The 144,179-nt window shown below is 38.4% G+C and overlaps 1 long non-coding RNA gene across 1 annotated transcript; it reads right to left on the bottom strand.

The window, feature by feature from the left end:
- Positions 1–130,849: 130,849 nt before the first annotated feature.
- On the bottom strand, positions 130,850–134,209 carry LOC128072200 (uncharacterized). The gene is made up of 3 exons (XR_008202170.1): positions 134,171–134,209; positions 133,783–133,872; positions 130,850–131,599 (listed from the first exon to the last, which is right to left on the bottom strand). It is a non-coding gene; the product is annotated as an uncharacterized LOC128072200 (long non-coding RNA).
- Between the last annotated feature and the right edge of the window lie 9,970 nt (positions 134,210–144,179).

The following is a 144,179-nucleotide window of genomic DNA, read 5'->3' as shown; positions in this document are numbered from 1 at the left end:
CCAAACATGAAGGGCAGAGCTTCTGCCTAGAGGGACTGACAGTCTGCAATGGGACAGAAGGAGCCTAGTTATGTTCAATGGGAACAAATGCAGCAGTGACCCACGATGGGCCTGTTTGGCCTGGGCAAATCTACTAGAATGTCTGTAGGGCTTTGGGGGTTGCAAGAGGTGGGGAGCCCACAGCATCCTGGCAGCACTGAGGGCAGCAGCATCTTGTGTGTTGTGATCAGAGGCACACTCAGGAGAGTGAAAAGGGATTAGGCCCCTCTAATCAGTCATCTGATGAGACCAGCAACTCCAGCGCAGGCATGTCCTACAGTGAAGCCAGGGGATTTTAGAGGAAGGTTCTCTGAGCCATCAGTTCAAGCAGTGGTTGTAAACTGTTCAAAAGGAGCTTCAGCAATAGCATCTGCTTAGCATAAAGCTGTATCATCTGCTTCCCTGCGAATTCTGCCTCTACTGCAACAAATGCAGCTATGCAGGACTGAATGTGGGAGGTGCATCCAGGCAGAAGAACAGCTTAGCCTGGGGACAGAGCTTTGGGAGGAAGTAGACAAGCTGAGGAGCATCAGGAAAGTGGAGAAGGAGATCAACTGATGGAATTGTACTCTACGATCCCTAAGACAGATGTGTCAGCCAGTCACAACTGAAGAAATAGAATCATAGAATTGCTGATATTGGAAATGACCTTAAAGATCATGAAGTCCAACCACAACCTAACCATACTACCCTAAATCTAACAGCCCTCCACTAAATCATGGCCCTGAGCACCACATCCAGATGGTTGTTAAATGCAAACCACTTCCCTGGGGAGCCAGTTCCAGTGCTTAACAACTCTTTCTGTAAAGAAGTGTTTCCTGATATCCAGCCTAATCTTACCCTGATGCAACTTGAAGCCATTTCCCCTCATCCTGTCCCCTGTCACCAGTGAGAAGAGACCAACCCCCCTCTGCTGCAATCACCTACAAGTATTGAAAGAGAGCAATAAGGTCTCCCCTCAGCCTCCTTTTCCCCAGGCTGAACAGCCCCAGTTCCTTCAGTCTCTCCTCATAGGCCATATTCTCCAAGCCCTTCACAAGCCTTGTTGCCCTTCTTTGGACCTGCTCCAGCACTTCCTTTCTATACTGAGGTGCCCAAAACTGAACACAGTACTCAAGGTGAGGCCTCACCAGTGCCGAGTACAGGGGCAGGATTACTTCTCTAGTCCTGCTCAGCACTCCATTCCTGATACAAGCCAGGATGCCATTGGCTTTCTTGGCCACCTGGGCACACTGCTGGCTCATATTCAGCCCACTGCCCATCAGTACACCAAGGTCCCATTCTACCAGGCAGCTTTCCAGCCACTCCTCCCCAAGCCTGTAGGGTTGCCTGGGGTTGCTGTGACCAAAATGCAGGACCCGACACTTGGCCCTGTTGAAACTCATACAGTTTACAATGGCCAATCAATCCAGTCTATCCAGGTCCCTCTGTAGTGCCCTTCTCCCCTCAGGCAGATCAACACTCCTTCCCAACTTGGTGTCGTCTGCAAACGTACTGAGGGTGCTCTTAATCCCCTCATCAAGATTGTTAATAAAGATATTAAATAGAAGCAGCCCCAGTACCGAGCCCTGTGGGGACACTGCTCGTGACTGGCAGCCAACTGGATTTAACTCCATTGACCACAACTCTTTGGGCCCGGCCATACAGCCAGTGTTTCACCCAGCGAAGCTTATGCCCATCCAACCCATGGGCAGCCAGCTTCTCCACGAGGATATTGTAGGGGACAGTGTCAAAGGCTTTACTGGACAAGTCCCCATGGAATTGTTAGCATCCAGCTTTTGGAGCAGGTCCAAAACCATTTCACTGTGGAATATGCAGGACCTATTCTGTTCCCTATCTGCCAGTGCAAGGGGTTGTGTTCCCAGGGAGTAACAAATCTTTCTATTAAAGACTGAGGAAAAGAAGGCATTAAGTACCTTAGCCTTATCCTGATCCTTGGTCTCCAAGTTGCCCTTGGCAACTGTGGCATCTGTGCCTGGAAGATCATGGAACAGATGCATCATGTGCATCAGTAGCATCAGTACAGGTTAGGGGCTGACCTGCTGGAAAGAAATACTGCAGAGAAGCACCTGGGTGTCCTGGTGGATAACAGGGTGCCCATGAGCCAACAGCGCGCCCTTGTGGCCAAGAAGGCTAATGGTATTCTGGAGTGCACTAAAAAGAGAATGTCCAGCAAATAGAGTGAGGTTCTTCTCACCCTCTACTCTACCCTGGAGTACTGTGTCCAGTTCTAGGTTCCACAGTTCAGGAAAGACAGGGATCTACTAGATAGAGTCTAGTGGAGGGCCACAAAGATGATAAAGGGTCTGGAACATCGTATGAACGTATGAAGAAAGACTGAGAGACCTGGGACTGGGCTTGGTTACGGTCCCGGAAAATATAGTTAAGGCATTGAATTGAGAAGATCACTCAACAGAAAAATGAGGTTGATTCTAATTTTGAGGTTGATTCTAAAAAATTTGCCCTTTTACTGAGGTTTCGTGCATTCTAGCAATGAAAAAAATAAATAGAGACTATTTGATCTCAAAATTGAGATTTCATTAAATCCCCTACAGCCATGGACTTGCAAGTGGATGACAGTACAGAGAAACAGAACTTTGGGCTTTGAAATGACATTGGAGCTCATTTTACTTCAACCTAATTAAGATTCTTAATGCACACATTAATTTGTATGAAGTACCATGACATGGATCAAGAATACATAATGGAAAATAGTGAAATTTTCCACGTTAAGGAGGTTAATTTGAATTTCTGTGATTTATCTTCTCTTTCAGTGAATAAATAATTATGCATTTTGGTTGGGCTTGTTTTTGTTTTTGTTTTCTCTACATATCAAGGGTTAAAATATTAATCATAGTATAATTTCTTGTTGTTGCTGTTGCTGGTTTTTTTCCCTTAAAAATGCAGCAAAGGCTTTTTGCAAATACTGCCTGTAAAGAATTCTGAAACAAAGTCTGCGTTTTAAGTACAGTAGGGTACATAGGAGTGTTACCAACAAATGACCAGACAAAGGGCCTTTTCAGTTATGGAAAATGGATCATTTGATATAAGTTTCAGTGACTGAAAATATTCTTTCTAGAAGCAGAAGTCGGAAGTATTTCATAGATTATTCTTCATGTTCAATTGTTGAAGAGTTCATCATTTTCTGAAATGAGAGATCTCTACCATCTCTGTATGCTCACTGCCACTTAAATTATATCCCAGTTATCCTCTTTCTTCTCCATTCACTGGATTTTTTCTGCTTTAGAAATTACCTGACATTAATTTTTGATACTATTAGAGCATTTATCATCGTTCTTACAAGTAATTAATACAAATGAATATATTTTATTCCAGCAACTTCAACTTTGTTTTGCGTACAGTATAAGTTTATGAGCAGACACACTGAATCTGTACAATCCTAATTCTGTAAATATTTACTACTTTGAACACAACTTTTTTTCCAAGTTTCATATAAGAAAACAGCTACTTGTGTAGACACTACAGGACACGTTTCACCTCTAAAGTATAGAACTGAAAACTGGACATTTAGGAAATATGCATCTCCTCTGGGTGGTTGTCTGTAATAGAAAAAATTACTCTTCTTTTTTTTTTTTTATAGAACTCTAAATAAACCTTTAATTAAATAATTATTGAAATAATTATCTAGCTTAACATTTATTTGTAGAATGAAGAATTTAACAGAAGAAATCAAAGTATCAAGGGACTATTCATATTATTTTGCTTCCATTAGCAAGTGAATTTCAAACACATCCCTGGTATTTGAGCCTCCAGGTAGAAAATTTTTGAATATAGAGTACACTTACTGTTAAAATAATTGTATAATTAGGTTTAAGTTAAGTGACTATCTTTTGTGTTAGATTAGAATTAATATGCCCTTCCAATTAGCCCGGAAAAGACTGTGTTATTATGAACTCTAAAAATGCTGTTGCAAATAACTAAAATGACATCAAGGGTTGCAAACTGAGAAAAGACAGATAAGTGGTAGAATTTGTGACACAAGAGCAAGTGATGTAGAAAAAGTAGGTAAAATGTCTAGTGGGACCAGGAGAATCCAGTAGAAGTGATCAAGATGCCACCTGAAAACAGAACAAGCTTTCATCCTAAAATAAAATTAACTTTGTTAGAGGCAGATAACTCTTCCTGAGAGCACATGTATTTTTTTACATTCCTCCCTCTCCACATCCCCCCATCTTCTCCATAATTTTGCATAAACTTTCTGTATTTAAAGAAAGCATGACAGTGATCATTTTAGCACTACTTCTTTGTTGTTGCTGTTTAATCCTATATAGCTGATAGTAGATAGGATGTATCTGAAAATAGATCACTCATTTAATAGAATCATAGAATTATTTTGGTTGGAAGGCCATCTAGTTCCAATCCCACTGCCACGAGCAGGGACATTTTGCACCAGATCAGGATAACCAAAGCCCCACCAACCTGGCCCTGAATACTTCCAGGGATGGGGCATCCACAGCCTCTCTGGGCAGCACGTTCCAGTGCCTCATCACCCTACCACACACAGAGCAAAGAATTTTTTCCTAATATCTAATGTAAATCTACACTGTTTTACACACAGATTCACACCAAAGTGTTGAGTTTGGAAAGATCCTCTGGTGATTATCAAGTCCAACATCCTACACAAGCAGGGTCATCTAGAGTTCATTGCAGAGGACTGCACCAAGTTTTGAATATCAGCAGAGGGGAGACTCCACAACCTTTCTGGGCAGCCTGTTCCAGTGCTCAGTTACTGATAATGTAATGTTTTTCCTGATATTTAGATGGAGCTTCCTGTGTTTCAATTTGTGTCCTTTGTCTCTTAGCCTTTAGAAGGGTTTAGAAGAATCTGATCCTATCCTCTTGACACTTTCACTTAAGACATTTATATATTGAATAGATCCTCAATCAGTGTTCCCCTCTTTAGGCTAAACAGACCCAGATTTCTCAGCTTGTCCTCATAAAAGAGGACAGTCCCCTAATCATCTTTGCAAGCCTTTAGTTGTTCCACATCTCTCTTTTACTCGGGAATTTAGATCTTTGCACAATACTCCAGCTGTGAACTTGCCAGGGCTGAGAAGGGGTACCTGCTTACAACATTATTCCTAACACACCCTGAGATACATTAGCTGCTGGCTCAATGTGTCTTTAGCCATTGAAAGACATCTCCCTTTGTCCTATCACTATACTTGCTGATAAAGACTCCTTTTCTGGCTTTCCTGCAGAACCCCTTTAGATTCTGAAAGACTGCTATAACATCTCCACAGAGCCTTTTCTTATCCAGGTGGAGTGATTCCAGTTGTATCAGCCTTTCTTATAGGAGAGGTGCTCTGGCTTTCTGAGAATTCTCATGGCCCTCCCTTGGACTTGCTCCAAAGCAAGTGTTTCTCTCGTGTCCTTCTTACGTTGAGGTGCCCAGAGCTGAATACACGACTCCAGGTAGGGCTCTCTACAACTGCGTAGTAGAGGTGGACAGTCACCTTGCTCGCTTTGCTGCTCATACTGCTTTTGATGCAGCCCAGGATATGGTAGGCTTTCTGGGCTGCACATGCACATTGCCAGCTTGTATTGAGCTTTTCATCAACCAGCATCTCTAAGTCCTTCTCCTCAGGACTGCTCTCAATTTATTCTCTGCCCAGACTATATTTGTGCTTGCGATTGCCCTGACCCAGGTGTGGCATCTTGATCTTGGCCTTGTTGAACTTTGTGAGGTTTCCATGGCCCCTCTTGAGACTGTCAAGGTCCCTCTAGAGTTGGTTGCATGACACATCTTGGTGTCATCAACAAAGTTTCTGAGGGTGCACCCAATCCCATTGTTTGTGTCACCAACAAAGATGTTAAATGGCACCAGTCCCAGTACTGACCCCTGAGAAACACCACTCATCATTCCCAAGTGGTCTCTGCTCAGACATCAAGCTGTTGACTGCAGTTCTTGATGTGTCACCATCCAGTAGATTCCTTATCAACTAAGTGATCCATCCATCAATTCCATACCTCTATAACATTCAGAAAATATTTTTGCTAGCACCTCTGATTTCTTAGTCAGCTCACAAACATGGATATGTAAAAGCAAAGATAGGATTTGTGCCCTTAGTTACACTATGCTCATCCTGCACATACTCTCAGAGTGTAGTTCTCAATCTACCTCTTAGTAATACCGTGTTATTTTTCCTTACAGATTTTTCCTCTCCTCTCCTCTCCTCTCCTCTCCTCTCCTCTCCTCTCCTCTCCTCTCCTCTCCTCTCCTCTCCTCTCCTCTCCTCTCCTCTCCTCTCCTCTCCTCTCCTCTCCTCTCCTCTCCTCTCCTCTCCTCTCCTCTCCTCTCCTCTCCTCTCCTCTCCTCTCCTCTCCTCTCCTCTCCTCTCCTCTCCTCCTATCCCTTCCCTTCCCCTTCTTTCCGCTCCTTCTGGGACTAAAACAAATGAAAGGAATTGCAGTACTATTAATTCTACTGAAACATTTCTGCTATTGTGTTTTAACTAGTTCTCAGACTTAGCTTAAATTAATATTCCTAGAGCTACTACAAACTGCCTAAAATTTTCCAATTATATAATACAATATGCTAGAAGATAAACAAGGCATTCTATAGTGTATTAATTTGATTACAAATAAGATCATGACAAAAAGACAACAACTTGACCCTTCCCATTTCTTTTCAGAATGAATTATAGACTCCAGAAAAAAAAGAAACATATATTTATTTTGCAGAAGAAGCAGTCTATACAGTACACACATTAACTTCATATTGATTAGTAGTCCACATTTAGACCACATATTACAGTGAGTTTGTTTCAATTTTTTGCTCAGAGGAAAGAAAGACTAAGGTCTCCTCACGTTCCCAGTTTTGTAATTTTTTCTATTGTTTTCTACTCAGTTAACACGGACTTTGTCAAAACCACTAGAAGAGTGCTTGCACAGTAGATGGGTTTTGCAGTACAGCACTGCTGAGTTCAACAACCTATCAAATGACAACAAATCTCTATTATTAAAAAGGCTATGTAAGATTATAATTAATATTTGTCACAATAAGCATATAAGTGTTTAATTCTAGATTGGAAATAAGATCGTAGAGTTCTTTATTTCACGAGAGCTTCAAATTATGAACAAAAGAGTAATTGATATGATTGTTTTATCTACATAAGATTATTCTTTTAAATTGCTTCTTTTTATTATAATCATAAAACAGCACATAAAGAAAGACTACCTTTGATATTTCATAGTGTGTGCCAACACTTTTATGCCTTATTATTTCTGAAAATTCTGACTAAGCATCATATAATATAAATGTTTATAGTCTTTTTTTTTTTTCTTTTCACTTTCTTTCTTATGACTAGAGAAAAAATAGAACAAGGATCTACCCTCTTCTTTTAATAGAAGCTTATCAATACAGGGTAAATGTTTTATAGCATTCTTCTTTGTTTTATTGGAATTTAGCTTTTTATTGCATTGTCCCTTTTGAACAGTTAGTTTCTGGAACTATTCAAATCTTAAGCATCCTATGACGTTTACAGAAGTTACTTCTTTCCAGTCATCAACTTCAACACATTTTTCTCTTCCAGCATTTGTAGCAAATTAATTTCATATAGGTCACTCTCATTCAGAACAAGAAAATACCACTTTCAGCACAAAAAAAAAGTGCTATTTATCTTGGTTTTAAAAGCAAATGCAGAATGTAATTTTTTATACAGATGGAGTAACACTAACTCCACTCACCTCTGCTCTCTTAAAAAAAGGGTTTTTTTGCTCTTTAAATCTTCATGTGTCAGAAGCAATGAAGGGGGAAAAAAAAGAGAAAACAGTTTTATTTGATTTTTGCAACATTTCTTTAAGTTTACAGAATTCTGGCATATTCTGAAATATTTCTACTGCAAGAAGCCATAAAAAAACCTGTCACTAAGAAAAAGTAAACAGTAGTGAGTCTTTAAGCTTCCATAATTAGTCTGCTTCATGCAAATTAACCTGAGAACAATAATAAACATGGATGGCAATGCCTATTTCCTCTGTTCGATGCCTTCAGCATTTCTGTGCTGGATAAAAATGAAGGCTGCTCCAAAAGCAGTGCCTCCTCTTTCATGATGTTGGCCCACACCATCAGAGGCAGATGTTGGAGTTTAACCTTCCTGATGATATCCCATTGCATTTGTTTGCCATGCAACAAACAGATGGCAGCGGAGGGACAGTCTGACAGAATGGTGTTTGACATGGAAGTGCATATGAAGCAAAGGTGTGGAACTGAATTCCTCCATGCAGAAAAACCCACTGGCATTCATCGACATTCACTGAACGTTTTTGGAGACCAAATGGTAGATGTGAGTACAGTGAGGGCAGGGCGGTGTGTTTCAGCAATGGCAACAGCGATAGTTGGTCACCTCCACAGGTGCAGATTATTATAAGCAGGGCATGCTAGCTTGAGCTCATTGCTGCCAAAGATGCACAGCTAATGGTGGAGACTGTGTTGAAAGAATGTTTTGTAGCTGAGAATCTGCTCTATCAAATACTATTATTGTTTTATTTGTATCGGTCATAGTTTCCAGGGAAATAAATAGAGGCATTACTTTTGGAACAAACTACATCATTTTGAGCTCTTCCAATGGAGCTAATCCAGAAGATCCTTAATGCCAACATAAAGCCATCTTGTCTGCTTTTTACAAGTTGTCCCATAGTTGTATTCCCCCTGTCAGTGCACCACCAGAACTCCAAGATTTTGGAGTAGCATGAAATAAATCATTACAGTGATTTAGTATCTAGACAGAAGACAGAAGTAGTTCATGGAAAGTCCTCACACTAAGCTGAAAGCAGCCATGCTAATTAAACAGTATGTATGTTCTATGGGCTTTTTCCAGAACAACAGTATCTGGCTGTCACAGAAGACACAATTTCTCAATGTGTAGCATCACCTTCTGTGCTGAAGGGAAAACAGTGCGTCTCAGTGGTACCGAGCTGATTTACAGAAGGTAATGTACAGCTTAAAGATGGAGGACAGAAGGGAATAGCTATGAGTTATGGATCTGTTTGGATAAATGCTACCTCAGCAAGTAGCTGGATAATATAGCTAGAGACTGCATTGTCTTTATTGTGGAAACTGTGCTCCTGAGGGAACTGGAGAAAATCTGATAGCTATTACTTTTACAGTTCCTTTGAAGCTGTGCAGGAAAAGTTTGCTCACTTGAGGTGCCCTCAATTTTTGTAATGTCTTCACGAATTTATGGTAAAACTTATAATTTTTCTTGGGTCAGATTCTGCCATCTCATTTGGAGCTCTGATTTTCCCCAGGTACAATTGCACTGGTTATGTAGGTAAATGTGACAGAATGTCTCCTATGCTGAGAGAATTGTTGCAATACTGCAGTGAAAAGCAGGATTATGAACATCAGGGTTAAATATATAAAGCCCAGTTTATGGTCCAGACTTCTAAATTCCCTATTTCAGAATAAATAATCTGACAGAAAGATTGCTTCAGATTACATGGTTTGTGAATCAAACCTTCTGACCTTGCTAAGTCAGTAATACAGGAGTGTATATTTTTCTATTTTTCAGCAGCATGAACAGCATCAGGGAAGACAAAACACTTTTTTCATCCGAAAAGTGAATGGAAATAAATTGAAGGAAAGAGAGAAAGGGATTTACTGAATGTTCTTATATAACAATCTTGTTGAACTGAAAAGAAGTAAAAGTTAACCTATTAAATTCTACTCTCCAAATTGTATTTTCATTTTTTCAGTTTTCAGTTTTCAGATTTCAGTACAGAGAAACTTAGCACAAGCTCTTGCAATTTTGCATACCTACACAGTGCTTCTCAGAAGCATCTATAATCAGAAATCCTTATATCCTTGATCAGCATGGCAAACATTACAGTGGTTATATACAAATATATATATAAAAACCAACAGAACAAAAACAACAAACACCACAAAGCAGTGTTATGCAATGTAGTAACTAGAAAAACTATTTTGAAAAAGCATACCTAAAATGTCATAGGTTCATGGCATAATTCAAAGTGAAAGATAGCTAAGGAGCTTTGTTTTCCAACCTCCTGACAGAGCTGGTCAGCAATGGGAGCTGACCAAATAACTCACATCTTGAATAGATAGATATCCAAGGATGGATATGGTGTGCAACCTGATAACATCCTTGGATGTCCTAAGAAAGGAAAAGGGTTTTCAGTGTGTGTTGTTTCTATATTGCACTATCGCCGTGGACTAATGTGTAGGGGTTAGTTCTGCCCTGCTTTTAAAGAAGTAGTGAAGAAAAATGTGTACAGGAAAGGCACAGAAGACTTAGGAGAAGCAATCTCCTAGCTTTGCAATTCTACCTACATTTTCAAGACAATGCAAAGAGGACAGAATAATGAATGTATGCGACTTTTGTTGGTTTCTGCATGGAAGGCAGTAAGACACTTCTGGTACATGTACAGCCACTGACTGTGATCTGACCATGAGAAAAGCAAAAGCATTGCACAAAGCATCCTTGACAATAGCTTGATCATAGCTGTGATTTGCCAACTTAGAGTGAAAATATTTCTGATCCTTTTTAGGAAGTTAATTCACTCTATTTCTCACTTGTTTAATCTTTTTTTTTTAGTAAGCCACCATGAATTTCACTGAAAAGGCAAGTACTGTCAGGGAACATCTTCCTTGGTAAGGTGCGCTGCAGGAACGTTTCCATGAGTTAAAGTACAAAGCTTTAACTAGCAAATGTTTTGTGCACCTCAAGTGGCAGAAGAGAAATGAGTGTTGCATGTATCCTGCATTCCACAACAGAAAGTCTTGCCATGTTTCTCTCAGGATATTCAGTGCAATTCATTGCAATGGTAGAGTATTCTTTGGGAAGGACAGTTCTGTAACAGGAGACACATCACAGTGCAGCATGTACTTCACTGCAAGAGTTTGGTGTGTATACTGTGTTCATGTTTTAATGTTTTAATGTATGGATGTCACATTCCATTGAGACTTAAGACATGACTTGTGTGCGTTGGATTTGGCTAGATGCTCTCTGACCAGATCCTTCTCAACCAAATGGAAGTCTTCCTTTCCTCAGACTTTCTTTTATCTCCAGGTCTGGGACTCCTGAGGGCTAGTCTCAGCACTGATGACTGAAGAAAAGAAGGCATTCAGAATCTCCACCCTCTCAGTGTCCTGATACAAGGGCACCCTTCTCATTTTGTAGAGCACTCATATTTTCCCTAGTCTTCCTCCTACTGTTGACATACATTAAAAACAAATAAAAAAATAAACAAAAAACCCTCGTTATTCCTTACCACCTTTGAAAGGTTTAAATCTGTCATCTTGTGATTACCATGCTCAAGATGACCTCCAACCAACAAATCACCCACAAGACCTTCCCTGCTAACAAGCATCAGGTCAAGTGGGGAAATTTTTCCTAGATGGTTTTCACACAAAAATAAACACAATATTGGAATGAAATTAAGTATTGTTTATCATTTCATCTTTGATCACTCCGTAGTATCACTTATGCAGTATAGTACTGATGTGTTCACAGATAGTTTTTTGTATTCCTTTATATGAAAAAATCTGTTAAATATTAAGAAATCATTAGAGGTACTGAATGAGAGATGGGTCTCCAGTGGTTTGTAATGACCTTTTTTGGTACACTGTCAAGAACTCTAACATCAAACCACGTACCACCTTATAGTTTTCCCATTGAGAATAAATAAATAACAAAAGTTGAGAACAATCTAGTTGTGTTTTTTTTTTTTCATAACTGCTGTATTCAAAAACAACGTTCAAAAACAACTTAGAGAAGCACAATCACCTGATGAGACATTCTTATCTTGAACACCTTAGACAAGAGATCTATAAAAAGGTATATTTTTCTAAAATAATGGCACTTCTAAATTGGGGGAGAAAATAATCAAAGGAATGGGAAATAAACAAATGTGTTTAAAAAGAACAAATAAAAGCAGAGGATTTGGAATGAAGTTGGAGTTTCACAGACAAATTAGAAAGACAAGATTCCTTGATGGCCCTGTGATTATTTTCTAATGAACAGTCTAATCTTTTCATAGTTTTCTGACTTGCACGTAAAAGGAGAAATGAAAGAGATTGGATGTTCTTAATGAATAAAACAAAGATGTTTGGATGAGAGACTGGACTGATATCGTCTGATACCTGGGTATTCAAGAATTTTCAGTGATGTTTCTCATCAACTTCTTTTGAAAATATTACAACATCAGGCATCAAGAAGGTGGATGAAAAGATGGATAAGAACTGATCTTCAAACAGAGGAATAGTTTCCACAGTGGAAGGAAATAATTGGTGGTGTTTATGGTTTTAAGTATATCCAGAACTAAACAGGAACAGATAACACGTGGTGTTGTGACAAGCTTTCTGATGATGCAAAATTATCTAAAGTGGTGAAGATTAGACTGACTCTTTAATCTAGAGAAGAGACATCTGATATAGGGGTAATAGAGAGTATGAAATCAAAAGTGGCATGGAGAAAGTCGTCAAGTGTTCTCCCTTTCCAGTACAAACAGGATCAGTGGTTTCAACACAGATATGAAGAGGCAGTTCTCCTCATTGTACTTAAGAAGTGGAAATTTAGGCCAATAAAGCTGTAGAGGGTAAAAGTTCATGAGGTTATCCAAAGCAAGCGGGAAATTCAAATAATTAAAAATAATAATTCTGTCACATGTAAAGACTCTTCTTCTGGCTTAGGAGGGAAAACCCTGAAATCATAGGAAACCAACCACAAGTAGAAAAAATTGGTACTCCTGTGCATTGGTAGCTTCCTCAGGCACCTGTTTTGATCACTGTAAAAGACAAGATCCAGGAGGAGATGTGAGTTTTGTGGTTTTTTAATGATCAATTTATATGAACTAATGAAATCAGGAGTTCTTAATCATACAGACAATTCAAATCTTCTTCTGTCTGATCTTAAACAAGTGCCTGAGTCAATACAGGAAATTATTTATTCTGTAGTTTAAAACTTAATTTTGTGCTGATGTGTATGGATTATTCCCCTTGTTCAACCAAAACAAATATGAAATGCCATTCCCAGGCTCATCTTTAAAATACGTTCAGGAAAGCTGGTGGCTAAATCTCTCTTTGATGCCAGTAGCAAATTACTTTCTAGATAGCACTGTTCTCCTCTCTGTTTGTTATTTCTCCAGCTTTGTAAACAAATCATAGCAAACTAATTTTTGAAAAGTCATCTGAATAAATGTTGCATTTGAAAATGAAATGCCATGTGTATAAATCTCCAAGTAACTAAAGAAAGAAACTGAGTTTTCATTACAAAAACTAATGGATGGCATTATTACTACATGATGCTTCTGATTTTAATAAAAATTTTTCCCTATGCAATATGACTGCAGCAAGTAATACTTATTTGTCTAGCTCTATTGTAGATACTTTCCAGTCTCTTACCAATTAATGTTGCCTCATATTTGAATTTCATTTATACTGTTATTCTAGCCCAAAAAGTTGGACTGGTTCACAATATAGGAAGCTGCTAAATACATATAAATATTAATCTCTTGAAATAAATAATATTCACAACTTAAAAAAAAATCAGAGAAAAATAGTATTCCTAAATTCATAAGCATCATAATTACTTCCACATAAATTGGACCAATTATTTGATGAATCCACATGAAAACTATTCATTGATGGGATAAGTAAGAACAAATGGATATTCCAGAAAGTATTCTTTAGTAGCACCGAATGACAAGCTGAAGGAAGGAAGGTTAAGGTTGGATGTCAGGAGGAAGTTCTTCACAGAGAGCAGTGAGGTGCTGGAACAGGCTGCACAGAGAGGTTGTGGATGTCCTGTCCTGGCTGGATGGAGCTTTGGGCAATCTGATTTAGCACTTGATCTAGAGGCAGGCAACCTTCTGGCAGGGAAGTTGGAACTTGATGATCCCTGGGGTCTCTTCCAACCCAAGCCATTCTATGGTTCTATGACAATTGTTCTCTACGTGATCATCTCTGACAAATACCCTTTTTTATTTTTGATTGTCCTTATATTGTCTGGGATGGTTCAGTTTGGAGAAGAGGAGGCTCAGGGGAGACATTATAGTTCTCTACAATTCCTTGAAAGGAGGTTGTAATGAGGTGGAGGTTGGCCTCTTCTCTCAAGCAGCACAAGACAGGACAAGATGGCCTCTAGTTGCACCAGGAGAGATTTAAGTTGGATATTAGGAAAACAATTTCTTCTCAGACAGAGTGGTTATTCATTGAAACAGGCTGCCCAAGGAACTCCCTGTAGGTAGTTAAAAGACATGTAGACGTAATGCATGGGGACATGGTTTAGTGGTAGGTAAACCATTGGGCTTAATGACCTTAGAGGCCTTTTCCAAACTAAAAATTCTATGATTCTATTATTTATTCTGTCCTTATTAGATTCTGCCCTCATTAGACACCAAAGAATTGACACGTTCCTAGAAACACATCTCACTGAAGTAAGTACTGTTCACTTGATACTAAGAAATAAGATAAAGAGGCTATTGATAAAGACAAAACATGTCATTTGTTAATGAAAATATATTTCCAAATCTTATTTTGTGTTTGAAAACTCCATACATCTTCAGGATATGTTGTTCTAAAGTTGTATTCTTTTTTTTAAAAAAAGAAACAAAAAGTAAAAAACATCTCTTTCATAATAAAAGAAAGTAGCTTGTAAGAGATAATACTGCCATTAACAAAGTATTATTAGAGATTCATCTAAAAAATAATCTCCTGTGTTAATTTATCATGGAAAGCTAACAGCATTCTAACTTGAGACAAAAAAATATGGTACTTTGGAGTTTTATAAATGTTCTTGTTTAAGTTAAACATTTCTATTGCTCACAAAATAAGGAAAAAAATGAGTCAGAAATTTGACTGTTAAATCAAGAAAATCACTGTATGCCATATTTTTCTTTTAAAGCTGCTTTTTTTTTTTTTTTTTTTTTTTTTTTTAAAGAGATTAATGTATTGTACTGAAATTCTCTTCAAATCTTCTTCTGAACTGAACTGTAAGTCTCCCCATGTCTAAGATATCTGCCAAATAATCTTGCACAGCGTTTGAAGGTAATAATAGGGGATGAGAAAACTGCACTGAAAGGCTCTCAAAATGAAAGGCAGAGATCTGTAGCACTTAGATGAAGGCTACCAATTAGAGTATGCAATTGAAGACTGATATACCCATGAACAAAAAAGCCACAAGGATCAGGGGAGCAGAGACTAGTAGAGGAACACTGGGAACCCAGTCAGTCTAAATCAGACCTTTGTGACTAATCTGCCCAAATAATGGGTGGGTGATCCCATGCAAGCAAGGTTCCTCCAACATGAGGCAGAAGAAATTTTCCCTGAGTGCCTGTGATCTGAAATGGGGTAGGGCTGAAAGGGGGTAGGGATAGGATATAAGACTCATAACAGGATTCAAGAGAAGAACACTTGAGGAGACCTAGTGTGGGAGATGTAGAACATGCTGTGAGACTATGTCAATGTGTAGTACCTAATATGGGACATTTAAGGGTTGGGCAATAGGTGAGAAATGATAGAGATCAAGGTGGGTTGAAAGACAAGGGGAATAATGGGGACTGCAGGTTGTAAACAGAACACAAGTCAGTACAGTTTTCTTCCTAAGCCCTGCACTTTGATCACTGCAGTCTATCATATATTTTCATTAATCCTATATCTACCAGCTATGTGGGAACACTCTCAGAGTGGCTATGAATCAATCAGTGTAGGTGCATTCATATATAATATTTTTACTAGTGAACTTTATCTCTGATTTGCTGGAGAAGATGAACTGGATTCGGGCCATCTGTGCTGTTCATGAATATCTGAGCGCTGTGTGTTCATGTGGGTGCTGGTGGAGGCACTGTTTGCTGCCCGAGTAGATCTGTGTGTCTAGTCACATACATACATATATATATATTCATACAGTAAATGTCTGTATGAGCCTGCTGAGAGTAAACACTTAGCTGAGCTGGGGACAAGGAACTACAGAGGGTTCACAGCTGTGTGTGCTAGACTCAGAAACCCCCCAGCACCACTCATAAACCTCTACTGATGCAACAAATTACTGCAGGTATAACACTGAGCCATCACTGACCTATTCTGCATAATTAATGTTTTCTGAAACTATCAGTCTTACTGTAATTTCCATAATATTCTGGCAAATAAATTAATGAGTACTTGCATACTACATACATCATTTCTGGCTATTACCAACTTATCTTTTCTAATGGACCTTGAGATTCATTGTGATTTAATTAGTTTGGGGTTTGGTCAACACATTATAACAAAAATTATAAAGGGTTATAGTATTTTATGCCAGAAAATATGAAGTCCTTCATATGTATATCTGTATTTTTCTACCAGGTGATCTGAAAAGCATATTCTATCTAAAAAAGCTTTTCATTTCTGAAAGACAGCTAACTTACTAAAATAGTAGTAGTTAGCTACTATGCTGATTTTACTGATTTCTATATTGCAAATATAGTCATAAGGAAGTCAAAAGTAAGAAGAAACCTTGCATCCAAATGTCATCTGCAAGTCGATCTACCTATTCTGCTACATAATTGTGTTACTTTAACATTTGTAATAGCAGTTAATTTCATTTTGTGCTACATCTCTTTATCACAATGCAATCATTTGAAACCTTCAAGTTATTATTAAATTTTGTGATAAGTAACAATCATTTCTTAAGACTGCATGTTATTCAAGCTTGAGTCTGATGTTACTACAAATTTTCAGATGATGGTTCTGCTATAACAAATTATTTAATTACAAAGCAAATATATTTTTAATAGCGAGAAGTTGATATTTCCACATGCAGACTAGAAAATTACAGAATCACAGAATCACAGAATGGCCAAGGCTGGAAGGGACCTCAAGGATCATGAACCTCCAACCCCCCTGCCACTTGCAAGGGGGTTGTGCAAGATGTGCAAAAATGTGCAAGGTCCTTCAGCCATTTTTACCAAATAAAATCCAGCACAGATTTAGCTGCCCTAGGCAGTCATCTCCTCTGTCTACTTGGAAGAGGTCAGGTTCTGACCTGCATTCAGCTCTGAGGTGCACAATAGCAGAAGGTCATGGACCAGTTGAAGTGTGTCCAAAGAAGGCCATAATCAGAGGGAACACCTTGCCTGCGAAGAGGATAGGAGAGTTTGCTTGTTCAGCCTGGAGAAGAGAAGGCTCCACAGAGACCTTGTGGCAGCTTTACAGTACCTAAAGGTATGCCTACAAGAAAGCTGGAGATGGACTTCATCATGATTATTTTCTTCATAAAGGTTCATAAGATGCTGTGATTTGGATTTAGGATAAGAATAATGTTGATAACACAAGAAAGTTTGAGGTATTGCTGAGCAGTGCTGCACAGAGCCAAAGAGTTTTCAGTTTCTCATGCAGCCCTGTAGCAAGGAGGTTGGGAGGGGACACAAACAGGACAGCTGACCCCAGCTTACTAAGGGGATACCCCATACCACAGGACATCATGCTCATCCATAAAAGTTAACGTAAAGAAGGAGAAAGAGCAGGGAGGGATGTCTGTAGCAATGGCATTTGTCTTCCGAATAAATGGTTTTGCATGATGAGCCATACTTTTCTGGATGTGGCTGCACATCTGCCTGACAATGGAAAATAGTGAATAAATTCCTTATTTTGCTTGGCTGGTGCACATGGATTTCACTTTCCTAGAAAACAGTCTTTATCTTAACCCCCAAGTCCTCATACTTTTACCTTTCCAGTTCTCTCTCCTAGCCCTTCTGGGGAAGGTAAGCAAGCAGCTTGTGGTTCCGAGTTGCCCTTTATCTTCCTTGTTTATTTCCTTGATGTTCATGAACAAGTCTTAGAAGCAAAACTAAAACTTTGCATTGCTTAAATTTAATAGCAGAAGTATGTGATAATAATTCCTTGATTAAATTGCCAAGCAGAGTGCAGTCCTCTCAGGTATGAAATAATATCTTCAAGGGCTGATCTTTTACAGAACACTGTAGAACACTTACTTAAATGTTAAATTTCTGCTCAATTCAAAGACAACAACAAAGAAGTAATTGTCATAAAGTTAAGGCATGCACACAACAATTTCCCTGTTCAAACCTTAGAAACTTCATTTATCTTTATTAGGTGGAGGGAAAAAAAAAATGTTAGGAACACTAGTAAAAAAGCAAAAGCTGGATGTATTCCCCTGTCTGATGTCATCACAGCACTTTGTCTCACTTAAGGCACATTTAGTGCCCTTCAGTTGCTGTATAACATAGATATATTAGAACTTACTGTAAATGATCTTCAGTCAATGTTTAGGATAGCAATGCAAGACTCTATAAGGGACACTTGCAAGCTACTTTGTGGTTTAGTTGCAGAATGTAAAACTCACATGAGAATCAGTGGCAAGTAATCAGCTGCATCAACACGGAGATAAGGGTAAACTAATAAACAATTAATTAATTTTATTAGTGAACATTATCTTCCATGCACACTTCTAGGCACTCATTGCAATCCTTCTACAAGCATTTTTTGCTCTCTCTGATATCCAGCTTTCCTCATCTATCAAATAGACCAGGATAAGGAAGACCCAGGCTTGAAGTCAGTGTTGTAGATAGGAATAGCTCAATCTATAACCAGCATGGCTTTACACAGAAGACATTTATTGATATTCTGGAGCTTGCTGATACGAAGTTACATAAGTCTACAGGAAGTACAGTCCAATTTAACATAGGCAACATTTCCAGATCGTAGCTATTAAAGGAAAATCTGAGGTCCTCCCACCTGTTTCTGTACATAGAGAGATGAATTATGAAACAAGCATGGTCCTGTGTTTGCTAAACATATGAACAGAAAGGAAGAATAAATAAATAAAGACAAATAAAATAAATATACCTTTGTTTGAATAAAAAAGGGACAACATGCTAGTGGGCAAGTTTTGGCTTTGCAAATAATGCCCTCTTAAATGACTTTTTTAATTTAAATCAGGGAAGGTGCTCACAAGGCAATGAAATATAAGTTTGGAAGATCAATTATCATAAATTCATATGTTGTTTTTTAAATTTTCAATTACATTTATATTACTTCTTATACCAATTCATCTCTTCTTTTCAGGAAACACATTTTGAAAGTAAATCATTTCCACAGATATTTTTAATAGTATGAAAGAAGAAATAAGTCTGGATTTCAGACTTATTATTTCAGATGTTCTAGCTGTAGAAATATGAATTGCAATTTAAATATTTTATGACATGTTAAATAATTATTAATTAATGGAGCAACAATACACCAGTTTTTATTCTAATTAACCATGACTTGATAACAAGCAGTCTATTCTCCCCTGAGAAGCTCATTTCTGAGTATGTCAGTACTGGTATAATGGAAAAAGCTGGAACACTGTTCTGTAACCCAACCCAGTTTGCAGCTCTCTTATCAGGTTTCTGTTACAACCCCTTCTGCATGGACATTCAGGAGAAAGAAGTAGAATAAAAGTTCCATTCAGATTATTTATAACAAAATATCGAGACAGTGGTATTTACTACAAGGTGCCTTGGACTCCTGAATAATAACCTCTGAAAAATGTCTATGGTTCAGAATTTAAATAAATATATATAGAAGGCTTTGAAACAGCAGTCTAGATATCTAATGACACTACAAGGAGTCTTAATTTAGGACCAGTTGATCATCGGATGTTTTTTCCTAAAATGTCTGACAGTTTCTTCACTTTTGGATTAAAAAAAAAGATAGTTGAAAAAATTGATTTTTTAATTACTGCTTACTTGTTAATATATTTTTTTTTTCATTTTCATTACTGAGCTCTTGTCATTTATCATTTTGGACAAGAAAAAAAGGAGAGATTAAATATCTTTATGGAAAATAGCAGAACAACTTAACGAATCAGCCTGATTAAGTTAGCTTCCCAACACAGCCTTTACTAGTTAAGTATGAAGTGAATCAGATAATCTGCCTGTGTTTCTACTTTCCTTATTCCTTACATAGTAAGAGTAAGATTGATTCCTGTTGTGTAAGGAGTAGTAATGCAGTGAGCAACATTTATGGGTCTGATTCATTGTAGGGGATGGCATGCATTATGCACTACAAATGGAAGTACATAAATTACAAAGCAAATTACCCTTGGTTACCGAATAACTCTGATATTTTATCACAAATACAGAAATTATAGCTGTTAATGGTGGAATGTTTCAAATATACTGTTTATTGGAGAAGTGTTCTTGTTAAGAAGGAAAATATATGCACGCTATGAGTAACTGAACTAGCAAAACTACAGTCACTTTAAAGCTTTTTTTCTGCAGAAGGAAGAAGTTTTCCCCCATTTTGCACAGGTAGCCATGTTCATTGGGCACAAAAGACAGAGGCAAACTCATGGCAGGCAACAAGAGGCAAGCAGATGTCTTTTTTTTTCTTTTTCTTTTTTTAATCTACATGCATATTTAATCTAAATGCATATTTAGTATCTTGAAGTCCTGCTTAAGCTTCCTGCGTTATAACTGCTGTGTTACAGGAACATACTGACTTGTCTTTGAAGAAGAAGAGAGAACTGTGACAAAAGTCTATGGGCAACACAATACGAGAGTTGAACTTTTATGCAAAAGAACACCACAGTCTGAAAAGAATTTGAGAATCTTCCCCACAGGAAAGATACCTTTTCACAGAAAAGAACTCCTGGTCCTTCTGCTGTGCTGCAGAACCTTGCATCACTGTTACAGACTTGCAATAGCATATTCAAAACCCATGTCTGTCCATTTTCACATCAGAGTATAAACCCAGAGACTGTTTGAAACTTTTGATCTTTCAGACCACAGTACTGGAGATGAATCGAAGTCCATTGACCACAAGCATCAAAGAGTAGAAGAATCTGGTTCAAAGCCAAACCACAGACACTTTCTGAACTTTCTTCTAATAACTGCTCAAAAATAATTGGATACAATTAGCAATGAAAAGAAGTTAAAACAAACAAAACCAACAAAAACACCAAACAAACCCTCCCTGTGAGTTCTCTCTCACGCTTTCAGTCATAGTGTACCAATCACTGAGTGTATCGGAGTCAAATTGATGAACACAAAGAACATTCTAGTACAAATTACAATAAAAGAAGAATATTTTTGGATTTATCAGCATTGTACAAGATATGTGCAAAACTGCTAAAATATTTGAGCTGACAATCTGCAAATGCTAGTGTTGGTATACTCTTTTTTTTTTTTTTTCCCAAACAGAACTATTATTCTGCAAATGTTACTCTACAGCTGTATTTTATTAAATTTTAATAATGTATAAAATTTATCCTTTCCAATTTTCAGGCACCATAAAAAAAAAAAAAAATCCAATATCTCATAACCACAGTAAAGAAACTGATTCTAAAGGTTTCTGATGACTCATACAGCTATTACTTTTCAATACTGGAAACACCAGAGAAAAGGAAAGGCTGCTAGCAAACCTATTCTATTATTTTTCTGGACTACAGTGATTTCCCACCAATTAACATTCTTCTGATAAAGAAATGCAAAGCTCACCATTTTTTTTCTGCTCTTAATTAAAATTTGGTGAAGCATTATTATGTTTTAAGTCAGAGAACTGTATCAACATGTCCGAAATATATCATTCTGAAACAGCTTCTCCTTTGTCTGTCTTTTCTGTTCCTTACCGTGACACACAAAAAGGAAATAAGTGGAATAAAAAGTGCACCTTTTTTGGAAGCCTGCTATTCTTAACAAAATGAATGCACTCCCTTAGTTAATGATAGCTGCAACAGCAAAGCAGGAGATTCAGAGTTATATGGTGCTTCCACAGCAGTCAGTGATGAGAATTTAATATTGCCCCAGCAGTAATGGCAGGTAATGTAATGCAAATACAAATACAAGAAATCAGAAATCCTAGGTGCCAGTTTCAGGTTCACTGGTTACTGTACAGACAATAGGTGGTCAGTTTTAAATTCATCCTGCATGCGGAGATGGATAAAACACAAGCACTGTTATGCCTCCTTTTGCAGGTTCTTCTTTACCCACCTGAGCAGGAAATCCCTATGTGAGATTTAGACAAATGTAAGCCATAATTTAAGTACCAACGTACTCATAGTTTTCTATAAAATATTATTTAAAGGGACAGAAGCCATCTTTGAAATTTCCCCTGCACAATGAGTGAAAAGTTTATTCAGTTTCTTCAGAAGAGACAAAATCATCTGAAATACCTCTTCAGCTGTTACCTTTTTCCTGAACAGAACAGAGCAAAGCAGATTCACAACCTGACGATTAAGAACTACAGGAACAACTCAGGAACAAACTCTTCTGCTGCTGTTTCTCCAGCAGATGCCTCTGACGTCTGTAAACTCCAAGTACATTAATAAAGATCAGTCAGCATCGGTTTGCCTTGACCTCAAACATAATTGTATTAAAGTCAAGTAAAATTATGCCTGTGTTTTATAACACTGTGATGTCATTGTCAGGCACCATGCATAAATATTTCATACAAGTACCAGAGCAATGTGATTCCAAAGGGGCAAATGAAACACTGGCACAGCTGCATATGGATTTCAAAAGCTGAAGGATAAAGGAGAAGATAGCAGATGAATACTTGGGGTGGCAAACAGGCAGAACTTCCTGACAAATGCATGAGAGGGATGGCTAGTTCAACCAAACCCAAGACAACCAGCACCCACAGTAGACAAGATCTTCTTTAAGAGAGATATTAGCAGCACAGAAAGTGAAAAAAAGGAATTCATTTTTTTGCCCAACTTCTCAGTTCACTTTACTGATGACAACTAAGTTGCAATTAAGATGATAGGTTTCAGCACTAATTATACAGCATTTGCTCTGTGGTACTGTGAACAGAGAGCCGATTTAGAACACGAGAGACAAAAACAGTCATTTTTGCATTTGAAGGGATAATCATTAAGCACGAGTAATTAGCACAATGTACACTGCCGATGAACAAATGTAATAAATATATTTTTTAAAAAGATTAACTGTCTTGGTGAACCTAAATGCTTTTACCACACTGACCTCCATGTGTTACATATACATCTATTAACTGCAACATCCACTGCTGGTCATTTGTACTGGCTTTAGTCCATAGACTAAGTAGGGAGAAACAAAGAGAAACTGCTGTATGTGCAAATAGTCTCATTACTGACTCTGCCTGTCTTCAGCTAAAACCACTGACTTCAGTAGCTAGAAGGACACTGCATTTCCCAGTTCAGTTCCAATAGTGGCTTCAGTGCATACTGATCTATGGATTCCTGTTTGTATATTCAACTTTGGAAAGAAGTTGCTTCTTCTGATTAGCGTGTATTGTGTGAGGAACAGCACTGTTTTACTGACAGTGTGTCACTGCAGTTAACTGGTGCAGAAAATGGCTCCTCAAAAATTTATGCACCTTATCAGCTTTGAACAAACACTTGCAAAGGTAATGTCATTATGATAAATGTTTAACTTGATAGGAAAAAAAAGTTGTTCACGGTTTTCATTTGTTTATTTTGATTTAGTTCCATTGCGTTTGTTTGTTTTTAATATGTTTAATATGTTTTTATGTGGCCAAATCATTATAAGGGGACAAATGCCCCACAGTACAATCTAAGGGAAACTAATAAAAAACAATCAAACAAATCACAACAACAAAACACAAACCCAAAAACCAATTACCAATTACCTAAAAACTGGAAGTATAATAGCATAATAATTAGAAGTAGGGGGTCTGTTGCAAACTACTTTTATAATTTTTATAATTATATATTATATAAATATATAATTATATATTAGATTTATATATATTTATATATAAATATATAATATTTATATATTATTTTTATTAAAATAATTATATAAATTATAAGTTTTATAATTTTTTTTGTTCAGAAAAAAATCCCACGTCTGTGTAACTAAACAATCACTTCTCCAGTTCTCTTAGATTTCTTTGGTTTAATTTTGAAATGCATTTTTATGACTTCTTGATTTATATTTTAATGATCCCAGAATGATAGATGATGAACAATTTCACTATACAGAAATAAGTGTGGAAAGTCGAATTTATGTATTTACCACTGTTTCAAAGGCATATCTTACATTATACGTGACAAGGAAAGGACGAGTGTAACAAGACTAAAACCAAGTGAAGTTGTGATTGGGAAAATTCAACACAGACTTCCCAAAGGTAGATAGTGATAGGACAAGGGGGAATGGATTTAAACTGAAAGGGCACAGGTTTTGAAAAGGTGCCAGGAAGAAATTATCTACTCAGAGGGTGGTGAGGCACTGGAATAGGCTGTCCAGAGAACCTGTGAATGCCCCATCCCTGCAGGCATCTTAGGCCAGGCTTTATGGTTTCCTGAGCTGAGTGATCTAGGGCTTGCCAACTGCCTGTGGCAGTGTGGCTGGAACAAGATGATCTTTGCGGTCCCTTCCAACAGAGGCAGTCCATGATTCTGTGATATTGCAGCAAATCTCCTTTAGCTGGAGGGTTGGACTCAATGATCACCAGAGGCTCCTTTCAAACCCTACAACTCTGTGATTTTGTGATAATACACTTGCAAGGATTTCCACCAAGTGCTGGTTCAGCAAATGCACAGTTGAATTAGAATGGCCTCCTTTGCCTTTCCTAAGAAAACTGGGATAGCTTTCTGCCTGTACAGACCACAACTGCTACCAAGAAAACAAATTAAACACATACAAAAGGTAACAACTCACAAAACAGCATTCAACACTACGACATTACTACTGAACCCTGGGCCATTCCCACTTCCCTCTGACCATGATATTGCTAGTATTCTGATTTTTCTACCTCACACAAACCTGTAATGTCTTACTGCCTTCTCATAAATGCATTTTCCCACATGCACCAACATTCTCTACCAAGAAACCTACAAGTGCTGTTACACCCATATGGCCCCTTACAGAACCACTTATTCCCTTCCACACAGGTGAGAAACACTACACCCTAGGGATTTCCTAGAGCCAGGAGAAACTGTTCCCTTCTCAGTCTCCCTAGATGTAGGAATAAAGCGAAGTATTTCTTTCTGCCTCAGGCCCTGTGATAACACCATCCAGAACCATAATATAATGAATTCTCAGTCTCTTTCTGATTGGTTAAGAGACAGACTTGGAGCTGATTGGTGAGTAGAAACAAAACTGCAAACTGAAGGCTTCAGAACAAACACTGTACTGTAACACTCTAATGGAAGGTGCAGAAAAAGCATGTAGTGTATACAAGGGCAATGGAGAAGCCAGGAGTTAGTTGTCTTGCCTAAAAGCATCTTGGAAACCCCCCCCCAACGACAACCCTCTATGACCACCACGCTAAAAGAGAAGCAGGGCAGAATGGCATGTGCATAGCAAGTGATTCTGAGCGCTTTCTGCCTGGCAACAGCTTCGGGCCCAATTGGAGGGGCCCATCAAATGGCATAAAAGCACTGCTAACCCCACAGCCAGCACTCACCCCACCACATCCCCAACTATCCCAGAAAAAGAAGATGAAGTAGGATGGACCCTCAGGACATCACGGGATCTGCAGTGGTGACTTGCTTTCCTTTCTTCTTTCTCCCTCCTTTTCTTCACTTATCTTTTTTCTCTCTTGCTTGCCCACCTTTCAACAATAAAATCACACCCTTGCTCTCTCAACACAGTGACTCTGTTCCAAGACTTAATTTGGAGAGATTGGGATCAATATAATGAACTGCAAGCTTCTTCAGCGTGCAACATTTAATTGTTGGTGTCACAGATAGGATCCCATCCCCATTCAGAAGGTGCTAATAAACAAGTGAGACAAGACTGGCACCCAGAGATGAATAGGCTTGAATTGACTGAAAATTCCTCCTCTTCCTTCCTTTGTATTGTGGTACTTCCCACTGAGCAGGGCAGCAAAACCACAGTAGATGGGTGAACTTGTGAGTAGTCGGTACTACATTGGACTTAAGTTGATTAAAAGTTCCTCCCTTTTCCTCCTTTCATATTACATTACTCTCCTGAGTGGGGCAATGAAACCTAGTAGCTGATATTAGGGATGAAAAGTGAGATGGGCAATCCTAGTAGTCCAGAGCATGTTCTGAAAATGTTGAGGGACCTCGATTCTTGTCTTGCTCCACTGGCTCAGTTGGGCAAGACACAGTTGGCAGAACCCACAGGCAATATGTGACTGGGTAGCAGACCTAAGGGCAGAATAGAAATATCGCTGAAGAAAAGGGAAAGCAGTGGTTTGTGCAGTGCTCGGGACAGTGCTGGTCACACCCACAAGCACTCCGGGCAGCAATGATTCTCAGGAGCCAGCATTATCTCCTCCTTGCAGGAGATAGGAGGAAAATTACAAGGGCAGCTAGTTGAGGAGCAGCAGCAGTCTCAGCAACCAGAAGCACTGATGAAGTGCTCAGGGAGGGAAAAGGAGAGGCCTTCTGCGCCCCCTCCTTCCCAGCACAGAACTAGCACAGGCTCTGGATAGGCTCAGAGAAATGTCTCCTCCAGGACAGTGAGACCTCTAATTAAGGTGGAATACAACTATGATGAGGAGCATAGGGGGATGTCAACTGACCATTATAACCAAGGATACCTCGTACTCAGCCCGAGTTGGCTAAATGGCAGAATAGCAAGAATACTAAGGAGATGGAGACAGAATATGCGGAGAGAGTTTTCCTAACAGGAGGGAACTTCATACTTTTAAGTGAGAAGGAAGCAGAAAGTCACTGGGGACCCGATGTTTTCCTAATCACTGGGAACAATCAAGCTCCAAAGTCCCTGACCCAGAGGGCAGCTTATTGGGCAGGAGGAACCATGAATAAAAGGCTTTGACCTGGAGATTTCCAGGTCCATTATGAATGGGCAAACCAACAAGGATTTAGAAATTCTTTTCTACAACTGGAAGGGTAAACTAGACAAGACTTTTCCTTTGTCTGCTCCCTTGAAGCAGACCCTACAAATCAAAGCCTCGTCAGTGCTAACTCCCTCTGCTTCCCCCACAGAAGAGGGAGTTACGTTAGATCTAGGGACTGGAGTGAGAAAAAGCCATTCACATCTCTCTTAAGCAAGGGGAGAGATGGGACATATAGATATTTACTAACCCTTGTGTATGAGAACTATTAGGTTGTGGCCTGAACCAGTGATTGAGCACGTGGTGAAGGGATGTAGCTAGCCTGGGAGCCCAGGTGGAAGCAATTCCCATATGTGACTGGGAGGGGTGGTCCCTGGCTCCATCCCTCCCTAACCTCATTGAAGGGCTGGCAGCTGCAAGGGAAATATCTCTTACTTGGGGATCACTTCTTTTGGAGTGTTTGACAAGCCCTGATCCCGTGAAAGGGGCAAGTGATTTCTTCTTTATTATTGGATTGAGTCCTCTGCTTTTCTTGGATGATCTGAAACTGGTTTAAAGCAGCTATATCTGCTGTTCCCTATCTTTATGCCTTGCCATCTTGAAGGCTCTGCTACTGACTTACCATGCTGAAACCAGAAGGATCTCAATCATGTTCACTGTGGATAAAGGAGTTCATATCTCTACCATGCAAGAAGATGAGATGCAGATGTATGGGATCTTTTCCATCAGGAAAAGGGTCTGGGTAGCAGGTGCTTTTGGTGAAATGCAGCCCTCGCAACCTGCACAGGCCAAGTGCTGGTTTCTGCAGGGGATGACAGTTCTGGGGTGTTGGATGCCCTGAAGGGAAAGCCATGGATGGATGGGAATGGTGGATTTCTGGCAGTCTACCCCAGTTCCCCATTGGGCTAGTCCAAGTCATAGATGACTACAGGTCCAGCCCTACCTCCTTTCAAGACAACAAACGAGAAGCCCAACCCTCTGCCTTTAGGAGCTAATGAAGCCCCTTCAATAGCTGAACTATGTAATGAACCTGCAGACTCTCCTTATAATTCTTCTAAATGGCTGGTGTGGGAGCTGAATGGCAAATGGAGACTTCGAGTGCACTACAGTTGCCTGGATACCAACAATGACCCCTTCAGCAACATCTGTCCCAAATGTTTCAGAACTGATTTCTGTCCTACAGGAACAGACTTACTCCTTTCTGGTTGCTATTGGTGTCAAAGACAGTTTTTGTGGTCCTTTAGTGGGAGACAGATGACAATCTGACAAACAATCTGTATTTATTTGGAGGGAGAGCAATGCATACTCACGTCATTACCCAAAAATAACGACAGCAGGACCAGTCTAGGATACACACAGTGAGAAGGTGTTACAAAAAGAATGCTCACCCATCTCCAAAAAAACTAGGCTTGCAGCAAGAGTTCACAGAGAAGGGATCTCCAGCAAGAGATCCATCTTTGGTGGCAGTCAGCCCTTAAAATGAGGTCCAGGAGGTGGAGTCTGTCTCCATCCCTTTTGGTCTTCACCTGTGCTTCCAGGGCAGATTGAGTCTTTTTTCCAGGTGCTCAATCAGTGGTTCAGACTATGACTCAGCAGTTGCCATACATGTGGGGATATGTTCACCCGCTATGGTGCTTGGAGTACAGGCACGGAGGCTGGAGAAGGTTACAGCGGACCATGGTGTCCAGGTTTGTCAATACATTAAAGACATCCTCGTAGGGGGGAATGATGAGGTCAATGTAGGGAATACCTGAGCCTGCACAATGATAGCTGAAGAGCCTGGATTTGGATTTAGAAATACCCTCAGATAATATACATTGCCTGCTAGAGAAGGGGATCGCTATAAGGAACTGCAAGCCTCCTCAGCTTGCAACGCTAGACCACAGATACAGAAACCCCAAGGCCACAGCCCTCCTCCAGTTGCTGGTTTAAGGAGGCACCATCCCCATTCCAGCCAGGAATTGTCTTTGAAAGGTCTTGGAGAATGGCACAGGAGTCTGAAGACCTGAGGATAGGCAGTGTTACTCTGGTCTTCAAAAAGGGCAAGAAGGTGGATCCAAAGACAGGGATCTTTAAGAGAGAGTCCAGCAGCAGAGGGTCACAAAGATGAGTAGGGGCCTCAAGCATCGCCCTTATCACCCTTAGGCTGAGAGACTCTGGACTTTTCAGCCTGGAGAAGACTCAGAGGTGATCTCATTCCTCTTTATAAATACCTGCAGTGGGGGAGACAAGTGGATGGGGCCAGGTTCTTTTTGGTGGTGTGCAGAGACAGAACAAGAGGCAGTGGGCACAAACTGGAATGCAGAAAGTTCCATACAAACGTGAGGAAGAACTTCTTTACTGTGAGGGTGACAGAGTACTACTGGAACAGGCTGCCCAGAGAAGTTACAGAGTCTCCTTCTCTGGAGATATTCCGGACCTGTCTGGATGCTTTCCTGTGCAACCTACTGTTTCTGTAGCAGCTGAGCAGGCTGCGAGAGGAAGGTGCCAGGAAAATAATCTGCTGTATTCAGCAGTCAGAGGGAGAGACTGATGCCTGGTATCATGCAATGATACGGAAAGACAGGCAGCCCTGTCTTTGGGCTATTTAAGAAATGGGTAAGATCTCCTGAAAAACTGACCTTAGGCACAGAGCAATGGAAAGAGTTGGAAGCACTTTTAATAACATGTTTCTGAGAGCACGAGAGCTCTCCAACCCCCAGAATAAGAAATCAGGCAGGGCTGGCAGGAAACCAGTATGGCTGAGCAAAGACCTGATGGGGTGGCTGACAGAAAAGCAGGAAAAACAGAAGTCCAGGAGGAGGGAATGGGTAACCTGGTAGGAATATAGGGATGCTGTCAGGATGTGCCTGGATGGCATCAGGAAAGCCAAAGTACAGATGAATTAAGCTTGGGAAGGGCTGTTGGAGCAGGTCCAGAGGAGGACCAAAAAGATTATCAGAGGGCTGAGGGCTGGAACCCCTCTCCTATTAAGAAAGGTCGAGGGCTTAGCTGGCTTCCCCTTCGCTAGCCTTGCACACCCACATTCTTTGCCCTTGCTGGTTCCACTGACACAGGCATCCTCCACCCTGGGCTCTGACACCAGCAGCTGCACTCAGAGACCAAGCATGCGTGAGCACACAGATCAGACAGCACTCAGCCAGGATGGTATAATGATAATATTTAATCAGAATTCTATGTTGACAGGATGGAATCAGAATTCTGCACTGACAAGATGGAACCAGAATCCTATGTTGACAGGATGGAACCAGAATTCTACATTGACAGGTTGAAATCAGATGTCTCTGGGGAGCTGCGTGGTGTTTGCAGCCTCGTGCCTCTCCTCTCGTTGTCCCCTGACGCAGCTGCAGGTGAAAATCCTGCGCAGAGCCCGGAGCACAGTCCTGATGACAGCTGGCATCCGGTGGCGAGCTGCTGCTGTCTTCATCTCAACAGATGAGGCACCAGAAATGCTTGGTGGCACACCAGCTGCCTCAGCAGCTTCTTCCTCACGGTTGTCCTCCCATTCTTCCACACCCTCCATGGTATCAGGGCAAAAACGGGAGGGTGTGGGCATGCTCTCAGCTGTCACCGCATTGTCCCTGGCATCCAGCATGCTGTGATCCGTGCTGGCATCACTGGCAGCATCATCAATGGTCTCTTCCTGTGCATGCTGAATTCTAATATCCTGGCTTTGAGAATCACAAGAGGCAGGAAAGAAGCCTTCCACCCTCAGTGTCATGCAGGTGTCTAGCATTACCCGAGCAGTGTCAGTAGCACTGGCACTGGCATGTGCTGCTTGGGCTCTTAGCAGCCTGAGCATGCTAGTGTCTGGCCAAGAGATGTTCCAGCTTGACAACATCTGCTCCTTCCTTGCCTGATCCTGAATTCTCCAGATTGCTGGGTGTACTGGAGAGCATCCATAAGCCTCCCAGTTGACCTCTCTGGGATCTTGCAGTTTCAGTGCTGCTCCCAGAGCTTGTCTGGAGACTTCAGGCATGGTGGTACCATTTACGTCTCTTTTTCCCTGTTTGCACACTCTTGGGAAGAGCACCGTGTCATTGGCCTCTGCAGAGTGTGCAGCCTTGGGAGAAACTAAGTTGCCTGCGTTTTCAGGCACTAATGCAGACAGAGGCTCCTTGTCTCGCTCTTTGCCGCCTGCCTGCCCTTCTGGGCCCTTCTGAGCTGCTCTAGAAGATGGTGTAGCTGCAGCACGAGTGTCTCTGGTGCCCTCCTGAGCAACTCTCCAAGTTGCGTGGATCTTCCCAGCCTTGGTGGAGAGCACCTGGGCCGTTTTTCCTGGTGTTCTCAGGTTGCTGGTCGGTGCATGGCGCCCTGGTACTGCCAGCTGCCCTTCGACTCTTGGGCTTGCAGCGGCAGCACAGCTCAGGGACACCACGTAGTTTTGTCTGGGTCTGTCGTGCTGAGGCATGAGAATGGTTGAGCAGACTTCCCGAGCTGGACCTCGGCTCTCCGCCCTTGCTGTCCCGTCCTGGACGCGAGGTCTCGGGGCAAGTACTGGGAGTCTGCTGCCTCTAATGCCCACAGCACGCGCTCTGCCTCTTGAAGGTGTGGAAGAGGCTGCTGCTTGCAGAACAGGCAGCTTAGAGATGCTAGAAGATGCTGCTGCACGCCAGGGTGCAGCTGCCGGCAGCCCTGCCCGCCTTAAGCGAGGCAGCAAGGATGACTGAGGCTGCCCGCTTCGCCCGCTGGCACCGCCGCAGGTCAACGACGGGGAAAACTCCCGCCCGCCCGCCTGCAAGAGAAGCCGAGGAGAAAGGCCGAGTGAACGCGGTCCTTCCCGCTCACGCCGCACGCGGCACCGAGAACAGCGCTCAGCCCGCGGGCGGCCGCCGCCCCGCTCCCCGCAGCCGCGCCGGCACTGGGCGGTCCCCACGCGGCGCGGGAAGACGTCCGGCCCCGCCTCCCTCGGGCTCCCTACCTGTGCGTCGCGGCGCCCGGAGGCCCGCGAGCTCTCCGGGCCGGGCATCTGGTGCAGACGGACGCCGCGGAGGGACGAGGTCGGGCTCCGGCCGCCAGGCGGCGGCGCCCGTGGGGAGAAGGAGGCGCGGGACGGAGGCGACGAAGTCGCCGCCGGCGGAGCCCGAGCGCCTCCCTCCCCGGCCCGCACCCCGCGGCGGTCCGGCACGCGTGGCGGCCCCGCGTCGGGCCGGCGCTCGTCCTTCTTGTCCCGCTCCTCGCTCATCGTCGCGTCCTCGCGCAGATGCTCGGTCGCAGGCACTCGGGGGAACCTCCTCGCGGAGCCTCTCTCCCGAGAGTGAGCGGCACTCAGCGGGGGACTCCGGCCCCTCGAGGCGGCCCCGCGTCACAATGGCCTTCGGGCGCGACGCCGGCCCGCATCACAAAGCCCCCGCGCCGGGTTCCCCTCTTCCCGCTTCCCTCGGCCATCTCCGCGGCCGCCCCCGGACCTTTGTCGGCGGCGTCGTGGCCGTCGCTGACGGGCTCGCCCTCCAAGCGGCTGGAAGCGGCCGCGTACGGCGCGGAGCGGCCCCCTCCCTCGTCTCGTCGCCCAGCCCGGCCAAGTGCACGCGGCCCGGGCGGCCCGTCCGCACCTCGGTCTCGTCCTCGTGCTGCGGCTCTCTGGACCCCGCTTAGAGTTCAGATGTGCCGCGCTCTCTGGAGCGGCCCGCGCTGGAGTAGCTGGGCGTAGCCTGAAGGACTGAGGCTGCAGGCCGTGGAGAGCCGCTAGGGAGCGGTACGCGGGACACAGCTGAGCCCCATCGCAGGGCTTGCAGTAACCGCAGGGCCGTCCGCAGGGGCTGGAGCAATTGCGGGGCCTGTCACGGTTTATTGTCACATCCAGAGATTTTCTCTTGCACTCCAGGCTGCTGAATCACGTTGTTATCCATGGGCCAGGCCCCTGCATATTGCAGCGATTTGTGTCTCTCTAGGATTGCCAAAGTGATTGCATACCTTTTCCAGATGTTTTGTTCTTTGTGATTCTGCAGTTGTTCAGGGGTAATGTTACAAAACCCTGGAGGCTGTGCATTTTCACCAGTGATGAACAAGAGCCTGCATGCTGCACTTGTAAAAATCTGTGCCAGTGGAGGTGACCACTGTTTCACAGCTGCTGTGATGGTGTCATTGCTGAAACGCACCACCCAGCACCTCACTGTGCTCACATCCGCTGTTTGGTCTCTGTCTACACTCAGCAAATGTTGATGAATTTCAGTGGGTGCCATTTTGTCCTCGTCAAGGATTTCAGTGACACACCTTTGCTTCATTTGTGGTGTCACGCCAGTTGCCATTTTGTCAGACTGCTCCTCTGCAGCCATCTGTTGTGTGACAAATACAGCAGAATAGTGGTGAGAAGGTTCAACCTCCATGTCCACATCACCAGCATCTGCCTCTGATGTTCTAGGACAACATAATAAAAATGGAGGCTTTACTTTCATAGCAGACCTCATACTTCTGGAGATTCCGACCTGCTAGCAATCCACAAACAGGGTCAAATATTTACATTTTGCCAGGAAAGTTCAGCTCTAGAGGTCAGTTTCCCATTTCATCTTAGCAGACATAGTGTTGGAAGGAAAGGGGGCTCACAAGTGCTGGTTGACATCTAAGCATCATTTCTTCCAAGATCAGAATGGTGAATTCCTAAGAGTTAGAAATCAGGCAAAAATCATCTTGGAGAATGACTGGAGGATAGGCAGTGTTACTGTGGTCTTCAAAAAGGGGCAAGAAGGTGGATCCAAAGACAGGGATCTTTAAGAGAGAGTCCAGAAGAGGACCACAAAGATAAGAAGAGGCCTGGAGCATTTCCTTTATAAGGCTGAGAGACTCTGGACTTTTCAGCCTGGAGAAGCCTGAGAGGTGATCTCATCCCTGTTTTTAAGTATTTACAGTGTGGGAGTTAAGTGGATGGGGTGCTCTTCGCTCTTTTCAGTGGTATGCCATGAAAGAACAAGGAGCAGTGGGCCTGGAATCTGGAAACTGGAACACAGGAAGTTCCATACAAACACAAGGAAGAGCAGTGTTTTCCTCAGTCCTCTCTGTTGGAGACTAAGATCCTGGCAAAAAGAGGAGAATGGACCAGTTGAATGACTGTCATGCCAAAGGCTATGGGTTCTGTGATCTAGGATGTATTTTGGACAAACCAGGAATGTTGACATGATCTGAAACTAACCAGAAGGGGGAGAAATATACTTGACAGCAAGCTGTCTAGGCTAATTACCAGGGCTGTGAACTAGAGCTTCCAAGCATAGGGAATGCACCGTTGAGTGACACATGGATGAAAACAATTTGAATCTTGGGTTGCAACCACAGGGACATTACTAGCAGAGAAAGAGATGTGCTTTTCAAGGTGTGCACACAATTCAAAATAGACATAAACAGATGTGAGAGATCCCAAAGGTGATCAAAAGACTGGAGAACCCTTCCTATGAGAAAGAACTGAAGTACCTTGGTCTTTTGACTCTGTGAAGAAGAGGCTAAGTTTGGACCTCATCACAGTGTTCCTGTACTTAAAGGGGGGTTGGAAAGAGAATGGAGGCACTCTCTTCCCAAGAAGCTAGATGGAGGTAACAAGGAACAACAGGTACTAGGTTGCAGTAAGAAGAGGTTTCATCTTTATATAATATTTATTTTTACAGTGAGAACAAGCAGTCCCTAGGACAGCATCCCTAGGGATATGTAGTTTCCATTGATGGAAGCTTTCCAGATGCAACTGGATAGAATGCTAGACAATCTTATCTTTGCACTTATTTCCATTGAAAGTTGCAGAAATCTTTCAAGGTCCCTTCAAACCTTGGCTGTTCCGTGATTCTATGTCAATGATATTTATGTTTTTGCGTAAAGATTTTAGTGATTATGGCTGACAGAGACTCTAAGAACTCCCTGCTTCTCCTAGAAGTATCTATTTAGTATCCTTTTTATTCCGTGTACTATATTTTCAAATATGCATTTAGACAAACCATACAACTCTTTATAAAATAGCATATGAAGGAAGATAGCATGTGAAGGAAAAGATGTTCCAAGCCTTTCCCACAGGGATCTCGGCACAGTCCTTTGTGCTTGTTTTGTTATTTACCTGATTTTGTGACTAGATGTACAGCAGAGAAAAGCAGTGACAGTACCTTCTACTGGGATATAAATGCTATGAAGTAGTAGAAAGTGACAAAGAAAAAAAAAAAAAAGCTCACCCCTTCTAATAACAGCTTGAAAGAAGTGCAAACTCTATCCACAGCTCTTTTGGCTGCCATCCTTACATAAGGATGAGGAGGGGTGGATCCAGGCTCCAGCCTTTCTGGTCAAACAGGTGCACCTGAGCTCCCTGGGTTAGCCACTCCTTCTCGCCTGGTGCTCAACCATTGTTTCAGGCTGTGGCCTAGAAATTCTCCTGCACTTGGCTAGTTTCATATTAATGAAGTAAGTCAGATTGCTGTAGGTGCTTAAGGCAATTTAAACTTACACATTCTATTTTTCAGCAATCACACGTAATAAAATAGAAATAGTTGAAAGATAACTTTCGTGCAGGCAAAGACCATGCAGAGCAACGAAATTGAGACCGTTATGGCAAAATGGTATCTCACTATTTTGGGATAATGAAGCTGCAGGTGGAAAACTGACCATGGATGGGGATGGGCTTTGCAGGAATAGCAGAACAAGCAGTAAGGGATAGAATAGTAAGTTGGACCATCCTGACCTGGCCCAGGTTTACACACCTTGCCTGCATAGCTCCACTATGCAGCACTTGGTTGGCTGAAATACGTGCAGGTGAAGTTAGACTACTTTGCTGGAAGTTGCTGGTTTTTCTGTGAAATCTTGTTAAGGGTGAAGAAAGCTGACTCTGCATAATTTAGTTTAATGTTGTTAATTTCCAAAAGCGATGTTCAGTGAAAGCTGGTTTTCTCACACATTTCAATTAATATTTTTGCTAACACCAATACAAATAAGTGAAATAATAATTGGAATAACTTTATGTATGCAGATGAAGTACCTTGACTTCATTTTTAAGGGAGGGAGAGAAAAAAAATCCTAATTAAATGTTTCATATTGTCATTACGGTTTCTTTTACAATCCTTATAATTGCATTGCTGATTTTTAATTAAGCATGTATTTTTTTGTAATATGACATATAAATAATCCTGCTGAGCCACACTTTTAATAACTGTTCACCATTCATTTAATAGGTGTAAAGGGCAGGGAGAACAATTACTGAAATGTGCTTCTGCAAGGTAGAGCAGAGCACAAGAGACTAGACAGAACATTTCATTGTCTGATTACATCTGTTGATGGGCTTACAGTGGATCTGATTTTAACAAGTAAGCAAATTTATGTCTTATTTCTTATTATTGAGAACAATGTCCTGGTAGATTATTTATTTGCTATTATTTTAAGTGGTAATGAACTAAGCAGTTGTATCTATGCTATCTTCTTTTTTTCCTGTTGCTGATGTTTTGTTTTGCAGATTTTTTTGGTCTTGCTTAGTGGTGAGAGACACTGGAATTCACTAAAGAAACAGGAATTGTAGGTAGCAAGGATCTTTAGATACATTTTTAGAATCTGTGCTAAACCTCAAGATGGACAGGTAAATTATGTGTACTTAAAGAGAATCAATTTCTTTTTCAGATGGAGTGAGCAGTTTCTGTGTTAAATATAGTTGAATTTCATGCAACTATATTCAGTGACATGTTTCATGCCTCAGCACTGCTCTGGCCAAACCAGAAAAATCTAAGGCATAAAGAAGCAGAAACAGTGTCACCATAGGCTGGATTTTTTCTTCAGCCTTTTTGAAGGTTAAAGATGTACTTCTTATATCAAGGACTTTTTTTTTTTAACAACATCAAAAAAAGATGTTTTGTATATTTTCAAATCTGAACTTAAATTTAGCTCACATTCAAGTCAAAAGAGCATCATAAATATTCCTAAAGGCTTTTCTCAATAGAGAAGGACTTCAGATTAGCTTATGCTTCACTCCCTCTTTACCAATGCCATACTCACCATTAAATATTGTTTTTCACAATCATCCATATGTTTAAATTGATCATCGCTCTTTATCCTGACCTACTGGAGTGAACAGCAGTTTCATTCATCCTCAGTAATTCCGATATTTAGATGTGACATTGCCCACACTTCACAGTCTCATGAGGAGGGCTGGCACACTGCCTAATCATCCTAAAATAGATTCATTTTTACCTTACTTCAATTTTTTCTGGTGCTGTGTACAGAACTAACTGTTCTTTATGGATTCAAGTGGAAGATCTTGTCAGACTGAAGTTTCCAGATAGCCTTCATTTGAAATATTTTCAGGGCTGATTTAAGTGTTATACGTGCACTTTCCTTGCAGTTTCACAAGAAGCCTATTTCTTAGGCTTTGCTAAAGCTGGCATAACTTTTAAAGTGTAGTAAATAGGATATTGCTACAGAATTTAGCATGCTGTGCCACAACCTCTGTGTTAAACTAATGACATGGTTCTTGACTTAACAGGCTTTGCCTGGACTTGTCTTGGAGTGCTTAGAGATTTGATCTAGACTTTTAGCTTTAACAGCAACTTGGAACCGTATCACTGATACGTACATTGCTTTATCTTTAGTTTAGCTTTGTACAATTGTGTGGCCTAGAAACTATTTCAGTACATATCCATATACATAATGAACAATGGCAAGAATTTTGTGTAGAAGGAGCATTGACGCTAGAGTAAAACAGTGTTGGAAGAGCACAGGCTCTTCACATGCTAACAGAAATCCTCTAAGTACCGTGCAGAATGGTATGGGATGCCCCCAGGCTGTAAATAACTTGTCAACTGTTGGTTATTGGTCACCAAAGGTTTGCAGCCTGGGCAAGACCAGTTTTAAGGGCAGCAGAGAGAATGAGAACTAAGTGTGTATAGAAGTGAGCATAGGAAGAGAGAGAGAGAGGGTAAGCAGAGAGAAAGGTAGAGGTGAGCACATCAGAGAAAGAGACAGGTGGTAGAGAGTTTTTGTATATATTAATTTTTAGTATTGTGGAATCAGAATTATGAATGTTAGAATCATTTAAACATAAATAAGAAATCATTGGTTGTTCTTAAGATGTCAATTAGAATGCTGATTATTGTTCTTGCATATATTACGTGATCCTCGTGTTACAATTCTGAATGCAACAAACCAGCAGAGAGTCGAGCAATGCATTTGGTACAGCTGATGGAACAAACTGAAAACATTAGCATGCCATAAGCATTACTTTAGCCAAGCAAAATCATTTAGTCACAAATACGGAGAGAGAATAAGTCAACTGCATTTGACAGCCCTGCTTGTATTAAGGGAAGGTCTATCGTGATCATCATGTCAGTCAGATTCAGGCTATTTTGTACAAAAAATTCTTAAATACATTACATGCTCACAGATATAGGCTGCATAATTAATAATAAACACTGTGAGAGCATGTTCTCTGTGTTTATAAAAAAGGATGGTTTTTTTGTTTTGGTTTGGTTTTGCAGGGCCTTGAGAGATGATACTGGACTAAAAGACTTGGATGCAAGGTTTTTCTTCCCTCCTTTTTATGATTGATAGTACCTATTTTGCTGGAGCACTGAGTAGATGTACACTAGGGACTTGACTCATCTGTGCAGCATATTTATAATATCCTGAATAATAATCTAGCACTAAATACACTGTATGCTTTAAAAAATACCCATGTTTTCCTATGTATCTCAAGCATTTCAAAATAAGACTTTTGGCTGTACAGCTTGAGAGAAGGATTCCTGGTTACTCCATTGTGCATAGCCTCTATGAGAAGCTTGCTTAGAGAAGCTTCCTGAGACAGAAATATTCCATAAGTTAAATAGTACTTCTTGGAAATTAAAACCTTAAACTGAAGTAATTTGTAGAATCCTTCAAAAAAAGAGGTATGTGGAAAATTTTGGCAGAGTTGTAAATGGATTCCCAAAGTTAGACATTTTTCTGCAGGTATTCTAGTCTTGAATATTTTCCCCCGTGTTTTCTATTTTCACAAGTATTTTTAAATAAGCAGAACAAGCTAAACCTCTGCTTTTTCTTGGATTGACGGTTGTTCAACCTTTTAATTACTGGTGCCTCTGGGAATATCCTGGGTCAGAATTAATTTCTTTTCCTTGTCTTTTCCTCCTTTTCCTAGCACCTGCTGGTTTTATGGCCCTTCCCAAGCATACCTAAGCATCTGTCAGTTTCCGTCTTTGTCCTACTAAATAAAGGTCCCTAAATTGTACTGGAAACTTTGTCTTGGGCTTCTTTCCATTCCGTGCTTGGTATAGTTAAAGGAAGAATTAATTTTCATAACACACATGCTAAACTGTGAAACTCTAGGTAGATGGCTCACATCTCGTCCCATGTGGATCATATATATGTATATATAAAACAAGTTTAGGTTGAGACTTAGAAGGCACAAAACAGAATTGAAAATGCAGTTCTTAGATTTTTGCTTAGCTAACTAAATGTGGTAATTTAACCTATGGTATCACAAAGATCAGGGGAAGAAATAAATTTGACTTTGGAAATCAAAGGGAGCTGAATCTTACTATGTTTTAAATATTTTTCAATTAATCATTTAGTTTCAAAGCATAACTGTATAAAACCTGGATTCGAAAGTGAAGCTGGTAGATCTCTACTATCTGATGAGCAACATGTTTCTTAAAAGTAACAAAGATCGCAGAGTCTTCTTGCTAACACTCTTGCTGCTATCTTGACACCTGAAATGTTGGAATAAAATAAATTATTGACGTAACTATTGTTATGGATAATGTTTTCATAGAGTGAAATGAGAAAACATTTAGACTACGCTTCGACAATGCTTTGTTATGACTGCAAGAGCATCTGATGAAAACTGTCAAACAAGCAATTATACAAATTCTTTGAATCTTATTCCAGCAGAGTAAGTCACGTTAGTAAGCAAAATTATTTGTAAGGAAAAAAAATCTTTCCTCCTGCTAATTTAAAAAAATAATGTTGCAGGATTTTGGATCAATCCAACAATACAAAGTTTCACTAGTCTAAATGTGTTCAAAGGACAATTTTCTGTCTTAGATCCTATATTTACATGGAATGCTGTTAGAACTGGCAGAGATAGCAAAATAATTCCTTTCTTTTTCCTAGGTGTTTGCCTTAGCACTGAGAAACAGAAAATTTACTATGTGAACTGAAATGCAGCAAATCTCTGTCCTTCAAGATGTTCTGCTAACTTGCTGTTAATTGATAGGCTATCATGTGCATGTGTATCCTGTCTCTGAATGGAGACAGAGGGAAAGCTCACATTTCTTAGAACAGTTAGCTATCTCTTAGCTCTAGATAATGCATCATTGGACTTCTATTTGGAAATATTTCCAAGTGGATACAGAAATTTCCTTTCCTAAGGAAGTATCAACATGATAACAATTTTAAATAGATGGCAATATTCTGCTTGATCTGGATCAGCTATTGGATGAAATGCCATATTAAACACATTCAGAATGTCATTTTTAAGATAAATTATTTGGGAAAGTAATGAGCGAAATTAAACTTGAAAAGCAAATATCTGGCTGGAGGTGACTGCTAGTGGAAGTGTGGGGTTTGATTTTGTTTGTTCTTTTTGTTAAGGATTGATTGTACCTTACACTGTAGACAATGATCCTGCTTTAATTAAAGATCAGCAGAGAGAGCTCTCAGGATGCCAGCAATCTATTCCAGTTCATCACTAGTGCTGTATTCAGAATAGGCTGTTTCTTTCATGTGGGGGGCAGCTTTATGATCATAGTACTCTCTCCTTTTTTGCTTCGTGTGCTGAGCAACCCCAGTGTATTCAATCTTCCTCAAAATAAGAAAAAGTTAAGAAATGTGTGTAGGGCTCATTCATATGAATCTGATTTTCATATTAATATACAAGATTTGAGTTGGACAAAATTGAAGTCTTTGTAATTGTTCCTTCAGCCAATACTGAGGCCAAGATCAAATTACTGAAATTATTTCTTTTGCTATTACTGTTTAGTATTTGTATGCCCTTACAGAAGAAGCTAAATTTATGTGACTTGCCATAATTCCCTTAGATTTATGTAAAGATTATGAAATATTATTCTGTTTATGATTCATTTCATCTTAAAATTGGGGAATAAAAATCAGTTTGGAAAATTCTAAGGATATTAAGCTTTATTAGGTAAATTTTAAAAAGAATTGAGAATGAAGGTAATGAAACTAGATGATTGAGAATACTTCCTTTTATTGTTCTATGATGTATGGAATGAGATATATTTTTCTGCATAAAAATAGTCCTCAATTACCTAACTCAGATATCGTCTTGGGAGTATCCAACAACCATCTGTACATTACTAAGTAACATTGTAGATGTTCACATTGGAGATACGTTCCATCCTGTGTTTTTCTGTTATTTCAAAAGATATTAAAAGTGAAAGGACCATTTCAAATATAGATAGGCCCAATTTCAATCTACTGTATTCCAAGACCCTCCTTGGGAGACTGATAGTGGCTTAATAAGTTTTAGGACATTACAGTCAAATAAACTCCCAGTCACTGAAGTCTTTCAAAAACTGTACGTGATTTTGGGTGATGGCTGTGTTAAACAGCCCTATTAAAACTAGTTTTCAAAGAAAGAATAACATTTCCATGGAAGATCTGCAAAGATAGGCAACAAAAAATGGAAAATCAGAGAACAGACTTTCTATTCTTGTTCTTCCAGTCTTTTTCTGGGTATGTGTTTACAGAAGACAGCTAGCATTTGAGACCTCACTTTTTTTCATTCTTTTTTATTCTATGCAGACTACAGTCTTACAAATAAAATCATTAATAACCTGCCTTTCCTTCAGTTGCTGTGTTGCAAAATTGCCTGAGTCATTAGGTAAGAACGAGCACATGGCTGGTAATGGAAACACTGGAGTATTTATTTGCGTTACTGATCATTTAAGTTGTATCTAAAGAACTCCTAATATCTGATCTCTGTTGAATTTTTTTGTTGTTGTTGCTTTTTTCCTAGTTTAATTATTCTGGGATAGCATCACTTCTCAAAGATCAGCATCACTCTTTCAAGTCTAATTTCAGAAGCAGCAACTTAGTTTTTTGACTATACAGCTTGTTTCACTCTTTTCAGTAGTATTTTGAAGACAGTTGTCATATTTAAAATAATTCAAAATAGTAAAATAATCTTTTTCAAACTCTTTTGATCCTCAGAAACTTCCTCTTTCTTTCATTTACATTCAGTTTGTGTTGATTTTACCTTTCAGGATACAATTACCTGACACAATTACAAAGTGATTAAACATCCCCAGGTTTATCAAAAGAAACAAATTAGTGCTCAGAATGTATTAGTAATATTTTTTTCTGTTTGGAATAACCCTAAATGGAATCACAAAATAAGCTCACAAAATAACATTTACTTAAAAGTGAAGGCTAAATGGTGCTGTACTCTTAGGTGGGATATAAGGCTGTACATATCAGAAGATAGCTTTTTTATCTGCTGTGAGATTACCTGTGCTATTTAACAAACACAGTATGTGGTAAACATTTTAATGGCAGCTCTATGTAGTTCTGGTATATTGATTAAAAGCTCCCCTGGAAAAGAGTTCTATTTGTGGACAGATTAAAAGATCCCCAGACTTGAAGATGAAAATTTCTTGCAGTAACCTTTCTTCCTAAGAAATACGTTTATAACGTAACTGCAGAATCCTTTCTTATATTCATGATGAAGATTAGAAGCCAAAAGGGAATTGTAAAATGATTATTTGACATGAAATTGATGTTACTAATTTCAAAATTTAATCTTCCTGAAATTCTGAATAGTTTTCTATGGACATGAAAAGAAGGAAAAACAAAAAAAACAAAAAAAAAAACACCATCAAATAATCACCGAATCAAATACAGTCACAGAATTTATTACTTGGACTGCAACTTTTCCTTTAATATAGACCCTGGAAAAAATGCTGATGAAAATCTCTGAATGTTTGCTGGGATTTCTTGTCCATAGAGCTTCAGCTGTAGTTATGTTTCACATTGGTATGATTCAAGTTGTACAACCATGTTATATTACCAACTGTAATTATGTTTACATTAACAAATGGTGCAGTAAGATAAGAGCAGATCTGTACATCAAAGCAGTATGAATTAGTAATAACTAGTATTTTGGGGTTTTTACTTTATAATGGCTGCAGTCTAGCACCATGGATCGGATGCCTAATAGTGTCCTGAGTGCATTGGACATACACAAACTCCTGGAGAGCATTTTCTGATATTTTTTTTTTCTAAAAAGAATCCAATTCTTGTCTTCAGCGATTTCCAAACTGTGAATTGATTACTAAGTGTGGTTGATAGATAATTACTTCTGAAGCATTTTCCTGATCAAACATGAACCCAGTGTAGACATACTCTGGAAAACCAGTCAGCACTAGTAAAGTAAGGTTGAATTTTTGCCTAAGGCTACCAGAATCTCATCCTTAAGCATTGTGTAGTACGATATAAGTAAAATTAAAATTATAAGCTATGTAATAAAACCATGTTAATATTAAACTCTTATTACTAGTTTTGCTGAATTTAATCTGAAGGAATACTTGAGACCAATTGTAACAGTTTGCATGGACTAGGATCAAAAAGGACATCCAACTTTTTATTTTGGATACTTAATATCTACTGTCAAAGTACATTTCACAGAATGACAGTAAATAGTTTGTGCGAAACAGCTTTCAGGCATGCACTGAGTAGGAAAGAAAAAGTAATTACCAGCACTTCAGGAAGAACTAATAAATATTTCCCAAAAATCCATTTTAAAGGAATTTGGAAAAGAACTTTGTATTAGACAGAACTCTAGGAGAATAAAGCCTCTGATATTTCCATTGATCCATGTTACCTTTAGGAAAAGAGGGTACTTAGAATTGCTTGACTCAAAATGTATGAGATTTCTGATCGCTGCATAAAAAATGTAGTTCCAGAGAATTCTTTTGCCATAGATGTTTTTGGTTTTTTTTTTTTTCCCTGAATTGATTTATTTTTTGAAAATGGAAGCATTTTGTAGAATAGAAAGAAAGTGTAGTTTGTGTCAAGTTAGAAATATGATAGCATCATGGCTATTTCAGGAATTAACCATACTAGTGCAGTATTCTGTTTCCCTTCTTTTTATTCAAGTGGAAATATTTTTCCTGATCTCTATGACTTTTCAAAAGCTTGCTGTCTTGATTATCTTCCACAGAGGGTGTAAGTTGTCATTGCTCCTATCTTTTTTCCCTTGTCTCAGTGTTCTGGGATTCCTGAAGGCAGGTTTTATCAGTGGCAAAGAAGACTTTAAGTATACCAGCTTTTTCCATGTCTTTTTCACCAGGTACTTTGCTCCTTTAAGCCCACGTATACGTTAAGTCCATTTCCACTGCTGATATACCCGTATAAACTTTTTGTGTCTCTTGCCACATTCAGCTCTAGATGAACTCTGCTCATCTTATCCCTACATATTTGAAGAGCATATTCATATTTCTTCTGGATCACTTGAGTGTACTTTCACCTCGTTTACTCTTCCTGTTTACTACACTGAGTTTAGTGAGGAGCAGCCCGTTCATCCACACTCCGGTCCTTTGATTTCAGATGGACCATTCTTGGGACAGGAGCTAACGAGCCTTGAATCAGTCACCTCTCCTGGACTCCTCCTTCTGAGGATTCTCTCCCATGGAATTTATCTGAGGATTTTCCTGAACATGGCAAAGTCTTTTCTCCTGAAGTCGAAGGCTGTGGTCGTGCTTTTTGCCTTCTCCCTCCTTGCTGGTTCCTGAACTCCACTATTTTGTGTTCACTGCATCCAGAGGTGCCCCTGACTTTCACATACATTATCCATTCTTCCTTGTTTATATGTAGGATGTCCTTCAGATTGTCTCCATTTGTTCCATTGTCTCTCCACTCACATGAGGAATCAATGCACTCTAGAAACCACCTGGACTGTTTGTGCACAGCTGTGTTGTCCCTCCAAAAGCAAAGTTAAGCAAGTCATGCATAATCTCTAGGTCATACAAACTGAGTTTAAAGTGGGATAATAGTTAAATTTTAATGAATAAACCATTTAGTCCACCAGGGTAGAAAAGGTTGAGAACTGTTTTCTCAACTGTAACTGCATAATAAAACCAGTAACTTATGAGGGGTGTCATATATTAACAGTTTTTGACACCCATGATGTAAATTTATTGTGGTAGTAAGTTTCAGATTGCACCTCAGCAATAGTAATGTTGTACATGATGTAATCATGTCTTTTTAAGCATTTGGAAAAAGTATGCAATTTTTATATAAAACGAAGAATTTTTGTCATGGTCTATAACAGACGGACATCTCCTGTAATTATACTGATCATGGTTTATGTATATTTTCATCTTCTGTTGCTTAGTCTTTACTTGCATTCACAAACTTCTGTTTCAGGCATCACAACTGCTTACCTTGGAAGCAGGTATACAGAGAGGTCAAAATAACACAAGAGTTTGTTATTCGACTGTAGTTATATATCATTTAGCTACATTCAGTTCTAATTTATTAAGCCATATTGTGTAGTTGAGAAGCATGCTTATTTATAGCACCACAGTATTCTGTTTGCCACTTAAGCTGCTATAATTTCTGCTTGTGCAAATGCTTTAAGAAAGTTTTTCCATGCTTTCTATAAAGCCACATGATATAATTTGTTGATGGCTTTTTTTAGTATACATGAAAAATAGTTCCATCTGTAGCAAGGAGAAAGGTCTGTTCAGACTGACTGCAAAGCAAACTGAAAGACTGCAAGAGTAGCTAGACAGCTGGGAACAAATACACAAAATCCTCTGTCTGAGAGATGTTCTTTGAGAAACAAAAAAAAGCAGACATCCTTAGAGGAAAACAGAAATGCAGCTACCTGATTGCTCAGAATTGGAAATCACACACAATGGGAGCTCTGAGGAGACTAGGAACTGTTGGGCAGCATGAAGAATCTTCTTTCTTTCCGTCATCTGGGACTCTTATACTGTGTAGCTGTTGTTAAAGGCTTGGAAAAAAGCTTGGAATTCAGCTGAAAGGGAAATCTGTAAGTGCTGATAAATCACTTGCTAAACTAAAGACCAGTATAGAGGATGCTGGAATTCAGAAAAGGGTAAACTTTTGAAAAGAGACCTTTCAAGGGGAAAGAATGACCAGGTTTGATAATTTCAAGGGGAGTGGAGCCTTTCCTAAGCCTTAGATCTGGTATCTGATTCCATTATTAAATATCAAAGCTAAAAGATCTTTGCACATATTTACATAGATAAATGAGAATATAGGGCATATGATTAGCTATCCTTATTCAAAGATAGTGCCATTCTAGCTGTTTGTAGTCAAATGATGGTCATGTAGTGGAGAACCACAAGTTAAATTATGAAAGAATACTTTAGAAAAACGATTTTTTTCCTAAGGTATTACTCTCCAGCATTTGTCATGTGCTTAGATAATCAATCCAACTCATCTAACCCTTTTTTAACCATAAGGAAGAAGCTTCTGTGTAATGCCACAGGCAGATGGGCTTCTCAAACTGTATTACCAAGGAAATGAAGACAGTGTCAGGGAGATGAGTCAAAAATCACGGGAGTGAGTGAAGACTGAAGTTGGAAAGAGATTTTAATATTACTTATGTATTCACCCAATCAAACTTAAGTGGGATCAACCAGGCTGCACATTTTCTCTTTCTGTACTCACATACTATCAAATGCTGACTTTAGGCAGGTATAGGATTTTCTGAATTTCATTAAATCTGATTTTGCTAGAGGAATCATATGATCCATTATTCCTCCCAGCCACAAAAACATGGACTGTAAGGAAACAAATGAGTAGTGTTTTCTGTTTATTATCAGGGTATCATAGTCCACATATTTCATTTGTAATCAGAGTTTCATTTCTCACTAATACTTTCTTCCTTCTCTCCTTTGTCATAGATGCTGCACAACCTTCAGCAGATTAATTCATTTCATTCTTAGTTCTGTTCGTGTAGTATCAAGGCCAAGGCCTTAATATGTACCTACAGTAGGTTGATTGGTGTACAGGTAAGAGTCTTCAGTTGTGTGAAAAAGTGCTTTTTTGTAAGTCTATAAAATAACTGAATTTCACAGTTTGCAGGCTGCAAACAGTTGCTGGCTGTCTGCTGCATGATTTTCTATCTGAAGTGCTGCCCTTGTAGAGACAGTGGAGTATGAAGGACCAGTAGTGTGTAGAACTTTTCCTAATTCTTTCCCTATACCTAAGGCCATTCCACTGCCAGTCTAATGATAAAATATAAGTATTCTAGCTAATCTGGAAAATATGTGATGAGAAGCTGGAGGGAACTCATTACAGTAGATATCTTAGCCTAAACTTTTTTTTTTTTTTTTTTACTTCTTAAGTGCTAGTGGAAAAATACTTAGTATTTTAAACAGGGCAAACAGATGATTTTTTGTGACTTCTTTTTTAGGTTGAACAACCAGATTTACATGTAGTGTTTCTAATGATTTGATGCTCTGATTTTAAAATATCTTTCCTTATGGAGCAGGAGAGGATTTCTTTGATCTAGAAAGCAATCCTACCTAATATTTTCATGACCCGACTTAATAAGAAGATCTAAGTACTTTTGCAGTACTTTTGAGTTTGCTGGTGGTGTTTTCTTGTTGTTGTTGTTTTCTTACTATGGCATTTGGATTTGTTTCTATGGGTTTTGTTTTTTTCTTATTGTTTGAATGATGAGATAGAAGCTTGTTTATATCACTGTTTTATATATAAATATTTGCTATTTCTCTGTACTTTTTGTAATAAGTTTCACAAAAAGTAAGTCTAAACATATGAAAACTTTTAAGTATAACGCTTTTCTGACATGTGGAGAAATGTGGAACACAAATCTTGAGGAGTGGCAGGTTCGGACTGTTTAGTCAGGAGGAGAGCAGGCTCCAAGGAGATCTAATTGCTCTCACAACTGCCAGAAAGGAGGTTGTAGTGAGGTGAGAGTGCGCCTCTTCTCCCAGGTGACTAGTGATAGGACAAGGGGAGATGACCTCAAGTTGTGCCAGAGCAAGTTCAGGTTGAATATTAGGGAAAATTTTTTCACAGAAACAAGGGTGAGGTATTGTCACAGGCTACCCAGGGAAGTGGTGGAGTTACTGTCCCCTGGAGGTATTCAAGAAAGGGGCCGATGTGGCATTGAGTGACATGGCTTGGTGGGAATGGCAGTAATAGCTTGACAGTTGGACTGGATGATCTCAGTGGTCTTTTCCAACCTTAATGATTTTATGATTCTGTGAAATGATAATTGCAGAATATTAAAGTCATAGTCTTCTCTCCAGTCAAACTCTGTGCTCAGTATAAAATACTGAGTGAAACTTTTGCTTGTCTGCAATAAATTGTAGTAAGCTACTTCAGAGGTTTGTGCTGCTGACAGAAAGTCAGTCTTACAGTGGTTAAATAATCTACTATTATAATCAGTGTCAGGGCCTTGGTGCCCTCGTAGGCTTTAATGGCCCTGATGAGCCCCCTGTGCATGGGACTTTCCAGTCCAGTTGCAGTCATGCTCATGCCTGGTGTAGATCCTGTTGACCCAGTCCTGGCCTCTGGTTACAGGGATGTGTGTGACCGATTGCCATCACTGGACTTGAATCTGATAAGTGGATTAGTTTTCCAGCTTGACCTCAGGCCTGACTTATCACGGTGGACTTGTGTGATGATTTTGACTGTAAGTTGAAGCTACCATCCTCAGGCTTGGCCCTCTTGAAACACTCATGTTTCAACTGGACCCTGATGGAACTGGACCCCAGTTTGCTATCCGTGTTATCCTACCTGCTTTCTCATCCCTTTGATAGCTGCTGATACTTAATTACCACTGATTTAATCTGCTAAGGGCAAATTGTTAGCTACTTACCTGCGTGATATGAAACTTCATGTGAGCACGCAGTAGCCATTTGCCAATAGGAAGTATGCCAGTCCAATGACTACAAAGTAGTTACAGCAATTGCAACAGTAGAGTTGCACTGAAAACAGTTCTGTGTCATAAAATATAATTATAAAAAATAGATAATCAGGAAATGAAACTGCAGTGACTTCTATGATTTTCAATGTGTTTGTATTAAAGTTACTTTACTCAATGAGAAGGGAAAAAAAAAAAAACACCTGTGGAAAAGGCTACTCTTATTCTGATGATATATCTACAGTAAAGCACTGTAGAAATTCTGCCACTTTTCTCTTCAGTGAGCTGCCCTCATTAGTCGGACCAGCTCATGGAAAGATTTATTAAATTTTTTGCTGCTGATATATTATCATATTGAGATGAAGTTGTGAGAAGAATTCAAAAGGCATAATGCAATATTCAACAGAAAAGCACAGACACACCCTGAAAGGGCATGCAAAACCAGCCTGGATTGAGCGTGATATATATCACAACAGGGATCATATATTTCTTAAAGATGAGGATATCTTTAAGTTTATGGGTTAGGTTATAATTAATAGTGTAACTGGCAACTACAGCGTGCGACAATGAACATTGGTGATACTACAGTGGTGTAACTAGGCACAGTGCATACACACTTCACTTATGCATGTGGGCAGTCTGAGCTGTGAATGGACAAAAATGTGTTTGATCCAGGAGGTGTCCAAGTAATAAAAAACTGCCAGGCAAAGGACAAGTTGAACGCTATGGATTACAAATAGGCTGAATCCTCAACAATAGCCATCAACACTTACCATATGGAATTGGCTCCACGGTATTGTATACTCACAGATAGTTTAAAATTTGCAGGGAAGCTGGACTTGATGATCTCAGAAGGTCCCTTCCAGCCCTTATGGTTCTGTTATCTCCATCGCAGCGATCTCTCATATCCTTAGTGACCTACGTTCAAGTATACGCTCACACCACTTAAACACAATGACATTAGAAGACAGACATTCTTTGTTGACAGTTTGGTTTGTTGACAATTGAAGACTTGAAAATGAGAGTTTTTTCTCATTTTTTTTCACTACTGTGCTTAAAATTATCACCTGAGCTTTCCAAAGGAGTGTAACAGATACTTGTTTGTACACTGAGATGAAATAATTTTCCAGTTTTAACTACAGCAGCTTGGTTAGGAATGATTTTTTCCTTTAATGAAGTTATCTATTTCATAATAGGGAAAATTAGGAAATTGAGTCTAGCTTTTCCTGTAGCCAATAATTAATTTCCCATTCATTCAGTAATATGTAACTTGCCACTTAAACCACTGACTTAAATATGACTTAAAGTGATGTTTGAAACCAAAGAGAAACAGACTCTTAATTAACGAGTGTAAGGTAGAAACATACAAGATATATAAGATACACATTTCATAGAAAAATGCTTTCTTTTCAGATTCTCGTAGTGCTGTTGTACAAGGGGCTTGCACTCTTTTGTTGCCACAAGTTTTTCATTGAGATAGTTGTGTAACATAAACCCTGTTACAGATGTGTAGTTCAAACAGCAAGAAAATAGTAATAGGATCCAATTCACAGACAATTCAGAGGCCATCTAGACACAGTTTGGCATTCCACTTATAAAATCCAGATAGATATATTTATGTAATCATTTGACAGACAGGTTTTCAAAGTATGTTTGCTCAAACTTACTCTTTAATCTCTAAGAAGACAAGAGGGATTTCATTAGTCAGGAGGAGAGCAGGCTCCTTTTCATATATTTATATATATAATATTTCTATTTATGTATTTATATATTTATACATATCACAGAATCACAGAATTGAAGGGATTGGAAGGGACCTTTTGGGATCATCTAGTCCAACTCCCCACCTAAAGCAGGTTCCCAATGGTTGCACAGGAAAGCATACAGGTGGGTTTTGGTGATCTCTAGAGAAAGAGGCACAACTGTCTTGATTGCAGCTAGGTCAAAGTTTTCTTCTGGTATGATGCTGTGTTCTGGCTTCAGGAGAAAAACAATATTGACAGCATATCAGTGTGTTAGTTGTTGCTGAGCAGTGCTCTACGTAGTCAAGGACATTTCAGTTTCTCAGTTTCACAGTTTCTCTTGCAGTCCTGCCAGTAAGGAGACTGAGGTTGCACAAGGAACTGAGGGGATAGAACAGCTGCCCTAAATTGGCTCAACCTACGAGTTCTGTTTTGTTGTGTTCTTTTTCAAATCTCTGCCCTTTCCCACTGGGAGGGTGGAGTGAGTGAACTGTGTGGTGCTGAGCTGCCTGCCAGGTTAAACCACGACAACAGCAGCTCTACCTCTCTGGACAATTTGTTCCAGTTCTATGTCACTCTCAAAGTAAAGAATTTTTGTTCTTATATTCAGATGGAACTTCTTTTGTTCTTGGTTGTGCCAATGCCCGTTGCCTGTCACAACTGAGAAGAATCAGGCCCCAAACACTTGACACCCACCCTTTACATATTTATAATCATTTATAAGATCCCCTCAGCCTTCTCTTCTGCAGACTAAAGAGTCCCAAGTCTCTCACCTTTCCTCATACAGGAGATGCTTCAGGCCCCTACTCATCTTTATGGCCCTCTAGGAAATCCCTGTCTTTTTTGAACTGAGGAGACGAGAACTAAAATAGTACTCCAGATGTGGCATCACTAGTGCACATAGTTGCTGGCCATATTCATTTCAATGCACTCCAGGATACCACTGGCCTTCTTGATCACAAGGGTATGTTGCTGGCTCATGGCCAACCTGTTGTTCAGTCAGGAGTTGGATATGATGACCTTATTGATTCCATCCAAATAAGGATATTATGTGATTCCGAGATCTTATTTAAATCCTTCATCATTGTTAATTATAGTCACAACATAAGATATTGTTGGTAAGGTTAAGGGTTCAAGAAGCTATGGATCTGCCTTTTGTTTACTAATACTGTTTTAAGATGTAAATTTACATGACACCATGACAAAAAGAAGCAAGCAAATTCACCTTCCTGGTATCCCATTATTACAAAGCAGAACATCTAGAAATTGTAATGCTACAATTATAATTCGATTGTTTACCTGGCTGCAGGTGCCTACTTAGAACAGGTACCTACCTTTGTTTTGGACAGTCTGGTCTATATTCATCTTCTTCCATCTGTTCAATGGAATAAGTTTTTTTTATCTTAATAACTTGTCAGGTTTGGCAATTTTCTTAATACTGTGTTTGGAAAAATAAAATATTAGTGCAAGTCCTACAGGTGAAGGAAGGACATAATCTAGTATGTAATCAAAATACATGAAGAAATAGCATAACATTCTGTAGATAAACTGCACTTTGGTGAAAGCCAGACTTTAAGAAAGTGTTTGATTTGATCATTGATTTGATCATACTCAGCTTTAATCTGAGTAACTGTTATCTGCATTTCCTATTTCTGGAAGTAATAGATAAAAAAATATTACCTAAGAATTAAGAAGTGAATAAATACTTGCAATATTTTATTTCTTTGTTAATTTCTTTCTAACATTCAGTATCTTCGGATTCTACGAAAAAAATTATTTCTTCATATTGCTCTTAGAAATCTTTCATCTAGAGTTTTGTATCAGCCTATACTTGAATTTGAAGACATTATGTAGTTAATTAAAATAACTCTCATTTCAGTTTTCTGTGAGATTTGAGTCGTCAAATTATAACTGCAAAAAATGATAAATTATTTTCCTTGGCATTTTTCAAATTCATTCGAATTTTATCTTGTCTTTTTCAGGACTGATGTATGTATAATAAAATATTTCAGATGAGTTCTTCATCTTCCATCCTATTCTCCAGTTCTTCTCTCTGTTTGGAAGAAATAAATCACGACATTAGCAGAATCTGTATATTTACTTCCCAATTATTACATAATTTTGTAATTAATGTTCATCCATGCATATAGAAAGCAAAAAGATTCTTAATTATATGTTGCTCTTTAGAAAAGTCCAATTCACAACCAGTTTTACTGAAAACTCTACCTAAGCAAAATCTTCCAAATTTACATTGATCAGATTAATCACTACAGACCTGTGAGGTTATAAGTTGAGGGAATACATAAGACACTTGTAAAAATCTGCATGTCAGCTATCATAAAATGCATCAGAACATCAAAGAAGGAAGAGTTAACCAAAGAAATGTGACCACTGATTCTGGTGAAAAAATGCTGGAATTCCATGTTGTTCCTACAACATCAGAAACACGCCAACCTGTTACACTAATGTTAAATAGCAACCGAAATGAAATACCTACCTCCAGGACAACCAATTTAAAAGAGTTCCAGACAGGATAAACACAAGCAAAATTATAGTTTCCCTCATAAATCAATTTTTTTACCAAAATGTCCTTATCTTCTCCTCCCATTCTTTTTTATTTACAATGATAAATTTGGTTATAAACCTCTGCATTTATTTAGTTAAGGCAGAAGATAACAAGAGGAGGGCTTTTTACTGATGACTAAGATGAGCCATACCTATTTACCTCAGAAAAAAAAAGCTGCCATTTTTGTACTCTGCATTTTTGCTTGTTTGTGTCTCAGTCTATGGAATTTAAGAGGCAATTGTGGTATGAGTTAAAATGTTGACATAAGGATAAAGTCTGTGTGGGGTAAGTCACCATGAGTCTGTTGCAATTAGTTATGATTTGTGCATAGACTAAGCTAGTCAAAACAAGCACAGGTTTACACAGGTCAGTGGACCACGTTAATGATAAGAAATCAGTGGACAAACATTGTGGCAAGTCTCACTTGAACCAGCAGAAGGTATTATAAGGATGCTTAGTGCAAAGATAGTGAAAACACAAAATGAAGTGGTCATCTTCTTTCTCCCCTAGCTTTGCTTTCTTACCGTTGATGTTTTATGTTCCTCTCCCAGAACAAAAGGTAATGATCTCCTCTGTGTTTGACATCCCTTATACTGTTTTGGAGCCAAGAACCTTCTCTAGTTTCACTGGATTCCTCACACACTTTATTTAGTTCCAGCAGACATCCCTCCTGCTTGTTCCAGTTTCTGTTCTTACCTTGCTGATGTTACTGTTTACAAGTGCTTTCCTTCAACTTTCTCTATGTAGTTCTACTACAGTCCTCTGATGCTCCCTTTGTGGCATTTATTTATTTATTTATTTATTTATTTATAAATTAATTTAAATATTTATGCTTAGCTTAAGTCAAGGCAAGCAAAGCCTGAGTTTTTTGCTTAGCTTCCTGTTTATGAGTGAAACAAGCTTCTATGTCAACTCTGTCACATTGATAAGAATGACGCAGGAATTGTACTGTCACTCAATAAAAGTGATGCTGATCTGTCACTATTGCACACTAAGTGGCTCATATTTCAAAATAGAAAAAATAAAGACAGCTTGCCACTGTTACAAGTTCTAAAGCACAGAGATCACTGTGAAGCCATTAAATTGTCAATTTTGGTGACGGCCTTGAAACCACAATTATTTAGCAAGTACACCTCCAGTTGGGAATATTACTATGGCTTGGGTCAGTGTTTCAGGCTCATTTAAATAACTAGATTGAATACAAATGCCTCCCAACCTTTTAAAAAGCTAACTTGGCTTTATCTTTAGTGCCATGGAGAGGCGTGAGTCACTGTTTTCTTGGTATCATGTATAAGTTTTCAATTCAGTTTCAATAGATTTCCTTTCACTGCTGATTTTTTCACAGTAGTATGTATTTTTGGATATGCCTAAGTACTTTGGATTGTGTTTGTTTTAAATGAGTTTGTTTAAAAGAGTGAAATAACATATTCCCAGCAGCTATTTACTGTTCTAGGTGTGCCATACAGTTCCCCTGGCAGCAAGATTACTGGATAAATAATCATCACTTTTAGGACTTTGAAGACAGTATGTTTTCACAGACTGTGTTAGTTGTTTTTTAGCTTGAAGGTTTTGTTTTTTTAAAGCGAATTTCATGCAAATTCCTCATTTCCAATGCATTTCCCTAGCTGAAACTTCCTTTTATTCTTTGTGTTCTTAAAACAACATTGCTAGTTTATCTTTTTATTATTATTATTAATTGCTGTTATTCTGAAATAATTTTGCTTTTTCTTTTGACATGTCCTTGACAAGTGCTTGATGGAGCACATAAGAACCTTTCCATATTATTATGGGTTTGTTTGTTTGTTTGTTTGTCTTTTGTAGCAATTGGTGCAGCCTGGTAAAGTACTCCAGGATTCACTTGGTCAGTATTCAAGGATCACCTTCTCCAAAAGCAGTCCATTTTAATGAATGGCCAAGAATGCCAGGAAACCTACATGGATGAACAAGAAGTTCTTGGCCAAACTCAAACATAAAAAGTAATCATACAGAGAGTGGAATACAGAGATACTGTCCAAGAATCCAGTGGTGAGGTTAGAAAAGTTAAAGCCCAAACAGAATAGAACTTGACCAGTGATGTTGAAGACAATATGAAAGACTTCTGTAAGTAGTAAAGGTTCAAAAATACAAATGACGAAAGGAAGACAAGGGAAAAGGAGACCGACTGCTGAACAAGATAGGGATGCTGGTTATGCCTGAGGTGCAGAATGCTTTCTTTAGTCCTTAACAGTCCCATGTCCCACTGACCAAGGAAGAGACTGAAGCAAGGAAGATGTCTCCTTGGTGGAATAAGATCAGATCAGGGAATATTTTTAAGCGAACTGGATGTACATGAGCCCTGATCAGATGCACCCATGGATGCTGAGGGAGCAGGCAGATGTGAGGTCACCCTTAATAATCTTTGACTGATCATGGAGACTGGGAGAAGTGTTGAAAAAAATAAATGGAGGAAAGAAAATGTCACTCCTATCTTAAAGGCAAAAAGAAGGACTCAGGGAACTACAAGAGCAAGCAGCCTCACCTCAAACCCAGTTAAAGTGATGGATCAGCTCAACCTGGAAAATATTTACAAGAATATGAAGTGCAATAAAATTATTTTTATCATTCAGGATAGCCAGCATGGATTCACCAAGGAGTAGTCGTATCTGAGTAACTTGGTAAGCTGCTACAATTAAATGACTTGTCTGGTAGAGGAATAGAAAGCAGTTGACATTGTCTAACCAGGACTTCAGGAAGGCCTTTAACACTATCTCCCATTAGATCTTCATAGAAAATCTGTTGATGTATTTGGACTGGATGGGCAGAAAGTGAGATGGGTTGAAAACTGTCTGAACAGCTGAACCCAGCAGGTCATCTGGTACAAAATCTAGATGGAGTCTAGTAAATAGTGATTTACCCTACGAGTCAATATTGAGTCCAGTTCAGTTTAACATCTTTGTTAATGATGTGGTTGATGGGAAAAAGAGTATCCCTAATAATTTTATAGACAACAAGAAACTAGAAGAAGTGTCTGGTACACAAGATGTAATCCTTAAAGGGCTAGAGAGATGGGCTGTCAGGATCTTCATGAAGTTCAACAAGGAGAGCTGAAATGTTCTACACCTTGGGAGTAACGATCTCATAAGTTAGGATGTGCTGAGGGCCAGCTAGCTGGAAAGTAGCCTGGCAGAGAAGGACCATAAGGTCCTGGAGGACACCAAGTTGAACATGATTTAGTAACATGCACTTGCTGCAAAAAAGGCTAATGGTATTCTTGGCTGTGTTAGGCAAAGAGTTGCCAGCAGATCTTTCCCCTTTACTCAGCTTTAGTAAGGACACACCTGGATGATTGTATCCAATTCTGGGCTTCCCAGTACAAGAGAGACAAGGAGCTGCTGGAAATAATCAAAGAAAGATGATTAAAGGACAGGAACACCTCTCCTAGGAGGAAAGAGGTCTGTTTAGCCTGGACAAGACAAGGCTCAGGGGAATCTTGTAAATATATTTAAATACTTGAAGGGAGGGCACAGATTCATTTCAGTAGTGCCCAGTGCAATGGCCACAAACTGAATATCAAGAGTTTCCTGATGTTCAGATAAAAACAATCTTTTGCTGTCCGGCTGGCTGAGTACTGACATGGGTTGCCCAGAGAGGTGCTGGAGTCTCCATTTCTGGAGATCTTCAAAAGCCACATGAACACGGTCCCAGACAGCACTTGGTACTCCTGCCTGAGCAGGAGTTTTGGACTCCAGAGGTTTCTTCCAGCCTCGGCCACTGTGTGGTTCTGTGATGGTATTGCTCAAGCGTAGTAATACAAGCAGGTAAAATCTGAAGGTGTGCAGAAAGATTATAGGTGGGAATTGGTCAGTATATCTGAAATCAGTATATCCAAATCTATACAGAACAACATCTCACACACAGATGATTACTGCTTCCTAGTGCCTCAACTGAAGTTTGGATGAAAGGCTCTTGCATTCCTTATTTTAACTGCAGAGGGCACAGGACCAATTTGTTCTGTGCAGACTTATTGGAATGTAATATTCAGCATCATTTCAGTTCGTATGCACCCATACAGAAGCCTCCAAGAAATAATCCAAGATTGAAATATACCAAATTACTTACTTTAAGATCAAATCATGGGGGAGCAATACAGCTATGATAGTTAAACTATTAAGAAATAAGTCAGTAAGTATACTGTGAAATTGTATATCTACTGTATAATCTGTAAAATGTGACTGCTCAATATTTAAGATCCTATAAATGTTAGATCAGTCAGCGTGACAAAAAATGCCTGTACTTTATTTTTAAAATAAATTCCAATGTTCTGCATTTAAAATATTCATCCTTTTCACAGAAATATCAAGGTAACTGCCAAACTGTGACTACTTTATTTTGTAAGGGCACTAAGGACTGATAATGCTCCTGTACTTAGGGAGGATGACTGCCCTTGAGGGCTGCAGTACTGAAGTTTGCATTGCTGTAACATATTGTCTCAGAGGAAGAGTGTTCCTTTAGGTAAGGTGTTTGTTTGTAACACATAATTCAGCTGAACATTATTCACAGTTCTTTCAACACTGAGTGTTTGAAGAAGTTATTTAAGAACTACAGAAGTGGGGAAAAATGTTTATTTCGAACATGATGGATGTGGTGAGAAGGAAATAAAAAGTAGGTTATGTTACTACTTTTTGTATTGATTTGGAATTAATGTTTTAATCTTTTGCATAAGAGAAGGAGTAAGAAAGCAAAATGTCTGAAAGAATAGTGTACACAGATATTTGTTTGTCTTCATAATCAAAAAATTTGACTTCACAGATTATAAAGATCCTCATTTTTCTGTGTTTTGTTTGTTTTGTTTGTTTTCTCTTTCTCTTTTCTTTTCTTTTTTTTTTCTTCTGTCTGGTGGCTTGTTTTTGTTTTCCTGCTTTCTGTAGGAAGATTTGCGGTTTTGTTCTTTTCTACTTAGTGTTATTTCAGCAGCCCAGGAAACAGTTTTCTCAGTATGTAATGATGTGTTGAACCGTTCTGTACACATCTCTTTGGAGACTGCTGGCTTTGGAAAAGTGAAGTTTTCAGTGCAGGTAACATCAATATACTCTTTTTTTTTTTTTTTTTTTTTTTTTTTGGTACTGTTTTTCTACAGTTCCTTCAAAATGCTAATATTAGGGTAATCAGCTATATGTGTTCAAATTATTGAAATACAGAACATCTGTTGAAGAAATTGTAGTGACAAACACACTGCTGCTCTGAAACTCTTGCTAGCTTGCATGATGGCAGTGTCACTGTTCCTGAACTTAAAAAAAATAATAATAAAGGAAAATATTCAGTGTCACCTCTAAGTCACCAACTGTGAATACATATGGCAGTTTCACTCTGTCAGTCTATCTGCTGAAGTTCCTTTTAAAATTAATGGTAAGTTCTTCTCAGGCTTGGTTGACTGTGGCAGCAGATTGATGCTGTGTTCAAATTCTGTATGCCTTGCAGCATTTCTTCTTCTGTGCTGGAGAAGCATTCAATTCATTATTTACATTTGACCTGTGAGAATAGCTTAAGAAATATGTGATTGTAATGCTGGGAAGTAGACCTTTTAGGAAGAAAGTTTTTTATTTGGAAAGCTAAAAGAAGAATGAGACATTTTCACCTTGATTAATGTTTAACTTATAAACAACCCTGATGTAGTTGAGTATTGTGAACTGTTGCACTGACTGCAACTATTTGAAAGAAAGCATTACTGCAGCTGCAGTTCAGATGCTGAAATAGAAACTTTTGTGAAACCTTTTCAGAATTTTTGAAAACACTGTGAACTTACACTAAATCAATAGCTTGTAAATTGACAAGATTGAATATGATAACAGCATTATTCTGCACAACCTTGGTTTGTACAGAATAAATGCAATACTAGTGTTTTCCTACTAAGAACTCTCAGGTGATTATATTCTTCTTGGTGTTTTAGAGTGAAGAAGTAAACAACTTTATCAGAAATAACACTAGTACTTTTATCCCTAGAGTATTACTAAGAATCCAAAACTCCACGTGTTGGAAAGTATTAAACTGTAATTCCAAAGTGAGGAAAACCTACTCTGAATAAATTTTTTTCAGGTTGTTCACAAAAGTATTATGTAGGTTGGGATAATTGTGTAGAGTCCCTTCAGTGTCCTGTGTGTGTTGATAGCAGTCAATGTTGAATAAGCAGTAGAATTGCCTTCCATTTAATATATGTTATTTGAAGTAAAACTCCTTTCAGTTTAGTAATGCTGTGTAAATTTTCCTAGTGATTAAGCTGTAACAACTGATGTTTGTTTCTTCTGAGATTTCACAGATGTGGAATTTCTCAACATAATTGTTTTCTTTTTCCTTTGCCTAGGTAAATCACACTACATAAGAACTGCTGCACTCTGTCACTCTGTTCATTATTGTTTTTTTTTTCCTCTTTTCTCTTTTTTTTCTTTTACATTTTTTCAGAACACTTGATAGTATTTACGTTTTTAAGAAACCTTTCATTACGATTGAGCTACACATTTTTCTTCTGTAATTTTAGAAATTATAGAATTTGCAATATCATGGAAATGACGTAGCAGTCATGGTGTAATTCCTGTGTAGTAGTCATAATGTACAGGCCTTTCTTCATGCGGGAGATTTTCCAGGCCCTTAATCATTTTAGTGGCTCTCTGCTGGATTATCTCCAGTAGTTCCCTGTCTTTCCTGAACTGTGGAACCCAGAGCTGGGCACAGGTTCCAGATGTGACCTCACCAGGGCAGAGTAGAAAGGGAAGATCATCTATCTTCTTCATTCTGTTAGCCTTTTAATACACCCCAAGATACCATTGGCCTTTTTGGCCACAAGGGCACGCTGCTGGCTCATGGCCAGCCTGTAGTCTACCACACAGTGGGCATGCAAAGATTAAAAAGCCATGGGCCCTGATGGAATACACCCATAAGCGCTGAGGGAGCTGGCAGAAACAACTGTCAGACTTCTATCATCTTTGACAGGTCTTGGAGAATGGGAGGGCTGCCAGAGGAGTGGAGTGTAGACAATGTCACTCCAGTCTTCAAAAAAGGCAAGAAGGGGGAACTGGGAAACTACATTCCAGTCAGTCTCATTTCCATTTCTGGGATGTTACCTCCAAGCAAGTGCAAGAAAAGGTTATCAGAAGTAGTCAACATGGATTCACCAAGAGGATATCATGCTTGGCCAATATGATTGCCTTCTGTGATGTCACAACTGGCTGAGTAGACGAGGGGAGACCAGTGGGTGTGGTCTGCTTTGACTTCAGCAAGACTTGACAGTGTCTCGCATAACGTCCTTTTAGGTAAGCTTAGGAAGTATGGGGTAGATGAATGGACAGAGACGTGGATTGAGAACTGGCTGACTGGCAGAGCTCAGAGGGTTGTGATCAGCAGCACAGAGCCTAGTTGGAGGCCTGTAATTAGCGATGTTCCCCAGGGGTTGGTAGTGGATCCAGTCTTGCTCAACATCAACAGCCTGGATGAAAGGATAGGGTGCTCTCTCAGTTTGCAGATTATATGAAGCTGGGAGGAATGGCTGAGATGCCAGAATGCTGTTCTGCCATTCAGCAAGACCTGAAGTGGCTGGAGAGCTGGGCAGGGAGAAACCTGATGAGATCCAACAAGGGCAAGTGTACAGTCCTACACATGGGGAGGAATAACCACATGTACCAGGTCAGGTTGGGGCTGATCTGCTGGAAAGGAGCTCTGTGGACGTGGATGGCCTGGTGGATAGCAGATAGAAAGTTATTACCCACCATACTGTCAGGAAAATAATGTTAAAACAAAATCTTTAAACCCATGGAATACTTTGCAGTTTTGTACTACTTACTCTTAAAGATATTCTTCACCTAATCTGTATTTCATGGTATTTATGTAGCTCTTGCAGCTTGTTTATAAAAAAAAAATGAAAACCTTTTAATGTAAATTGTTGATACGAGTAGGAAAATTTTTAGATAACTTACAGAAACAGGTGATCATGAAGATATAGTAGACCAGGTGTGGTATATGAAGTCTGAATTTCAAAGTCTTCTTTTCTAGGCAGATTATCAGGCTTTTTACCATACAGTCTTTTTGGCTATTGTTACATCTCTTGAGGATTAAGTCTTTTCCTTGTATCATCTTAATTTTTATGTTGCATAGAGACAATTGGCAATTAGACAGACGATTAGAAGACTCTATTTAATTTTTTTTTCCTAGATCAGTACTTTTGAAGCAATCCTTCAATGGATAATTGTTATTTATTTATTTATTTATTTATTTATTTATTTATTTATTTCGGCATGACAATGCTGAAAGGCATATATTCTGAGTAAAAGCTTTGTTTCAGATGCTACTTACTTACAAATAACACTTGTTTTCCACCTTAAAGAAGCATGTTCTTCCTCTATCAAGCTACATACTGAAACTGTACACCTTGTACAGGAGTATATTTGATTTTTTGCTCTTTTATCAAGCGTTCGACTGGGATATGTTATTTCTTTTTCTCCACAGTACTAATCAGTATGTATTAATAATAAGGCATCTGCTTATAACATGCCAAAAGTGCATAATATCATGATATTCTTATGCTATATCTTACTCCAAAAAATGGCTTTCATCCCATTAGAATTTTGCAGAACCCAAACCACGATGGTATGTGTCCAAAGATAGGCAAATTACTGTGGGAATCTGGAAGGACCTTTCTGCAGATCTCTTCAGTTTTCCTACAGAAGATATGCAGCTCGTTGCTGGACCGCTGAACAAGAAAGAGGCAGCCTTTTTCTGTCTGATTTCTATGCTAGCCTCACAGTGTCGTTGGATTACACTCTCTCTCCTTTGACATAACATTATTACATGTCTTTTTTATATCATGGTCAAACTACTTCAAACATACACTAAACCATGCTGCTAAAAAAGCTCAGCAATTACCTTCGATTTGTGCAGAACAGAGTAGGCCAATTACTGTGAAGTTTGGGTGGACATTTTTTGATCCTTCCCAGTGCTTTACTGTGCACAAACTGCTTGTTGGCGTTTTGATGGAGTTCAAGGTTTTAGTCTTTGCGTTTAAAGCCCTTAATAGAGTGGGTCACACTCTCTTGCTGGAATTCTGATCTTTAGGAATCTTTCATCTCGCCTTTAGAGATCTGAGGGAAAAGGTTAATCGTTGTGAGGGGTGGAAAGAAAGCTTCAGTTTGGCTTGCATCCTAGCGGCAGCGCTGTCAGATCTGTGACATGTCTTCCTTTAAGTGGAAGGAGTAGTATGGACTGGGGCTCTTGAAAGAGGCATAAAGACTTCATTTATCTTACACATATAGGGGAGGCACTTCTGACTCCTTTTCACTTTTTTTTTTTCCCTTGGAGGCCAAAGATTGAAACAGGGAGAACTTGACACAGCTACTGTTACACATTTGAACATTCAGGTTACGCTTTTGGTGTAGACTATATGGTAGCTCATCTCCACACAGCTAACAAACTGGTTGTTTTCAAGGCCAGAAGTATCTTAGGAAAGAAATGGCTCATTAAACATTCAATGGCCCTACATCCACACTGACTATTTCTGGTACTTTCATACCTTAGTGGTAGAAGAGGATTTTTATTTTTATTAGTATTTCTTCTAATAACTGAAAAGTTTAATTTCTCTTTGATTCCTAGCATATGTTTTCATATGCTTTAGGCTAAGAAATCAAATTTTATTTTCCTTTTATGGAACGTGCTTCTGAAACCATTATGCTTTAACTGAAAGACGGCTTTTGTAATACATTAGAGATCCAAATGGCACAATTCTGAAAATTTTAAAAGACAGAGTTGTAATTATGCAACAGATAGAGCTATATTTTCATAGAATCCTGAAAGATATGAAGATGACAATATTTCTGCTTCAAAACATAATTTCTGGAGGACTCTGCAATTTAATTTTTTTTTTTTTTTTTTTTTTGCCAAAATTGTTCAGAGTGGCTCAATTTGGAATTTATATGCAGCACCTCCAGAGATCTACTTTGTATATTCCTGAATGTTATGTTGAAGAATAATTTAGATGATGAGCTAGTTAATTAATTCCCACAGAGGAAGATGGCTTGATCTTAAAAATACAAAAATAAGGGAAACAGAAATATAAGTTGTGTTCAAGTTATATTCTTCTCTGCTCCAAAGGCTAAAATAAAATATGGTTGTATCTCCTACTCCAAATGTTGATCAGCGGATCAACTAGTTTACAGAGTTTGGGGATTTTCTCCTTTTCTAGGAATATAAAATGTACTCTGATTGCATCAATCTTTTAGCAACTTTTAGCAATCTTTTAGCAAGGAATATTTTCAGAGTAATCAGAGCATTTGAATAGTTGCTAAAAAAGATCAACACGTTATTAGGAAGGCCATTTATTTCAAGACATAAGTTGAAACTGAATGTTTACTGATGATATAATAGGCCATAGTAAGCAGAGTAACTTGAAATTTCTTCATTAAGATTTCCTTCATGAGTGGAGATCTATTTTTTATGTCCTATGTTCTGCTCTGGTTTGCTGTTAAAAGTCTGGAGAGAAGAATTATGTGAGAATTCACATGCTTCTGAGCAGGTGTTTATCTCCAGAGGGCTAAAAGCATGCATAATCCTAAAAATGAAAGTAATTTGACCAGGTTTGTTTATTGGGTCAGATACTTAGAATTTAGATAATGAAATAAGTATGGCTGATTGAAGTTCTTACCACGCTACTCCCCCAGTTATAGTATAGTATAGTTTCAAGTAGCTCTGACGAAATATTCCCACTCCTAAATATTGAAATTGTGATGACCATTCATAGAATGTCAGCTTTAAGATTTGGTGTGAAGTTTCAAAGCAGAAATGCGAGATCTACCATCTTAAGAGAATGAAATATCTTCTAAAAGCATTTTTATGATATCAGTGTGAAACAGAACACAGGATCTATATAATGTACAGACAGATTTTCATGAAAGCAGTTGTTACAATTACAGTGATCATTCCATTAAAAATAAAATTTGTAGAGAGTAAAAGATTTTAATGTAATCCACCTTGGATCTTTATACAAAATGTAGTTAATTTTATTATGAAGCAAATAATGTCAAATTGAGACAAAAGTGAGGGAGGAATTTTGAGTTTCTGCAATTTTTGTAATCTGAATTATTGGCAGCCATTGTACACTGATACTTTGTTCTGCTTACTCAAAAAGTTTCTTTTAATTCTTCTTCAAACCAGTAATAACCATTTAATATAAACTTCTATTCCATGCACTGTCAAGAGATACTCAAAGCTGGTTCTACCCAGCTGTCACGCTGGCATTACTGTATGGCCCAGAATTATATGATCTATCATCTATGTTCATATTCTCAGGCTTTAGCATCTTTCTGTACTTAGCTTTCAAGGCATCTCCTATCATATTGTTTCTGTACTGCTGTTGTCTGCTGCTCCAATCTTGTTTTCCTTAAACAGCCTTCGAGATGGAAATTACATTGCTAGTTTTTATTTAGCATAATACAGTGAAATATATATCGTCAGTAGTTCACAAAAGTAGTGATCAAATAGAAAATGATATTATATATAAATACCTCTTCATATTCAACCAGAGAGGCTATGGAGGCCCCCTCCCTGGAAGCACTCAAGGCCAGGCTGAATGGGGCCGTGAGTAACATGGTCTGAGGGAGAGGTTGGAACTAGATGGCCTTAAAAGTTCCTTCCAACCCAAATCACTCTGTGACTCTATAGTTCTCCACATATGCATGAATCTTTAAACATATATTATCTTCATGTCACAGAATCACAGAATCACAGAATTGCTTGGATTGGAAGTGACCTCAAGGATCATCAACCTCCAACCCCCCTCTGCTGCATGCAGGGCTGCCAATCTCCCAATTTAATACTTGATCAGGCTGCCCAGGGCCCCATCCAACCTGGCCTTGAAACCTCCAGGGACAGGGTATCCACAGCCTCTCTGGGCAGCTGTTCCAGCACCTCACCACTCATAATCAAGAACTTCCCCCTGACATCCAACCTAAATCTTCCCTCCCTCAACTTCAAACCATTTCCCCTTGTCCTGCTGTTATCAACCCTTTCAAAGAGTTGACTCCCCTCCTGTTTGTAGGCTCCCTTTAGGTACTGAAAGGCTGCAATGAGGTCACCCCACAGCCTTCTCTTTTGCAGGCTGAACAAGCCCAGCTCCCTCAGCCTGTCTTCATATATATAGATATAACTATAAATCTATGCTTGTATTAATCACAATGTATACAAATTTCATGCTTTGTTAACTACATATTATTACTATTCATTTACACTAATATCATCAGCTCATTATCAAAATGAATGTAATCAAATTATCCAATTCCATGAACAGACTTAGTAAGTTAAATTTTTGAGAAGAAATTACAAAACTTCACTACTTCAAAAATTAGAAACTTTCAATTTCTAGTATAAGTTTTGTTCAGTTAGTGCCATTTTTTTTCTTCTGCTTATTGTTCTATCTGTCAGAAATGTTTTCCTTTGCTTCCTGTCTCAACATTAATATTCTATCCAATTAGAAATTGGAATCATCTAACAAATTAATTGGGATAACGTGCAAGGGCTACCTGATGCACCTTATCAAGAGCCAGCAGATTTCTTTCTTCTACTTCTGTTAATGAAGTAATGAATAAAGTACACTGACACATTTTCTTTGTTAAAAATACAGAAACATGTCCAAGTACTATTTTAAGAAATTTTGCATACATTACATTATTTGATAAACAGTAGGTAATAATTAGTTGAAAATTCTGTCTACCAAAAAAAAAGTAGGTGATTTTATGCACTAAAGAATTTAGTTGCTGAATATTATACAATATTTTAAAATCATGAACAAATTTACAGGAATGGAATAATAAGCATGCTAGCAAAAATAACAGTTAAACATAGCACTAAAACTGAAATGTTTGTAGGCAGCTGCATACAGGCGCATAGAACATCTGACGTTGGTACAGAGTTAGGTTGCATGCATATGCAAAGTTGAAGCTTGATTGAGTCATATACATAAAACTTAAAAGCTTCAAAATATGCACATTTGGGATGGTATTTTTTCTGGAATATGTAAATGGTGTTTTTCAGATGACAGTGTATAATCAGATATGTTGGACATTTTCAAATAAAAACACATAACATATCCTTTGAATATTTTTTAATTGCAAGCAAATAATCACTTTGAATGCTACATAGGCATACATTATCTAGGTTTAAATCACATACAGATATTAGTGAGAATTGGACAATGTTGTAAAGCAGCATTTTAAGGAAAACAAAGAACTTTCTTGAAAAATTAGATTATACTTCATTAGGTTAGATGTTAGGAAGAAATTCTTTACTCAGAGGGTGGTGAGGCACTGGGACAGCTGCCCAGAGAGGTTGTAGATGCTCCATCCCTGGAGGTGCTCAAGGCCAGGTTAGATGGGGCCCTGGGCAGCCTGATCTCATGGGGGGCAGCCCTGCCCATGGCAAGGGGTGGAACTGGAGTCTTTAAGGCCCCTTCCAATCTAAGCCACTCAATGATTCTATGAAACAGTGATAGGAACAACATATTTTCCAATTTGATATTTAAAGGCCCTGGCAAAGGGTGAGGAGATATGGCTTTTTTTTTTTATTTTATTTTGGTGATATTTAAAAAGACTCATAGGCAACCTAATATTGAAACTGACAACTTGTTTCCCCACTGGAATTAACTTTTCTCAAAGAAAAATATGTTCATGCAGCTATTGAAGAATTTATCTGGCCACACTAAATTATTCACTATATACGTTTGAATATATAATACTAACATATGATTCATGCTTTGATTTCATTATTTATTTAAAGTGAATAATGTGAACAATTATCCTCAATGGGAAAGGCAGTTCCTTTCATCTCTACCCTGGTCACATGCACTGTCCCAGTCCATTGTGCCAGTACCATCACTGAAGTGGAAGCTACCTGAGGAGATGGGTCTACCTGAAAGCTAATGAACTCAAATACAAGTCTCAGGAACAAACCACCAGTTCAGGAAGCAGACCACATTTACATCAGTTTTAAGCCACGTCTGCTACTGTTGTTAGGAAGTGATATAAGGAGCTGTCTATACAGTTTTGTGTACATAAAGAATATGCTTATACCTGGAAATCAAAAAATGGGCAACATTCTGCAGTCAATCTGTTTGTGGTCTCTTTCTTCAGAATGTTAAGCTTTCTCACTGGTAAAGAAATTGCTTGGACTGGACTAGCAGCACTTACATGACAAGCTCAATAGCTCAATGTTAACTGAAGCAAATTTTCTACAATTAAGACCTACAGGCTTTTTGTTTGTTGGTTTGTTTGTTTGGTAGCGATTCCTTAATGATAGAAGGAGAATTTTTGCAAAGAATGCAATAATTTATGATTATTTTCTACTTTTAGCCCTTAAAATTGCTTTTTTTTTTTTTTTTTTTTTTTTTTTTACTTTTAATCCTTAAAATGACACTTAATTGCAAAAGTTCAGGTATCAAGATACTATCAGTTTCTGTGCTGGCTGTATTCACTCTAATGAATGACTACTTTCCAGGAGTCCTAAGTATCTCCTAAGTATCAAGACTCCTCCATGATTTACAGTGTGGCATATCGATGGGGGAAAAAAAGGGACTTATAACTTAAAGTCTGTCTCTAGAACTTATTCTCTGAATTTTCTAGCTTAAACAAAATATGAAGCTTCTTTACCCATTATTGTTAGCAGACTGCATTGAGTGTTGATTTGTTGATTTCTGTTGTTGTTTTCTTTATTTGCTTTAAAGTATTATTATTTATGTATATTAAAATGAAATACCTCTTCAAGACTTAAGATTGCATCTGAATGATATTTTTGGTAGTAAGAAACTAGAATTAAACTTTGGATTTTCATCACTTCAAACCGTCGAGTTGCAATTACCATACGAAAAGCACAATTGATTTCTATTTAGCTCTAATGGAATTTGTGTCTACAGTTTATTGAATGGAGTGACCAATGTGAAGTGCACCGAATCACAGTTCTGATGTGCATTCCATCCTGTGTGACAAATGGAGGGATGCAAACCTCTTGGAAATAAAGCTCCCATGTTTCCCTTCAGTTGGTTTACTGCAGCTGTTGTCTAGCAGTGAGTAAGGGATGCTTTTAAGCAGAAGCAAATTGTAGATGATCAACCACAGGGCTTTTCTAATGAATTAAATTACACCAGTCATACATTCTTATTCTTGCAGACAGTAATGTCTGATATTCAACAGCCCATGGGCAATAATACTGAGTAACTGACATGATCTCAACTGATCTTACTTATTGCTTTCCTATTTCCCACACCAGCAGAGGATTTTAGAACCATAGGTTGGGACTACTAGTCTCAAATCCATTTTAAGAGGTCAAGAGGTGTTACTGAAAGTCATCAGTAGAAGAGATTTTATTCTCCTGTGAAAGATGGGACACATAAAGCTTCATTTGAAGTGTGTTTCTTTGTTCATTCAAAAAAAAAAAAGTGCTCTAAAAAGGTCTGACATAAATTTTTATCATCTTCTGTCATGTTACTGTCTTAGCCTCTGTACCATTTGCATAATAACAGCACCTTGCATATGATGCTAATCTATGTTCTGGATAACTTGTACTTATTGCTCGTGATTTTGTGCTTAATCTAGTGGGCTTTGATTTTAGGGTTCCATCTTGAATTAGTTAGAAATTATTCAGTATAAACTTTATTTATATTTAGTATATTTCCACTCTGGATACGGGCAATTACATACTGCTATTGCTTTACATTCTTTTTTCACACACAGTGCAGACCCCAATTTTTCAATTTATCTAAGCAATACACTGAAAATCCTGTACAGAAGTGATTTTCCTAGCAACATGGTTTTTATTGTTGTTTTCTGAGTTATTTCTGAATTTTCACTCCTTGCACATGAATTTTACATTAATCTCTCTTTCATTAATGAAGCAGGTCATGCTATATTTTTGCAGCTCCACGTACAGGAGAATTCTCTGACCAGAAACATTCATTTTCAGTTTTATGTGAAGCACTTGATTCAATGTTCTTTACCTTTATTATATGAGGCATCAAGTACCCGAAGTAAGAAATGTGTTTACAAACTGGAATTTCTTTGATGCCTAGATGCCGACACACAAAACTTTTCCATAGGAAAAATAACATAAACGTTGTTTATTTAAGTCTGTCACATTATATAGTGGCCTCACCTCCACAGTAGGTACCTTTTTTTAATATAAGTAAGGGCTTTCTAAAGATATACATACAACTTCAGATTTCATTATATTCACTTTGAGATCAACAAACTATGTAATTGTTAGCTGCTTGATAATGAGTTGACTTTTTTAATAAATATTGCAAGAATATGTGGGACTTTTATTGAAATGATAAAGTGAAAATTTTGAATAATATTTTCTCTTTTGACCATTAAGGATTGTGTCATGCAACTGAATTTGTTTGAAATATCATTAAAATAATAATTTCTCCAGGATATAATAAAGAAAGTTGAGTTCTCAATTGTAGCTTGGTGGGTTTCTTTCCCACACAGAGTAGACCACTCCTGAGAACAAAGCACAGCTGAGGCTTTGTTCCTCTCTCCATTCTGAAGTTGTTAAAAATGCATGACTTTTCTTAAATTCTACTGGAGTCGTGACTGCTCAGAAGCACTGAAAATCAAATCCTGGGTATCCAAAAATCTTCTGCTTAAAAATGTTTGATTTTGTGTAGTCTTATTTTCCTGCAACATTCTCTAAAACCATACTCTGTTTTTATTTATAATCTTTTACCACTCCATTTCCTGTATTGATAGCTCTTAGATTCTATTAGAATTGTTTCTGAGGAACATGTTCTATTTTCCCATTGTCAAGTCCATAGTTTTATAGAATTCCCAATACTCTTTTGTATCAATAATTATTGCTTTGATGTGTGAAACTTTGAAACATATTTTTTTTAAGTTCTTGCAGGAGTCGTCCATGTAGCTTTGTTATATGAAAAAGACAGCACGTACAACTGTTTCTGCTTACCTGATATTTATTTGTACTGTGTGATCTATTTTATTTTAAAAGTTGTTGCCAGAGGGAAGAAAGGGAAGGTTGTCAATTCATCTCCTCTTGGCTACTGCACAAGGTAGACCCCCAAGAAAGAATTGAGAAGAAGTTTCAAATACTCGCTTTCATGGGGAAACAGTGTGTCTTTGAACAAGAACACCTTTCAGTGATTTTCCCATTCTTCTAGCTTTTCTATTATGGAATTGTGCCTGAGGTTATCATCATCAGCATTTCTAGTTAGCCTTACTATCAGGTACTTAAGCAGACAAACATCTTGAACACTTCCAAGGCTGACAACTCCATGCTGAACCACAGTTTTTAACCACTCTCAGGGAATATTTACATGAAGATGAGTGGTGAGGTTGGCACACACTCTGGATGCCATCCAGAGGGACCTCGACAGGCTTGAGAGGTGGATTTGTTTGGAAAAAACATGCAGTTTCATGAAGTCAAGTGGAACGTGTAACACATGGCTCAGGCTGATCCCAAACAGAAATACACAATATGAGTGATGAGTGGATAGAGACCAGCTCTTCTGAGAAGGACTTTGGGGTGCTAGTGGATGATAAGTCAGCCTAGAAACGAACTGGCAATGTAAGCACATAGCTCAGAAAGCTGATTGTATCCTGGGCTGCATCAAAAGAAGCATAGCTAGCGGGTGATTAGCCCCATCTGCTCCACTTTCATGAGATCCCCCACCAGGCATACAGCATTCAGCTCTTGGGCCCTTAGCATAAGAGACACAGACCTGTTGGAGTCGGTCCAGAGGCAAGTCAAAAGGATGTTTGCTGAGCACCTCTCATGTGAAAAAAGGCTTAGAAATTTGAGGTTCTTCAACCTAGAGAATAGAAGGATCTGTCCAGAACAGCTGTCTCCCAAGGTTTAGAAGCATACAGGAAAGATGGTGAGATACTACAAGGCAGTGTAGTGATGGGACAAGGGGTAACAGTTTAAGTCTAAAAGAGAGTAGGCTTAGATTAGATATAATGAAGAAATTTTTTACTGTGAGGTGATGAAATGGTGGAATAGGTTGCCTAGAGAAACTGTGGATGCCCCACTGAAGACAGATTGGCTGGAGATTTAAGGAGACTGATCTACTTGGAGCTGTCCTCCGTGGCAGGGGGGTTGGAAATGTGTGATATTTGAGGTCATTTCCTACTCAAACCATGCTATGATTCAGTAATTTGCTGCTGCTTACTTTTAAGAGTAAAAATATCATGAAGACTTGTCTCATGTAGAATGCTCACCAAAGAAGATAAAATATTTTTTACCACACATTTCTATTTTTTAATTGGTGTTATATGAGGTTTTATAAAATTCTGAGTTTGATATATGCTTTGCTGATGCTAGTGGAGCTTCTATGGGGTAAATTTGGTGCCTCCTACAGAACAGATTCCTGCATAGAGGTCTGCAGTGGGGACCTGTAATAGCATTTCAATCACTGTGAAATGCTGAGAGTGGTTAGGTTAGCCCAATCACTTCCTCGTAGTAATTACATTGAGAATTGGGTTAATTTTTTATCACTTTCTCATACACCTTAAGACACATTGTTTTAATGTACACACTGACACATTGAGATGGATCATTTATGAAGGGTGATGGACTCTACTGCCATTAAATTTTAATACATCATTAGTTTTCTAGGCAGATATAAAACAAGGACTGTGATATTCTGTTCTTCATTCCCAAGTTTAACTTAAAAGTCAGTGACCTCTCTTGATTGAGTGGTCATTAAAATAGTCTATACTGTGGTCATTTTAATCTTCAGAGTATGTAAATATTAGAAGTTCAAAAAAAAATCATGCAAATTTTGTCTAAGACTGGAGCCTATTAATTTCTACATTATAAAAGCGCCTTCTCTTCAAATGTACCTGAGAGAACTTTTTGGATTCTTTTGTCCTCTTTGCACAAGGTGAAATTCTATCAGAAATAATTGCATGATGGCAAAAATATTTCAGGCACTCAGTCTGCCAAGATTAAAGCATATTTATTTTACAGGTCTTAATTAAGCCCTTCAGCAGGAAGGTTCTGTGGAAGCAAGAAAAAACAAAGGTGCCTGACCACAGTAGGACTGTAGATGAAGTAAAATGGTAAAGCCCCCACAGATATGAGTCAATAATATATAATATCATGGTGTAAAGCTGCTATTGAGGATTCTGTTTCCTGTCACTTTGCTGTGAATATAGAGATATAGAGAGCAGACAAGGAAAAAAAAAAAAAAAAAAAAAAAAAAAGCACACAAACAAAACCCACAACTGATTTATTGGGAACATCTGTACAAGGGTTAATTTTCACGTGGAGAATCTAATCTTAACCAGAATAGCCAAGAGTTCTCCAGATGGCAACAGAATCTCCACCACTAACATCCTTGCAGTGATGTTTTCCACTGGTCAGCTGTAAGTCACTGAGTTCTTTTTCTGCTGATATGTGTTAACAGTTGCTAATGCAAATTTAAAATTATTTAAATAAAGTTCAGCCAGCACATTGGTCTGCAGCTGGAATTGCCTTTGGTCTCCTAGCTTTCCTGGACTCCTCCTCCTACCAGAGAGTTGATCAGCATATTCTGGTACACAAATAGTGCTTCTCAGCACAATGCTTCTGATATATAAACACAGGAGAAGCTGCTGGGAGGGTTCACAACAACTGCCTCAACTGGGCAGCCTGGTCTGGTCACTGGATGGTCACTGTGATCCTTTTCATGAGCCATTCTGTGATTCTATAATTCTATGATTCAAATCCTTCACAAAGAGTTCCTGTGTCCATTGTTTAGTCACATATTTGTAGAGTTGTTGGGGAGCTAAATCAATCATCTTGTTGTGAATCTGCCCTGATGTCCAGTCAATCTCTTGGCTATAAATCAGTAGCTTGTCTCACACTAGTCCCGTTTCATCTGTACAAAGATCAGATACATGCAGTTACAACAAAATTAAGAACTCCACAGATCTTGCCACATCATTTAAAGTAGTGACTATGCAAGTAATAAACTGCAAAACATGAAATAATTGCTTAAATGATCATTTTAATTTCAGATCTCTAGGAAAACAAACAAAAAAACTTAAGAATTTTAAGTTAATTGTGCATATTTATTTGAAAGCAAAAAAAAACCCAACTTTGTTCAATGTCTGCCTATAAAATAATTATTAACTTTTATACACAACAAAATTGTACCATAAATACATGTGAATATTTATTATCCGCTGCAGCAAACTGTTCTTAGGAAGTGTGGGATGATTTGGATAATACAGAATGAATTGTTGGCACAGACTAATTGCCTGTACTAATTGTAATTAGTACATGGGAACTCAAGAATTTTGTTGACACTTATCCACAGTAGTTTGCTTTGAAATGAATACATAGAAAGTAACTACAACAGAGTAAGCTTGAGAAAACATGGTCTAACTTTTATGACTTTTATGGAATAATATTATTCACAGTGAAATGGCTCTCTTTTTTTTTTTTTTCTTTTTTTCTTTTTTTTCTAGAAAGTCTTTTATCAAACCTCTGATTTTACATTGATATCTTTCCTCTATGGGAGAATATTCTTGGCAGCAATGAAAATGTGGGATGCAGAGTATACTTTCCAAATCAGCCAATGTCTCTTTGCAATTTTTGCCAATGTAAACTTTGCAAATCACGTGCATACTATGCATAAGAGCTGTTGCATTACAAATTATTATTATTTAATTAATTAAATAATTGTTTAAATTTGAATTTGAATTAGTATTATTTAATTATTTGACATCTTCTGTTTTCACAGGACCATCAGGTATGGTTTGGTGTGAACACACAAATTTTTGTTAATTTCCCCAGGCAGATTTTTGATAAATATATGATAATTAAAGGGGAAACAGCTTCTTGTGGAGGTTTGTTTTTTGGTTGGTGGGTTTTTTTTCTTTCTTACTCCGCTGTTTTTGTTTGCTTGTTTTGACAAAGCAGGAATAAAATCTTGATTTTCATGCACTGTTTGCAATATTGCTGAAAAGAATGAATGCATGCATATCAGCATGCTTGCTGTTATTTCTCCTATCACACGTAATTAGAAAGAAATATGAACTAGTTCTCTCTTTGCAGAGATGACAGGTGTTGGAAATATCCAAATAATTTATCAGGGCGGTATCTCTGATAAAAGTAGATTTTAGTCGCGATTCAATGGCGGGCGTCCCGCAAGTAGGAGCGCCCTAAGGGCACAAAGACAGCTTTTGTACCTTGTTCCCCGTTTGCCGATCCCCCTGCCCCGTTTCCCCGTTAGCTGGGTGCTCCAGGCTCACAATCTTATCACAGCTTACATTTGTTAATTGCTGTGTTATCTGGTGTCAGCCAGCAGCCATCCTGTTGTTTCCAAGCTGTCTCAGTGCTCTTCTTGTCGTATTGATGTGGTGATTTTCTTCAAAGCCTTCGTTAAACAAAGAGCACCGGGGCGGGCTGATGCCAGGCTTTCCGATGTCTCTTCAGGCGCTTCCTCGGGCATGGCATCACTTGTTCTCTGGTTTGATCTCTTGCAGGATATTCTTGCAGTGTGTGTGACAAAATAGATATATAACCTATATACTGAGTGTGTATTCCTGGGGAAGGTTCCTCCAGAGGATAAGCGATGCAAACTATCAGAGACCTCTGCCAAGTAGAAAGACTCCCAAAAAGAACTATGGCAGCAGAGACTGTGAAATAAAATATTATCTAACTCTAATGCAGAAACAACAGTTGATTCCCATGATAGGGGATGCCCTCAATATCTGCCAGAGTACGGAGTTTGCCTCCTTGGTCAGTTGGGTTGGCAACTCACCAACTTCAACACCAAAAGAGAAAAACCAATGTAGACAGTGTGCCTGCTATTGCTGTCCCCGTTATGTTTTGACACACACTTGACTAGGGTATCATGGCAATTTTGTGCAGAGAGAAGTGAACTTTTCTAAAGCCTTCCTGTTTTCCATGCTGGAATTAATTTCTTCCCTATAACAGATGAAAAAGCTCAGAGCCTCTGGACAGTAATATAAATGGAAGGTTTTCTTCTGAAGTGGGAGTGGTAATGAAGAACACTGTTTTACAGAAACATCCTTTCTGAGAGAAAAGTAAAAGGTAGCTCAGCTTTCACTGCTAGATAAAGAACCCAAGAGTCCTTCAGTGAGAGGAAATAAAGACAGAGATGCAGACTGCTCCATTTTAATCTCTCCCCATGCTATTTTACAAAGACTGATTTTATAGAAAAATAAGGAGCAAAACAGCAGGTCTTATGATATTGTTTTCAGAAATCTCATCAGATACTGCTTTCTTATTTTGGACACGTTTAACAGTTTAGTTGGTATTCTTCTCCTCTTACTGAAATCATTACCTACAGAAAGCTGGGTGTACATACACAACTTTGTGCTTCCCCTACTTATTTGCTTTTGTTGTTAGGGCTCCCTTTTTTCCCCCTCATTTGTGCTAAAAAATGCAAATAGATCTTCTTCTCAAGTACATACTGCTGTGGAACCAACGTTGCCCTGAAGGCTATGTTGTATTTTAGCAGGGGAAGACCAACACTTTCACAAATGTCAGTCCATACATTTCTGTTAGGAACTGTTTTGTGTGCTTATGTCAAAGAGCAATTTCAAAATGTTTTTACTGATACGCCAGTATCACTGTGACTGTCACTCCTTTCTGTAATTACAATGTGTATCTAAGTGTGATTGGGAAAGTCTTATGGGGAAAACTCTGAGCGGCAGGGCTGTCCTCCTAAAGTCCATTGTGGACCTCATAGAGAGGGTGGATATGCCCTAAAGGATGGGGGCCGCGGGAGGAACCAGTGCTGGAGAAAGGAAAAAGTGTCAGCAGGAAAAGGAAGCAGAGAAGAGCTGTGATGGGCTGAGCACAAGTCCCTCGCTGTCAGAGGAGCTGGGAATGAAAGGGTGTGTAAGGGTAATGAAAGCTCCCCCTCCTTTGGGGGTACCAAAGCAACAAGGAATTAAAAGAAAGAGAGGCAGCGATGGGAAGTCAGTTGGTCAATCAATCTAAACTGTGAGAGCAGGTGAGATTGTAGGAATGTTTATGCCTGCAGGGTTATCTGACACAGGAGACAATGACAAGCATCATACCTTCCATTCACACTTAATTAGGGTGCTAAAAGCTACAGGCTCTTAGGAAGAATGAGCCTTATAAACTGGTAAGACTGTGAACCCTGGCACCCAGAAGTCATTGGTTTAATTTGTTTTTATTTCTCACTATCCAAACATTTGCAAACAGCTATATGAATTTTCTTCGAGTAGGTCTGTTTCGCTCATGACAGTAATTGTTATCTCCGTCTTTCTCTCAACCCATGGGTTTTTCATCCCCCTTCAGGAGGGAAAGTCAGAAAGTGGTGTGGCAACCAGCCAAGGTCATCTCATCATGATATCATATATTTATATTGATTCATGTATAGAACTTCATAATAATAGAATGGCTTGGGTTGGAAAGCACCTTAAAGTTCCAACCCTCTCCGTGGACACAGTTACCACTAAATATTGATACACCAATCAACTCCCTATTCATACATATTTACAGATTGGGTTACTGACATGTAAAGCAGAACAGAAGTGTGATGTTACTCGTCTTTAGTATTTGGAACGGTACAAACATAAAGACTTTGTCTGTGATAAGGCTATTTTCTTCATTAAGTAAACACAGAGCTAGAGATGAGTCATCCCTTGGACTAGATTTGGATATAATGCTGTTGTTTTGATAATTATTGCATTAGGTAAAATCTGTATGCACAACACTCATTCTAAATCAAAAGAAACAAGATGACATTGAAATTTGCAGCAGCTATTAGAGTTTAAATTAAAACCTCAAAAATTTTTAGCAAGTCCATCAATTACCACATTTGTGAGTTAAACAAATGGGTTAATATAAATTTACCAGCACAGCAGTTTTATTCAAGTGAGACCCATCTTAGTAATGGTCAAAATGTATTTGGCATCATCATTCATCCTTTTACATTTTTCAAATACATAATAAAGGACATAAAAAGCCTCTGTCTCCAGACTGTATGGATGAATACTGGAAGAATTATCTCAATTTCATTACTAGGGAGAAATTCAATTCAACACTCTTCCTGTAAAAGAATTAAACCCTACTATTTTTTAACTGATATTTAAAAGAGAAACCTCCCCATTAAATGCATCAGCAAATGGGAAAATCCCAGAATTGAAATAAAAATAACATTATTTTAGATCAAGACAAGCTGAGAACATTGCCTTGTATTGTGATGACAAAAAATACTTGCCTGTTTTTCATATTCATGGTTTGCTTTAAGAGGAGATTTTGAAGAAGTAGTAGTTAGAAAAGTAAAAGAGAAAAAGGCCATTCCATTTATTCAACATGCCAAAATTCAACAATAAATTTTAAAATAACAAGCTTAACAGAAATAAAATGGTCCACTTTGAAACTATTGAAGCAGAAGCAGTAAATTTACCAAAATGGTCATTTACTTCTCTGAAATTAAATTTTGCTGAAGTGGCATGAAATTATGGAAAGTGTTCCATCAGGGAATGTTTGCTGTGTCTGTTTTGTTGTATTAATCACATAGGATACTCCTTTGATTCTTAACCTTCCTGCCTCTACATTCCTAATCTCTATTTCTAATATCTCCTTCAAGCGACTGTGGCATTATCTGTCATAGTTTGAAACAATGTGCTCAAACAGACAAAATATGAATAATGATTAATTAAATGGCCTAACTGAAAGAAAATTTTAGTTAAATACTTTTCTTGGTAAAATGAAAAGCACCATATCTTCTCTGGACAAATATAAAACATGATATTTCCATTTTAAAACGCTGTCTGATTTCATTATTTTTTTTCTTTTGCACTACATGTTTTTTCCTCTTTTTTTTTTCTTGCAGATTTATTCAAGAATTAATTCTGTGTTTAATGAATACCCTGAAGAGGACCAAAACTGACCAGCTACAGTCAATTAAATTATAGTAATTTTTAAGAAATCAATTCAAAGTTATTAACTGCAAATAGCAACTATTTTGACTGATGAGATTCTCAATACAGAAAGAAGACATAGAATATGAACATTCATGCATAGGTCAGGTCATCATCAAGTCTGTGTACACAATGACTACTGATTCTTGGTATTCAGTGCTGAGGCTCAGATAATGACAAATTGCCAACGTTTTACCAGTAAAATAAATGTAGTTTTGCTTCCATAAGATGTTAAAAAATATTTCAATTTTTTTTAACAATAGTTTTTCATTGGCTGAATCTGTTCTAATGAATGTGTACTGACAAATCTTATTGTGGGTAAGAAAACTGCTTGAATGAGGTGTTCACAGCATACAGCATATTAAGGCACATTTTATAGTTCACGTAGCTTAAACATGAATATAAATTGATGATTTTCTTCTTTCTTGTTCTTGGCTGAAAGTGTTTTGTTATTATTTTTCCTTTTTAATAAACTTTGTAATCAGAACGTACCTTCTTGCAAATACATAAATTCTGCAAATGCCTAAATTCTGCATCATTTATCTTGGCATTGATGGATGCAAGTACAACTTTGGATCACCTTGCTGGCGGTTCCTTGCTCATGTCAGTTGTTCTGTAAGGGCTGCAGATCAAGTCAAATATTTCACAGACATTTTGCAGTCAACACAGTAACTTACCACTGACTGCAACCTCTGCCAGCTCAAGAGAAAGCTATCTGTACAGTCAGTTTCTACAGGTGGGAAGGCCTGCACTGCACCCCATGCCATGGCTTCAGCTCAGTGTTAGCAGCACACTGGTGTTCAGTTTTTGCATTACTTAACTGATATTATGAGAACCTGTTCTCCTGAGTACATGGTGAATAACAGAGAATGAGAAATTTACCAAGAGTTTAGATTAGACATTCACACAGTTAGATTCTACTTCACCTATTTTAGTATAAAATACTGCAGTGTGGAGAATTTTAAGATCAGGTTAGGAAAATGTCTTTTTTAAATATTCTAACTACAATTGATAATGCCTTGTAACAGAAAATCTGATTAGGTGACTAGCTGTAGTCTCTTCTAAGTTTGTTTTATGTAATCATAAATCTCTGTGATGGTTTTAGAAAACAAAACAAAACAATGCTACTTGGCTCTGGAGATCTTTGCTAGGACCAGTGCCAATTGACACTTAAATTAATATTAATTAATATAAATAATAATATTTTAATTATATTATTAATATAAATAAATACATAATATATAATAAATATATAATTAATATAAATATATTATATTAATTAAATATATTAATATTAATAAAATTAATAATTAATATTAATAGTCTAAATTTCACAGTTAAATTACAAGATACTTAAATCACAAAATGCAGAGAGGTCTTCCCGAGGAGGCACACACGTAATCAAAATTAATTCATACGTCCCGGAGAGGCATGCACATAAACAGCAAAGTTTCAGAATGCGGAACGGTCTTCCGGGAGAAGGACTCACGTCTAAGTTTTCAAAAATATCACTCCATGCAACTCCAGGAGGTGCACACAAAGAAAGTTATATCTGGAAGGACAACACTCTCACAGCAGGTATCCTGCAACGACTACGCCATTCAATAAATGTCTCGCTTCAATTTATAGAAGGGAGAGGAGGTTCTTTTATTATCCATATACCCGGCGTGAGATTAAGAAGCAACGGTTCAAATGTTGGTCCCACCAGTTTGTTACAAATCTTAGTCAGGGAAAATGGGGAAGGGGAGGACGGACACTATTATGAATTAGGATAATGGGAAAGGGAAGGAGGGCGATAGAAAAGATAGAAAAGAAGAGGCAAGGAGTCTTTTTAGGCAGCAAGAGGTACATAGTCACCACCATGGATCCAGCGTGGTTCGCAGTTCAGTCTTTGATCTTCAGTAGTGGTGGGTCATCAGGCAGTGTTGTTCTCTTGACAACGACTACGACCAGCATGGTGATGATGGCCCTTTTTCAATGCTTCAAAGTGGTTGAGTCAGCTATCTTTGGAGTGACAGCTCAAATCCAAAGTGGTCGAGTCAGCTCTCCTTTGAGTGACAGCTCAAACCGAGGGTGGTTGAGTCAGTTCTCCTTGCGGTGGCAGCTTCTGGCTCTGGGATGTCAGCAGGAACCTCCTTTGTTCTTATCTTTGTGGCCTTGCCAGCAGATAAGAGGAAGCAGGGAGGCACCAACTTGTATCTTGCCTTCCCAGGATACAATGGTATCATCCCCCAGCCTCCCATACCAAGCTGGAGCGGTTTGGCCACAGGCCAGATCTTCTGCCAGTGAACACTCCTGAGCACTCTCTTCCGCTCTTCTACAGAGCAAGCAGATCTGGGGGGGAAGTGGGTTCAAATGTTCCCAAAGCAATATCGATTGTCACACAGTTAGCACCCATCACTTGCCTTCTTGACAAGTCACTCAGAGTCTTATCACAAGAAAAACCTCAGGAAGCAAGCTTTGAGCAAAAAAAAAAAAAAACAAAAAAAACAAAGAAGGATTCTCACACCACCCCGTGGCTCAAAGATTGCTTGGAATACAGCATAAGTGACCCTCCAGGGTGGTGAGGAAAAGAAAAGGGAGAAAATAAAAAGACAGCAAAGAGTCAGGGGGGGAAGGAGGAAGGGGAGAAGGGGAAGATAATCGTTACACAATTACTGCAAAAGATTTCTTGGGCTTGGTTACAAATGTTGCCCTGATCTGTTGGACTTGTCCATCATCAGTTGAAGTGGTTACAAAGTATATGGAGGATACAACACTTTGTATAAGTTGAATAAAACATGGAATCATACAAGGTAGAAACATAAGAGTTGCAACAGCACACAATAGATAAAACAGGATAAGTTTGACCCATGGGCCACCTAGAAGCCAGGAAAAGAAATCAACATCCAGGCTTTTCCCGGTTTGGACAGGAACATGGGCTATTTTTCGTATACCATGGGCAATTTGTTTAACAACTTTACCATTATCATCACTCTTTAGACAACAATTAGAATCATTCAATTTGCCACAGACACCACTCGGTGATATCTCAGGAGTGGTGACATGATGAATGATGTTACATGTTGATGTTACATGATGAATTAAAGGTAGAAAGTGAAAAGAGACGACCATACATTTAACAATAACCAATATTAATAAATAAATAAGTTAAACAAACTTAGGTATTTGTGTCAGCTGCTTTCCCAGCCTAAGAACTCCCAGTGTAAGCCAGGATCCAGATGGGAATTTTTCAGTAGAGGTTGTGGTGTTTATGAATAGCCAGACAATATTACACTTCAGTTAATTCACTAAAAGTGTATCTAGTCTAATTTGACAATATGTGGACTTGCCATGTAATGTTTTCTAAGATGATTTAGTGTCTCAAGAACTTTCCACTTGAGCATTTCCAAAGCAATTCAAATGCTGAGAGATATAAATATTAGTTTGGCAAGTTCAAGTATTGTTACAGTCCACAGAACTTTTCACAGGACAGTGTGTGCAGGATACCCCCACAGTACAAACCATCAAAGAGGGGTAATCCCAGAAACATACACATCTCTTTTTAAAACTTAGGCACTTTCCAACAACCTTGTTTTGGATGGAACTCCTGGACTGGTGTGACACTGAAAAGCATCAGTGCAAAAGGCTTTCTGATAGATTTCTTTTGTGACCACATTTAATAGATATTAGATGGATCCCTTGATTCATTTCCCAGTTTGTTAGGAATTTGGAAACACTGAGAAGGAGTTACATGCAAATCATAATGAGTTTGGTAAAAAGGGGTGAAAGAAGGGGTCAAAAGAAATGGTATCACTGTGCAGGGAGTACCAGTAAGCCAGGATGACCTGTAAAAAACCCTGAACCCAGTTGTGAAGTTTAACAGATCCAAGGACTGATACCCGTCACCACCCATACCCATAACAACACAAAACATAACTCTACTGCAACCAAAAAATGTAATCAAGAGGTACATTCAGTGTTCTAGCATGATCAAATCAGTATTTCTGTCACAAAACACAAATAGTTAAAATCAGCTATTAGCCTTTTTGTGTTCTGTCAAGGTCCCACGGGGATCTTCTGTAAAATACAACAAGACACCGACTTTTTGGGCTTTGTTAATATGGTTTAAAAGTATGAGGGAACAATCCAGCAAGTGTTGATTTCATATTCCTTTTTCGGGGTGTCTTTAGCCTTCCAAAGATATTTGTTAAGGGATCCTGTCAAGGTTAGGGGAACTGGCCTCAGATTAGCTGAGTCAATCGACACAGTCTAGCCAGGGAGGTAACAGTGTTTCTCTGGCTTATCAGCCACTGGATCGTGACTCACAGGGATAACTGGCAAGAGTGGTGAGTCCTTTAGCAAAAGGTGTTAAATAGAAGATCTTGTTTCCCTTTGTTGTGAGCTTTCTAATGCATCCACCCTTCACCGCCCCCACCCCGCTCACTTGGGAGGGGTGAAAACATCAGTTTTCTAATGGTTTGGATAGCCGTTCAGGTTCCCTGGGAGAGACTCTAGGACGTGGGGTTTTGCTTTCCTCAAGATTCTGGATCTTTTGTTCTGCCCACCAGTTAACTAATTTCTCTAACCTGACAGTGGGTAATCCATTCATCAAATCTCGTGGAACACCCTTTTGCCAGCCCAGTATCCAGAGACAATTATGTTTATGATCTATATTTCGCCCACTTGGCTTTACTGAAAATGAAGCCCCTTTAAATCTGTTGTGAACTGGGTTGGAAGGGAGAGGGGTCGGATTAACCACTGCATGCCTTACTCCCTTAGTCTCTGGTCTAACGGTGAGGGTAGTCACAGGACCATACCTTTGGCTGCCCGGGCCCTCTCTCCTTCAGGCATTGTCTGTATTTTTCCTTGCAATTGAATACCTATAGGCTTTAACGACTCTGGAAGCCCCCTAATCAGAGGGGTCATTCTTTCAGGATCGACAGGCATCATCATAGGTGATTTATGGTGTGGCTGCAGCTTTCTATCATACATCATTTGGAGATAAGCAGCCTTTTGAACACTCTCTACTAACTGATCAGTTGTTCCAGTAATGGCAAGAGGATCTCCCCGTTCTAAAGGGTTGAGACCACCTGCCCAATAGGCAGCCCTTTGTGTTAAGGACCAGGGAGCACGACTGTTGCCAGTAGTTAAAAATACTCCTGGTCCCCAGTAACCCTCTGCCAGTGAGACTCACCCTCCGTACATATTCTGTCTCTGATTCCTTTGGAGAGCGGCTAAAATCTTTTTTCAATTTTGCTAGTTCAGTGGCTGAGAAGGGAATTTCTTTGACATTCATTTGAGGATCTAGATCCTCACTGTTACCGAATGTGTATTCAGTTTTTATCAAAGGACGCAATGGGGCTATTGGAGTTTCTAATTTATCTAGCCTTTCCTTCATTCCTGGTAGTTCCACCTGAGGAAAAGTTTTTTCTCGAGGCAAACTGTGGGTGATGGTATCTACTCTGACCCTATGCAGAGCAGGACTTGGAATGGGTGAATTCCAGAGGTTCTTCCCAGCCTGCATTATTCCGTAATACTATGATTTGAAAGTGCATATTAAAGTAATCCTACCTTATTTCATCTTCTGATGTCTCTGTATGCAAGTTGTTTGGACTCAATCTCATGTGCTTCAAGGGGTGAAGGCAGTATCATGCACAACAGTGTATTCCCTTTCTAAAACTGAAGCCAGGTGACCTGTGTACAGGAACCTTGACTTAAGCGATATGACTTTCTGTTAGTGTATGCATATTGACTTTCAAATACTTTGGACAGAATTTCACAGTTGTATTAGTAGGTGTCATAAACTGTAGTTTTTGTTAAAAATAATTTGGTTGCGTGTGCGTGCTGTACATGTACTAAAAATAAGCAGTGGTAAATGCAGCTGAAACATCACTGCTTTCACATGAACTTTCATCGAAGGTAATGAATTCGGTTTTGTTTTCATTTTTGTTTCCTTTGTAGTGGATGAACAAGACCCTCCTTCTGTGAAACACAGTGACAGCATCTCAACCAGCACTGCAGTTCTAATCTGAGAGAGAGTCAGCTGAAGAATTAGAAATGAAAACTTGGACAAAATGAAATAACTCATATGAGGAAATCAGGACCAAGGAGTATATTCAGGTGATCTGGCACTTGGCTTATTTTTTTAGGGTTGTTTTCAACTCTTACGATACACACCCTATAAAAACGCTTTGTTCTGTAGTAGTTCATTACAACTGAAGACATGCAACGTGTTCTATTACTCACAACAGCACAAACATGCAGTGAAAATAAACTCCTACAAATATGAACAATGATGAAGGCTCACATAAAAAATGGGAAATCATAACTTGGAAAGATGTATAAGGGCCCTTGTATGAAAGTAAATATTAACCTCTTAGACTGGTTTTGAATGACTTGATAGGAAAACTTAATCCATATGGACTTAATTGAGTCAGTCCATACTGGGTGGTGGATAAGAGTGGATAGTACTTGAAGGGTCATTTTCATCTAAAAGTGCAATATCAGCTAACTTAAGGTTGAAATACCCTGTGCATTCTCTACAATGGAGAGAAAAAGAAGTGGAAAAAAATGAGGAATCTGTAGAGGAGCCACATAAGGCATTGAAAAACATGCATTAACTTGAGAGAATTAAAAAGCATGATCAATTCAGCTTATCTAAAAGAAGACTGAAGTGTGGCTTTATCAAGAAAACAAATCCTTTTCAATAACATATTTTCAGAGACTAAAAACAGAGGAAGTCACAATGAAAAATAGCGCTGGACACTCAGGTCAAATAGTGTCAAATAGGAACTGTACTGGGGTTAGAAGAGGAAGTAAGAGAAAAAATGATTTATAAAGGAAGAGATCTATCAAGAAAAATAGTAAAACAGTAGGTATTCTGCATGTCACGTTTTCTTCAGAATAAGTCTTCCAGAAACATATGGTTCAGTCAAACACAGAATATTGGACTCAAAGAAATATTAAGTCAAAGTTAATGGCCCATGATTTAGGTAGAAAATGCTTTTCCCCTCACAACCCCAAATTACTTACATACAACAGTAGGAACTGCATCCACCCCTGCAAGAAGTTGAAGTGCCTTCTGTCATTCATGTATTCGGAAGTCAAAGTTATTCATGGTCCAGAAAATCTACAGAATGAAAAGTAAATCTGGAATTATGAGTAAATGTCAGGGGAAATGCATGTCATTTTCTACCAAAGTGCACATGAAAAAATAAGTTCACTAGAGAACATCTGAAAACACTTCACATTTGCTTTTTTTTCCTCTCTCCCTCTATAAAGCATAAAACTGTCTAAAAGATAGATTATTTCTGTTGTACTCACCTGGAAGAAACGTTCAGTGTGGTGTTTTTCTTCATGTCTTCTGCAAAACTAAAATCGAGCTGAAGTAACTCGCTGAGTTCATTACGTTCAAGCAGCCAACAAGTTTGAAATATGCAGTTTATGTCCACCACATTTTCCTTTCTAAGACCTTTGGGATGACAATTTAGAGATCAGTTTCATTGTCTACCAAATTATTTTTATTAAAACAACAACAACAAAAAACAATGCAAACCAGCAACTCTTAGTCCTGCATAGTTCTTGTACTTCCTGGAAGTTTTTAATATATGCTCACTTTGCACCTACATTGTTTGCTCACCATTAGCATCCTTTTGGAAAGAAAAGAATCAAGCAGCACTTCTAACACAATAGCTCATTTTGCAAGGTACTCCAATGAACCATTTAAGGATGAATGAAATAGCCTTTCTAGATGGATTTTGTTCACAAACTGCTGTTATGGATTCATAAATACCTCTGAGAAAAAAAAGACATGAGTTCTCAGTGTTTTACATAAATCCTTAAGTGAGATTTTATCATTCACTAGTGCTCACCAGCACTGTGAAATCTAATAGCAAAAGTACAACACCACACTAATATCCATTTACAAGGCATAGAAATAGTGCTATCTAGAATTTTTTATCTGACAATGATCTTCTTGGTTGCTGGTTAATATGATGATTAAGAAATAATAGGATAATGGCTTAACAGTGAATTTGCTTTGGGAAAAGAAAGCAATATAGTGTCTAGAAAACTGAATTAACAATTAAATATCAGCTTCTTCTCAGCTATGCCATTAAATAACAAAATCTTATTTCACTTATCTATATTATTGCTTTCCTCTTACTGTTTTAAATGCAAGGAATCTGGAACTTGCCATCTTTGCACAGCATCAGTCGTAGCAGAGCCCCAGATTTTGACACTACTAATCTCATTATACTATAAGATAATATAATAATCTTTTTGACATGAAGAGAAAAAGATGTATCTCTTCCAGTAATCTTTGATAATGATCTGTCAACAACATTGTAACTTCTGTCATTTCAGAAAAGGTTTTTGCCTTTACTGGAAAAGGTCTGAGGCTTTGTAGAGACAGCAAAATTCAGGGTCTTGGGACTTCTGGGGTTTTGTCTCAGTCTAAGTAGATTCTAGATTTATTAGCTTTGAAAACATTCGTATAGCAAGTAGATAACTTTTGCCTTAATTTATTTTAGCTTTAGTTTTTACAGGGATAAAAAGTTATTATACTGCTTAGATTGAGTTGTCTGTGCCATCCACAATAAAATGTTGTGCAGAAGGTTTTAGAGCTCCCTACACCATCTGAGCAGAAGACCATCAACCTTAGGACTCAGAGGACCTTTGAGTAATCAGAATATTCAAGAATGTTTGTCATCTCAAGGAGGCTGGTGTTTTGTATAACAAGTCATTCCTCTATTAATCTGGACTGTAAACTGTGGCATTTTTGTAACTGCATTAGCAACAGGTGTTTGTTGTAACTTGAATTCTGTTGTTAATCACATTAAGTATACTTTCATGTAGCCCATGAGAAAGATTTTGAGTGTAACAGATGCCTGTGTGAGGAACTTTCCACTTATATGCCATAATAAGGACTGAAGAAGCATCCGATTTCTTCTAACTCTATAGTGAAGCAATGGTAGGCCTGTGCATTAATACTGGTATCTCTTCAGATTCAGCCTGTAATGGTTAACTCTTGTTTACGCAACTGTATGACGCACCCATTTTGTGTAACTGTTTTTTTGTGTTTGTGTCATTGGTTTTTAATCACTTTACTTAAGAAAATGCAAATATGATTTATAAAGGTGTCACTGGTGAGTTGCTATAGGACAGCTTAGGTTTTAGAAATAACCCATTTGTAATTCTTCAATCCTCTTCAATCAGGAAAGTATTTAATTTCCTCCCTCCCCCTAACTTCATTGCCAAAGGAAATCCATATTTAAAAGAAAATAAAAAGAATATTGACCTTTTATCTTCAAATAATACTAATTATCACACATTCAGACCACTTAATCAGTGTACTGTAAGATAATTGGTCTCTGAAAGGATCAGGATGTATTTTGCTGCAGGCAACATTATTCAGTAACTACGGATTACTTAAACTGTGACATTTTAAGTGCATTCAAGGACTGAAAACCAACTAAACTACACTGGAATGTTCAATCAGCAATTGAGCAGTGCAGTGTGTATCTTAACGATGTGATCATCAGGAAGCAGCAAAAGTGAGGCTGCCCCACATAGGGAGGGAAGATGCAAGTTGGAGGATGCAGCAACACTGTCAGAGCAGCGCTCCCCAGCCAGGACACAGTGCCATACCCAAGCAGGGCAAAAAGAGCAAGGCTGGTGGCAGTGTCTAGTTCTAGCAATCTTCTGACAAATGCTGGGTGATGAGTCAGGCCTGAGAGGAGCCCCAGCCAACAAATAAATGAATATCAGAAAGGCCCAGGCTTTCCTATAAAAACAGCTCAGACAATTGCCTGGGCCACAGGCAGGGAGTTGGAGTGGAGGGCTGCTTGTGGCAATTACAGCCTGTTGGTGGGCCATGTTGTGCATTTAAGCCATTTGTTAAAAAACATGCCATTTAACGCTGACTGCAGACAAACAGAAACTTTAATTAGCTAATCCTTAAGGATGTTTCTTTTTCCCCTGCACAGTAAAATCTAATCTTTAAGCTGTTTTGACATTTTTATGACTGGAACTGGATTTCTTTTGCTATTTCATTTTAAATAATCATTTATACTTGTTCATTGTTCCAGGATAAAGTCTTGGTTTGGGGAGGACTTGTAAGACAAACTGGAGAAATTATAACCGTGGGCTTTTTAAAATTAAATTAAAGTGAAGAGCAAAAATTAAAAGTATGGTGTGCAAGTAATAATCTCACTTCAAGCATTGAAATTCATAAATGGAAATAATATGCAAGTCTTCTTAAAAGTTATAGCAAAGTAATGCAGAGTTATTACTTCTACTGCAGTGTTCTGTCCTTCAGCTACTCCAGTAATATGATTGAGCATTTTGTGTTTCCATAGAGTTTTGAATTAAAAAGCCTCTAAAGAAACAAAAATGCTATGGTAAAGCTTATTGCTGTAGATAAACTACTACTATGAATCCTTTTGAGTTCACATTTGACTTTTTGAGGTGTTAGCCTATACATTAAAGTACCAATACATACAGATTTATTGGTATATCCTGCAATATCCTCTTCTGTGTGGTTTTTGTTTGAGGTTTTATTTTTTCCTCTGTAATTACTGTATAGAGCCCAAATGCATCACAGGAGTGGAAAATTATCTAAATGAGCGTGTTTGTCATTCTCCTGAGGTGTCTGACTAATGAATCAGTTAAGTTTTGATTTTGTAATTCAAAGTAGGCTGTCCTCAATTCACTTTTCAAAATTTTATTCTCACAGTACACATCCCTGGCAAATTCCCCCATTCTTTCAGCACCACTGAAATCAAAACCATGTAGGTCCCTTTCCTACAACAACCAAGATGTAAAAAATTTAAAAGAGGTCTGAAGAGCATACAGAAAGGAGATTGTGGTGATTACTTGTGTACTGTAAGAAAAAGATGGATGTGAAAATGTAAAAGTGTATTGCTGTATTTCAGTATGCTGCACAGGACTCTAACTGCATGGCGAACACTTGGCATACTTCCCATGGGGTGGGAGTTAAAGGGTTATTTGACCTGCTCTTCAATGGCTTGCATGTGTGTCCAAAAGGGAAAATGTTGAGATCTGTCATGAGTTAGAAGTCAGTGAACATGAAATGGAACCTATTTCTCAGACAGCTACACAGCAATTGATAATTTGCAGCTCTCAAATTTAAGCAGTGACTTTTCCAGACCAGTGTTGAATGTAGTACCATGAAAATCACTGCAGCCCTCTGGCAGGGGCCGGAGGTGGTATTAATAGTTCACAACATAATAAAATATGGGCCGGTTGAAGAGAGATGGCTTTAATACATATGTATTGGAATAGGAATGGGTTGTCATGGCAAAATTAGATGGGAAGCTTCCAAAGTTCTTTGCCAGGACCAAAACGTCCATGATGCCGACCCCCACAAACACCCAGTGACAGGAAATTGCCTGTGATTTTAGTAGTTATCATTCTCTCATGCTGATCTTGAGCTACAATATGGCAGACAGCCCCAGGGGGCACATGGCGTTTCCTGTGACAGAATTCATCTGTGAAGGAGGGGTACTGGGTCTGTGATACCTTTCAGGTATGACATTCTGAACCAGCACAGATTCTGAGGTGCACAAGCCTTAATTGTTCTCAGTAGTGATGCATTAGAGTCACATTTGTGTAAGTTTCCACATAGGTTCATAAGTTATTTGTATTCCATATGCTATTGCACATTTTCATCTGGAAAAATCTTTTGAACAATACAGATGATTATAGCAAAAAAAAAAAAAAAGTAATTCTACAAAGATTCTGTAAATGAATTGAGAAAAGTGTACAATACAGATTTTTGGGGAAATGTATTAGCCTAAATGTGCATTTATGATGCTGTTTGTTTTCTTATTGCATGTGACACTTCTTCAGGATTTGGCAAACAAGGAAATAGACCGATGTGAAACTTACGCAGTCCAATGGGAATTCCTCACTGACTGATGGATACAGACAAGTCATTAAGTTGTCCAGAACAGTATGTGTCATCTGAAATAGTTGTATTGCCTTTGTGAGGTAAAATCTGCCACTTACTTCTTGGGAGATAAAACTGTAAAAATAGGAGAGAGTGTCAGCTGTTAGCAGAATCACTAGGAAAGTAAAGTGATGGAAAATGTTTTAAAGGTTTCTGGAAGACTTTAAATTGGATGAACTCTCTGCCTCTTACAAACACAAAATAGTTAGAATTGGCATAAGACAGTATTCTTATAAGAGAGTAATAATTAAGATCTAGGTAATTTTTTTTCAGTTGCTGAGAGCACAGATATCCTTTGTTTATTATTTTAAATTGCAGGGTTTTAGTTCAGCATATGTAACTCACATCTCCAATAATTCATCAAAGCATAAGCCATAATGCATAAAGCACAAGGCACCTTTTTTTCTTGTAAGAATATTTATATATGACAACACAAAATTCCTGGAATGAAAATGTCTTCCAGAAGCATGTTTTGGAAAATCGCTTCTGAAATCAAATCAAACCCATGATAAGGAGCTCTACTATAGCTTCCTCTTGGATGTCAAAGTTTGGTCATCTGTACTCAACTTCATAGCAATTTTCAGAAGCAGATACCCAGGAAGCTTTCCAAAAAGGCAGATTTTTTTTGTTGTTTTGCTTTAAGAAATCCATGAGGAAATTGATTCATAGTATTGGTGAGTGTCTGAGAGTTGTTACTTTGAGAGAATTTGCTGAATGGAGCGTGTTCATGTTACTTATGACACTGAGCAATGGTAGTGGTGAAAGTGAATTGGTGCACTGCCTTATGAGCAGTCCTGCATATGTTCAGTAGTGCATACATGGAGCTGTTATTGGAGAATTACTAAACCACACTAAAAGATAGAATTAAGCATTGGCCAATTGCAGTAATTGCTGGTTCTGCCTTCCCATAAACCTGCCCACTGACAAAAACACTGTGAAATGAACTTTGAATAAATCTGTAGTGGGTCTTTTAGTTAAAAAAAATGCCCTTATCATGCCTTGATCACTTCAGCAATATGAAAATATGAATGCGTGTTTCTATCTGTTGATATAAGATTATTTGCTCTCTGAAACTCTTCAATGTGATGTGACTCTGAAGAAAATCAGCAACCACCCTGAATAACACATTGTATGATGAACTCACTCTATCATGGATAAACACGGATCTGTGTTATATAAGGAAAATCCTCTGTGAGTAGCTGTCATCACCAGTCCCCTGAAAAGAAAAGAAAGGGTATAAGAACACCTGAAGGGGTCTACAGGAAAACTGGGGAGGGACTTCTTATGAGGGCTGGTAGTGACAGAATGAGGGGAGGTAGTTTTAAACTGGAAGAGATTTAGACTAGATATGAGGAAGAAATTCTTTACTGTGAGGGCAGTGAGACTCTGGAACAGGTTGCCCAGAGAGGCTGTGGATGTGAAGCTGACATGTAACATTAACAGTACATGCAGGTTTGTATACACACACTGTGCATCTACACAATGTTGTAAACGGTAATTGTATGGAATGGAATGGTGTTGAATATAAAACACACTCTGTGGGCTGAAACATATACATACGAAGCGGAATGACTATTTCAAAATTAATATTGGTGTTATTGAAACACAAGTAAAATATAGGCAAGTTAAGGGGTAGCCTGAATTGCTTCTTCCACACATTCGAAAAGATCCTGAGGAGGCAGAAAGCAAAACATGGTCCCGCCCATGAGGAGAGAGAAGGGTGACCAGATTTTCAAATCTTCTCAGGATTTCATTAGGATGAAATGGCACTCGAGATCCATATGTAAGAGGGAAAAAGCCAGCTTTAATAGAAGATTTCTACAAAACAGTTATTTTATATGCATTATTCCTCCCAGGACTACATCTGCCTAAGCTGCGCATTGTTAAAGAAAATTCAAGTAAGCCTTCCATTGCTTTACAACTTCAAAAGAAAGAGGGGAAAAGAAATAGACAAATGAAAGGGAATAGAGATCAGCAGGCCTGCAGGCAAGTGTTCTACATGTGCTACAGAAGGTAAGCAGCAGTGAAAAGGAAAGAGTGGGCTGTCCCCTCCCTTGATCCTCTGAATAATACCAAACTAAAAAGGAAAGGACGCCCCTTCCCAGCTCCCATTTGGAACTGTCAAACCAAAAAGGGGGACCAAGGTCCCTTCTGTGCTTCATGGCTCCTTGGGCACTGTCTGGGCTCTTCCAGGAACAACTGAGGCATCAGCATTTGAGGCACTGCCCAGGCCTGTGAAGGCTAGCAGATCATGTTTTATTGACTGTTTTAGGTCAAGTCTACTTCGAAAACAAATTTTACATCTCCTATAACTCCTCAGGTGAGTTGTTGATCCATTATTTCCAATAAATACTTATTGCAGCTGTCTTTAGTGCCTGATACAGCTGTAGTGTAAAGATGGTGGTCATGATCTCTTATAAAAACAAATAAAAGAATCGCGTATCCGAAGGCAGAATTTGACCTTGATTAGGAAAAAACAAAAGTAAGAAAAATGGATTCCATACCCCAGTTTCCAGGCACATGTTAAAAGAACCCTAAATATAAATCAATCAGGATGGATGAAAGGGAAGAGAAAATGATGGAATTTTAAACTAGTAGTCATGGCACGAATCAGTGATACTTTCTCTACCTCCTCACTTCCTTTTGGGTTAAGAGGAATTAATTTCTTGTTCATTTTGTCTCTTAAAAATTGTCACAGAAACTGTATGGAATATTAATGCTCAAAATATTCTGTAAATGACAGATGCTATTCACCTTAGTTAATTTTCTGAGTCCTATATTTGAACTGGTTAACCATCCTTCATGTCCACTGCTGACATTACTAATATGTGAAAAAGAAGTACAAAGATAGATTATTGAATGTTGGTGTTGTCAGTTCAGAAACATTGGTCATAGATATGGGACTTGCTTGTTGTATACCAGAGTTTACAAAGCTGTATGCACTTGCCTGCACTGGTAGATCTTACTGAAGTCTAAGATGTGTTTTTAATTAACTGTAAGACAAAAAGGCAGCAAGTTTTCAAAGTCTGCTTCCAAATTTCGAGCAGAGCCTCAGCAGATGGGAAGAAGGAAGTGGAAAAAATGAGCAAAAATTATTTTTATAAAGCACTTAATCCCAGCAAGCCATTTAACATTTAAAACTTCTTTAAGGGTTCAAGGGTATTAATCACATTTTCATAGCACTCACCAAGGAATAGAAGTTCCAGCTTTGCATTGCTATTAGTCAGTTTTATTTTCTTAACAATGACATGACTGGTGTTAGTATATTTTTTCATGATTAGTGAAGAAATAATTTCCAAGTCTAATTAGTGTGAAGTCTTTCTCATTGTTAACCACGTTTATTCATGGGACAGCGTGATCATTTACTGTAGGTTTTTCTTCTCTCGGAGAAAATAATAGTAATTTAAAAGGCACATTCTGAGCTGTCCCAAATTATGTTTCTGTGTAAAAAGTCTTGGGATTTCACCGTTGTGCTTATTGCTTGCTTCCTCCAGCCAAAGAGGAAAAAAAGTTTTATATAATTAGAGAAGCAAAACAAAACACACACAAAACAAACAAGTTTGTTGTCACTGGAGAAGCAATCCCTGTCAAAGATGAAGTTTCATGATGAAGGGGTATAAAGAGTTGCAGGCAGATCTGTTACACATGTAACAGTTAAATGAAAATGTCAAAATTGTTAGCACTAAATCAGGATTTGAACATGAGTTCCTGGGTAAGCAGTTGACTTGAAAGAAAGAACTGGTGTAATGCTTACTGACTTCAGAAAAAATATTTTTGGGACTCATTTCCTTAAAATTCTCTGTCTTTAAAACATGCCCCGAACACGAACAATTTCTGACTAAACTCATATGATTTATTGTTAATTATGTCTTGTTTTCTAGTCCACAGAAGAAAATTAACAGGAATATTTCAAGTGTTGATTCACATAGACTACTAAAATACTTCTGAAAAAAAAAAAAAAATCAATTTCAGACTCTCAAAGCTTTTTTTTGTAATATTTAAAAGGAATACATAATTAGGATCCCAATTCTTTGGCCTGCACTTTCTCCTGTGGAACTCAGCACTTTGTGACCATCCTTGATGTCTAGCAGAAATAAACATGACCGTACGTGGGTGCAGTCTGTTCTATGCTCTCTATGACACAAAATCAACAGATAGAATAAAAGCAAGAAAAACTGTTAGATTCTTCTATTCAAATTGACTGACAATAGTTAGAATGAATTCTGTTGCTCTCAATTGAGCTGCAGCGATAAACTAAACTGCATGAGATCATACAAACATTTACTTAAACGCATTTGTAAATTTCTAGGAAATCATAGTCATGTTAATACTTGCTATCATGAAGTAGCATGGTGTCTCTTCTACTGAAAATGCTTCTGAAAGTAATAGGTATATCTGAAGCTCAAAACGGCTGCAGAAGTTGGACTTTTTCAAGTCCAGTAACAATATTCATTACATTAACTTTTGATACCTTAACATCTTTGACCTGAGGGAAATACACACTGATGTAATGTAATATCAGAACTTTTAAGTGTAATAGGTGTTCATATAGTAAGTATACTTAACACACGTGATTACCTTAATGTTGCATTTCACAGGATGCCAGAACATCGTTTGGTGTCAATCTGTGTCGTAAGGTGGGAAATGTGGACACACCATTCGAATTTCAGCTTTTTCAAACTTTGGTTCCCTGACAGACTTCAGTAATAATTCATCTGTTTTCAGACATCAAACTCAGGGTCTTCATCTGTGCAGCTGGAGATTTTTATCTGTTTTTCCTTTTATTTTAATTGTCGTTTTCTCATCAGATGTGTCCAAAACAATGATCGCAATGCTCTTTAACTCCCTTACTGATATGTATATAAATTTATTCAGTTTCAGCACAGTGTAATCATATTTTAACATTCCAAGCTGGAGAGGAACACACTCTGCACACTGTGGTAGAAAAGCAGTGCATCAATGCCAGATTTCTAGGTTGTTCTTTATTCTCTCTGTTCCTGTCGTCAACACAGCTTGTCAGATCCTTGTTGGAAAACAGAAATGAAATTTATTGCCATATGCAGACCTGGAAATCTTGATGATTTCTGTCATACTGTACTCCAAAAATTATTCTGAAGCATTTTCTGGTTCAGAGTGAATTATTTTCAGCATTCTAAAATCCAAGAAATGAACAAATAATATATAAGACATGCCCCAAAATCTGAGCCTATTCATTTCAGTGGATGTATTTTAACCATACCTTTAGAACTACAGTTTATAAGTGTTAAAAATATTGAGTAAAAATTACATGTGAGAATTTTTAGAAAGGAATATATGTGTATCCAATACAAATTCAGAGTCTTGGCTTCAGTTCAAAATCACATTATTTCAATGTGTACAGAGAAGAAAATTAAAGGAACATCATTAGTTCCTTGGCACTGCAGGTGTTTCTAAGTATTACAGACTCATCTACTACTTAAATGATGAGTATATAGAAATAATTTCAGCTTTGATTATCTTCTGGTGCATCCACTTTAAAGATCCCTCGAGTTTGTAAACTACAGTCTGATTTGTTTGTTTACTTGTTTGTTTTTCTATTTTTCTCCCACTTTGCAATGTTCTAAGCAGGAGTACTTGTTCCCACTTGACTGAAAAATAATTATCTGACTACCTTCATACAGCATCATTACAAGAAATCGCTTACTGCCCTACCCCCTCCACTAAGAATGAGTATTTAAATTACTATACATTACTAAATATATTTTTCTACTATTTTTAAACCTGTTGCAAAGAGGAAAATAGATGTACTAACTCAAATTGATGTATAGTAAGAAAGTACGCTTTTTCAAAACCCAGATTAAGTTGGGCCACAAACTTCTTACAGAAGAACAGGGAATTCCAATTTCTTATCATATGCAACGTACTACATTGAAGGAGATGCAACCTCCTAAGAAACTGCTCTTTAAAAAGTCTCTATCGATTAGTTCCTTCAGTTTTTTAAAGATTCACAGTTCATTCTCTGCTTCTTAGGGAACTTTCCTTCTTCAAGGGAAAAGCTCTAATTAACCATTAGAAATAAAAAGTGTCATGGTTTTGGAAGGGATACAGTTATTTTCTTCACAGAGGCTCATATGGTGCTGTGTTTTGGATTTAGGATAAGAATAATGTTGAGAATATACAGATGCTTTAGCTGTTATTGAGCTGGGAAGACACTAAATCAAGAATATTTCAGTTTCTCTTACTTTTCCCTTATTTTTTTCCCCATACTTTTGGGTTTCATGATTTGCTAGTTTGATCATCTGGGTTCTTGATAGCTCCCATTTCACATCCGATTTCCACTACTAGAAATATGGGGTAGTCCTGTGTAGTTATATGTATATACAGTAGCTACATGTATCTTATTTTTTTTTCGTTCTTAATGAGAGAGCATGTAATTGGATAGTCTCTGAGTGTCTTTTCATGACAATGAGAGTTTTTAATCTTAATTAGTATGCTAGCCTCCCAGTGTTCTTGCATGGGTGTCCTCTTCATTTACTTCATAGTATTAATTCCAGTATGATTTCATCTCTGTTTTCAGTGTCCACACCCATAGGAGGGACACAGTTATTTCCACAATTCAGAGGCAATGCTTTTTAAAAAAACAGTGGCCATTCTTCATACCTACTGGTATGAAGGTATGAATGGTACGTATCTCTGGTACATATTAGCATTTATGTCTCAGAGGCATTTCGTCAAACAAATAGCTTCAGGGTGTGCTAAGGAAAATGTGCATAGTACCATATAAATACCTAGCATACACTGTATTTATCAAAAGCTATGCCAACTGGATTTACCTCTCAACAAGGGATCTGGTTAGTGCAGACTGCTTAGAGCAGTCTGTAAGTTATATAGGTTCACTTGAAAGAAAAAAGAAACAGAAGAGAGAGATGGAGAGAGGGAGAGGGGAAGGAAAAGGAAGAGGAAGGGGTGGAATGGTGAACAGGAGCTATGAGGGTTTTTTTTGTCTCTCATTTCAGTATTACTGTTCTACTTTGTTATGTTTTTGTTTGTTTGTTTTCCCAATAATATGTTTTATTTCAGAAGTAACTGAAAAGATGTTGAAAATCCCATTAAAAAAAAAAAAAAAAAAAAAAAAAGCCACCTTTCTGTGGTTTTAGAAAACTAGACTTGCTAGTTTTAAGCCACTAGGCACAAATAAACCTGCACCAGGTTAGTGATTTCCATACTCATTCTTTGAAGAACAGTAATAACAGTTGAATTACTCTCTACTGTTTCCCAATAAATCTACAATTTGCCACAAATCTCTACAAGTTTAGTTTGCAGGTCTTCATGGTATGCAGCCACCTGCTTTATTTCTGAAAGTCTCTGTAAACATATTCTTCATTAACTGTCATTCTCCACAGTCCACATATTAGCCTATAAAACTACCTTCTGGTTAAAAACAGCAGGCTGGGTCAGGAGACACATTCCTATGCACAAACTCATTCAGTGAATGTTTTAGCTTTCATATGATAATTATTTACAAGTATATTTTATACACATGCCAGTTACACATGGTATTTTAACCACTTATTTCTTAATGAAACAATATCACAGCTGCCTACAATGATGCAGATCCAGACAGTAATTGTTGCTGACAGCTTTAGAAATAATAAGAAAATAATTCTTAAAACTACCCTTACTCTCAATATTGTTACACATCTAAAAGAGCACTGCTTTTCTTCTTATTGTCGTTCTGCTTTAATTTTCAATCTAGATTATTTTTCAACTGGTAGTTCTGTGAGCACAGTAGAAACAAATATTTTGTCAAGAAAACACATTATTTTAGAAATAAATAATCCCTTTGTGCCTCTCTGGTTTCCCATTACTTTGTATGAAGCAGAAATTTCATTGCAAGACTCTCTTGGTGAAATACTTCAACTTAAAATTTTGGAAGTGGGAATGAACACAGGACTTCCAGATGCCTAAGTTATGGCTAGAAAAATCTTATCCAAAAGGGAATATGGCATGCCTGAGAATCTGATGTGTGGTAGCATAAGGCTCCTGACATCAAAACCAATCACAGTAAATCAGGCTTGAAGCAAGGTTCCTTGAGGCCTGACCCTTACAAAGGGAACGCAGTGATGCAGCACTGCTGACTGAAATGCCAGAACAGCATCAACTTTGCTTTGACACAGATTTGGGATGGTACCAGTTTCAATGTACTTGCATTGTGTTTTTGTAAACAGATACCATTCTTTTCCTTCAGCATCTGTGTATTACATACAAATAGTTTCATTAGAACTGACCAGTCCAGCTCAACATCTCCGTCACATTTGTTCCTTACTTGTCTTTGCTTGTTTGTTTGTCTGTTAGATTGTTGTTGTGGTGGGATTTTTTTGTTTGTTTGTTTTTCTTTCTGAGCAGTGGTACATCAATAAGATGAGGATTTTTCCTTTTCTGTGTGTCATTTTACATTAATCTAAACCGATTTTCCTTTGAGGCTGTCTTGAGAAGATATTCAGCATTATGACTTTTTCCTTTAATTCTTACAACTGGCCCTTGTTAGATATTGCCATATCCTAAGGATATCAACACTTCAGTAATTTTTCTGTATTATTTACTCTCTCTGAGCATACACAGAAAACTGAAAGGCAAAATAAAATATTTTGTTGTTGTATTTATGCCATGTTTGACATTGTGGAGGTCCCAGTCATTAGCAGACATTTATGGCAGGTGCCTTTTGGGATATGTTTTTTTATCTGAATTAAGTACATCTCTGCCTTGAAACTGGAAGAGCCACACTAAGTTCTTTCAGCTTTTTAGTTATTTTAGGGATGGCATTTGACATTCTCTCCCTATCCACCAAGAGGTTTTTGAGATAACTCAGAACTGGGCTTTGTTCCAGCTTTCTGTGTGATGTGATTTATGAAGTCACCATAGAGTGACACAGTGAAAGATGCAGTGTTGCCACTCCCATGGAAAACTGCTCTGGATTCGGTCTAGTAGTTGATTCAGACCTTCCAAGGCCTATGTTATTACTAATCCCTGGGAGAGCAATGGTTTGTGATTGATGAAAGCACAGAAACTCTGCTAGCAGGCACCTTGTTGTTTTCTCCCAAGGACAATGTGAAATACAACATTCTTACATTCAATATCTCGTTATAGGCAAAAGGAACACACAATACACACATTATGGACTGGAAAAAAAATATGATTAGTCTGATTAATGTTTTAACACTCTAATAAAGTTATAATAGTCTAGATGTTTTAGTAGTCCAAACAATATATAATCAGTACAGAAAAGCCTCATTAGCAACTAGATCACTAGTTCACTAGTAACTAGATAACTAGATCACTGAATCATTAGATTAAGAGTCTTCCTACATAGAAAGCTTCTTTGTGGACTGTTGGCTTTTGCTTTGTTTTGGTGTTATGATCACACTCTCTCCTAAGGTTTCTAATTCAGACTCTCTCAGTGCTGCAGTTTAACTCAGCAGGTGGCTAAGCACTGCACAGCCATTTACTCACTACCTGCCCTCACTCCCCACAGGGAGAAGATCAGAAAAAAAGGTAAAACTCATAAGCTGAGATAATGACAGTTTAATAGGAGAAAAAGAAGGAAAAGTAACTGTAAGGATAGCGATAGTGAGACATACAAGACAAGTGAGGTAAGATGCAATTGCTCAGCACCTGCCAACCAATACCCAGCCAGTCCCTGAGCAGAGCTCACTCCCCTACGTTTTGTTGTCCAGCATGTCATACAGTATGGGACATTCCTCTGGCTGGTTTAGGAAAGTTGTCCTGGTTCTGTCCCCTCCTAGCTTCATGTTAGTCCCCCTCAACGGCAGGACGGAGAAGCTGAAACATCTCAATTAGTGAAGGTGATGCTTGGCAATAGCTGGAACATCACTGTTATCAGTATTGTTCTCATTCCAAATCCGAAGCACAGCAACACGCCAGCTATGGAGGAAGTTTTCCAGGAGGAAAATTTTACTCGTTAATGAACCCATCCCAAACCAGGACAAGCAAGAGGAATGTGTTGGAGCAGATCCTCGACAGTCTACCTCCTTCTGTTTTCCCACATCAGTGTCTCCAGCCACGCGGAGCAGATCTCCATTACAGCTAGGCAGGAAGCCGCAGCCACGTCCTGCCCGCACGAGCAGCCCAGGGCCGAAGCTGCGGCCGTGGACAGCGGCATGAAGGGCTGCCGCCTATGGGGCTGTGCTGGAACAGCGCCTGAAGAACTGCGGCCTGCGGGAAGCCCAGGGGCTCAGCTGGGAAGGACGTGCAGCGGCGGAGTGAGCGCGGAGCTGCGCGCGGTGGGTGATGGGCGATGGGAGGGCGTTGCGGCCTGGCCGCTGCTCCTGTTCTGCTTTCGCTGCTCTGGGAGAGGTGTTGGAAGAGTCTGGATGGAGGTAAGGTGTTTTAACCTGCTTTTATTTCTCATTGCTTTCGTTGCCTATTTTCAGTAAGCAATAATTCATCGTCTTTAGGCTGTGCCTGTTTTGCTTGTGATGGTAATGACAGAGTAATGAAAGAGCAGCCCTTTAAGGACACTGACCTGGTCCAAACTCATTGCTTCCACTGGGCTTTGATCCCTCCTGCTGCTGGCACTGCGTGGCTCGCAAAGTGCGGTGTTGGGATGGGAGCATCTGACATCTCAAAGAATCATAGAATGGCCTGGGTTGAAAAGGACCACAATACTTATCTAGTTTCAACCCCCTGATATGTGCAGGGTCGCCAACCAGCAGAGCAGGCTGCCCAGCGCCACATCCAGCCTGGCCTTGAATGCCTGCAGGGATGGGGCATCCACAACCTCGTTGGGCAATTTGAACTTCCCCTCGGAAGGAGGGAGGGATGTTGACGTTATTAAAGATCATGTATTTGTGGTGAAAATCATTATTTAAAAGTGTGGATTCTGTTTGTTTTGCCCTCTGGTCTCGTATATGCGATGGCTGCTCCGAAAGTAATGCCTCCTGTTTTACGTTAGAGGTGATGTTGGTGAGATGACAGTGGAGACTGAACCTTCCCACTCCGTTGCGTGTTGCTATGCGACAGATGGCTGCCGAGGTGCGGTCTGACAGAATGGTGCCCGACACAGACTTGCATACGAAGCAAAGATGTGTCCTTGAATTCCTAGACGAGGAAATAATGGCACCCATTGCCATTCATTGACGCTTACTGAAAGCTGATGGAGACCAAGCAGTGGGTGTGAATACAGTGCATTTCAGCAGCAATGCCATCACAACAGCTGTGAAATCGTGGATCACTCTCACTGGTGCAGATTTATACGGTTTTGCAGACAGGCTGTTGTTCATCGCTGGTGGAAGCGCGTGGCTCATTGCAGTGGTTATGTTGAACAGTGTGTTGTAACTGAGAATGTGCTCTGTCAAGTGATTTCGTGCTCTGTGTGTCTGGAGGTTTCTATGGAATTAAATAGGAAGCATTACTTTTGGAGCAACCTATGTATTTCTTTCTGAAATCACACACACACAAAAAAAAATTAGAGATAAGGCCTCATTTTGATTTTCCACGTGGAAATTTGAAATATTTGCTGAATATTTGCTGAGCTTTTGCAAATTTCATAGCAATTAAATTAAAATTTAAGGACTTCATAGCTGTGTGTCAGATTGGTAGGAAATGATAAAGCAGTTCACCTTCTGCCCCTTTAAGTAACCTTATGCTTTTCCCTATGCTAAAATTACTATAGCAGAAATGAGCACACAAAGGAGACTCGTTGAATCAGGAAGTGGTCAAGTTATTGAAGAAAAGAGCTTGTGTTGTTTAATTTAAAATGGGTGTTTGGGGAGATACAGGACACTTAGAAAATTCCATTATTCTGTTTATTACAGGAAACTGGTGACAGCACCGGCAGCTAATCACTTTTATTTCATTACACATGCTGATAGGCAACAAACTTGCATATTTCATTAATAGCTTTGTAATTAGGATATTTGCAGGCATTTATATTACCCAGTGATAAAGTTAGACAATCAAACAGGTTTAACAGCCATTATGTATTTCTAATCATCTGATTCAGCAGTATTTTATGATGTGGATTATATCAACTGCAAAGCAATGGGTGTAGATGTTACTGTCTTGTGATGGCTCATTTTCATGTTATCTGTTAGAAAGTACAGAGTGTTTCCGTTTTCTTATGCAGCATATTTACTTCTATTGTGTGTATCTAATTTACTTCTTGTGTGTATCTTGTGTCCCTAATTTTTAATGTGGGAGTTTTGGTTCCATAAAACAGAAGATGTGGTAAATATAAGGATTTTAAACTGGCTGATACTGACAGGATCAGTTAAGAACTGAAGTTGTGTAATTTAGTTCAGATAAAGAACTGACTTTGCATGTTCTTTTGTAGGATTTCTCATTCTTTACTCTTTCCATTCTCCTGTAGTGGCCACAAGTCTGCAGAATTTCAAGGTGCGACCTTCCTTTTTCACCTTTGAGAAAATTAGCTTTTTATTGCAGATATATATATATATATATATTTCCAGTGAATTATCACTATTGATTTTTCATTTCTTTTATCCTGTCGATATCACAGAAACACGGAGCAGTAGAGGTTGCAAGGGGCTTCTGGAGGTCATTTGTTCCAACACCCCAAGCACAAATACATCCCATTACAGCAGGTCTCCCAGGAGGGGAGACCCCAGGACCTCTCTGGGCACTCTGTGCCACTTCTTGGTCACCCTTCCAACAAAAAACTTTCCTGAACTTAGCACTGCCTTTTGTCCTGGCAGCTCTGAAAAGAGCCTGGCACAATGCTGTTTGTGCTCTCCCTTAAGGTGTTAATGTCAATTGATGAGATTGCCCCTAGCATTCTCATCTCCAGCCCAAGATCTCTCAGACTTCTGTAGAATCATATCCTGCATTGGAAGGGGTCCATAAGTATGATTAAGTCTAACTCCTGCCTACAGGACTGCCTAAAAGTTAAACGATATAACTTAAGAGTGTTGTCTTACCGAACTCTGGCAGGCGTTTGGGATTGATGCTCCAGTACTTTTATTGTCTTAGTGGGGATTCTCTGTACCATGTCCTTGTCTCTCGTACTGGAGAGTACAGAACTGCACGCAGCACTCCAGATGCATCGGTGCTTAGTAGAGGGGGAGGAGAACCCCACTGACAAGGCTTTGTCTAATGCAACCCAGGATATATTAGCTTTCTTTGCAGCTGTTCTGGTTTCAGCTGAGACAGTCGATTTTCCCTTCATAGTGTCTGTTATGATGCTGTGTTTTGGCTTAAGGAGAAAAACAGTGTTGGTAATACACCATTATTTTAGTTGTTGCTGAGCAGTGTTGTACAAAGCCAGGGATATTTTGGTTTCTCAGCTTTCCATCTTTTCCTGCCAGCAAAGGGGCTGGAGGGGACAAGGATCTGGGAAGGGACAGAAACTGGGCAGCTGCCCTAAACTGACCATGGGGATATTCCATCTTGTATGACATCATGCAAGAAAAACTTGAAAAACTGAGAGGAGTTGGCTGGGTGTGCATGTGCTGCTTGGGAATGGACTGGGCATCGGTCGGTGGGTGGTGAGTAATTGCTTGTGCATCACTAGTTTTGTGTATGTATGCATCTAATCATCATTTTATTATTTTCTCTCTTTTCAGTCTTAGTAAATAGTTGTTATCTCAATTTACAAGTTCTACTTTGTGGGGGTTTTTTTGGTTCTCTTCCTTGCCCCCCTGGGAGGGCGCAGGGGTTGAATGGCTGTGAGGTGCTGAGCTGCTTGCCAGGCATTTCTGACCCCTCTGCATGCCTTATTTTCTTGGTGAAACATTCCAGAAGCTGCCATTAAAAACCTGCTTGAATTATTGTACGTATTACTACATGGGGAATTCAGCCTACTTGACTATTTTGGAAATGTGTTTATTTCCAAAATTGTAAGAGGAATGACTCTTTTTCAGTGATAATTCTACCTAAGGATCATATACGAGACCATTTGTTAGATATACATTTTACTGGTTAATATTAATTGTACAATTTGATTATTTTAACTAAGACTATCTTACATCACTTTTCTAGTTTTCATCATTTTCTGCGGGAAAAGATAAAGCAGGTCATTTATCTTAGTTCCTTACTGTCCCAACCTCAGTTGTTGCTTTGCTTGTGGTAGTGTTTAATTTTCTAGAACATCCTTTCTTTATCCTGTAATACATAAACAAGTTGTTTTTCTAAAGTTTTAAACGGGTCAGGTTTTCAACAGCTTCTCTTCTGCAAAAGTAATTCATTTTTCCATGAGGCATTTCAGTATCAATAAAATGTGCTTTTAAAAGGAGAAATATATTTTGTTCAATAAATGAGAGCTTATGACTTGGTTATATTGGAACACAGTGCTAAATAAATTTACACTAACTTTGTTTCTTTCCCCACATGGTGTTCTATTCATAACCTAGCTCTACTTGGAAAAGTATTAGAAGCTGTTTTAGAGCAGAGTAAATTCATTCTTCCTACACTGACAGTAGCATAACATTGTAGATAATTCAGTATTTCTGGGAACAGAAAAGAAGACTAGAATCTGGAGATATTACTTTGCATTAAACAGAGGGACAAAGGTTTAGAGGTAGTGGAATGATATAAACGTAAACTTTTCATGTAGTTTACAAAATTATTTTTAAAATAAAAATGAATCCAACTCCTTTTTATTATCTAAATAAGAAAAAAAAAATCAAATATGAATGAAGTTATATAAACAAAAACTTTGGATGTACCACGAGATATTTCTGAACATGAGAAATAACAGAGGGAGGATAACAGAAGTTACAGATAATGCCGAGGAATATCTGGATTTCAGATGAAGGAAATATGTGAGAAATAGCCAAATCTGGCAGATATCTGATGGCAGCATTGCAAATCGTCTTGCCAGGTCAACTGTGCTTTGGTAACCTGGTGAGAACTACACAACCCGGGTAGAGATGTAGCAAAAATGGGATCATTGGGGTTGAAGTAATTAGAATCAGGTTGTTCATTTAGGAGACGGCAAGGACAGGGGGATCGATGCGCAAGAGTGAAGAATGAGCGTGGGAAAATTGAGAGAAAGTGGGAATCATTAATCTTAGTAGCTGGCTATGTTCATGTGTGTGTACCTGCACCTTTTGGATTCACACCTGGCCTCAAAATACTCCTGGCTCAAAACACAAACAGCAGTGACAGCAGCTGATCTAGCAGAACAAGGGGAGAAGTATCCTGGTTTTTAAACTTCACTGAGCTCGGCTTTGCCTTATTGGTCTTTGTTTTCCATTTTCTGCCCATGGTAAGTGAAAGATTTTAGACTGGTTGCATTCATGTCTATTATTTTATTTTTTATTATAGAAATAATGAAAGAACAGAAAATTTGGGCAGAATTGTAAAATCAAGTTACTCATTGTTTTTCAGTTGTAAGTGTACGCAAACTTGAGCATCAGTAAACAGTACTTTCTTGAGAGGTCAAATTCTTGGGTGTATTTTTGTTTCGCAGGGTGTTCCAAATGGTCCTTCATTTTGTTAATTTGTCTTTAATAGAAGCCTTGACTCCAGGCTTAGGCAAGTATTTCAATAAATAATAATTTTAAGGAGCTTGAGGATTCCTGAAAGGTTGGTTGTATCTTACTGAAGTTTTTTAACAAGGTATGTAAGTGTAGTCCCTGAGGTAACTGGTTACTCCTAGCTGCTGATATGCTCATTTAGGATTACAATTCACTGAACATTGTAGTTCTGTTGCCTTCCCTAAGTTTCCCCTTATCAGATAACAGATAGAAAGTTGTCTAAGAGCTTTTGGGGAAAAGAGTCAAGAGGTTGTTCGCTGTTCCAACTCCATCAAGAAAAGGAATGATTTATGGGAGAGTTGTACCTTATTTTCAGGATGTGTTACATTTATGCATGTTGCATAAATGATGGAGAAATGGAAGAAGAGAGAAAGAAAATAAGTGTGGCAAAAGGCAATCTCATCACCTCCCACAGGCAAAGCAATGCCCAGCAAATTTCCAAGCTAAAAATGATCAACCTCCCTAAGCCTCCTCTTTCCTCATTTTATTGCTAAACATGGCTTTAGGTGGCATGGAATAGAATATGTCTTTGGTTAGTTCAGATCACCTGTCTATGTCCCCTCCCTTGTGTTCCCTCTTGTTTATCTTCCAGTCTATTCATTGGTAGGCAAAATGAGAAGCAGAGAAGATCCTGCTGCCAAACACTGTGCATCAGTAGCTGAAATATTGGTGCGTTATCACCATTCTTTTGGTCACAGACCTGTAATACAACTTCACTCAAGCTTCTGTCAAGAAAATTCAGTAGGCAGTGCAATATATCTAGGAAAAAGACTGGATACGTCCATCACCTGTTCTCTGATGAGAACCGATCTCCCTCTCCAACCAATGAGTTTAAGAGATAAGAATATCTCAAAGAGCTTTATAGATCTCTGTGAAAACCTGATGACTAGGTTTTACTACACAGGAAACTTTGCTGTGTTCTTATAGCTTTCAGAACATAAATCATTAAGGGAACTGTGTGGGGCTTTATGGTCAATAGCAAAAATACTGATGTCAGGGAGAAACTGGAAGTATAAACCGTAGAAATTCCTAAAGCATAATGTATCTGAAACTTAGCCTCTCCAGTCCCTCTTTCAGCCACTTTGTGCTTGAATTTGTGTTTAATTCATTTTATTGACTTATTTGAATGTTTATAAATTCAGCATTTGTGAAGAAACTGGAGATCTGAGCAATCCTCATCTCCTTAACTGTCTCTTTTTAACTCGTTTAATCAAAATACAGCTCACAAAGTAGTCCCTTGTTATTTACTTTTTGAGCTATATGTTGGAGTGCAAAATGAATGTGGGATTTAACCATGAAAAGTGCAGAGGAACCACTTTTTTGAAATTGCAAGATCAAGCATAAGGCTGTCAAGTACTTGTAGCTGATGACAACATAGATGTCATGCCCAGGTCCTCATTACTGCTCCTCTCTCTATAATGGATGGGGGAAATCAACATTGCCTTCGCTAGATAGCTATTTTGGGACTGATTGATCATCTTTAATAATTAATAACTCCTGTCTGCCTCATGATTAAGCATAGCCTCTGATTCTTTAGGTGCAAAGCAAGATCTAGGTTTTCATCTCTGCAGTGTTTTCTGTGAAACTCCTGTGGATCTTCTGCTCATCCTCATGGAAGTGTAAATATACCTCCTGGAAGAAATTCCTCAAGTCAGTGTTCTAATACAGTCACCTCCTGCTGCAGTTGCTTCACGAGGCTGCCTTAGCTCCTCAGAAGAGATCATGTCGTCCTTCCCATCTGACAGTCATCGGGCAGTTCTGGTAGCCACAGACCCATGGAGTCTTGCCCTGGGACACTGCATCACTCTTGGTGAGTGGTCTTGTGTTGCCTTCAGCAGAATTTCTTCCCCTGCCCCCTTTCTGCTCATTGTTTTGCATCTATTACCTGCTTAGGCTTGCTGCACTCTCTGGAAATTCCAGCAAAAATTTCAGAATAATTATTAGACAAGGCTCAGCTTACAAAACAAAAACAAAAACAAAGACAAACTACTCCTTCCCAGTCTTAATTTATTTTTAAAGTTGGCATTAGAGATTATAAGAGTTGTTAGATAAGCATATCTATATGCAACCTTTTATTTATTTATTTATTTTTGCCAGAATTGAGGTATGCATAGGAGAAAAAAAACCACAATACTTAAATCGTTATTCCAATCTGAGGTTTTATAACAATGTTAAAGAGATTAATTTTGGAACTTGTATAATCTGAACTCTATCAGAAGTAGACAAAAAAGCTCGAACTGGATTTCAATATGTCTAGGCCAAAGCTGGTCTTTTTTGTTTACTGACTATGAAGGCTATTTTGTTGCTGTAAGTTTCTACAGGCAGAAACAGGAGTAATTGCTTTTAAAGATGAAGCTCTGATTAGATTCTGACACGCTGCTTCCAGACACAGGAGGCAGAAATATTTGCACTTGTCTATAAACACATTCATAAACAAGGAGGCTGGGAAATAAATGATGGATATTTGAGTGTGATGTGTGAGTTACTGGTCGGACTGTGCAGGTGACATATTGTTGCAGCATATAGTTAAAAATAAAGCCTTCTTCCCCAGTTACAAGATGGAATACAAAAGGTGAAATCTAAGTCTTGCTTCCTAGTGTGTGTCTTAGAACTTAGAAAATAGCCAGCTTGTGCTGGAAGAGATCCAACCAGTCAGTTTAACCCTTGTCCCATTCAAGAATCTGACCTTACTGAGCACGTTGTTGCAAGGCATGTCCTTGGTTCAGTTTTAGAAAGCTTGCTGAAAGAATTTCAGTCAGACCATAAAACTTCACTAGAAAATATCCTTCAAGTGATGTTCAGAGCAGGCAGAATAATGTACACCAGGTCATCTGAAATGCTACCTTGAAATAAGTCTCCTGTGGATACAGAACTTATGTTGTAGGGCAGTATTTATATTAGAATCTGCACAGTCATTGACTTCCAGACTGCTTAACACTCAGAGGATGCTGAAATAAGAAAATAGAAATCTAAATTGATACCATCTGAAATTAGGTTTTGTGAGAGCAGCTGACTAAACGACAGGGAAAATATTTTTAACAAATCTTCTATAACATATTCACCCATAAATATGGCCAAAGTTTGCATTTTGCATCAACAAATTTATGTCTCAGAAAGGTGCTTGGTGTTCACCTAGCATGGATTTTTTCTCTGGTTAGCTGGAAATATAAAACAGCTGCTTGATTGTGTGAAGTCCTTAAGAAGATTTGTTTCAAAGTTCACTGATGAAAAGGCTGACTAAATAATTATTTACAGCAAGGTTTGAAATGGGATGACAAATTTGGCGCATTCAGCTGATTCCACCAAAGTTGATCATATTTCAGTAGCTTGTCTTTTTATTGCACAGATGTGTGAGCCTTAGGTGGACACTAAATTCCCAAATGCTCAAAAGTGCTATCGTTATAATCTGGCCATTCTCATAGGCTCTTTAGCTACCTGTTAATTTGATGTCATGGGTTAATAGTGGCATAGCTGTGAAAACAAGATTGTATTTGTTGCAGTCATAAATCAAGGATATCATGCTCTTCCATGGTAACTGTGAGCTATTCTCATAATCACGTCTCAGTATTGTTTAAAGAATTATTTTTGTCTGGTTATCAATCATATCCACCTTAATTCTGTAATGGATGCAATAACAGACATATTTCTTATGGTGATAGCAAATTATGTTTGAAGTACCAAAATTTTAAAAATCCACAAACTTACTTTTAGTTGTCTTCGTATTCATATGAAAGTATTAATGTTTTAAAATCAACTACTTGGAACTAGCTTACTTAGAGGATAGAACGATCATATGCACTGATTACAGAGAATTTTAATTTCTTACTAATCCAACATTTTTTGCCTTTGAAAAGATAACGTTGCTATAACAGAAGAATTTAGGAAGTAGCGTGCAGGGAGTACAGGTCTCTGTGCAAGCAATACAGTTACCAGAGCACTTTTGTGAGGTCAAGTTGATGATAAAAAACAGGGAAATTCAGTGCCAGCTGATCTGCAGATTGGAAGGAAGATCAGATAAGCTGCTTGGGTTACAAATCAGTGGTAATACAGTGAAACAACGTATGCTGCAAAAATTATGTGAACTTTTAATTGGATGAAATAATGTGTTGAGTATGTTTATCAATAACAGATGTCACTACATAATAAAAGCCTGTATATATGTAAACAATGTATATGTGCACGATATAATCAATATTGGTCTTGTAGTGTAACTGAGTCTACATACAGACCTGTTTGTATGTTATTTGTATGAATGCATACACATTACGTATGACATTAAGTTTTTTACAGAGACATTTAAGTTCTTTGCTATGAGAGTGATGAGGTGCTGGAACGGCTGCCCAGAGAGCTGGATGCTCTGTCCCTGGAGGTGTTCAAGGCCAGGTTGGATGGGGCCCTGGGCAGCCTGGGCTGGTATGAAATGTGGAGGTTGGCGGCCCTGCATGTGGCAGGGGGTTGGAGACTCATCATCCTTCAGGTCCCTTCCAACCCTGGCCATTCCGTGATTCTGTGACATTTTTGTATTAAAGCAGAGTCCTTTGTTTTTGTTTCACAGATAAAGGGTACAAATCATCTAATCTACAGAATTACTTAGAATACATTTATTCTGCTTTCCATCACAGTTGCTGGAAACCAGAAGAGATGAGCACTATACGTTTCCTGACAAAATCAGCTTACAGATTTATTTTTCAACTAAGTTTAATAAAGTATATTTGTGCAATATCTTGTAAAATATCACAGCAAAATAAATACACAAATTCTTCTCCGATTATAGGCTTTGATATACTATAGAATTTTTCTTGAGACTTTCATGCTTGTCTTCATACTGAAATTTCATTTCAATTCTGAAATTAAAAAATAATTCAACTTTTTCTAAAAAGTATTTCTGATCATGACAAAAGCTTTTAACTACATATTACAATACCTTATCATAAACATACCACAGATCCAGATTACAATCTTGAATTCCAACACTTGAAAGGAGCATATAAACAGGAGGGGGAACGGCTGTTTACGAGGGTGGATAGAGATAGGACAAGGGGGAATGGTCTGAAACTAAGGCAGGGCAGGCTTAGGTTAGATATTAGAAGGAATTTTTTCTCACAGAGGGTGGTGAGGCACTAGAACAGGTTGCCCAAGGAGGTTGTGGATGCCCCATCCCTGCAGGCATTCAAGGCCAGGCTGGATGTGGCTCTGGGCAGCCTGGTCTGCTGGTTGGTGACCCTGCACACATCAGGGGGTTGGAATTGGATGAGCATTGTGGTCCTTTTCAACCCAGGCCATTCTGTGATTCTATGATTCTACAATACCAACATTCATTTTAAGCTGGTAGAAATATTTCAATATGTATTTCCAAAATTCTCAGCTGAGGAATTATAAAGCATTTTGATTATTAAGCTGTTGTAAATAAATGGTTTAGTTTAGGGGATAGAGGAACAAAGCATATGAAGTGTCTTTGTTAGTGATTGGCTGTTTATGTGTACAGAGGTAACTTGTGTTGTAGCATTCCATGTCTATCAAGTTGAATTGCAGTCAGTCCAAAAAGTGTTGATGCCTCAGTAAGTAAGATCTCTCATTGCCTCTAGTTCTGTTCTTTTTAGATGTGTTCTGACTTCCATAAAACATGATATTCTTAGAACATCAGCTTTTTTTCCCATTGTGCCAGAAATTTGATTAATTGCTATATGAAGTCATCATTACTCCTTTCTGTACCTTTTGGGTGTATAGTAGCAGCCCTCTAAGGGCTTTACTCATCCCAACTGTATTTCCCGGTGAGATAGGTTGGTAAATGCCTGGTAGTTCTTCAGTTACTGAATATGTCCTCCTTTAGGAAGGCTTTGCAGAGGTTGGCTACCCCCAGCTTCATTAGGCTGTTTGTGAGCTGGTGTATCTGTCACTGTGTCTAGAATATGTTATCAAGCTTCTGCACATAACTGTATGAAAATCCAATGCTGTAAATGTTTTGTCCTTATTCAGCATCTCCGAAACACCGTGTGTCTTAAGTCATAAAGAGGAAAGCACTGCAGGCATGCTGCTGGTTCTGAGGATCTCTCAGTAGGAGAATGCTGATTCAGGAAAGATCTTGTTAGTTCTGGACTGGTTAATTCTTGCAAGAATTCACAAAGACATATGAAGCTCTGTTAATAAAAAAGCCTTTTGCGAGGTAACTGGTAGGCAGATGTAGAAAAGGTTACACGTTTAAGACGTGGAACTAATATCTGAAACTAACTTCTGCAGTTGCTCAATTTGAGCCAATTTAGGGACTTGACCCTTTTGACCCCCTCGCCATAGGATAAAATCTTGCAAACTAGACCAAAGATACTCTTTTAAAACTGCTTTCTCAGGGAATTTGGTATTTTTTTAACTCCAACAACTCCTGGTTCTTAAAATGTAGACAAAATACCTCTACGTTTTAGCAGAGAAAATGAAGTTTTTAGAGGTGGTTTCCAGAGGATGCACCCAGAAGAGCTGAGGACAAAGCATCAGCAACAAGGCTGTCTAAGGAATATCACCTGACCTAGAATCAGAGATATTAAACCCTTTTGTGGCTACCCAACTATTCCATATGAATAATCTTTAGGTTTTACACCATAATCTATATAGGGAATTTTGTGGCAAAAGATATTAAAGGGTGATGTCTTTCTCAGCAATTACAGGCTGGAGAAAATAATATGTTCTTAACCTTTTTATGGGCTGCAAAATACACATAAATGCTCTTTGTTTCTTAAAAGAATGGAAGAAATTTTACTCCAATATATTTAACAAAACAATTGTATTGTTTTCTACATTATAAATAAATATTTCACTCCAATTCAGAATTATTCCTTTCAATACTCAAACAAATTTTTAGAATTAAGCTTTCATTATATGTGAAATCAAATTTATATATAAGGTTTTACCTTTCTTAAGGCCTTCAGATTTGCTTAGTTTTAGAATAATGGGTTTTTAATAAAACTCATTAAAAAAAAAAAAAAGACAGAAAATAGTGGTCATTTCCCTTCACAAGCAGCAAGTGCCACATATTGACTAGTAATGAAATTTTACTGGGTGTCCTCTTTGTTGTTAATGGACTGCTGGGTGGCTAGCTGCAGATTAATTGACGATGCTGTATTCTCTGTGTTGCATGGTAGTTGGTAAATATCTACTTCTGGGGCAACCTGTAAAGGTAGAATTGAATAAGACCTATTTAAACGTTTTATTTGGGTAACTGTTGGCCACAGGAGATTAATCGTACCCAAGAAGATCAGTAAATTTACATGCCCTGTTTGCATTGGAGATTACAATCTAGGTGGCTTCAGGCCCTAGGAACTCCTCTACGTATAAGATTTAATTGCTATTCCAGTGAGATCACTGCTCTCACAGAGTGATATCCGTATAGGCTGGCTTTTTGACATGGAAGAATGCACAATGTCACCAAATTCAGGCTTCAAACGTTTTCAATTGGCAGTTCCAGTAGTATTCTCAAAGGTATTCTATAATATTCTAAAATATTCATAGATAGATCCACAGTCTTTATATTTTGTGTTTTAAAATTTTACTTTGAAACAGATTGGAAAAAATATATCATTCAAAATATTGATATTTAAAGTAAAATATACATTTAGTCAAGTGTGTCCAAAGAGAGATCAGTTTTATAGACAGACGATGGCACATTTCTTTTTCATTTTGCAAGTATGCTAGATGCAGCATGTTTCATATTTAATGATTAAAAAATCTGATATGACAACATAAGACTTTAATTGGAGTTGAACTTTTTTTCTACTTGAAATCACAGATTTTTTTTAATGTTATTTCATTATTATTTTCTAAATACTAGACTGGCAAGTAGTATCTTAGTAACTGCTATGAATGCATGGCTTTTTTTTAATGCTGCCTCTTTGAAAATTTTGAGATCTTCTTGCTATTAAGCTCTTTGGTTTATCTAACCTTCTGCACAGGAAATTCTGTGCCACCTGTCGGAAGAGGTAAATCGTGTAAATTGTGCTTTCTCATAGAGAATCACAGTTATCAGTACAGATGAACCAGTGAAGTACATTTATGTGCCTGTAGAACATCATAAGCTATCAAAAAATTTTAGAGATTCTACAGGAGATTTATTTACCTTTTATTATTCTGCTATCCAAGTATTTTTGTTACTGTGCAGTTCAAATAATCAAAGTTATGTTTAACTATACTAATTATTTTATTCAATCTCCAAAACTTTCATGAAACCTACAAATGAATGTATATTATGTAATTTCAGAAATAGTTATAGTAATTATATTTTTTCATCAAAATACGATCTTGTAGTAGTATGGAAAGATCTAAATTTTACCCTTTTCCCCTATCATTTGCTAGGGGACAGAAGTTTTCATGAGCTTTGATAACGAGATGCTAATCATGAAGGAAAATAACCGATAGTTATTAAGACCTGGTCTTTTATGTAAGTCTGAATGATGAAAAAATCGTTTAGCTTAACGCCTATACCCTTGCTTTCAGTTAATCTTTTATTATTTTCCCAATCTTTATTTCGGTTAGTTGTATAAAATGTTAAGGATTGGTTCTGTTGTCATCATTTTGTATGTTTAATGGTTAGTTCAGTGGTCTGTGACTACCACCAGTGCTCCTTTTGGAAATTTAGAAATGAAAATTTCTTTATCATGCTCTCTATTCTTTGCCATATTCACGCTGGAATAGTTCAGTAAAGCATATGTGAGGGATTGGAGATGTCTGAATGTAAGGCAACAATCTCTCAATCAGATTTCCTTAGTATTTTAGAATTTCAGAATTAAATAGGTGATCTCCAAGGTGTCTTACTTCTGACATCTGCATTATCTAACGCTTTATAGATGTTTAATTTACATTTACCCAAGTTGTTGGGGTTTTTATTTGCTTTTTTGGCATGTGTGTGCTTTTGTTTTGCTTTGTTTCAAATTCTGTGAAGATCTCTGCAAATACAGAGCAGCAGGTGATGCTGTATGGTCAGTGTAGTCAAGGAAGTTGACTGCTACCTCAGGAAGAAATGTGTCTTTCACCTAGACGTCACTACAGTTTGTCTCCTGTTTTTATGTTTCATCTACATCTACTTGAAGTTTTATTTTCCCAGCTCACTTCCAGTGCTTATTTACCCAAAGAGAAAATCTCACTATAAAAGTCACAAGAAAAGATAAATTAGGTAGTAAATAAATCGGGACATATCCTTTACTTCTGACTCAGGTTTATTGGAAGACTGGCAGCTTCTTGAGAGCTCTGTCCATGTCAGGAGAGGGGAACTTCAAAATGAATAGAAAACCCTAGCCAGAAATTGCAGAAGACGCATTAACGTTGTGTAACCATCTTCAGGTCACTCCACTATAACATCAGGAATGTTTTAAAAGCATTGGAAAGTTGAATAATTTGACAGTCTCTCAACAAACAAAAGGGGCTCAGTAGTGGTAAAAGCCATGAAAATAATGTATCTAATCTGCATAACTGGTCAGCTCCTGGTGGTTTTGAGCTCACCAGAGAGATAGAGAAAGCTGTGGCTGGGTAGTATGGTTCAGAAAGAAAGAGACGGTAAGGAACTGTATTTATGTAGGCCTAGTATTGAGTGTAAATTCTCCATGGCATCTAAATTGATAATTCTCTTAGGTAGTCCTCAAATCAATGAAGAACCTATGCTGCACAGTTATAATGAAGATCTTGCTCACTGCAGGCGCAGTGACATTAGAGATGTCAAAATCCAGGTGGAGTTGTATCTGGAGAGCGAGTAGGGAAAGGATGTCAGACTTCAGCATCCATTGGTTTTTGGGTTTTGTGTCTATTTTTTTTCTATATAGTGCATTCCGTGTGAAAATTTTGTTGTACTGGATCTTTGGTCTTGAAATGCAAAAAAAAAGAAATAGCTTCTAGGCTCACAAAAATTTTTTATTTACTAAAGAACAGCAAACTGCGTCTGAAGGTCGGCCTGTCCTGCACTCCAACAGATTGGAGGTGATGTTATGAATGTTTGTGCACATTCATAAGAGAATGAGAACAGAAACATGAGGTTTTTCTCTGACATTTAATATGAAGTGCATTCTGGTGGTATTTGTATAGGTAAATTAATTATTCTAAGACCTCTGAAGAAACCCTTTTAGAGTGATGATAATCCAGCTATATTTATGTGCAGTTTGCTTGGAGTTGAAAGTAGATGATCTTTAAAGTCCCTTCCAACCCCAGACATTCTATGATTCTATTACATCCTAATGCTTTCTTTACTTGTTTTAATTTAACAGCACCATGTGTTATTTCCTATAGCCCTCTACCTAATATATAGTTTTCTTTTGGGTGAATTGGCACTATCGTGCATTTTGAGGGAAAGATATTTTACATCTGTCCTTTATTTGTGTTTGGTTTGCATTCATTGTCCTGAAGATCAGATTCTTGAAGTTGCTACAGTTAGAGACAGAAGAGATGAGTTGCCCAATTTAAGCTTTTAAATGTTTTATTCATTTTTGTTTTTTAACTGAGAAATATTTGTAAACTTAGATCAATTTGAAAGTCCTTTTCCCTCATTTTAGGCTTGTGTACATGAATAATTTTCAGCCCATGGTTTTTGTTTACTGATGCAAAATTTCTCGACAAATTTTCCACTAAGCTACCATTAGGATATGTTTTCTGTGCAAAAGTGTTTCCGTGGGAGAAACCATTATAGATTTAATTAATTTTCAGTAGGAAGTGTGAAGTTAGATATTAAGTGCAATCAACATCTTGAACCATTTTTTATGAGATAGGTAGGTAGTTCACAGTATGTTGAAAATGCAGCACTGAAGAATTATGAGTGTCTAAGGAGTAATTATTAAATCAGTAATTCATTTGATGCCTGAGGTTCAGCAGCTTGTCCTCACTCTAACTGAAGTACAGAAATTGAATTATTTACTGTTTAAAAAAAAATAAATCAAAACCTGAACCCTAAGATATGGGGAGGGACTACTGGAAGTGTCCATTCTGCACTTAGCCATTCTTTAGTGATTTCAAATGAAATTTAAATGCTGTGTAATTTTTGTAATGTTTACATATACATGTAAGCAAATCAATATCTTTTGGACTAGATGGTCTTTGGAGGTCGATTCCAACTGACTTTTTCTTGATGAAAAATGTTGACTCCATGCGTTGGAAGGTACATCATAAAGATATGGTACTATGGCCTGAATTGAAGGTGTTAAAAGCTGCTGTAAGCAGATGGTGATGAGGCTCAGCACTGGAGAAAAGCAACTCCCTGGACAAAGCCTTTCATAGGATCACAGTCCTGTGAGATTCAAGGTGTAGGGTCTGTCCAGTGCCTCTGCAGCACTCTTAAGGAGAATGAAAATGTGTCCCTCTGAGAAGATTAGATTCCTAACTTCCCAGGGAATTTGGGAAAGGGTAAGCAATCTTCAGTTGGTTGAACCGCCTTTTCCCTTATTAGAGATGAATGTTTTGTTTTAATCTTTTTTTCCATATGTATTTTGTTAAGAAAAACTGATGAAATGGAAGTCATAACCAAGGTGGAAAATAGTATTTCAGGAGAAAAGTGGTATTTTTTTTTTTCCACCATTTTTAATGTTCTGGTAAGGCAAAAACAAGACAAACAAAAAAAAAGAAAACAAACAAACAAAAAGAAACAAACAAAGAAAAAAAAACAAACCACATACACACAAAAACAAAAACTCATGTCTTGGCTACTTAAAAGAAACAGAAATGAACCACACGCAAACACGCATGGGATTCAACAGATTAAGGATGGTGGATGTTCTTTTGCTTTCTCGGGGAGTTGATATTTCAACAGGCACAGTGCTGTATTGTTGGGATTCAGCAGTTCTGTCCACAACACCAGGTGAGAATTCCAGAAAAGCTTCTGTTCTGCATGAAATTGGCATAGGCCCACACTGTCCAAATAGAAGACCTCTCCTGGTTCCACTGCTATTGGTCCAAACTAAAGATGACTAGAGATGCAGTGTAAACATTTTCTGATTATCAAACAAAAGGAGCCAACCAATTGCAGCTATGCTATCTGGAGGAAGGCAATTTTGACTTCGTTTCACTCATCACAGTCTAATGCAGAGAGCAAAAGACCGTAATATGGCATGTTGTCACCAGCTGCAAGTCTTTCACGGCCTTTTGCTTTGCCTTACCATTTCAAAAGAGTGGCTACTTCACACTTGTTATGCTTAAATCCCACATTAATTTCAGACTCCAACATGCAGCTTTAAAATATAAGGTTGTGTACTGTGACTGTATGCTTCTTTGATTAAATACTACTGGGAATGGTTGCCTGCCTGTGTTTTCAACAGTATCTTCTAAAGTTTGAGTTCAGAGGATCTGACTCATATAACAATTTAATGCATGACTTGTGGGAGATTATAAAATGATAGGGAGGGAGAGAAAAGTAAGCTTCTATTTCCCAGTGTCATTATGGGCAGCTGAAATTAAGATGGCAGCTCTGAAAGTAATGCCTCCTATTTTATAATGTTGCACCATGACATCAGAGGCAGTTGTTGGTGGTATGGCAGTAGAGGTTGAACCTTCTTGCCATTCATCAACGCTTACTGAATGTTGATGGAGGCCAATCAGTGGAAGTGTGCACAGTGAGATGTGGGTGGTGCATTTCAGCAGTGGTAAAAGTGGGTCACCTATGCAGGTACAGATTTTTATGGGCATGGCCTGCAGGCTCTTGTTCATTGCTACCAAAAATGAACAGCTAATGGTGGTGACTGTGTTGTAAGATAATGTGTTGTAGCTGAGAATTTGCTGAATCAAATACTGTTATTGTGGTTTTCCATGGAAATGAATTGGAGACATTACTTTTGGGGTGTTCTACACAGGTGTAGAAAAACAGTCATGGTTTCTATTACTGTATCAACCCAAACTCCCTTAGAAAAAGAAAAAAAAAGTTCCCCCAAATATCTTTGCAACCAATGCACTGAAACAGGTTTTTATGATTCTGTTGACACTCAGCCTCTGGGTATACCTTTAAGAATTTCTAATTTCATTTGAAAATTAACACTAAAGGCTATTAATCAGTATTTGTGAATTGTTTTTGTTCCCTTCTAATAGGTAACAGAACATTATTACATTCTATCCTGAGTTTTAAGTAGTCTGTTAAGGAAGAAGCCTGAGTACTGGGCTGCCTGGAGGAGATTAATTTTAGATATAATATTAGACGGGGAAAAATAACACTTTCTTTTTTTAATGTGAAAATAGTCCATAAAAGTCTTTTTTTAATTTCAAAAGAATGAGTCATGCTCTGATTTATAAAATGTACCCAAGTTTCTAATGAGGTTGAATATGAGAATCTGCTACAGTTATGTGTGATATTAGATGAAATAATATGTAATAAATTGCCAAGTTGTAGTGGTTTAACCCATCAGGCAGCTTAGCAGCACACAGCTGTTGGCTCACTCCTCCTGGAGTGAGATAAGGAATAGAATCAGATACAAAATAGAACTCATGGGTTGAGATAAAAACTCTTCAGTAAGACAGAAAAGGAAAATGGAAAGGCCCAGCTCCACTGCAGGTGTGCACCCATCACTCAGCAACAGCCAAACATCAGTATGGTATTAACAGTGTCTCAGCTGAAACCAGGACAAAAGTCATCCAAAATACTTTCAGTATCATATTTCTTGGAAGATGAAGTGTATGGGAATTGCTGGACCACTGCCTCAACCCTTGGTTGAGCATCAGGTGAGGAGGTGTGGCTAACCAAGGGAGCTCATGTGCAAGCAATACACCAAGTGACTGGATACACCCTAGGTTTACCCCTTCTCACTCTCATTTAAGAGTTAGCAGCTGAGAGAGCAGCATCTCTATCTGGTGGCTGTATCCTAGAGATGGCACCAGCCTTTGGAAGGGGTGAGCTACCTTCTTCTCTATTGCTTTCTAAACTATGTTTTAACAAATGCTTTTGTAAGTGTGCTCCCAGTCCTAGTAGAAGGAGCTGTTGTGGCTTTCCAGTGCCCCGCGTTAGTTATCAGGCTGTTTATCACGTGTGATGTTTTCACTTAACGGGCGTTTGATGAGTTTAATTGCTTAATGGAATAAATGCTAGTTCTAAGTGTTTAGCTATATGCTCACATGTACATATATACATTTAAGAATATATACTTTGTCAACCCATGCTGTGCAGGATCTGGCAGCAGAATCTCTGGGGCTACCTTAATTTGCTGTTAGAGATGGTGCTTCAAAGGCTTTGTTCTGAAGGTGGCAGGAATTCAGTTGCCTTCTTTGTCTGCAGTTTATTAACCCGAGAAGATGCCGATTGCCTCAAGTCAGCCTGTTGTAGATTAAATACTTGGTGTAAGTTTCTGCAGTGCCCTGGGATGCAGCATTACAGTTCCTACTGCTGGGCTGTGTGTACAAGGTGTGTGTCAAGCGACGGAGCATTCTGTAACAGATCAGGTGGAAATGGAGAAGCATATGTTAAGTGGAGGATGACTTTAATATACAGTTCATAAGTAACCAACTTATTTAAATGGCAGATTGAGGAGTTGTGAGGAGACTTTCAGGGCTGCTCTTCAGAACTTAGAAGACTGTTCTTCCTATGTCCTCTGTGTCTCTGAATGAGAGGAAAAAAAAAAAGACTATCTACCAGCAGGTTACTTTATTATTTTTCTTCAATGTTATTAACTATAAATTAGCAAAGTAACTCATCAGACTGTGTACAATTGGCTCAACAAAGATCAAAAATTGTGTTCCGCTATAGTCTTTATATACAAATTTAGTGTTGTTGTTAAATTTACTTCTATTTGTGCCATTTCCAGGTAGATTGTGTAATGCAAGCAGAATGCCTTAAAATGTCTGATATTGTAAACAAATACCTACAAGAGAAATAATCATAGAATTATTGGTTTTTTTTTTATGCTTGTTGGTTCTTTACATGCATATAGCACACTACTGGTTGATTTTTCTTTTTTTTTTCTTTTTTTTTTTTTTTTCAGTGTCTCATTTTGGCTCTCCTGCATAAGAGAGCTGGTTTGTCTTTCACACAGTTTTGAAATTGGCCCCTTCTGCATATTTTATTTCATTGGATAAATTCAAACACTGGAGGGTATTAATGCAAAGCTTTTGTACAAGCTTCAGTCAGAATATTTCTGACCTGAAGAAATTGATGTTTTCACTGATGTTTTCCTCTTTAATTTTATATTTTATGACAGACTAAAGCCTGTGGTTTGCATGGTTTTCATTGATCTTAAATATGCACTCCGGCAGAGCAAGCAATTGTTTTCTTCAAAATGGATGCATAAATGTAAAAATAAGATCCTGATTTAACTAAAAAAAAATAAAAGCTATCAGGTAACAAATAATGCCTTAAATGTTGTAAGATGTAATGATTTTACTTTTTAAGTTCTCACTTTGTACCAAGGCAGACACTCTGTATTTTAAAAATATGTACAAGGTTAGCAGTACCACAAAGGTCTTCATTTGGCTTTTTGAAGCTCGTACGTGTTCACATTTCTTGCTGAAAATTGCCTTTTCAGCCAATGACTGACACTTCTAAGTGCATGATGGCCAGAAGGTGGTTGAAAGACCTGTGTTTCAAGAAATAGATGTTTGCTTTATAAACATAGTGGACAGTGAAGGATAAGAAGCATAATAGGAAACTTACTCATCAATAAAATAATAAGAAACAAATAAAGCTTGAACTTTATAATGTGAACTTGACTCTAAAATTACCAGCTCTGTGGAAGCTTATTATGTGGTGAGTATTAGTATACCCTCAATGTGGTAGTAGAGGCCTTTTTTTTTTTTTTTTTTTTTTTTTAAGGAATAATGTATCATTCACTATCAGAAGCCTTCTCAGGATTTCAAAGAAATTACTACAATTTTTTGTTCATGTAGAAGTGAGTTGAATACAGAATCAGAAGTTTTTTTCAGCACTTACTTGTTTTCCTAGCAACATAATGAAAGAAGAGAACCACGGGCTTGAATTATTGTCTTGTTTCCTGGTTACCTCATCCAGCTGTACTAAACAGTGATAGCATTAAAAAAAAAAACAAAAAAACAAAAAAAAAACCACCAGTATGTAGTTCTATTAGCAAATAGACAGAATGCTATTGGTAACCTATGGTATTAAACTGCAGTTTCAAATGGAAAGATAAAACCCTCAAAATTAAATACCCTAATTAAACTTTATGTAACATAAAGGAAAAATGTACCTTTTTTCAAGGAAAATGTCTTAGAGGTATGCCTTTAATGTAGTGTGTTAATGTAAATAATGTAATACAAAAAAAATCCAGGTAGTAAATGGTAGACGGCTTCTGTATATGAAAATGCAAGGTATCCCATCCTTGTCCTAGTACTTAATTTAGGCAGAGTGACTGTCTAAAGCAGGAGGAAGAAGAATATAACTTTTTCTTAGTACTTTATTTATCTACTTGAAATTAATTCCAAACTGGATAAAATCTGGCATATGCATTTAAACTCCAAGAAGTCCTACACCACTAGACAAGACTTGGAAAAATGCCTCAAGGTATTTATATTACCATTACAGGAAATAAATACAGAACTTCAGTTTGTGGTGTTTTTGTTCTGAAGAGGACTGTAAAATTGAAGTGAAAGTAGAGCAAGCAATTTGCTCTGCACTATTGCTGTAGAGTAATGTGAATATAATGGTTTTCTTACTTTCAGGAAAAAACAATGCATGGCATGACTTTTATTTCTGGGAAAGAGCTTACGAGTGAGTTATGTAGAAGCAGTTGTTAGTACGTGTTTTAATTATACATCAGCTTTGATTTAGTAATACACTTCAAGGTAGCTCTGCATATACATATTGTACAGGCAATTATACAGTTCAAGTTTGACAATGAAATGAGAGAATTAGCACAGTGGGACTCTTATAATTTAATTTGTGGAAACCTGTGGCAGTCAGGAACTTAATATTTATATGTCCAACAAAATACAGGATAAAGAACTTAACCATATATTCTGATCTTAGGATAATTCTAGCAAAATAATAATTTCAAATATAATTTGTCAGTAACAGGCCTTTGGTTCATATGCACGTCCATGTCAGAAGGCCCCTCTGCTGCCATTCGTCACACAGGAACAAAATGTAATGGAATATAGGCATGAAGGTTCAACCTCTGTCGTCCCACCAACATCTGCCTCTGGTGTTATGGGCCATCATCATAAAATAGGAGGCATTACTTCTGGAGAAGCCACTGTGTGTAGACATAATGTTTTGGTTTTGTTTTACTTTCTCATTTTAATTTGGGTAGGTTGTTTTGAGGGAAACCCTTGGTTTCTTTGTTAAGTGTCTGGGTTTTTCATGAATACAGTACTCAGCATCTTCAGTCCTACCCTTTATAAAGAATTATCTGGCTGTTTAGTTTCTAACTAGAATAAGGATCCTGTTACAGATCTCGTTTGAGTAATTTTTTCCTACTTTAATTGTTGACTCTAGGCACAAATGCAAGACTAAAAAGGAAAATAACCATATTGCTTAATAATATGAACGTGAAACAAAGAGTAGTGATGATTCAGAGAGTCTCCCCATGCTCCTATGGGAAGTCCTTTTCCTGTCCTAGCCCTGTCATTTATGATGGCCGTAGTCCACATGATTGCAAGACTGCCTGGGGCTGATTCTCTGCTGCAGACCTTGCTGTCTTTAGCCCAGAAGTATCTCAATGGCCCTTATACAGCAAGATATAGTTATGAATAAGTAGATATACATATAGTCAGAGATACACGTGTATGTGTGATCACTTCTTATAGACACAAACACACAAAGACTGCTCCAAAAATAATGCCTCCTATTTTATCATGATTGCCCATGATGTCAGAGGTGTATTTTAGTTGCATGCAATAGAAGTCAAACCTTCCTCCACCCCTTTCCCTTTCCTCCCCTTCCTCCCCTTCCCCCCTCCAGTATTCTGTTACATTTTGTTGCTGTGTGACAAATTGCATGGAAAAGGCAGTCTAATAAAATGATACCTGACATGGAAGTGCATATGAAGCAAAGATGAGTCATTGAACACACCTTTCTACACTCCATGTGGAAAAAAATGGCATCCACTGATGTTCAGCAAGTGTTGATGAACACTTACGGAGATTATCGAGTCCAGAGAGGGGGGTGGTCAATGGCTCAATGTCTGAATGGAAATTGGTGTCCCCAAGGAGGCGATGCTGGGGCTAATGCTCTTTAATATCATCATCAGTGAGATTCACAGTGTGGTTGATTGCACACCAGCAAGTTTGCTGATGACACTAAGCCATGGGACACCAGGGAGATGGAATGCCAGGGGGACCAATAGAGGCTGAACAGTGGGCCCAGGTGAACCTCATGAGGTTCAATAAATCCAAGTACACCTAGGCTGGTGCAACCCCCATTACTAATACAAACTGGGGAATGAAGGAATTGAGTGCAGCTCTGCTAAAAAAAACCTGGGGTAGTGGTGGTGGGAAGCTGGGTATGATCTGGCACTGTGCACTCACAGCCAGAAAGCCAGCAGTATCTTGTGCTGCATCAAAAGCAGCGTGACCAGCAGGTCAAGAGAGGTCAAACTCTGAGCAGTCAGACCTCACCTGGAGCACTGCGTCCAGATGTGGAGTCATCAGTATAGGAGAGATGTAGACCTGTTGGAGTGCATCCAGAGGAGGGCCAAAAAAGTGATCTATGGAATAGAACACTTTTCCTGTGAGGACAAGCTGAGAGAGCTGGGGGCTGTGAGGCCTGAAGAAGAGAAGGCTGCAAATGGAATGATCTGAGAGCAGCCTGTCAGTAACTAAAGGGGAGCTACAGGGAAGAAGGCGACAGCCTCTTTATCAGGGTCTGTGGAGCTAGGACAAGGGGAAATGGCTTCAAGCTCAAAGAAGGTAGATTTAGGTTAGATATAAGGAAAAAAAAAAAACAACAACCTTCTACAGTGAGGGTGGTGAGGCACTGCAACAGGTTACCTAGTGATGTGGTGGATGCTCCATCCCTGGAGGCTTTCAGAGCGAGGCTGGATCAGGCCCTGGACAACCTGATGTAGCTGTGGTGTCCCTGTTGACTGCAGGGGAGTTGGACTAGATGGCCCTCAGTGGGCCTTTCCAGCTCTAAGGAGTCTATAATTCTATGGATGTGAGCACAGTGAGGTGTGGGTGGTTTTTCTGCAGTGCTGTTACAACAGCAGTGCTGCTCTCTGCTGGTGCAGGTTTTTCTGAGTGCAGCATACGGGCTTGTCGTTTGTGAAAACGCTAAGCTAATTGTGGTGATGTGTTGGGAAATACTTTTTTGTAGCTAAGAATTTGTTTTATTAAGTAGTGCTATTGTGCTCTTTGTTGTAGTTTTCATGGAAATAAATGGGAGGCATTACCTATGTAATTACGCCTACATGGTTAGTGTGACCTACATCTTTACACATACACATATTTAAAATTTACAAGTATTTACCGACATAAACTATTTTTACCTTTATACGTAGGAAATACAGATAAAAATTTTCACCTATTTAAGCACATTTATAAAAGTGTATGCATTTAAATGGCTTACAAATTGATAATAAACTTCATGACTGAAGTGTGAACGTGAATAGAAAGAAAAATAAAAAAAAATGTGCAGTCTTGAAACTTAACAAGTCTGCAGAACAAATCCTGACCTGTGTGAGCTGGAGTGAGTCGAAGAGAGGGCAAGGAGGATGCCACAGGGAATGGGGATAATGGTTTGGGAATGCTTGTGGTTCAAGAGTAGTCTGTTGTCAATCTTCCCAAGAGGTTCTGCCTTACCAAGCCTTGGACAGTATCCCTGTGGCAGCCCCTGGGCTTTGTGCTGTATGGTGCTCGCTGTTCATTTATCAGTGCTGCTGTTGAGCATCTTGAAAAACTGTCTTTGGTTATTTCAGAGGAGTGCTCTGGCTTAACCTAGCCAAGCCATTAAATTCTGTTTAAAAATGGGTAGACGTGAGTTTTCCCTTTGAGAAAGGTTTTGTGACACTTAACCAGTTCTGGACACATGTTTTTAACAGGAATTGATCATGTTGGGATCACTGAAACTTGTGTCTTCCCTTTTGAGAACATGAGCTGTGAATACTAATGTATCACTTACCTGAAAAATGGTGATAATAATTGCACACCATCCTATCCCTTTTTGCTTATGTTGGAGTCTGTCTACATTTTCAGCTCTATGTGGAGATTATGGTCTCCCTTATGCTACACATTCATCTCTTCTGACAGTGCAGATTCACATCTGAATGTCTTTTGGCTACTGTGGTGGAAATCGTAACCTATTTTTACACCTGAAGAGAGTGAGTAACAGCCTCAGTAGTTTATGATATTGTTATATGAGTGAGCTTTCTAAATAGACTTGTTACCTTTCTCCATTTATCTGGAGTGTGTCTTTTAAAAGGTGATTAGTAGCCTGCAGGAGACAGAGCCCATGCTCCCAGTTCTCCCAGAACATGAATGGCGACTCCACTCCTATCTATCTAATTTTCTTTCTCTTAACACTCCCAGTAAGTGTTTTCTCTGTGTTCTTTGCATTTAGGGGAGGCTGTTTCTCAGCATAGTGGTGGCTTCCCTCCTTTGTGTTTGTTTAGATGTTGTACTAAGGGATATGGTTTAGTGGGGGTGATGCCTTCAAAGTCTCTCACAATCAGTACATTTCTTCCTGCTTGTATGGTCACCTCTGTAGGTAGCAGTGCTGTTCCTGCAGCTCTGCAGCACTGGTGTTGTTAATGTCTTTCCCCTGTAAAAACGCTTTTCTAAACCCTTTATAGCAAACTGGCTGGCCACAGAAGCAATTGTCAAAGTGCAACAAACTGCATGTGTATCTTCCAGAGGCTTGGGCAGCTGTAATTTGTCACTTGTTTATAGCTGCTTTATCAGGGTGCTAAACACCTTCTGAGCTTTTGTGGAAGCATTTTTTGACAAATAGGGCAAGTTAGCACAGCGCTCTAACAGTGTTGCAAAACTCGCATTTCTAATGTTTCTTTCACTACTAGGGATTCCTCAATTATTTAATTTCAATATTTTAAGAGACCATTTCTCTTGTTGCTTTTCTTCCTTTTTGTTTTATTATGGGAAGAAGGTAAGTTCTTTTTGAAGATCTCACTAACCTTTAAATCTCTCTCTTTTTTTTTTTTTTTTTTTTTTAAGCAGTGTATGGATTCACCTAAGAGAGTGGGGATCTACAGCATCTATACATGGTGGCCCATCCAATGTAGGACGTGGCTTAACATTCTACTTTTCACGTTAGCTTTAGTGAAATTCTCAGATCTCAGCTGGAAAGAAATGATGTATCGGTTGCTATTGTTGCAAATATCTTCATCCTACCTTCTTCATTTTCTCCTTCCTACTCTCAGGGTTTTTTTTCAATGTTATTGACTAATACATTACTTCTGATTGTATTTGCATCACCTTTAGACCTGATGTCCAATTCTCCTTACATGCTTTTCCTAAACTAAATAAGGAAGAGCTGCGCTTAGTCTGCAGCCAAAATTGAGTAACTGACATAGTGATGTCATATTTCCACTTATGTTTGTTGGAGGGTGGAAACTCGTATTTCTTTTTGTTGTAGCTTCGGGCCACAGCGGTTTTTTATTTCTCGTATTTATGCTGTTTTATCATAACCAGTTAACTTTGTCTCTTTCTTTAATGGGATAAATTAAAAATGCTAGTTTAAAGCTTTAGAATATTAAATATTTAATCACTATTTTTTTTGTTAGTTCAGTTTGAAATTAATGCAGAAACTTTTTACAATAGGAGACTTTTGGATATTGTTCAAGTAGTGTTGTTTAGAGAAAGATCTGTTGTTTTTATAAAGATTTGTCTGTCTTATGACTCACAATTTTTAGTTAAGATTTCCAAGAGCATAAAATGTCAAAATTTCACTCAATTTATACGAAGATGCTTCTGAAATATGTGCCCACTGGTATATTATGAGGAATATTAAATTTATTGACAGCAGAGGATGTATATAGCACATTGACTGTGATTTCAAAGTGTTTAATCTAGTCTGTAGTTTATGTGCACTTCATGTTCATGTCAGACTAGCAAGGTGGATTCAGTAGAAGAGGATAACTCACTCTGACAGTTACTTATTACAGTCCAGGACTGGTGGCCCAGCTTCCACATGGAGCAATTTTCTATTGACTCTGGTCTGCAGATGGGCTACAGAAGTCACTGTAAACTGTTAGATCAGCAAATTCATCTGTTATGAACTCTCAAAGAACTCCCTACTCTCAAAGAAGTTACAGTCTAGCCAATTAGAGCTAACAGTCAAAGTTTCATTTATTGGCTTGGTGCTTTTTGCTAAATTCTACTGCATAATCTGTATGAATCCACATGGCTTTACTGATCTGTGTAGCATTACCTCTGCTGTTCTAAAAAAACATTATAAAGTTTTATTTATCCTTATTTATTCTTAGTACCTAATTCCTATTGGAATAAGGAATATGTCTGAAGACAACAGCTCGTATTCGCATAAGATGTTCATTGAGGTCACCCCTGGAGAACTGAGGTATTGCAGGATGTACTTCACTCATTGCTTATCACGTTGAGTAAATCCATAAGGCAGGTATTTTTCATAAGTATTCACTAAAAAAATATCCAAAGTAAAGCATGGTTAGCAAAGGGAAAGCCTCTAGGCTGAGGGATCCTTCCCCTCTTGCGTTTACACTTGCTGTGATTCAAAAATGGAGTGACAGAGCTCCACACAACAGATGGACACCCAGTGAACTTTCAAGTTCCAGCAGTTCCAAAATAAGATTTAGAGAGATTTGGAGATCTTGTTATTTCATTTGTGTTTGGACTTAAGAATTGTAACTATTGGACTTTTATTTTTAGAGAAATGAGTTTTCCATGTCATCACGAAATTTAGGGTGTGATAGCTTAGGAATAAAAGACCAGATTTGAAAACTGATTGTAAAAATAATGGCATGACAGTGTTTCATTCAACAGAGGTTGCAAAAATGGAGCATTATACTCTCTGAAATCTATGATAATGTGCCATATCATCCAATTACCTGTTCATGCAATTAGAATTTCCCCTTACAATAGATATTGTAAGTAAATCTATCCACTGCTGTGGTTCAGAGTATGTCTACTAATTTCAGTTTGCATATTCCTCTACTGTAGCTGACGAGTATCAGCCAAGCCAGAGGGGTATGAACTAGCATCAGGTGATATTAATCTAAGAATATCTTGTGAATATTCACTCTTCAGAATAAGATGAAATTGCTCTCCTCTGGGCTTCTTTGCCAAGAGTTTTTGAACACTGTGCTACTTGTAGCAAAGAAGGGACCGGATGTAAAATAGAAATGCATAAATAGGAGTATAATTAATACTATTTTGCCTCAAAGCCAAATATTAACATACTAAAACAGTATAAAAAAAATGACATGTAGCTTGTAAATGTTATGGCTTAGCAAGGCACAGTATATGCATATTTCATATGCTTAGGTGAGAGATGTGAACATCAAAGATGCATGTATATTTTAGGTACACAAAAGAGGCAGTGAGAAAACAGCTAGTTGTAAAATAAAACAAGATAAGCACAAGGGACTACAAATACACAGGACATCCTGTGTATTTCAACAAAAAGTTGAAATGTCTAAAGCACTACAAAATAAGTAGTATCGGGAGCAATTGAGTATCCCCTCTTGGGAGGCATAAAGCTAGGTAACATAAAACAGCAGGGATCAAGAAAGGAAATAGAATAGCATGCTGCAATTCTGATTACTGTCAGAGAGCTCCCATGCTCTCATCCTGATCTCATACACCTAAGACAACCAGGAATCGCAAACCATCAATGTAATCTGCATGACATTATCTGTGTGATACCATGTACTCACACCTAATTTAGATTGTGTTTAAGAGGAGTCATTTTCTATATGTAGCGATGTTTAATAATTTTAAGTACTGTTAATTGAAAAGTATAAGAACTAGTCATTAAACAAAATATGTTGTTAATAAATGATTTTTAGAAGTTCAAATCTGGCTGAGCTCTTGGTTCTCTGAACGTACCATGGTGTTCTGCAATTTCTTAACTTATATTCATGCATTTGTGTGTTCACGTGGCTGTATTTGTATAAATACATTTATAAACACAGTCACATGGTGCATGTACCTGTTCACCCATCAAGGTGGATGTCCCAGTTTGATTAAGCAGATATTATAGGAGACTGTACAGTACCTTGGCAAAAATCAAACTCAAAATCTCCACAACCTATTGAAGATGCTAATAGGTTGTCTTATAAAGGACAACTCCCAGCTGTCTCTATAACCCTAAATGCAGCCCACTTGATTTCATGGCCTTGCATGGGCCAAGTTATCTCAGGCAGCCTGTTTCAAGCAATCCTCATTCATTGTTGGTAGCTCTTCTCTTCAGAATCCTACATTAAGCTCATGAATCTGGGAGACCATAAGAGTGATTGGAAGATGAAATCAGTCAATACCACTTCCTTATCTGTTAATGAACTATTACTGCATCCAATATTTCTTAGGTATGTTATAAAAGCAGAAGATGAACTGTTCTGAACTTGCAAATGAACATTACAAAACATATGCAAATATGAGAGTACTAATTTTATAGTTACTTGAGTCTCCAAGAAAGTCTGCAGGTGCAGCACCGAATTTGGAGGTTCAGGAACTGCAGATTCATGAGCTTACATGCAGTGAGATTCTGGAGTACCTTTAACTGACTTACATAATAAAGACTTCTCTGTGAAAATGCATTTGAGCTGAAGTAGTGAATTCCCACACTGGAATAGATAGTCCTTTCACCTTTCCTTTAGTCTTGTGGCTGCGACTTCTCTTTTTGACTTTTGCTTCAGTCTGACTCAGTTTGCTAAAATAATTTAATTTTGCCAGATGAGAAGAAACAAATAGTTATATAGCTGATATTTATAGTAAGGGAAGAAACTGACCTCTTTTAGTTGTACTGATCTATTAGATCAACAGAAATGCAATAAGCAACTTTGTCTTTAGTACCCCAAGTTGCATCTATAGGCTGTGTGCAGCCAAACAGGAAAATTCCACCATGTAACAAAACAAGTTTTAAGTAATTAGTTTTATACACAAATGTTTGTAAATGTCATTATTTCAGCCATGTTAGCTCTTCTTGAATGGTTAGTCAACTGTTTAGAAAGGCTGTAACTTAAATGAGACGTAGAAGGCTTTTAAGTGCCACATTTTGCAGCATGTCTGTAAGTACTGCAGCTACAATCTAAAAATACTCATTGTATTGTAAACACCACTGCATCATTTGTTAAAACATGAATTAATGAAGTCCATAGATTTTTCCACTGCATTAGGCAATACTTGACTATACCAGAGAGAACTCTACTGAGAATTCTGCAGCAATCATTTATGTTTTTTCAATAGCAGCTTTACCTCCCTCTTCTGTTCTTTGTTGTGGAAGTTGGTATTTTTCAATGTCAGCACCCTCCCCTAAAGTCAAATCCACGCCCTCTGGTTTTGCTTCTGTTTGAACTTTGTGGAATGGTCTTTTGAGTGTATATATTAATTGCATTAATTCTGCCTTGTACTTTGTCATCTACATAAAAATGATAATGATGCAGTTCTCTACACAATTGATAAATTCATGTAGAATTCATGACCAAAATAGCCAAAGCATTATCTTTTCATTCCAGTAGAAGACTAAGCACCCACTCAGCTGAGTGTCTTCAGCGGGCATTCAGCTTCTCTGGGCAACCGGTCCAGTGCCTTACCACCTTCTCAGCGAAAAATTTTCCCCTAAAATCTGATCTAAATCTCTCCTCTTTCACTTTAAAAGCCATTCCCCGTTGTTCTGTCACTATTTATCCATGCAAAAACCTCAGTCCCTCTCCTGTTCATAAGCTCCCTTTAAGTACTGGAAAGCTGCAGTGTTTTCCTGGAGTTTTTTTCTCCTGCTGGCTGAACAAGCCCCCTCACTCAGCTTGATGTTATGTACAAACTTGCTGAGGGTCACTCAGTTTCACTGTCTGTGTCACTGATAAAGGTGCTGAAGAGCACTAGTCCCAAGATGGACTCTTGGGGACACCAGTCGTGGCCAGCCACCCAGACCTAGAGTCACTGACCACAACACTCTGACTGTGACCATCCTACCAACTCTTTGTCCTTGAAACTCTTATCTGCCTAACTTAGAGATAAGGATGTGGTGCAGGATCCTGTCAAAGGCCCAGTCAAATCCTAGGTAGATGATGTCACCTTTCTTTTGCAACTCCATCATAGTGGACTGCCAGTTTTGTCAGGCACAATCTGCCCTGTGTGCAGCCATGCCAGGTCTCAGATCACCTCATTCTTCATGTGCCATAACATAGCTTCTACGAGGATCTGCTCCATCATCTTCCCAGGCACAGGTGTGAGGCTCATTGGCCTGTAGTTCCTCAATCTTCATGTCACCCTTTCCTAAAAATGAAAACATTGTTTCCCTTTTTCCAGAGTTCCAGGCTTAGCAACATCAGCCAGTTCTTTCAGGGCCCTGGAGGTTTTTCTTACTGGTCTCTCTGACACATTGCTTAAGGCACAAAGGGTTTTTTTTTTTTCTCCCATCTGTAAAATCTGGACTAGCTGTATATACATACAGGTAGGCATGTTTTAGGCATTAAGACAGATAGTGAAACCCTCAGAAATGCATTTAACCCCACCTTCTATCATTTGCAGCTGGTACATGGGAATGCAGAACTGAATAAAGCTCTGCCCAGTTTCTACACATCTGTGCAAATTGATGTGCTTTCACTTTCATATCACTACAAAAATGCGATACCATAATAAAACTTGTATTTTTCATATGGGTTCCAAAATTTGGTTAGATTCCCTTGTTCCTCGTTTCAGAGTTTTATGAGTACTGTGAGCTGTTAAGTCAAACGTTACCAACAAACTCTGTGCATTGTGGAACTATTTTATAAGGATGTAATATTTGTGAAGTGAATCTCTAGTGACACATTTGAAAATACAAGCTGGAATTACTACTGTAACTTCACACTTAAAATAATTTATATAACATAAAATTATTTGTTTTTCCTATGGAAGGTATATCTGGGAAAAACTAATAAATAATAAAAAGTTGTGACTGGATTGAGCAACAAAGTTTTAATGGTCTACTGCACAGATGAAGATCAGAACAACTAACTGCACTGCTCTTGCTAAAGAATGCCCAGGTTTTCTCCCTAAGGTGGTTAAATAACAAATCGCACTTAACTATTTAGAAGATTCTGCCATCTAGTGATTGGACTTGCTGTTTGAACATTCTGCGTGTCCCTTCAGCTGACATTGATGGTTGGACTTATGATGATGATCTTAGTGTTTTTTTCTAACCTTAATTAATCCGTTATTCTATGATCCTAAGACATCCTCTACACCTGTGAGCAGCTCATTCTGATGTTAACTTCATAAACATAATTGCTTTTCCTAGTTGGAAATCGTTTAATGTCTATCCAGCTTTTATCTGCTATGATTATTGATAGAAAGTCAAATTCAGAATATTTTATATGTTTATTTATTTCCTGAGTAATAATCTCTGGGAATGTAAGCAGTGGCTCTCTGCTGCACCTTTAACCTGTCTTGTTCTTATTATGATTTAAAATGCTTCTTTACAAGGATAGCTCTTGACAAACAGGTAGCAATATTAGACTACTAACATAACTGTAGTGTGTTATTCTTTCCCCTATTATGTGTTCAAGTAAGAAAGTACATAACATACTCTTTTGGATGACCATCCACTCTCCATTTACAGCATTTTTTTTCCCCCCATTTACAGCATATTACATAACAAGTTCTGTTGTCCAACTTTCAAACATTTCTAAAAAAATAATTTTCACCTCTGATTTTTTTTTTTTAATGTTTTAGGCTCAAAAATCAATAACATCAGCACCAGATTTGTGTCTTTTGATGATAGATTGGGAGATGAAGCAATTCTCTTCTTACAGATATTTCTTGCTTTGCTGTTGTGGCCCCTAAGAAAAAAATGACTTTGATCCATATTTTCTGCTAAATGAAGACGCCTAACAGACTGGACCCACCTTTTGTAATTTGTAGATTAAAACAGATCAGAAAAAGTACTCCTGTTCTTTTTTATTTGACAGCTGTATTTACAATTGTTATTATTATAAAAATTACTTTAAAGAAGTCTTGACAACTCTGTCTTGATTTTCTAAGTGCTAAAATGGACTCTTGGAAATGATGTCTCACTTACTGCAATCAGTGTTACGTCTGTTTTATGACAGATGAACAGCTGTAGACAATAGGAATGCACAGAGAAGCAGCATCTATTTTAAACCAAACCTCACCTGATTTCTTAAGACAGTGTGATGATGTCTGGCTATTGCACTGTTGTTTTTCCTAAAGCAAAAAGTGAGGATGCAGAGCAAGCTTGATCCAGTGATTTTAGGTCTACTGAATGTGGGCTGCCTTGCTCACTCCTCATTTTTCAGCAGGATTTTCCTGGCTTCTTGGCTGTTTCAGTGACAACATTTCTTCCTCCAACTCCTTTGCTGTGTATTCTGCCCTAATACTGGATTTAGATGAGTGCCCTTCTGTGCTGTGTGACACATGTAACTATTAGGGCAGGGGTGTCCAACCTTTTGTCTTACCTGGGCCACACTGTGTGAAAAGGAATTGTCTAGGGCTGCATATATGAAGGCTGCTCCAAAAGTAATGCTGCCTAATTATCTCCATGGAAACTACAGTAAATATGAAAAGCACAATATTGCAACTTAATGGAGCAGACTCTCGGCCACAAAGCACTTCTCAGCATAGTCACCCTCATTTGTTGTGCATTTTCACCAACAACAAACAAGAGCCTGTGTGCTGCACTCAGAAAAATCTGCACCAGCAGATGTGTCCAGCTGTTGCCACTGCTGAAATGCACCACACATGTTGTATAATCAATGAATATTAAGATGTTATAATTACAAAATAAACAAGAGAGTTTGGCAAAGCAGATAATGATAACAGAAAGAGAATAGACAGAAAGCTTACCCCTATCCTGGGCTCACTTACAAAACTACAGCAGAGCAGATCTCCAGAAAAGATGCTTCCCTACTGGTAGCCAGCTCTTAAATAGGTCTAGGAGGGGTTGAGCCAGGCAGCACAGGTGAATTACCTTCACCTGTGCTCCTGTGGCTGACTCATTGCTCACCTCAGGTGATCGATCAGAGGTTCAGTCCATGACTCAGCAGTTCCCATACACGTGTCTTTACTGTGTTCTCATCTGCTGTTTGATTCCCATCAACGTTCAGCAACTATTGATACTTGTCAGATGGGGTCACTTTTTCTGCTTGGAGGAATTCAGTGTCATGAATTTTCTTCATATGCAATTCCATGTCAGATGCTTTTCTGTCAGAACTGCCCCTCTGCTGCCATTTATCACACAGCAACAACATGGAACAGGATATTGGTGAGAAAGTGCCATCCCACCTGTATCCACCTCTGATATTGTGGGCCAACATCATAAAATTGGAGACATTACTTTTGGATCAGCCACCATCTAATATATACTTCATCTATATAAGTAATAATACTTATTTTAATTTTTAATGTTTGTTATCAAAACATAAAAATGAGAACAGCAAGACCATCAAACTGGTGGATTATGTGGCCCGATTTCTGTGACACTAACACATCAGGCTGGTTTGGTGGCAGTGAATGCAATTCATAGTGAGTTCTCAAGGGATCTCATCAGAGATTTTTGATGAAATTTTACCCTTCCTGTACTTCATCCTTGACGATAATTGTTCACAAATGTGCATATTGCCAAAAGCAATGGCATGACTAAAGCGTGACTGTGAAGTGGGGGATGGACATGCCTGTCTTAGGGCTTTGCTCTTGTTGATGTGAGATGTTGACTGAGAACTGTCAAAATAATAAAGTGCCCTTGAAAGAAGCAGGAATCATATTTGTTTTTAGCCTGTGAAACTAAACAAGCATACTGAAATGAGGCAAGTATTTTAATCGCAGACTTTTACTGCAAGGAAAGTCAAAAGAAAGCACTCTGAATTAGAAATATGCGGTAGTTTCTGGGGAAGAGTGCATGTGGCATTATTGTTTGATTTTCCAAGAGTTGACCCCATCCTCTGAAATCTCTCATTGTGACTACTTCAAATGTGAAATGGTTTGCAAACAGCAGTGGTGATGCACCGCGTGGTTTAATGGTATTATTAAGACTGTTATTTCAGAAAATGAACGCTTGGGAGGAATAAAGTCTCTCATCTGGGTCCCAGGGGTGATGAAATTGAGACTGGCATGGGTAAAATAACCCATAAAAGGCAATGGCAACACAGCACAACTGCAGTACCTTGAGAGGGGCCCACTGAAGAGCTTCTTAGCAATGGTAGTGCAAATGTCTCCATACCATAATATACAGCATCTGAGGAAAGCCAGACAAAACAAAATAAACCTAAATAATGCTAGGGCATAAAGCTGATATATATAGCACTGCAAACAGAAACAGCATCAGTAGCATGATTTGTGTGAAACTCTCTAGCACTGAACAATGTATTGTTAACATAATTTACGAGCAGACTGTCAGGCTACTCATATCTTATTTGCTTAAAGGTCATTTTTTGCATACATGCATCATTACAGGTGGGTATTCATGTTGCTTGTAATAATAAAAGCGCACTCTTTCCGTGATATTTTTGGGTTTCTCCTCCGGTATTGGTATTTGTTCAATGAAAAGTACTTGCTAATCCTGAAACAGTATTCACAGTGAACGTACACATGCATACGATTTGTTCCAAATCCTTTATCAAAAATCAATCCTTCTTCTTCCTACTTGAGTTTTAGATTGCAAACATGACAGGGATTACTCAGTCAGAAGTATTTGAGCTTGTTCATATACAGAGATATTTGTTCAGCTTGCTTAGGTGTTCAGGTTGATTCAGTGATGGTCGTTATTTTTCTCAGCCCTTATAAAGACTTATACAATTGTGGAAAATAAAGTGTTGAAAATAGCTCTTTATAGTCATGGCTTAATGATTATGGCTGACTGTCAAATCAACAGAGAAATGTTTAATAGGTACAGGTCAATTGAGTGAGACTGAGTTTTTTAAAAGCAATACTAATTAGTAAGCTGTCAGCTCTTTTCGAGTACAGATCAGCCAATATTCCTTAACCTACTCATCCCTTCTGTCTTTTTTCCCAGCCATATTTGTACCCTCTAGACCAGTCAACAGTATTGCCACTGGTAGCAAGAAGTCACAGCTTTTTTACTGATTTTGTTAAGATTCCAGACTGAACATTGTCAGGATTTTTCTTTTCCTTTTTCTTCCTGTCTTTCCCTTTCCTTTTTTTTTTTTTTTTTTTTCTTTTTCTTTTTTTTTTTCTCTTTTCCTCTTTTTCATTTTCCTTATTATTTTTATATTTTCTTAATTCTGTTTCTCTTTCTCTTTTTTGTCTTTACTTTTTTCCTTTCCTTTCTTCCTCCTTCTCTCCTTCTTTCTTTGCACTAATACTAATTCCTGCTAGATTTCACTTGTAGCAGGAATATAAGCTGACTTTCATTTTCATCTATGGACAAGATTTTAAAACATTTGCACTTCAACTTCAGACCTTCTGCTTCAGTAATACCAAGAAAGCTATAGCAAGAAGAATTAGAGACAGATATTTCAGCAGCCTGACAATATATGTTATTTAGTAGAATTTGAGAGAATTTTTATATTCTTTCACAGCAGATTTACTCTCACTCTTTAACTTAGAATGTAATTTGTGTTGAGTTCCTTGATATAACTGAAAAATGAAGCAGTGAATGAGGTGTTTGTGCTGTAAGAGTCAAAATGTCAGGCGTTTGTTTCCAACATAATTGATATGTTCTATCACAAGTGTATTCCAAAGACAGTTTACATGTTCCACATACCTTATAGTGTAAACAGCGTGGGATATGTCAAAATGAGAATTGGGAGAGCTGAAAAGTGTTAGCATGAAATACAGGATTTTTTACTATGCAATTTGATATAGAATATACATTCCAGGGAAAGGTACATTGTTTTGTACACTAATGGTACACTGAAAAATATTAAGTAACTATGGCAAAGAAGAGAGGGAGAGTTTCAGACATAAAGTAAGAAGCTGTTTATTAACCAGCATGAAACAGTGAGTGCTGTCAGAAATGACTGACATTCTTTGCCACATGCCATTAACACACCAAGACTCTGCCACTCTGGGATCACAACAGAAATCTCAGAAGAATAAACGCTCTTCTGGAAGCAGAGTGGGAGGATAATTAATAAAATTACTGGAAGAGCAAACAGTTGGAGGGTAGTATTGCTAAATGAGAATCTGACACTACGGGGTTGTCAGTTTTTTTTTTTCATGGAAAACAGTAATCCTAATTATACACTCCTATTTTTATTCCCTACTCAGTTAAAAGTACAATGAAATATTCTTGATTCAGATTATGGTGGGAGGAATTTAGGTAATTGTAAATATCCTGCAAAGCATAATAAATGATTTGAGATGGATATTGTAGAAGATAAATTAAATATGGAGGTGAAGAGCTGGAGATCCCAAGTTTTTTTGCTATCACTCATGTGCAAAGCTATTTCAGAGTCAGTATGTAGGTTGAAAAATAATGGTTTTGCATGATGTTTTTAATGGGCTTAGCTGCTGTTTTAGTTTTTTTCATACTGACTCTTTGGTATAAGATCTCAGATACTGGCAATATTGCAAAAGTGTGATGTCTCTGAAATAGGTGCTATTGACTTGAGGGAAAAGAACAAAAGAAAACAGAACAATTGAAAGAAATTCTCATTTCTTAGAGATAAGTGTTTTTTTTCCCCCCAAAATTAGAAAGGCTCTACAATATTTCTATAAAGCTTGATGTATCTCTGTTTTATTTGCTTGAATTTTCTACTTGACATGCCTATTAAGTCTCTGTTTGCAGTGTTAATTTCACTGTTGTGATACCTTGTCTCTGAATATATAATCTAGAAAGCAGCAACAAAGATAGTTCATTTAGTAGAAGTGATAGTAGACTCACAAATGTGTACGTTTTAGGTCAGATTGTTTCTCTAAGGAAATGTATAACATTTTATCTGAAGTATAATAATGCTTAATGCTCATAACAGCTATGTTCATGTGTGCAACTATATGTACACATAGAAAATGCTGGAAATTAGGCTGTATTTAAGCTACGTGTTATGTCAAAGAAAACTTGGGATCCTGGATAGGATTGGGATCCTGGATAGGATTCTATTATAAAACCTTTTAATGTAGAGCTTACCTTTAATGTAAATTTAGCTTGCTGGTAATTTAAAATACCAAGAGATTGACAGGCAAAATATTTCATACCTGTGTATGTGTAAAATAAAGTGTTCTCAGACCAGCTGGAAATTAGATGTATGTTTGCAAGAGGGCATCACTTTAAGATAATATATGCAAATTGTATTAACTTAATCTTTAGGTGAGTTTTACAGCTGTCTCAATCGTATCATAATCCAATGTCAAGTAGGAAGAAAGATGAATTATATCCCACTTCTTTCTTTACTTTCATGACCTCAGATTTTGATATGCATTTCATATTCAGTAAATTTTCAGGTGGAAAATTATCTGTGATGAGGACAGTGTTATCTCAGGAGTGCTTAGAGTATCTTGTATTGGCAGCTCACCACAGGAGTTCTCAGACACATTTTAGCGAAGCTACCACCATGATTTTTTTATATTGCAAACTATTAAAAGACTAGGCTACTAAAAATAATACAATTCAAGCATCTGATTTCAGCCGTAGACACAAATTATGTTCTTAGCAATGTTCAGGAAAGCGATGATGGTGATCTGCTAAGCAGAGGCTGGAGGAATCCATCAGGCTGTCAGATGTAGCATAAGATTATGCATCTGAGAGGAAATAGTGTAGATTATGTTTGGGACTGAAGACGATACAAAAAGGGAGTGCTCTGTAATGTAGAGACAATGACATATAAGTATAAACTGTGATGTATAGTTGGTAGAGTATAAACTTCAAGGACAAGACTATAACAAAGACATCGGACCAGGAAGACTGCAGGCACTTGGAGTATTGTGTTTGGTTTTGGGCTTCTCACTACAAAAACGATACTGAGTTGCTTGAGTGTGTGAAGGGAAGAGCAGAAAAGCTGGTGAAAGACTAGGAAGCAAGAAAGAGTAATGAAGCATTAGAACAGATTTCTCAGGAAAGGGATGCTGTTGCTCTCCCTAGAGCACTGTGAGACGTGTGGACATGACACTAACAGACGTGGTTGAGTGACGGGACTTGGTAGGTTAGATTGATTGTTGGACTTCATGGTCCTGGATGGTTTTTTCTAACCTAAATGATTCTGTAATTCTGCTCTATAATAGCGAAAGATAAAGTTGAAGGTACGTAGTTCTACTGCTTGCAGTTCAAGGATGAAGTTGAAATATGGTCTAAAAACCCTAATTCTAGGAAATGTACATACCTATGAAAGTCTAGCTTATACGAGACAAAACAATTAGGTGAACTGATCTGTAAACATGAGAAGGAGGTATCTGATGACAGATGATAACATCTCTTAGAAGAAATATGATAAGCATTATCTAGGAGATTAAGACAGGCAGAAAAACTGGAAAACTTGTGAGGGATGGCAGACCCTTCAATTGATGAGTTTATTAGAAGCAGTGAAAGGGTAGAAACAATGCAAGAAAAGAATATTTGTTTTGGAAAGAATTTGTGGCTAAAATTTAAGGGAGGATCTACAGAGTAGAATTTCAAGGTCTGTCATGCACTCCAAGAATCACAAAGATGAGTTTGTTATCTAAAAATGTTGCCTAGTAAGTATGGACCAAGACCTGCAAAACATGCCAGAGCAGCATGCCAGAGACAGAGAGGACATTTTATTACTTCTACTTTTAACATGCAGATTAATTTGATCAGTTATTGTGTTTTTTTGTTTTTTTTTTTTGATTTGTAGTGGATTCGTAGTGGATGCTTTGTTAATGCTTTTGCCTTCTTAAAACAAAACAAAACAGAACACTTTTAAAAGCATTTTGATTTAGTACAAGCCAAAGTTAAATTAAAAAATTTAGTAACCCCAAATAAGCCAGCTTTAATATTTTAGTTTCTTTTGCCTTATGGGACATTGGATTCATCATCACTTCATGCTGCACTAGAAAGATCAGCCCATACATAACAATGAGCAATTCTGTAACCCAGAATAGAGATGTGGTTGTTGTTGTTGCTAAGTTTCATGTTTTCTTAGAATGTTTAATAAGAAGTACTGAAAAGTGCAATGTGTGCTAAGAGTGTTTCAAAGAATACATTAAATATTATTGTATTTTTAATGAAATATCAAACATTTTTACTGGATCAAATTTTAATAGAAATTGCCACACCTGTGAAGAGTATGTCATTGAATCTGTAATCAACCACTGGTATGTACTCAATTGTTCAGGAGGCCAGCTGCTGTTTGGGTAATTTTCTTGAAACTGAGAAATCAAAGTTATAATCTTGTGTGCTATTTAGTTTAATGCAGAGGGAATTAGAAATAAACTCAGAGTGAAGTACTTAACCAAATATGACATTCACATAGCATGAATCTGTTCTTTAAATGAAACGGTTAATTTAATGGAAATTTCATAAATAAGAGTGTGTCAGTATGTTCTTTCAAATAACTCCATGGTTTGTTCTACTGAGACATAGCTGCTGCTGCCTCTGCTCTCTCTTTTCCTTTGACTGTATCAAAGAAAATGTGGTAGCTGCAAAGAAGGAAAAATCAATAACAGTGGTCCTTTTAGTATAAGTGAGCCAACTCCTTATTTCCAAGCTTCTTTTCTGGTTCTGCTAGGTTTTATTCTTCTGAGATGTAAGAATAAGGCACTTACGATTAAGAAATGCAATAGTTACAACATTTTGTAGTTTAAACTTCAGTATTTTGATCAAATGCTTGCTTCTATTTTATTGCTGGTAAATAGTAAACTTTTGTGGTTCTTTATGATTCTACATGAAGATAATGTTCTTGTGAACTATCGTACCTTCTGAAAAAGGAGATTATTTTCATTCCTAGTGTGAAACAAAATTACTGTTAAAGACCTCTCAGTAAAAATAGAATCATAGCTAAAGTCAGGAAGTTATTTATCATGCATTGCATTAAATCTTCAGAGAGAATTTCAGACAACAAATTTGTAATTGTTGAAATTGGGATTCAGCCAGGACACAAGGTTAACAAGCTAATTCCTCAAAGGGGTGTTTAGGTACGACTGCTACCTTCAATGCATATGCTTTGCATTTGGTCGGAAAGAGGGTCCTCAGAAATAACAGAAGTTTCTTAAACATTGCTGATACCTCTTTCAGAACTGAGTTGCGTTTAACTCCAGATGTAACATTTCAGAATAAGGGAACTACACTTTGTAAGCTTTCTTCAGATGATATATTGACATGTTAAATTTATTTTTCTAAAAAGAAGGTGCAGCAGTCGTAACTGTGGGTTGTCTGTTGCTCTCCTTTCAGTTATTTTGGTCTGCTGCAGCAGGAAATTCTGTGTAATGATGACTTGATTGTTTTAAAACTCAGTGAATTATACTTTGTAAACCAAATATTTCTTTCATCAGTATCCTTTTCTTTCATCCTTATATTAATTCCAAATATGGTGGACTGTATGGACAGAAACTGAAGTATTACTGCGAAGTGGTAGGCATAATAATTAGCATGTTTTAATTACTTGGTTTATTTATGTCTCACTGGGTGAACACTGGACATACAGTCAGAAATAATAGGTAGACGACTGAAATTTGGATCGAGAAACCAAGAGAAAAACTTAGTAAAAACAAGTAAAACTTGATCATAGCTGCAGCTTGTAATCTTTCATTTCACTCAGGCAATTGGAGTAAAAGACTCAGAATCACAGAATCACAGAATTGTAGGGGTTGGAAGGGACCTCCAGAGATCATCGAGTCCAACCCCCCTGCCAAAGCAGGTTCCCTATAGCAGGTCGCACAGGTAGGCATCCAGGCAGGTCTTGAACATCTCCAGAGAAGGAGATTCCACAACCTCCCTGGGCAGCCTGTTCCAGTGCTCCGTCACCCTCACTGTAAAGAAGTTCTTGCGCACATTTGTGCGGAACTTCCTATGCTGCAGTTTCCAGCCGTTTCCCCTTGTCCTGTCTCCACTCACCACTGAAAACAGTCTGGCCTCGCCATTCTGCCCCCCACACCTTAGATATTTATAGGCCTGGATCAGGTCCCCTCTCAGTCTCCTTTTCTCAAGGCTGAACAGACCCAGTTCACTCAGCCTTTCCTCATAGCAGAGATGCTCCAGGCCCTTCACCATCTTTGTGGCCCTCCGCTGGACTCTTTCCAAGAGATCCTTGTCTTTTTTGTACTGGGGTGCCCAGAACTGGACACAGTACTCCAGATGAGGTCTTACCAGGGCAGAGTAGAGGGGGAGGATCACCTCCTTTGACCTGCTGGACACGCTCTTTTTAATGCACCCCAGTAAGCCATTGGCCTTTTTGGCCACAAGGGCACACTGCTGGCTCATGGCCAACCTGTCATCCACCAGGACGCCCAGGTCTCTTTCCGCAGGGCTCCCCTCCAGCAGGTCATCCCCCAGCCTGTACTGGTGCATGGAATTATTCCTCCCCAGATGCAAGACTCTACACTTGCTTTTGTTAAACCTCATCTGGTTTTTTTCTGCCCAGCTCTCCAGCCTGTCCAGGTCTTGCTGAATGGCAGCACAGCCTTCAGGCGTATCAGCCAATCCTCCCAACTTCGTATCATCAGCAAACTTGCTGAGGGTGGCCATTATCCCCTCATCAAGGTCATTGATGAAGATGTTGAACAAGACTGGACCCAGCACAGACCCCTGAGGAACACCGCTGCTTACAGGCCTCCAACCGGACTCTGCACCACCAACAACGACCCTCTGTGCTCTGCCAGTCAGCCAGTTCTTAACCCACCTCACTGTCCACTCGTCTATCCCACACTTCCTCAATTTTGTTATAAGGATGTCGTGGGGGACAGTATCAAATGCCTTGCTGAAATCAAGGTAGACTACATCAACTGCTCTCCCCCTATCCACCCAGCCAGAGACAACATCATAGAAGGCTACCAGGTTGGTCAAGCACGACTTCCCCCTTGTGAACACGTGCTGACTACTCCTGATAACCTCCTCTTCTTCCAGTTGTCTGGAGATGACATCCAGTACAAGCTGTTCCATCACCTTTCCAGGGACAGAGGTGAGGCTGACTGGCCTATAATTGCCTGGGTCTTCCTTCTTGCCTTTTTTGAAGACCGGGGTGATGTTGGCTATCTTCCAGTCTTCAGGCACCTCCCCCGTCCTCCAAGACTTCTCAAAGATGACAGAAAGCGGTTCAGCAATCACCTCTGCCAGCTCCCTCAGCACCCGTGGATGAATCCCATCGGGTCCCGTGGATTTGTGAACATTGGTGTTGCCTAGGCGCTCCTGAACAACCTCTTCCCTGACAGAAGGGAGGTCTTCCATTCCCCAGATCCTCTCACTAACCTCCAGGGTCTCAGATTCCCGAGGGGGAGCTTTTTCACTGAAAACAGAAGCAAAGAAGGCATTCAGTATCTCCGCCTTCTCAGCATCCCCCGTTACCAGAACACCTCCATCACTTAGCAGGGGAGCCACATTCTCCCTAGTCTTCCTTTTACTGTTAATGTACTTGAAAAAACCTTTTCTATTATCCTTTATCCCCTTTGCCAGATTTAATTCTAGGCACGCCTTAGCCTTCCTTGTCGCATCCCTGCAGACCCTGACAACATTCCTGTATTCTTCCCAAGTAGTCAGACCCTTTTTCCACATTTCATGGGCCTTCTTCTTTCCTTTGAGTTTGCGCACGAGCTCCTTGCTCATCCACACAGGTCTCCTGCCACTCTTTCCCGATTTCTTCCTCACAGGGACGCACCGATCCTGAGCTTGGAAGAAGAGCTGCTTAAATGCCAACCAGTTCTCACAGGCCCCCTTGCCTTCGAACACCCTAGCCCATGAGACAGCTCCAAGTAGGCCCCGGAAGAGATCGAAGTTGGCTCTCCTAAAGTC

This window comes from Tympanuchus pallidicinctus, unplaced genomic scaffold (assembly GCF_026119805.1).
Source record: "Tympanuchus pallidicinctus isolate F22 unplaced genomic scaffold, pur_lepc_1.0 scaffold7, whole genome shotgun sequence".
In the NCBI taxonomy this organism is placed as follows: Eukaryota; Metazoa; Chordata; class Aves; order Galliformes; family Phasianidae; genus Tympanuchus; species Tympanuchus pallidicinctus.
Note: the sequence above shows the minus strand (reverse complement) of the source record. Positions and strands in the feature narration are given on the sequence as shown.